The sequence below is a fragment of the Lithobates pipiens genome, unplaced genomic scaffold, assembly GCF_037356315.1.
Source record: "Lithobates pipiens isolate NorthernLeopardFrog02 unplaced genomic scaffold, aLitPip1_a1.2 Scaffold_18, whole genome shotgun sequence".
Taxonomy (NCBI): domain Eukaryota; kingdom Metazoa; phylum Chordata; class Amphibia; order Anura; family Ranidae; genus Lithobates; species Lithobates pipiens.
The window spans coordinates 482051208-482195386 of record NW_027507758.1 but is presented as its reverse complement, the minus strand read 5'-3'; the positions used below and the strand labels follow the sequence as shown (position 1 = coordinate 482195386).

At 44.0% G+C, this 144179-nt stretch overlaps 1 protein-coding gene and 1 long non-coding RNA gene across 3 annotated transcripts in view; both read left to right on the top strand.

Annotated features, from left to right (window-relative positions):
- The window catches only part of LOC143988680 (uncharacterized), a 79389-nt gene extending 41277 nt beyond the window's left edge, over positions 1-38112 (top strand). The window contains exons 3-5 of the long non-coding RNA XR_013276893.1: positions 16612-16735; positions 37759-37839; positions 37930-38112. This is a non-coding gene — a long non-coding RNA (uncharacterized LOC143988680). The remainder of the gene's footprint in view (positions 1-16611; positions 16736-37758; positions 37840-37929) is intronic.
- An 11419-nt stretch (positions 38113-49531) lies between these two features.
- On the top strand, positions 49532-124681 carry HDLBP (high density lipoprotein binding protein). Of its 2 annotated transcripts, none has more exons than XM_077488420.1 (28): positions 49532-49676; positions 74471-74537; positions 77203-77303; positions 77396-77550; positions 83974-84189; positions 86139-86345; positions 86439-86654; positions 88775-88981; positions 89067-89174; positions 89303-89407; positions 89531-89609; positions 90571-90710; positions 90784-90888; positions 91023-91136; positions 96801-96887; positions 97357-97488; positions 100664-100882; positions 104426-104647; positions 113263-113481; positions 113568-113712; positions 113802-113950; positions 114075-114179; positions 115441-115575; positions 120584-120727; positions 121149-121328; positions 121836-121952; positions 122433-122567; positions 123510-124681. In XM_077488420.1, exons 3-28 carry the CDS (start codon positions 77228-77230, stop codon positions 123642-123644), a joined length of 3852 nt encoding a protein of 1283 aa, XP_077344546.1. In that variant the 5' UTR covers positions 49532-49676; positions 74471-74537; positions 77203-77227; the 3' UTR covers positions 123645-124681. The 2 variants fall into 2 exon arrangements, with proteins under 2 accessions (XP_077344546.1, XP_077344545.1); XM_077488419.1 differs by having other exon boundaries at positions 77381-77550.
- Positions 124682-144179: the final 19498 nt, after the last annotated feature.

Below are 144179 nucleotides of genomic sequence, written 5' to 3'. Positions count from 1 at the left end.
AATAGATTCATGCAATGCATGAATCTATTCATTAGTCATAGAGGAGGGTGGCTGGAGAGAGGGAGCAGCCCGTGCGCCCCTAATGGACACACCGCCACTGATTATATGACTGCTGAATAAAACCTTGAAACCATTCTAGAGATCCTTGGTGTGCTGGTGAAATACTTCTCACTTTGAATTTCTTCAGTTTATGCCCGTTGGTGGCACTGTGGCACCCTCTTAAATTTACGGCCATTTTCAGGATTCATCTCCTGCACCCTCTTCTTTGCCTACCCTGACCTTCCCTCTCCTCCATTGCCTTCATGCGCTCCACATTCCTGAATTGTCAGAATTTCACATATAAAAAAAGAATGCTTGTAGTTGTCGATCCCAGATTCACCTCGTACATGTTTTATGTCATTGGCCATGTGGTGTGTCTATGTGTGCACAGCTAGTAATTATTTTGTGGCTGCAAATATGACCTGTAGGTTTGTAAAGTTCACCATCCCTGTGATGTGCTGACTTCCTCCTGGGGCTGCTTATTATGAGGGGCTCCCACCATCCCTGTGCTATGCTGACTTCCTCCTGGGGCTGCTTACGGTGCAGGTGTCAGTGCTGTATATCACGGTGCTGGTCTCAGTGCTGTATATCACGGTGCTGGTCTCAGTGCTGTATATCACGGTGCTGGTCTCAGTGCTTTATGTCACGCTGCTGATGTCAGTGCACTCTATCATGGTGCAGGTGTCATTGCTGTATGTCACGCTGCTAATGTCAGTGCTCTCTAGAGGTCGACCAAAAAAAAAAGGGCTAACTTGCGTTTGAAAGACCGCTGCGCAAATACCGCATCACATAAAATATTGCAACAACTGCTATTTTATTCCCTAGGGTCTCTGCTAAAAAAATATATCACTTTTTTGGGGCTTCTGAGTGATTTTCTAGCAGAAAATACTGGATTTTTACTTGTAAGCAACAAGTGTCAGAAAAGATTTAGTCTTTAAATGGTTAAACTGAGAACTTCTACATATGGAGTTCAGCCCATTGAAGAAGAAACATTGTATCACTTTGATCTTTTCTTGGCAGCCTGCCCAGAGAGGAGGAAAGTCCTTCACTGATGTCTTCAGGCAACTTGCATTGACTTCTATTACAGAAGTCTTTTGCAAGTCATAATAAGCATAATGACTGAGTCGTCGTACGAAATCCGGAATTCGTAAACAAAAGTTCGTATTCCGTACAGAATTCGGACGCACGGCAATTCGTATTTCGGATCTTCCCAAACGTACGAATTTTTGGAAATTCGTACGAATTTGCGATTCGTACGAAACGAATCGCACATGTGTACAAATCTGTGGATCCTATATTCTGCTGAAAAAAGGAGGCCAGAAGAGACTATATCGGGTCTGGGTGCCGCAAAAGGGACAACCAGAATGGATTTAGTTTCCAGGTGCACCCCTTCCTAACTGCCCCCAGACCAATGTCCACAGAGAACGGTGAGTGGTCAGAGATTCGTCTGGCATGATATTCCGAGGAGACAATCAGAGGTAACATACATTCATTCCCCAATCCCAGATCAATGCGAGCTAAACCCCCCACAGAGGCTGATTGAAAGGAGAACACCCTAGCATCGGGGTTATGCATCCTCCACACGTCCGTGAGGCCCAGCTCCTGGAGAAGGCGTGCAAACGGCGTAGTCCGTTGCCTAGTCTGAGACCCAACCCCCCACGACACCCAATTTGTCCCGCTCTATGTCAAAGTAATTAATTTGGTGTTTTTGCTACTGGTCACTGGAAGTTCAACATGGCACCTCATGGCAAAGAACTCTCTGAGGATCTGAAAAAAGAATTGCTGCTCTACATAAAGATGGCCTAAGCTGTAAGAAGATTGCCAAAACCATGAAACTGAGCTGCAGCATGGTGGCCAGGACCATACAGCGGTTTAACAGAACAGGTTCCATTAAGAACAGGCCTTGCCATGGTTGACCAAAGAAGTTGAGTGCACATGCTCAGCGTCATATCCAGAGGTTATCTTTGAGAAATAGACTTATGAGTGCTGCCAGCATTGCTGCAGAGGTTGAAGGGTTGGGGGGTCAGCCTGTCAGCGCACAGACCATGAGGAGTACAAAGACAAGTATCCACCAGCTCTGTGATGTTGTCATGGAGGAGTGGAAGAGGACTTCAGTGGCAACATGTGAAGCTCAGGTGAACTCCATGCCCAAGAGGGTTAAGGCAGAGATGGAAAATAATGGTGGCCACACAAAATGTTGACACTTTGGGCCCAATCTGTACACTCACTACTGTACATTGTAGCAAAGTGTCATTTCTTCAGTGTTCTCACATGAAAAGATATAATAAAATACTTACAAAAGTGAGGGGTATACTCATTTTTGTGAGATACTGTACGTGACCCGGATGGTTTGTGTATACTTGTTAGCTATGGCCCTTACCGGCAGCTGGGTTTTTCTATTTGTGCTCACCGACAGTCCAAGGAAAGTCCTGTGGCCTCTGCTGCAACAGTTTTGTAATGGCTCAGCAGTCAATTGTTCAGGCATATGCTATCAGGGGTCGGGCACCTCCCTTACCCATTATGGCATATTCCACAAGGGTGATTGGTGCCTACTGGGCGTTCCAGCATCAGGTGTCTGTGTCTCAGGTTTGCAAGGTCGTCTTTGTAAACCTTTAACAAATATTGCATAGTTAGTGTCTTTGTATCTTTGGATGCTTGTTTTGGCATCAAGGTTTTGCAGCTCACTGTTTGCGGTTCTTGTTGCCCTTTTAGGGGTTAATTTGGGTGGTTGGCATGTTTACCTGGTGGTTCCATTTTTGTGTGTTTTCCCACCCCTCATTATGGGCACTGTTTTGAGATGTCCTTATGGTCAAGAAATTAAGAGCTGTGTTCATCAATAAAAGTAAGAGAAAACAGGATTTTTGTTACTCACCATTAAATTCCTTTCTCTGAGTTCACTGACAGACACCCACCCCTCTCAACAGGAAGAAATCCCAGAAAAATAAAGCTAAGAAACCACAGGTCTCAGCAGGAAACTAGGTTCTTACTCCTTAAAAACCAGTCAGAAACAACGGGCTTGCCTTTATCAAAGAGGGGATTTTATGCAGTACCAGCTAGGACTATCCATAGGCTGTGCTGTGTTTTTTTTTTCTGCCTAGTGTCCTGCTCCTGTTGGTGGTGCTACAACCCTATGGTCAAGCATAGAAGAGCTGTGTCCCTCAATGAACTCGGAGTAAGGGAACCCTCGCTTCTCTTCCTTGCCTCTCAACGGCACCGGCATTGCAAGTGTAGGCACTCGGCTGTGACAACTTGCAGCTTCACAACCAGGTGTGCACATGTGTGTGCGTGAACGAGTCAAGCAGTGATGCCCCTTTGGTCAGGCAAACTTCTGGGACCTATGACATGTCCCAGAAGATTGCAAGGAGGGAGGGGAAAGGAGAACTGTTAAAACGGTCAGATACCTGCCCCCACCCACAAAAAAAAAATGACATGCCAAATGTGGCATATTTGGGGGAAGGAGTGATTAGAGCGGAACTTCCCCTTTTGGATGGAGCTCCGCTTTAATAAGTATCTAAACACAAGAATGGAACTTAAACCTGAATGTCTAAAGAGCTAACTACATTTGTAAAACATCCTCTGTTGTGGTGGGGCTTTGATTCTATGGGTTCTGATTATGTCAGAGTACCTTAGACACGCAGGAGTGAAGATGTTGCAAAGAATGGTGTAGCAGTGCAATCCTGCAGGTGGAGTATCTGCTTTCACAGTCCCTTAGGCATAAAGGAGCAGTCAGTCCCTATAGTGTGGGCGTAGCCCCACTGTACTAGATTGATAATTATTGGCTTCATGAGCAAAACGCCTTATATATGTACCATTACCCCTGTTAGTCAATTATATAAACACATTATTCTAATAGGTCTTTCTAGGTACATTCAAGTTATAACTACTATGAAAGAAGTCATCTAAAATTTCACAGCTTTTTTTTTTACATCATATGCAGTAAATATAATCATAAAGTTAAACCCACACATTAAGGGTACCTCTATCCAATCACGCTTAATTGTTCACAGCAATCAAGGTTGTGGGTCTAATTTTCCCAGGTCTAAGTTGGTATTACATCTAATCTAAATTTCACACTGTTTTTTGTAATGAGCAAAATATTATGTCAACCCGGGATTTCTCTCTCTGCATTTAATTTCACTTTTTCAGGAGAATATTTTATGGTGGGTATAAGGCTGGGTTTACACTTGTGCGATGTTAGACATTGCATGTGATTCGCACCGCACTGCTATGCAGATCACATGCGTTGTCTGTGCGATGCAATTTCAGCCATATAGATTATATGGCTAAATTCGCATCCCATTCGCACCAAGATGGTGCAGATCCCTTTTTTTTGTCCGCTCTTGAATTGGATCGTATGGGTATGATCTGTGAACCAATCTGGGGGTGGCATTAACTTTCTTTTCTTTTGACACCCACAGTGGTTTGCCAATGTCAGTGTGAACTGCAGCAGGAGACATATGATGCGAGAATATGAATATATATATATATATATATATATATATATATATATATATATATATATATATAATGTGTGTGTGAACCGGCCACTTAATCATCAAAAATTGATCAACCAAGGTTTATATACATCGGAAAGTAACCAGCCAATGTAAAATTACCGTGCCATACTCTTGTGAGCGAACCTCACTCGCTCCAACAGTGGGGAAGGGAAAGGAGGGGGAGCCCACAGAGGATACCACTTTAACCTGATGTAATGAAATTTAGATGTAGATCACCATATCAACTTTATAGCTTTACACTATGATCCCTAGTTGTTAGCTTAAATATGGATCAGTAACAAATCAAGCTTGCCTGTTGTTTTTCAAGGGATAATTGGATCCACTAGGGTCCCCCAAGCCAACCCACTGTCTGTATTAAAATAATTGACTCAACAAAAGTCTCCCCGATCACTATATAAAAAAGTACTCAAAGTAAAATATACCCCTCTACATTAAAAGAGAAGTATGGACTGAGAAAAAAAAAACATTTACACTCGCCTACATGGATCTAGCATCTAGCTGATGCTGCATCTGTCCCTCACCAGCTCCGCAGTGAGAACTGAGCGATCAAACGCCGCTGATCGCTCAGTTCTCCCCCTCCGCTCTGAACAGCGAGCTGTGACGGTTATGCCGCGTACACACGAGCGGAATGTCCGACAGAAAAAGTCCAACAGGAGCTTTTCATCGTATATTACGATTGTGTGTATGCCCTCATCTTGCGTCGAAAATTCTGACTGAAGTAGAAATGGAACATGTGCCAAATATTTCCGACGGAACCAATCTCCCCTAGACAGTCCCCCCCCCCCCCCCTTCAGTTAGAACACAGAGAGGGAACACAATTAACCCCTTGATCGCCCCCTAGTGGTTAACCCCTTCCCTGCCAGTGAAATTTTTACAGTAATCAGTGCATTTTTATAGCACTGATCGCTGTATAAATGCCAATGGTCCCAAAAATGTGTCCAATGTGTCCACCATAATGCAGTCCCAACAAAAATCGCAGATCACTGCCATTACTAGTAAAAAATAATAATAAAAATGCCATAAAGCTATCCCCTATTTTGTAGACACTATAACTTTCGCGCTAACCAATCAATATACACTTACTGCGATTTTTTTTTTTTTACCAAAAATATGTAGAATAATACATATCGGCCTAAAATTAGGAAAAAAAATGTATATATATTTTAGGGGGATATTTATTATAGCAAAAAGTAATAATGCGTTTTTTTCAAAATTGTCACTATTTTTGTTTATAGCACAAAAAATAAAAACCGCAGAGGTGATCAAATACCATCAAAAGAAAGCTCTATTTGTGGTAAAAAAAAAAAAAGGACTAAGGGGACCCCCAGGCATGATATTTAAAGAAATATTTCATTTTCATTGTTTCACTGTAAGCATTATTAAAATCAATGCACCTGAAAAAACAGTTGTTTAAAAACTTAAGCTTAGGTGCATGCTTTGGCCAATTATCAGACATCAGTGCCCTGCAATCTTGCAGTGCATTATGGGGCGTCAAATTTCCTGAAAACCCCCATAATGTTCGGTATTCGGCGAACGGGCGAACACCTGATATTCGAGTTGAACTTATGTTCGACTCGAACATTGGGCCCATCCCTAGTCTCACCCTGCTCTGCACATGCTTAGCTGCTCTCCATTTTTGGGCACTGCTGAGTTCGTAGAGGCTGATCTGCTGACTGTCTTAAAGCGGAATTAACCACTTCAGCCCCAGAAGATTTTACTCCCTTCCTGACCAGAGCACTTTTTGTGATTCGCACTGCGTCGCCTTAACTGACAATTGCATGCTCCTGCGACGTGGCTCCCAAACAAAATTGATGTCCATTTTTTCCCCGCAAATAGAGATTTCTTTTATTGGTATTTGATCACCCCTGCGGTTTTTATTTTTTGCACTATAAACAAAAAAAGAGTGACAATTTTGAAAAAAAAACCACATTATTTTTAAAAATTTTCTATAACAAATATCCCTCAAAAATATATATAAAAAAATGTTTTCCTCAGTTTAGGCCGATACATATTCTACATATTTTTGGTAAAAAAATAAAAAATAAATCGCAATAAGTGTGTATTGATTGGTTTGTGCAAAAGTTATAGCGTTTAAAAAATAGGGGATAGTTTTATGGCATTTTAATTAATATTTTTTTGTTCTACTAGTAATGTAGGCGATCAGCGATTTTTATCATGACTGCGACATTATGGCAGACACGTGGGACATTTTGGACACATTTTTGGGACCATTGTCATTTATACAGCAATCAGTGCTATACAAATGCAATGATTCCTGTGTAAAAGACATTCAAGCAGCGGCGGCCAGTCCATTACTTCCTGGTTTTCTGTGTTCTCAGTGGAGAGGGGAGGGGCCTCCCCTCTCCACTGAACACATGGGATTAGTCCTCACGGCGGCCATCTTTTTGTAGCCCGCTGGAAGTGACTTTGTTCTCACACTGAGAACAAAGCACTCGGTCGGGCAGATGCTGGTCGGCGCGATCGATTGCGCCACAAAGCATCTCCAAACCCCGCCAATGAAGCGCCACGTCTGCAGTCTCGTGATTGCATAGACGTGGCGCTTACCATAGTGCACTGTGTCCGGCGCCCAGACACAGTGCACTTAGTTAAAGGGCATTGTTTTTTTTTTTTTTTTCTTAAAGGGGCCATTTAAAAAAAAGTTATTCATTTTTTTTGTTACTACAGCAGGGGGGCGGCGCCCAGGCGCCCCTATGGACGGGCCGCCACTGGGGGTATATGTGAACAGGGGTACAGAGGGATAAGTACCCAATATCTTCAAACATATATTGAATACCTTCCCACCAAGGCCTCAACACACAGACCAAAATACAGCATATAATCTTTACATTCAGAAACACAGTATGAAGTCTAGCATATACTCAATGGCTCCCCCTGGGTTGTAATTCAGAGTTCAGCTTATGAGTGTAACAGCAATGCTTAGGAAAAGAGTAAGACGGCAAAAGTTATTTCAACTCCAGATATCTTCAGATAGCCTGATGTTTAAACTGCAGTATTTGTAATCCACAAAGACGGAGGAAAAGAAATGCTGAAGATGGCTTAATTGAAGAAATATCACCACTTGTAGATTTCTCTTTATATGTGAGTGCAAAAACAGTACTGACTTACAGCGCAGGGGAACAGACAAGCCCCCCAAAGTCTAGCTGTATGATGCCTGTGGAAAAGTAGATTCACTTCCTAACTATAGTAGCAAACCCTTGGCTACATGTATAAATGTGGAGGAATAATAAAGTGCAATAAACAAGTATTGAAATCAATCAATATGGCAATTGAGTCATTAGGCTGGTATAATGCATATAAAATTCAAAATGTAAAGTACATCAACAAAAAATGAAACAGAATGGAGTTATGAAAAACCGTGCTATAATTAATAACAGTGAATCAATAACCTTGAAGTGAACCCAGGTGAGAGCACAGTAGAAGAAAACATTTCTCCCTTAACCACTTAAAGACCGACTCACGCCGATATATGTCGGCAGAATGGCACGGCTGGGCAAAGTAACGTACCTGTAGGTTACTTTGCATTTCCCGCTGTGCGCGCCTGTCACGAGCTCCGTGGCTGCGCCCGCAAGACCCACGGACTCAATGTCTGCTGGGTGCCCCCATCGTGTCACAGAGCTGAAGAATGAGGAGATGCCAGTATAGACACAGCATCTCCCCTTTCTGCCTAGTGACAGGACACTGGTCGTCTGCTCCCTCTCATCGGGAGCAGCAATCAGTGTCGTGTCACTGCTAGCCCATCCCCCAGACAGTTAGAATAATCACTCCCTAGGATACACTTAACCCCTTCCCCGCCCCCCTAGTGGTTAACCTCTTCACTGCCAGTAACATTTTTACAGTAATCAATGCAATTTTATAGCATTGATCTCTGTATTAATGCCAATGGTCCCAAAAATGTGTTAAAATTGTCCGATGTGTCTGCCATAATGTCACAGTCACAATAAAAATCGCTGATCGCTGCCATTACTTATAAAAAAAATATATATAACTTTTGCATAAACCAATCAATAAACACTTATTGCAATTTTTTTTTACCAAAAATATGTAGAAGAATGTGTATCGGCCTAAACTGAGGAAAAAAAATATATTTTTAATATATTTTTGGGGATATTTATTATAGCAAAAATTCAAAAATATTGCTTTTTTTTTTCAAAATTGTCCCTCTATTTTTGTTTATAGCGCAAAAAATAAAAAAACACAGACGTGATCAAATACCACCAAAAGAAAGCTCTATTTGCGTGAAGTAGTACCGAATCGCAAAAAGTCACCTGGTCATTTGGCAGCCAAATGGTCAGAGGCTGAAGCGGTTAATGTGCGGCCCACCACCATAGAGTAAATTGGGCACGCTTACCAAAAGATGTGGACTCATACTGGTGTGTATTGAGTCAAACAAGCATGTGTGAGGTGATACCTCAACCATATGAAAAAATAAAAAAAGAGGGACAAGAGAGTCCCAAGAAAGCAAAAAAAAAGGGGAAGGATTAACTACGGCTTATGATAAAAAAAAACACAAAATAGGCTTTATTGAAACGTGTGGGGGGATTACATATACCAAGATTCAATAATATGCAATAAAAAAGTGTATCCTAACTAACACAATATATCTCACTAAATTAAACCAATATATAAATTATATAATTATATATATTTTTTCTTGCATATATTTGAATCTTGGTATATGTAATCCCACCCCCCACGTTTCAATAAAGCCTATTTTGTATTTTTGTATCATAAGCCCTGGTTGATTCTTCCCCTTTTTCCTTTTTTTGCTTTCTTGGGACTCTCTTATCCCTCCTTTTTTTATTTTTTCATGTAGTGATTTTTCTTATAGGGCAGGTATCCCATCTATTACTGACAAATCGGCTGATACTTTATTAATTTATACTCATATAGGTGAAAGTGGATTCTAGGACATTTTTTTTTTTTTTCTGATACCTCAACCATGTCCAGCTGTATCGGATAGAATAGATGGTATGGGATCACCCCATTGCCGATTGAATGGAGAGGTTCCACTTATAACGAATAGGCTCTCAATGCACAGCAGACACCAATAGGAAAGGACGCTCCTGGACATATATGTAGGGAATAAATGGTTACACATAGTGTAAAACTGTATAAAATGCGTTTTATTGTAAAAACAGATGTACACTTACAAAAATCCACTTGAATAGTGCTAAATGGTCCAACGATAAATCGGAAAGGATTGAAATGACTCCACGAGCATCACCCTTTGTATTATACCAGCCTAATTGCTCAATTGCTATATTGGTTGATTTTAATACTCGTTTATTTCACTTTATTTTTCCTTCACAATTATACACAAAATACCAGCATATATATCAACTTTATCGGCACACCCTGATTACTATGTTCCTGTGCCGATCCCCCCCCCCTACTGCCAGGCTTCCCCCTGCCTTTTCGGCCCCCCGCCCTGTATTCCTATTGGCTACTCTCTTCTCCTTTCCCCCACCCTCCTCTGCTGCAGGGGATGTTTCAGGATAGAGAGCAGGGAAAGGGGCCAGTAAATATGTAATTTACTAGCCCCTTCCTTTTTTTAAATGAACACACTCACTCACTGTGTTCATTCATAACTGAAGTATAGTAAACTGTGTTTCCTACAATTCCGTTTGTGAATGAACAGGAAACCACTCGGCACAGAGGACTTCTCATTCATTCACTGCCTCATGCAGCTGAGGCTGCAGAGAAAGGCATATGTGTGTTTGAGTTTTGAGGGTGCACACCCTAATGCAATAGGCTGCCCACACCTATGTTTATCGGTGACATGTACACATCCCTATGGGCTCTCCCTCTCAAATCAAAATTGGAGGAGATGACATGTGCCCAAGGGATCCCTAACCCCCCACTCCCATTCCAGGTAGATATTTGCACATAGGCACATCACTTGTCTGAATACATTTTTACTCGCACCTTAATTGCAAATTCATAAATGATTATAATCAACAATTTACATCAATATATAACCATTGATAATGTTACACTTCAATCATCATTCAGCATTGACAGTAATCTAGTGCATCAGGGATCAATGTGTGAGCCCACCTCTTATAGAAATGATTTGAAGCTAATGGATAAATTGAACCTGATATATTGTTGCTCAGAGTTTATGTATCCATTTATCCTCCCTCTGTAGAAATGATTTGTCCCAGTAGTCCTCCTCCCAAGAGGTCTGCATGTACTCTTTCCAATGCTAGAATATTCATTCCTACTTCTCTATAACCATGATTTAGTATAGTATATTCAATATATACCTCAAAATCACCATTTGAACTGTGTGAGAGAAATGTTAATTTTTCAGAGGGTTCAGCGCTAATTGTAATTTATTTTATTAATCTGTTGATGTGGTGGTTGCATTAGTTTTATTTTTTTATAAGTTTTTTTTTTAACCAAATTTTTCACTTAGTAACCCTGCCACTTTTGTATTTCCTGTACTGAGGTGGAAAAGTTCAGTCACTGTAGTGTAATTATGGGGGAATAACATGCTTATCACCGTAACATAGAGGGAGGTGTTCTGTAGTTTACAGAAGTGAACTGGGTAGGGCTGATTGGACTCTTTGGGATTTCAGTGCAGCACAGACAAGAGTACACAGGATGTTTTCAACATCGCTGGATTTCAGGCAGGATCAGCAGGTATTTTTTGCACTTATCTTATAGATATAACAAAACTATTTTAATTATACGTTTAACAGCCCAAAAAGTAGCAAATAAAAGAGTTTGATTGTTAGCTTTTGCATACACTTTAAAGTAAACCTGTGCCCTGCCCATGCTCTAGTCTCCAAACTTTCTAAACAAAGGGCCAGTTTACTGTCCTTCAGACTTTAGGGGGGGCCGGACTGTGGCCATTGGGAGTAAAAATTGTCCTGGCATCAGTGGCAGCAAACAATTCATCGTTGGTGTTAGTGGTAAGAATAGTGCCCTATCCTTGGTGTCAGTTGGAGGAATAGTGCTCCATTGTTGGTGTCAGTGGTATAGTGTCAATCATTGTTATTAGTGGGAGGAATACTGCCCAATCATTGGTATCAGTGGTAAAAATAGTGCCCCATCATTCGTGTCAGTGGAAGGAATACTGTCTCATCATTGGTGTCAGTGGCAGGCATAGTGCCCTATCATTGGTGTCAATTAGAGAAATAGTACCCCAAAGTTGATGTTAATGGGAGGAATAGGGTTTTGTATCAGTTTTGTATCAGTGGAAGCAAAAGTGCCCCAAGGGCTGGAAAATGGCAAGAAAAAGCCGCATCTGTCCCCCGACCTGCAGTTTGGAGACCACTGCTCTAGGCAAACAGGGTGGTAGAATACTGAGGAAAAGGAAAGTATGGGGGCAGGCATTAGTGTGAATCTGCAGGGCAAAGCACAGTTTCACTTAACCATATCAAATGATTAAACACAATAAACTTGCACATTTTATGAAGCTGGGAGCATTTATTTCTCTATTATCAGGTATCATTCAATGCATAATTTGTGAATGTACAATTTTCTGAGTATAGCTAGTAAAGGAATTATCAACAGGTTACACAGGTGTGAATGGATGCAGCAGTATTTGTGCACAAACAGATACATATAGAAAATGATTTGTACTTGCTATGTCCTGTCTGTAACAAAAAATGAATACATTTGCATCAAGTGCAACATATTTTAGAAGAATAATATTGTAGAAGAATTTGTAATTTTGTTTGTGCTTAGATAGAATGGGGTACGCTTGTGCCTCTTATATAACATGTTGCAGTTGATTCACATGTATCAATGTTTTTGTTCAATAAATTTTGTTATATATGTAAGATTTAATTAGGCTGGGTTCACATTGCAGCACGCAGCCGCTCACAGCAGAAGTCCGGTGCCCGTTCACCATTTCAGGTCTGATTTCAGGCTGAATTCGGACCTGAAATGGACCAAAAGACACACAGGGCTCCTCTGCAATTCCCACTGGAGCCGCTGTGGAGATGTGTGAACCGGTTCCATAGAAAGACGGTCACAATCTCCTGCTATGCGAATTAAATGTGGGTTTCGCAATAGTGTGAACCCAGCCTGACAGTTGAGCACTACTGAACCAAGCAAGTACCACAATTATTGTTGTTCTGTTAAAGCATTATTAATTTGCTCTTTGTCATGCTAAATGTTTTGTTACGCACCATAATTTTTCTATTTGATGTACAACTGCTACTGAGTTAATACACTTTTGTCTATACAGTGCATTGAAAAAGTATTGATACCCCTTGAAATTTTCCACATTTTGTCATGGTACAACCAAAAATGTAAATGTATTTTAATGGGATTTTATGTGATAGACCAACACAAAGTGGCACATAATTGTGAAGTGGAAGGAAAATGTTAAATGGTTTTCAAAAATGTTATACAAATAAATATTTAAAAAGTGTGGCGTGCATTTGTATTCAACCCACCTGAGTCAATACATTGTAGAACCACCTTTCCCTATAATTAAAGCTGCAAATCTTATGGGAATGTCTCTACCAGCTTTGCACATCTAGAGTGACATTTTTGCCCATTCTTCTTTGCAAAATAGGTCAAGTTCTGTCAGATTGGAAATGATTGTGATTTTAAAGTCTTGCCATAGTTTCTGAATTGGATTTAGGTCTGGACTTTTAACACATGATGAATATGCTTTGATCTAAACCATTCCATTAAAGCTCTGGCTGTATGTTTACGGTCATTGTCCTGCTAGAAGGTGAGCCTCTACCCCAGTCTCAAGTCTTTTTACAGACTCTAAAAAGTTTTATTTTAAGATTGCCCTGTATTTGGCTCCATCCATCTTCCCATCAACTCTGACCAGCTTCCCTGTCCCTGCTGAAAAAAAAATGATCCCCACAACATGATGCTGCCACCACCATGTTTCACGGTGGGGATTGTGTGTTCAGGGTAATGTTTAGTTCTCCGCCACACATAGCGTTTTTGCTTTAAGGCCAAAAAGTTCAATTTTGGTCTCATCTGATCTGACCAGAGCACCTTCTTCCACATTTGCTGTGTCTCCCACATGGCTTCTTATGGCTTTCTTCTTGCTGCTCTTCCATAAAGGCCAGATTTGTGGAGTGCACGACTAATAGTTGTCCTGTTAACAGATTCTCCCACCTGAGCTGTGGATCTTTGTAACTCCTCCAAAGTTACAGTTGGCCTCTTCTGTGATTAATTCTCTCCTTGCCTGGCCTGTCAGTTTAGGGGGACGGGCGTGTCTTGGTTGGTTTGCAGTTGTGCCATATTCTTTCCATTTTCGGATGATTGATTGAACAGTGCTCCATGGGATGTTCAAAGCTTGGGATATTTTTTTTTAAAACCTAACCCTGCTTTAAACCTCTCCACAACTTTATGCCTGGTCTGTCTGGTGTGTTCCTTGGCCTTCATGATGCTGTTTGTTTACTAAGGTTCTATAACAAGCCTCTGAGGGCTTCGTAGAACAACTGTATTTATACTGAAATTGAATTACACACAGGTGGACTCTGTTTACTAATTAGGTCTTCTGAAGGCAATTGGTTCCCCTAGATTTTAGTTAGGGGTATCAGAATAAAGGGGCTGCATACAAATGCACACCACTCTTTTCATATATTTATTTGTTAAATAAATTTGAAAACCATTTATCATTTTCCTTCCACCTCACAATTATGTGCCTTACATTTACCTTTTTGGTTGTAACATAACAAAATGTGGAACATTTCAAGGGGTATGAATACTTTTTCAAGGCTTTTTCAAGACTTTTTAAATGTTATCATAGTGTCAGTCTGTTTTGCTGTAAGTTTCTCAGAAAATATAATCTGAGAGACTCTGTACTTGACATCCACAAAGGTTATTGCAGGGGACTTCCAGGCCCTGGCTAATACCATTTTGACTTTACCAGGTGATTGGATTTCTCTTTCTTTTTTTGTAGCACCAAAATTTTAAAATGGCCCAAAATGCATCCCTGGGAATTACAGACCAGTTAGCCTAACATCAATAGTATGCAAGCTCTTGGAAGGGATGATAAGGGACTATATACAAGATTTTAGTAACAAAAACGGTATCATTAGCAATAATCAGCATGGATTCATGAAGATTCTTTCTTGCCAAACCAATCTACTAACCTTCTATGAAGAAGTGAGTTGCCATCTAGATAAAGGAAGGCCCGTAGACGTGGTGTATCTGGATTTTGCAAAAACATTTGACACAGTTCCCCATAAATGTTTACTGTACAAAATAAGGTCCGTTGGCATGTACCATAGGGTGAGTACATGGATTGAAAACTGGCTACAAGGGCGAGTTCAGAGGGTGGTGATAAATGGGGAGTACTCAGAATGGTCAGGGTGGGTAGTGAGGTTCCCCAGGGTTCTGTGCTGGGACCAGTTCTATTTATTTTGTTCATAAACAACCTGGAGGATAGGGTAAATAGTTCAATCTCTGTATTTGCCGACGATACTAAGCTAAGCAGGGCAATAACTTCTCCGCAGGATGTGAAAACCTTACAAAAAAGATTTGAACAACTTAATGGGGTGGGCAACTAAATGCACATGAGATTTAATGTTGAAAATGTAAAATAATGCATTTGGGTGGCAAAAATATGAATGCCAACTATACACTGGGGGGAGAACCTCTGGGGCAATCTAGGATGGAAAAGGACCTGGATGTCCTAGTAGATGATAGGCTCAGCAGCGGTATGCAATGCCAAGCTGCTGCTAAAAAAGAAAACAGAATATTGGCATGCATTGAAAAGGGGATCAATTCCAGAGATAAAACGATAATTCTCCCGCTCTACGAGACTCTGGTCCGGCCGCACCTAGTGTATGCTGTCCAGTTCTGGGCACCGGTCCTCAGCAAGGATATACTGGAAATGGAGAAAGTACAAAGAAGGGCAACCAAGCTAATAAAGGGTCTGGAGGATATTAGTTCTGAGGAAAGGTTACGAGCACTGAACGTATTCTCTCTGAGACACTTTAGAGAGGATATGATTTCAATTTATAAATACCGTATTGGTGCCCCCACAATAGGGATAAAACTTTTTCACAGAAGGGAGTTTAACAAGACACGTGGCCACTCATTAAATTTAGAAGAAAAAAGGTTTAACCTTAAACTACGTAGAGGGTTCTTTACTGTAAGAGCAGCAAAGATGTGGAATTCCCTTCCACGGGCGGTGGTCTCAGCGGGGAGCATCCATAGTTTCAAAAAACGATTAGATAAGCACCTGAATGACTGCGACATGCAGGGATATACAATGCAATACTGACATATAATCTCACACATAGGTTGGACTTGATGGACATGTGTCTTTTTTCAACCTCACCTACTATGTAACTTTCCTTGGGATATGGGTAATTGGATTAAATTGGGTATTGGTGCAAGCTTCAGCCCTCCTGAATATTCACATTAACCTGATATCGATCCAGCAATGAGCACGTGAGCCGAGGCCACAGAGCAGGTAAGTACGACATGTTTGTTATTTTAAGAAAAAAAAAAATAGGCTTTACAATCACTTCCATCCGCAAATAGGCTGCGGCACAAGAGATCCTCCAAAAGGAGCAAGTACAGACGGAGAAGGATTCGGTACTTCGCCTATACAGCCAGCACATGAGCCAAGCTGTTGGCTGCAGTGGCCCAAATCTGGTTCCAAGTTTCCAGTGGGATAATTGCCCCTAGGTAGGTTTACACTATGACACATAGGGAGAGCGATTGGTCTGAGTTGGTACTAAAATTAAAGTGTATACTTTTGAAAGCAAACTGTTCAAAAACTGTAAGCAAAGGCAAGTCTGACAAGCTACGTGTTATGAATTGGAGAAGGTGCGGACAACTAAACCCAAGAACAAAAATGTAATATATTGCAGCTGACCAGTCTATTGATGTGGTGGCTTCATTAGTTTTAATTTTTTGGGCTAAAGAACATTTTTAGCAGATACAGAAAATACCTGTTGATCTTGCCAGAAATTGATACTGTATGATCTTTCTTTTGTAAACTATTACAAATCTTATCACTCCACATGTAATGGAGATGAACGAAAAAGACATGTTGGAAATTCAGCCTGGACAAAATCCATGTCTCCCTTCACAGATGCAACGGAGGAATGTAGCCACACATGGACGGGAAGGAAGTGTTTTTTTCCCCACAAAATTACCAGTGAAAATAAAAGGAGAAAATCTTGTAATACGAAAGCAGCCACTTCATCTAAAGACTGGTAAGCTGAACAATGCTACATTTTTGTTTTGATGTTTAGGTATACTTTAAAGGGGTTGTAAAGTCAGAAGTTTTTTTTATCTTAACCACTTGCCGACCGCCGCACGCCGATGTACGTCATCAGAATGGCACGGGCAGGCATAAGCACATACATGTACGTCCTTTGCCTCCCGCGGGTCGGGGGCCCGATCGGGCCCCCGCCCGGTGCCTGCGGCGGTCGGTTTTCGTTCGGGAGCGATCCCGGACGAGGGGACGGCCATTCATTCATGGCCACCCCCTCGCGATCGCTCCCGACGAATGGAAATCCCCGGTGACATCACTTCCTCTCCTGTAATGTAAACACAGGAGAGGAAGTGATGTATTCTCTCCTCCGTGTCGGTATTTTTCGTTCCGACACGGAGGAGAGCGGATCAGTGAGTTGCACCAACACATCCCACACACAGTAGAACATGCCAGGCACACTCACACCCCCCCTTTACCCCCCGATCACCCCCCCAATTACCCCTGCCCCCCAGTCACAGTGACACCAATGTCATTTTTTTTTTTTTTTTTTTTTTTTTTGCATTGGTGTCATTTGTGACTGTAATAACTGTTAGGGCAGTTAGGGTTAGCCCCCTTTAGTTCTAATGTACCCCCCTAACCCCCCCAATAAAGGTTTAACCCCGTGATCACCCCCCGTCGCCAGTGTCACTAAGGCTGGGTTCACATTGCAGCGGTTTATGAGAACGAATGTGATTCGCACCGCACTGCAGTGCAAATCACATCCGATCTCTGTGCGATTCGAGTTCAGCCATTCGCCGCACCCGCCACACCCGCCGCACCCGCCGCAAATTCGCACGGGACCCTTTTTTTGGCCCGCAGCAGAATCGGATCGCATGGGTGTTCACACCATGCGATCCGAGTTTGCAGATCGCACTGCGATATGCGAACTGATCTGGGGGTGTCAGTAACATTTCACTGACACTCCCAGCAGTTCGCATAGGGCAGTGTGAACTGCCGCCGGGAGGCATGCGATGCGGGAACCCGCCGCGGATTCGCGGCGTTTCCGCATCGCTCCAGTGTGAACCCAGCCTAATAAGCGATCATTTTTCTGATCGCCGTATTAGTGTCACAGGTGACGCTAGTTAGGCAGGTAGGTATTTAGGTTCGCCGCAGCTTTTTATAGCGCTAGGGACCCCCATATACTACCGCATAAAGCCCCCTGATTGCCCCCTAGTTAACCCTTTCACCAGTGATCACCATATAACTGTTACAGGTGACGCTGGTTGGTTAGTTATTTTTTTATAGTTTCAGGGCACCCGCCATTTATTACCTAATAAAGGTTTAACCCCCTGATCACCCGGCAGGTGTCATTTGTGACTAATAACTGTTAGGGCAGTTAGGGTTAGCCCCCTTTAGTTCTAAGGTACCCCCCTAACCCCCCCAATAAAGGTTTAACCCCGTGATCACCCCCCGTCGCCAGTGTCACTAAGGCTGGGTTCACATTGCAGCGGTTTATGAGAACGGATGTGATTCGCACCGCACTGCAGTGCAAATCACATCCGATCTCTGTGCGATTCGAGTTCAGCTATACAGATAGTATGGCTGAATTCGTGTCGCACCCGCCGCAAACTCGCACGGGACCCTTTTTTTGGTCCGCAGCAGAATCGGATCGCATGGGTGTTCACACCATGCGATCCAAGTTTGCAGATCGCACTGCGATATGCGAACTGATCTGGGGGTGTCATTAACATTTCACTGACACTCCCAGCAGTTCGCATAGGGCAGTGTGAACTGCCGCCGGGAGGCATGCGATGCGGGAACCCGCCGCGCATTCGTGGCGTTCCCGCATCGCTCCAGTGTGAACCCAGCCTAATAAGCGATCGTTTTTCTGATCGCTGTATTAGTGTCACAGGTGACGCTAGTTAGGCAGGTAGGTATTTAGGTTCGCCGCAGCTTTTTATAGCGCCAGGGACCCCCATATACTACCGCATAAAGCCCCCTGATTGCCCCCTAGTTAACCCTTTCACCAGTGATCACCATATAACTGTTACAGGTGACGCTGGTTGGTTAGTTATTTTTTTATAGTTTCAGGGCACCCGCCATTTATTACCTAGTCTCACTAGTGTACCCCTAAATTTAGGGGTGTCTACTTTCTAAAATGGGGTCATTTGGGGGGGGGGGGGTTTGTGCCATCTTGGCATTTTATGGCCTTCAAAACTGTAACGCCCTTAGAAAGCCTGAAGGCGGTGCTTGGTTTTTGGGGCCCCGTACGCGGCTAGGCTCCCAAAAAGTCCCACATATGTGGTATCCCCGTACTCAGGAGAAGCAGCAGAATTTATTTTGGGGTGTCATTTCACATATGCCCATGGCATGCGTGAGCAATATATCATTTAGTGACAACTTTGTGAAAAAAAAAAAAGTTTGTAATTTTCCCGCAACTTGTGGCAAAATATAAAATATTCCATGGACTCAACATGCCTCTCAGCAAATAGCTTGGGGTGTCTACTTTCTAAAATGGGGTCATTTGTGGGGGTTTTGTGCCATCTTGGCATTTTATGGCCTTCAAAACTGTAATAGGTAGTGAGAAGTGAACTCAAAAAATTACGCCCTTAGAAAGCCTGAAGGCGGTGCTTGGTTTTCGGGGCCCCGTACGCGGCTAGGCTCCCAAAAAGTCCCACATATGTGGTATCCCCGTACTCAGGAGAAGCAGCAGAATTTATTTTGGGGTGTCATTTCACATATGCCCATGGCATGCATGAGCAATATATCATTTAGTGACAACTTTGTGAAAAAAAAAAAAAAAAAAAAAAAGTTTGTAATTTTCCCGCAACTTGTGGCAAAATATAAAATATTCCATGGACTCAACATGCCTCTCAGCAAATAGCTTGGGGTGTCTACTTTCTAAAATGGGGTCATTTGTGGGGGTTTTGTGCCATCTTGGCATTTTATGGCCTTCAAAACTGTAATAGGTAGTGAGGCGTGAAATCAAAAATTGACGCCCTTAGAAAGCCTGAAGGCGGTGCTTGGTTTTCGGGGCCCTGTACGCGGCTAGGCTCCCAAAAAGTCCCACATATGTGGTATCCCCGTACTCAGGAGAAGCAGCAGAATTTATTTTGGGGTGTCATTTCACATACGCCCATAGCATGTGTGAGCAATATATCATTTAGTGACAACTTTGTGTAAAAAAAAAAAAAAAATTTTTTTTTTGTCATTATTCAATCGCTTGAGGCAAAAAAATAAAATATTCAATGGGCTCAACATGCCTCTTATCAATTTCCTTAGGGGGTCTACTTTCCAAAATGGGGTCATTTGGGGGGGTTTTGTACTGCCCTGTCATTTTAGCACCTCAAGAAATGAGATAGGCAGTCGTAAACTAAAAGCTGCGTAAATTCCAGAAAACGTACCTTAGTTTGTAGATGTGACAACTTTTGCGCAAACCAATAAATATACAATTATTGACTTTTTTTTTACCAAAGACATGTGGCTGAATACATTTTGGCCTAAATGTATGACTAAAATTGAGTTTATTGGATTTTTCTAATAACAAAAAGTAGAAAATATCATTTTTTTTCAAAATTTGCGGTCTTTTTACGTTTATATCGCAAAAAATAAAAATCGCAGAGGCAATCAAATACCATCAAAAGAAAGCTCTATTTGTGGGAAGAAAAGGACGCAAATTTTGTTTGGGTACAACATTGCATGACCGCGCAATTACCAGTTAAAGCAGCGCAGTGCCAAAGTGTAAAAAGACCTCTGGTCATTTACCAGCAAAATGGTCCGGTCTGAAAGTGGTTAATGCATTTTATGCATTAAGATAAAGAAACTTCTGTGTGCAGCAGCCTCCCTCATACTTGCCTGAGCCCCATCTCTGTCCAGCGAACTCCACGAGTGTCTCCATTGTCCGGGACTCTCCCTTCTGATTGGCTGAGACACAGAAGCAGCGCCATTGGTTCTCGCTGCTGTCAATCAAAGTCAGTTAGCCAATTGGGAGAGAAAGGGATTCGGTACCAGTCCACAGCTCCATGTCTGAATGGACACACAGAGCTGCAGTTTGGCAAATCCACTGCACAGAGCAGGTAAGGATAACATGTTTGTTATTTTTATAGCAAAAAAAAAAAAGAGACTTTACAATCGCTTTCATTTAAAGGGATTGGAATATATCCTCTGATCTGGGTTTATGAGTATCACAGATTCCATGAGGAAGTGCTGTATTAGACATAGATGGGTACTAAACTAGGTTTTAAGAACTGATGAAATAGTGTAGCCTGGGAATAACAGAGGATTACCCAAAATGGACATCAGAGGAAGGTGTGGTGGGATTATGTTATGAATGGACTTCAGTCAATTCCATAACCTCAGTGTGTGTTTGACATGTATCAGTTTTCAGTTTTAATAATATTTATTATTTTTTTAAAAAAGTGTACAAAACACTGCAGGATAGACACGTAAGTACAAAGTTCCCGCTAACATGTAAAAAAAAAAAAAAAAAAAACGAAACCAATGCCTCATATAGAGAGAATTAGGTTATAAGACACATTTCTTAATTTTAATTGTGTGCGGTAACAGATAAGTCAGCTTAGATAACATCAAATATTTGGACAGAGGCATCCAACATCCATATAGAAACATAGAATCCGCAATCAGTATGTTTAAAGGATTAGGCCCCTTTCACACGGGACGGATCAGTAATGATCCGCCCCGTGATGATCCGCTCGCTCAGCGGGGATCGCTCCGTTGTCCCCGCTGAGCTGGCTGCGGACAGGGCGGTCTCCGCACACTGTGCGGGGACCGCCCTGTCAGCTCTCCGCTCTCCTCTATGGGGATCGGATGAGCACGGACCGTCTGTCCGTGTTCATCCGATCCGCTCTGCAGACGGATAGAAAATAGTATTTTCCTCCGTCTGCAGAATCGGACAGTAGCGGAGGCGGACGAAATCGGGTGTCTGCGGACACCCGTTATCCCATAGGGATGAATGTATGCCCGTATTTCATCCGCAAATGGATGGATGAAATACGGACATATCGTCCGCATGTGTGAAAGGGGCCTTATTCTCAGTTCAATATGACACTGTTAAGTAACTCAAACTTGCCCATATTAGGCAATCTGAAAAGACATCCTGTGAGGGGGTGTTCCACCCACTGCCACGTCCCACTTCAAGAGCTAGGTGCTATCTGCCATGGGACACCACACCAGGCAGCATCAGTGCCCATTAGTGCAATCTATCAGTGCTGCCTAGCAGTGCTTCCTCAGCAGGACTCTGAGCTTTTGATCATTCAACTGCTGCACTTAACAATTCCCGCAGTGCACACACAGGAGGAGAGGGGCAGGAGAAGAAGATCTGATCTTTCCTCTCCCATCCGAGGGAAGGAGGGAGGGAAAACTATCAGTGCAGGCTCTGAGCTGTATGAGAGAGACGCTCTCAGCTCAGAGTCCTGCTGAGGAGGCACTGCTAGCCGGTACTGATAGTAGGCATTGATGAGGACTGATAGGTGGCACTGATAGGCAGCACAAATTCCTGTGCAAAAATTTCAACTCTGTCATGCAAGATAGGTCATTCTTACGTTGTAGAGAAGTTTTAAAGTGAGAGATTTGTGAGTAGCGATAAAGTTCTGTCGGGTAGCTGGTATTTCTCTTGCAATAATTGTACAGGCAATAGACTATTTGGCAGAAACCATGAATCGGACCGTGACAAAAGTACAGTTAATCACACTAGTTTAATTATAATAAAAAGGTAAACAGAGTAAGCATAGTCAATACATAACCAGAGTTCAGTAACCAGATCAGGTAGTCAGTCAATGCCAATGTCAGAGAGCCAGAGATCAACGTAGTACAGCAAGCAGGATCAGGAGCCAGAAGGGACGTCAGCCGAGCAAGTCTTCAACAGGAACGTAGGAGAAAGTCTTTGAGATGTGAGCAAAGGTGAAGGCAGAAACAAAGTGAGCTGGACGGCTTTAAGTAGGCAGGACTAACGAGCAGATCAACAACATCTGAGTCACTGTGGAGAGATAGGAGCTGGCAATTGGCTGACGGCTGAGCTGCCAGCTCAGAGAAGGAAGGACTGAGCCCAGCCCTGACACTATTACCCTTATATACATATCTGCAATTCCCCCCAAAAAATGAATTTTGCCACCAGTTAAATACAGAGAGTGTGAGACCAGGGGTGAACTGTAGGTTGAGATATAATGGAGCTAGGGTGGTATGGGCAGATTTAAGTTTTATGTGAAGCATGCACAGTCTGTCCCATAAGCCCATTGAGAAAGATAAGACATATATCATTTTTTTTTTTTTACACACTATTGCACACTTACCATAAATTAAATGGGGCTCAAATGTTTTTATACAATGTTGCTACAAACAGTGTATCTCCATTATGTTCTAGCACAGGGGTAGGGAACCTTTTGAGCACAGTGTACCGAAAATGTTTTCAAAGAATTTGAGTGTGCCGATTTTTCTAACAAAAAAATTTCAACTTCACACTCTCAACCACGAAAAGGATTTTTTAATAAAGTAAATGCTGTAAACTACTTTAGTAGTAAGAAATAACATCCTGCACTCTCCGCCTCAGATCAGCCCCAATCCCTGCAATTCCACATCTCAGATTAGCCCCAATTCATGCACCTTAGCACCACAGATCACTGTACCCCCCTGCTCATCTTCCCCATCGCTGTACCCCCCCTGCTCATCTGCTCCACCACTGTACCACCCTGCTCATCTGCCCGACCATTGTACCCCCTGCTTATCTGCCCCACCATTGTACCCCCTGCTTATCTGCCCCACCATTGTACCCCCTGCTTATCTGCCCCACCACTGTAACCCCCTGCATATCCGCCCCACCACTGTACATCTGCCCCACCACTGTACCCCCCTGCTCATCTTCTCCACCACTGTAACCCCCCTGCTCATCTGCCCCACCACTGTAACCTCCTGTACATCTGCCTCACCACTGTACCACCCTGCTCATCTGCCCCGCCAATGTACCCCCTTTCTCATCTGCCCCACCAATGTAACGCCGTTCTCATCTGCCCCACCACTGTAACCCCCTGCCCATTTGCCCTACCACTGTAACCCCCTGCACATCTGCTCCACCACTGTACCCCCTCATCTGTCCCACCACTGTACACCCCTGCCCATCTGCCCCACCAATGTACCCCCTTTCTCATCTGCCCCACCAATGTACTCCCTTTCTCATCTGCCCCACTGCTGTAACTCCCTGCAAATCTGCCCCACCACTGTACTACCCTGCACATCTGCCCCACCTCTGTACCCCCCGGCTCATCTGTCCCACCACTGTACATCTGCTCCACCACGGTACCACCCTGCTCTACTGTCCCACCAATCGAACCCCCTTCTCATCTGTCCCACCACTGTAACCCCCTGCTTTTCTGTCCCACCACTGAACCCCCTTCTCATCCCTCCCACCACTGTACCTCCTGCACATCTGCCCCACCACTGTACCCCCTTGCTCTTCTTCACCAATGCTCCCCCTTTCTCATCTGCCCCACCACTGTACCTCCCTGCACATCTGCTCCACCACTGAACCATCTTCTCATCTGCCCTAACAGTGAACTTATCTGCTCATCTGCCCCACCACTGTAACCTCCTTTCTCATCTGCCCCCTGACTGTACCTCCTGCACATATGTCCCACCTCTGTACCTCCTGCTCTTCTGCCCCACCACTGTAACCCCCTGCTCATGTGTTCCACTGATGTCCCTCTTTTCTCCTCTGCACATCTGCCCCACCGCTGTAACCTCCTGCTCACCAATGTACCTTCTTTCTCCTCTGCCCCAAAACGGAACCCCCCTGCTCATCTTTCCCACCACTGTAACCCCCTTCTCATCTGGCCCAACCCTGAAACCCCTTTCTCATCTGCCCCACCAATGTACCCCCCTTTCTCATCTGGCCCACCACTGTAACCTCCTGCACATCTGCCCCACCACTGTACTACGCTGAAAATATGCCCCACCTCTGTACCCCAGGCTCATCTGTCCCAACACTTTAACCCCCTGTACATCTGCCCACCACTGTACCACCCTGCTCTTCTGTCCCACCACTGTACCACCCTGCTCTTCTGTCCCACCACTGTAACCCCCTGCTCTTCTGCCCCACCACTGTAAACCCCTGCTCATGTGTTCCACCAATGCACCTCCTTTCTCCTCTGCACATCTGCCCCACCTATGTACACCCTGCTCCTCTGCCCCACTGCTGTAACCTCCTGCTCATCTGTCCCACCAATGTACCTGCTTTCTCCTCTACCCCAACACTGAACCCCCTGCTGTATCCCGATGCTCTTCTGTCTCAGTACTGAATCACCTTCTCATTTGTCCTAACACTGAACCCATCTGCTCATCTGCCGAACCACTGTAATCTGCTTTCTCATCTGCTCCACCAATGTGCCCCCTGCACACCTGTCTCACCTCTGTACCCCCTGCTCTTCTGCTCCAACTCTGTTCCCCCTGCTCTCCTGTCCCACCACTGTTCCCCCTGTTCTCCTGCCTCACCACTGTTCCCCCTGCTCTTCTGCCCCACCAATACACCTCCTTTCACGTCTGCCCCACTGCTTTACCCCCTGCTTTTCTGACACAACACTGAACCACCTTGCTCATCTGGCCCATCACTGTACCCCCCTGCTCTTCTATCCCACTGCTGAACCCCCTTCTCATCACTTTCACCACTGTACCTTCCTGCACATCTGCCCCAAAGCTGTACCCTCCTGCTCTTCTGTTCCACCTCTAAACTCTCCTTATCTATGATATGCGTGATATGCAGAGTGGTGAAAGGAAGCAGAGATGAGACACATCTACCTGTCCTGGCACACTCATCCTGCTGAGCCGTCTCTCGCATCCAACCCACGTGCTTGTATGTGATGCATATTATGTATGTGATGTCACATACAAGCATCTGGAATGGATACACAATGATGAGCTGAGGTCAGGGGCATTTTCTGTTGACTCTCATAATTTGATCCCCTGCAGCTGAGAAAAAGTGGTTGGGTGTGATTTGCGCTGAATGCCGGCTGTGGCTTAAAAGGGACACAGAATGTTGGGGTTCAGTATTAAGTGATACAAAGGTTCAAGAATAATTTCAACAAAGTTCCCAGAAGCTCAACATTAATTGCACAAACTGTCACCTAATTGTGGTTTTCTCAATCACAGTGAAATCCCTTCTTTCTGGGATTGGTAGTGGCAACCAAGAGAGTCATCTTCCTCCAGATGGTGGGCGGGGCTAGCAGGACTGTGATTGGCTTTAGCTGTGGCCAAGACAGTCCTCCTCCTCCTGAAAACAGGGACCTCTCCCCTAGCAGAACTGAACCCAATCTCTTCCCCACCACAAAAGCTGACCATCGCAGCTACAGCAAAGTTAGAGAACCAAACAATGTTTCCCATATTTTACAATGTGTGGGGGCGCAGTGCCTCCCCCTGGTGTGGGGAATTCTGAAATTGGAATGCATTAGTGGCTCACTGACACTTCCCTGCGTTGCTCTGCTCATGGGGAGGGAGTCGAGTGCCGACAAAAGAGGCTTTGCGTGCCGCTTGGGGCACCAGTGCCAGAGGTTGCCTACCCCTGTTCTAGCATAGCTATTCTCTGTGTTTAGAATTGATATTGCTAACAAATCTATTTTGATTCATGCAATTGTAGCATTGTCCTGTTTTTAAAACTCCATTTACACATATGCATGTTGCTTTTGAGCCTTTCTGCAGTGCTTTTTGCTGTGCTTCCGGCTTTTTCGGACACGTATTTTTGATGTGTTTTGGGCTTTTGATTATTTTTTGTCCTTTTATTTGGCCAATATGTTGCAAAACGCATAACACACTAGCTAAAAAGGCACTACATGCTTTTCTGCAGCATCTCCATTGAAGTCTATTAAACCAACGTGTTTAAAAAAGTCCCTGACCCTTTCCAAAAATGCAGAGGCACAAAAATGCATTGATGTGAACATGTTCCATAGGAACCCAAGTTAAAAAAAATGTTCTGCATTTCTGCAAAAAGCATGAAAAGACGCATTGGTGTGAATGGAGCCCAAGGCAAATTTTCTTCCCCAAAAAAGCAAGAAAATCGCAGTAAATCTAGTGTGAGGGGTTAGCTCGGCAGCAGGTGTGTGTGACCCCCTGAATGGGTTCACAACACAAAGTCAGGCACAGCAGACAGCGGTGTAGGTTCAAAAAACAAAAGATCCGGTTTATTTAGGCTACATGCAGTGATACATATAACAGCCAAACAAAATAAAACAAGAAAATAAATCCTGGTCAGCTTGACCTCTAACTACACACGTAGACTCCCTGTCTAACAACTGGGTGCAGCCTTGTGCTGCCCCAGTCCCTGTCTCTATTGTAGGGGTTTGCCACACAGGCGTTAACTCACCGCACAGAACAGATCTCAGACTCCCCAGTCTATACACACAAAACTGGTTCCAGGATGGAGCATCTCCCTAAGCATGCTGGGGTTTTTTGTAGAGGTCTTAATGAGCCCACTTACTTCAGCTGGGCTCATTAACTCTTCCCCTCTAATTGTAAAAGTCTGCATAAAGCCTGAATCTAGGACACACATATTTACCATCCTGGATACAACCAGGTGACTTTACCTGCCTGCTGCCACATACCCCCCCCCCTCGTTTCAACCTTGGGGTTGTAACACCAGCAGTCAGACATGCATGTATCCGAGACAAAGCATCCACATTCCCCATTTTAACACCAGGGCGATGCTTAACTGTAAAGTTAAATTCCTGTAGGGCCAGGAACCACCTATTTACCCTTCTATTGGTCTCCTTGTTCTGAGCCATCCACTTTAAAGGAGCGTGATCAGTCACCAGGTCAAAGTGCCTACCTAGCAGATAGTACCGAAGGGAATCTAGAGCCCACTTCACTGCTAAACATTCCTTCTCAATTGTGGAGTAATTTACCTCATGGGACTTTAACTTCCTGCTGAGGTAAACGACTGGGTGCTCTTCCCCGTTCCAGACCTGGGATAACACTGCTCCTAACCCAACGTCTGATGCATCAGTTTGTACAACAAAGTCCTTAGAGAAGTCTGAGTACAATACTGGCTGGCTACATAAGGCTGTTTTTAAGGACTGAAATGCTTCCTCAGCCTCTGGGGACCATTTAACCATAACCGACTCTTTCCCTTTTGTCAGGTTGGTGAGGGGCACAGCCTGAGAAGCAAAATGGGGAATGAATCGTCGATAATAGCCAGCGATTCCCAGAAAGGCTCGTACCTGTTTCTTGCTGTTGGGACGTGGCCAACTCTGTATGGCCTCGACTTTATTGACTTGGGGTTTTATCACCCCCCTCCCAATAGTGTACCCAAGATATTTGGCCTCCTCCTGTCCAATGGTACACTTCTTTGGATTGGCCGTAAACCCAGCTTCCCGGATAGAGTCTAGGACTGCTTGTACTTTTGGCAAATGTGAGACCCAGTCTGTGCTATGGATAATCACATCATCCAGGTAAGCTGCAGCATATTTCTGATGGGGCCTCAGAATCTTATCCATTTTCCGCTGGAATGTTGCCGGTGCATTCTGTAACCCAAACGGCATTCTCTTATATTGGAATGCCCCATCTGGGGTTACAAACGCAGTTTTCTCCTTGGCCGACTCGGCCAGGGGAATTTGCCAATACCCTTTGGTGAGATCAAGAGTTGTCATATATCGGGCTGTTCCCAGCCGGTCAATCAACTCATCTATACGCGGCATGGGGTAGGTGTCAAATTTTGTAACTTTATTTAATTGTCGAAAATCGTTACAAAACCGCCAGCTCCCATCAGGTTTGGGCACTAGTACGATAGGACTGGACCAGTCACTCTGGGACTCCTCTATCACACCCAATTCCAACATACTTTGAACCTCCCCACGTATTGCCTCCCGTCGGGCCTCTGGTATTCTATAAGGTTTTAGTTTTACCCTTTCTCCTGGCGGGGTGATAATGTCATGCTCTACGCCAGATGTTTGTCCCGGAAGCTCAGAGAAAATCTCTTTGTTACGGAGTACAAACTCTTTAACCTCCTGTTGTTGGGGTTTCGATAAGGTGTCTGCTATTCCAACCTCAGGAACTAAGCAATCAGGCTGTACTTGTGACAAAGTCTCTGCGACTAGGGATTCCCTATCCCTCCAGGCTTTCAGCAGATTGACGTGATAGATCTGCTCCGGCTTTCGCCTTCCTGGCTGTCTAACCCTGTAGTTCACCTCACTAATTTTTTCAATTACTTCATATGGACCTTTCCATTTGGCCAGAAATTTGCTTTCAACCGTAGGGACTAGCACCAAGACCCTATCCCCCGGGGAAAAAGTACGTGTCTTGGCCCCACGGTTGTACACTCTCTGCGCTTGGGTTAAATGTTCCTTTACAATTGGCATTACCTGTGCAATTCTATCTTGCATCAGGGCAACATGCTCAATCACACTCCTGTGAGGAGAACTCTCATTTTCCCAAGTTTCCTTGGCGATATCCAGCAGCCCTCTTGGGTGTCTCCCATAGAGCAACTCGAAGGGTGAGAAACCCGTAGAGGATTGGGGTACCTCCCTAATGGCAAACATCAGATAGGGTATTAGACAATCCCAATTCTTTCCATCTCTATCCACCACCTTCTTTAACATTTGTTTTAGGGTTTTGTTGAATCTTTCAACCAACCCATCTGTTTGGGGGTGATACACAGATGTACGCAATTGCTTCACTTTGTACAACTTGCATAATTCTTTCATAACCCGGGACATAAAGGGTGTACCTTGGTCCGTAAGCAGTTCCTTACAAATACCCACGCGGCTAAAAACAAGAGATAGCTCTTTGGCTATGGTTTTGGCCGAGGTATTTCGAAGAGGAATTGCTTCCGGATAACGGGTGGCATAGTCCAATATAACCAAAATGTACTGATGCCCCCTAGCGGACTTCATTATCGGACCTACCAAATCCATTGCGATCCTTTCAAAGGGGACCTCAATGATAGGAAGAGGTACCAGCGGGTTACGGAAATGTGGCATAGGTGCCGACTTCTGACACACAGGGCAGGAGGAACAATAATTTTCTGTTTCCTTCATGACCCCAGGCCAATAGAATCTCTGCAGTACCCTCTCTCTGGTTTTTTCGGTCCCCAGATGACCTCCCAGAATGTGCCCATGGGCCAATTCTAACACCAACTTCCTGTAAGGTTTGGGCACCACAAGTTGCTCAATGGTTTCTTCTGCCCTTTGAGCCACTCGATACAGCAGGTCCCTTTCCACAGTGAAGTACGGGTAAGTGCAAGTCTTATCTGGGTTCACTAACTCGCCATCTATTTTCACCACATTTTCCCGTGCCTTTATTAGGGTGGGGTCTTTTAACTGTTCTGTGGCAAAATTTTCCCTGTGAACCTCAAGGTCCGAAAACTCCACAGACGGCATGTTTTCAACCGAGGATGTTGGCTCCTCCCCAGTTTCTCGAGTTTCCCCCGCCAATACCGACAAGGGAAATTCAGGAGAGTCCTCACCACTCCCAGAGGAATTCTGGTCATCTTCCTGGTCTATAGGGGCACCAGTGGGGGGCTCAGGACAATCCCAGAGTTCCCAGAATTTTGGAAAATCCCTTCCCACAATAGCATCATGTGGTAAGTGAGACACTAACCCCACCTGATGAGAGAGGTTACCTTTGGGGGTCTCAAAAAACACTGAAGTTACAGGATACTCTCGGGTGTCCCCATGTACACAAATAACAGCCACCCTGTTCTTCCCAGAGACCTCTGTAGTAACTAATTCAGCTTTTATCAATGTTACCAGGCTACCTGAATCTAGCAACACATCAACATGCCTACCATTAATACACATTTTACATAAATGTCTCTCAGGTCCCCGAATGGCAGTGCATGCAACTGTCGCAAACAGCGACTGACGTCTCTCCCTTATAAAGTCACATTGCATAGGCTCATCCACAACTGGGCAATTGGCTGCAATATGTCCCTCTTGCCGGCAGCGGTAGCAAATAATCTTTTTCGCTGCTTCTTGCAGCATGGGCTTCCTGGGCTGCTCCCGCCAGACCTTAGGTAGAACTCCCACCCTCTCACTCTCTCCACCCTCACCCCTTGGAGTCATCTTACCCGTCACTGGGGATGATCTGGTCTTAGGGGGGAAAGTCCGTGAGTCCCTGGAAGAGGTGGTCAGGTTCTCTGTAGCCAAGTACCTCTCAACCAGATCCACAAGTTTATCTGCATTTTCTGGGTCTCCATGGCTTACCCATTTTTGGATGGCAGTAGGAAGAGCTCTCAGGAAACGATCCATAACCACACGTTCCACAATGTTTGGTGCAGTCAAAGTCTCTGGCTGCAGCCACTTCCTGCTCAGGTGAATGAGATCATACATTTGAGACCTGGGAGGTTTTCCAACCTGAAAAGTCCAGTTATGCACACGCTGAGCCCGGACGGCCAGGGTGACACCCAGCCGTGCCAATATTTCTGCTTTTAGCACCACATAGTCTTTTGCTTGGTCAGGCTCTAGGTCATAATAAGCTTTCTGCGATTCCCCAGTTAACAGAGGGGCCACCAGTCCAGCCCATTGCTCCTTAGGCCACTTTTCCCTTTCAGCAGTCCTTTCAAATGTGGTCAAAAACACCTCCGGATCATCCTCTCCAGTCATTTTTGTCAGTAAACGGCTCACACCAAAGGATGCGGTATTATTGTAACCACTTGCTTCATTGGTCTGCGGACGTTGCTGTATTAACGTCTCTATTTTCTGTTGGAAATTCTGCTCTTGCTTCTGCAACAGGTCTATGAAGCGGGCTTCAGATCGCTGCTGGGCTTGTTGCTGAGCTTCCAAACTCTGCTGGTGAGCCTAATGCTGATTTTCCAAACTCTGCTGCAAAGTTGCATTTATCTGCTGCTGGGCTGCAAGGCTCTTTTGTATACCTGCATTTGTTTGCTGCTGATTTGCAATTGCTTGTTGCTGGTTTGCATTTGCTAGAGCCAGCTGTCTCAGTATCTCCTCCATGCTGGCCTTAACAAAAAAAAAAGTGCCAAAATTCTCCACCAACTGTGAGGGGTTAGCTCGGCAGCGGGTGTGTGTGACCCCCTGGATGGGTTCACAACACAAAGTCAGGCACAGCAGACAGCGGTGTAGGTTCAAAAAACAAAAGATCCGGTTTATTTAGGCTACATGCAGTGATACATATAACAGCCAAACAAAATAAAACAAGAAAATAAATCCTGGTCAGCTTGACCTCTAACTACACACGTAGACTCCCTGTCTAACAACTGGGTGCAGCCTTGTGCTGCCCCAGTCCCTGTCTCTATTGTAGGGGTTTGCCACACAGGCGTTAACTCACCGCACAGAACAGATCTCAGACTCCCCAGTCTATACACACAAAACTGGTTCCAGGATGGAGCATCTCCCTAAGCATGCTGGGGTTTTTTGTAGAGGTCTTAATGAGCCCACTTACTTCAGCTGGGCTCATTAACTCTTCCCCTCTAATTGTAAAAGTCTGCATAAAGCCTGAATCTAGGACACACATATTCACCATCCTGGATACAACCAGGTGACTTTACCTGCCTGCTGCCACACTAGGTTAACATCTATGTGGGCTGCACTTGATGCATTTTTCAGGCACACTTTGCATTTTTAATGCTCTTTAAACACACTGTAAACACAGTTAAGCTGGTTGCTAAAGAGCAGGCCGGGTCATTATGATGAGTTATTAGCTGTTAGGCAGGCTAACAAAAAGGGAGATCGTGTTTTTTATTTTTAGCGGGTCAGTGGTGGCGGACTAAGAAGACATCAGCGGAGAGGCTTCCAAATTCCAATAAGCCCCCTGCCCACAGACTCCTACAACCACCGCCCAGGGTTGTCTGGAAGAGGCCATTGTCCCCAGGTTGAGGTCATGTGGCCTTGTATTGTTCAGGAGGGGGGGGGGGCGCTTACTCATCCCCTTCCTTTCCTGACTTGCTGAGCTGCATGTTTGAATAAGAGTCTGGTATGGATTTTATGGGGGAACACATGCCTTTTTTTTTTTTGCCATGGGGGTGTCCTCTCCAAATCCATACCAGACCTGAAAGGCCTGGTAAGGACCTTGGGGAGGACCCCACGCCGTTTAAAAAAAAAAATAAAAATGTATTTTTTTTGCTGTTAATTCTTTTGTTTACAAGGCCGCATGCACTTTTTGTTGGCAATTATTTTGCATACCAGGCCGCATGCCCTCAACATGGGGGGGGGGGGGGAATGGTGCAGAGCCCCCCGCCCCAAAGCACCTTCCCCCATGTTGATGGGGACAAGGCTCTTTTCCCCAGAACCCTGGCCACTGGTTGTCTGCACTGACAGCTGAATGAAATAAACAAAACATTGCCAGCAAAACCCCCCCCCCCCCCCATTATGAGGGCATGAGGCCTGGTATGGTTCAGAAGGGGGGGCGGCACACGCTCATCCCCTCCCTTTCCTGACCTGCCGGGCTGAATGCTTGGATAAGGGTCAGGTATGGATTTTTTTTGGGGGGGGGGGGGGGGGGCCACGTAGTTTTTTTTTTTTTTTTTTTTTTTTTTTTACATTTAACTGTCAGAGGATAACCCTGCTGACTCATCAGTTGTTAAGGATGTGGTGGCCAGCCCGCTCCTTAGCAACCAGCAATGTACAGGGTGTTTACAGTGTGTTTGAAGAGAAAAGGAAACGCAAAATGCATGACCTGTAGGTACAATGAATAAATAAATAAAACATATATAGTTTAGGAGATATTCCCCCTCCATGCAGCCGCTTCTTGCTGGAACCGAGGGCGTCATCGGGGCTCTGGACACTCACAGCACCAGAGCCCATGAACCCAGAAGAAACACAAAGGGAACACATCAGCCCTCTCAGAGGTGACCAGGTGCCGCTGCGGGGGCTTCGTTCTAAAGTATTTGATAAAGTGCAATGCATACTAGCAAATTATGCCATTGTCTTGCAGTTTTGTTTTTTTCCCCAGCAGTTTAATACTAATTTAAAGGAGAAGTCGTTTGGCTGGACTTCTATGGATCACAGGAGTGCAGCTCGTTTTGCATTCCTGTGACCCATTTGCAGCAGAGGGCAGCCTGAAGTCCACTCTGCTGACGTCACGGATTGACGTCAGCAGACTGACTGACACCCGGCTCAGCCTCTCAGCGAGCTGCTGAGAGCCTGAGCTCGCCGCCCCTGCTCCCTCCACAGCCCAGTGCTCCAATGAGCGTTGAGGGAGCAGAGCAGAGAGCTCTGAAAACCGAGTGATCAGCATTGGACTGATGCTGCATCCACCTAGCTAAGTATGAATCTGAAAAAGAAAAACTTCTCTTTTAAAGCGCAACATTTTTATTTATTTTTTAAAACCTGTAAGGCAAAAGGCATAATGAGCTAGTATGCAACGCATACTAGCTGATTATGAAATACTTAACTTAGACTGAGGCGTCAGCAGCTGATCCCAGTCACCGCCAAGGGAGCTGACATTTATCCTTGGTGTGGCTTCCGAGTTCGCAACTTCGGCACTGTAAGTGGCCGGATCCGCGATTTCTTCACTCCCACGCATGCACGCGGGAGACTTCTTTCCAGCAAGGTCCGGTAGCGTCTGCCAGACCTTCACAGTGCATGTGCCGCTGATGTCAGCAGCTGCATGCAAAGTGAATATCTCCTAGGAGATATTCATTTTACCTACTGGTAAGCCTTATTCTAGGCTTACATGTAGGTAAAAATACAAAAAAAGGGTATACAATAACTTTACGTATATGCAAGTTATTGGCCATGAAAAAAAAGGGTATGGGGGCCCCGGTACTGCTCTGGGACACATGTATCAATGCAAATTTTTTTCTTTAAAAAAATATTGTTTTTACAGGAGCAGTAATTTTAATGATGCTTAAGATAAAACAATAAAATTTAAAAATGTATTTAAATTACATTGTACCCCTACCCATTCACCAAAAAAGTGTCAAAAATAAATAAAAGCAGTTTTTGACGATTCCGTTTGGTTCATGCTGGGTCGGTGACACCACATGGGGGTGGTGCGACCAGGTAATGTCGCCCAGTGGCCCTGCTCCTTACCTATTTAAGAACTGTCAAACAGCGGAGCAGGCAGTTGGCAGTTAGCCTTCGTCGCAGGCGCAGCTTTTTTTTGGGGTCCAGCGGTAGTTTTGCCCAATCAGGGCTTGGACTGCACTATGATGCGTGTAGTGTATTGTGGGGCGCTCGGTGGAGCGAACATCTTGCCAAGCACCCCGCAAATTCAGCCGTTTGCCAAACGGTTGATGTTCGGGCAAATCCGCTCGCCCAACAATCACTACCTTAATGCATATATTTGTAAGTACTGTTCTGATGTGTCTACAGCCACTGCATATTTTCAGCCTGATTTTTAAAACTGCTGCCAGCAGGGTGTATGCACCACCTGTGACTCATAGACACCGAAATATGCTCTTTTTTTTTTTTTATGCTTTTAGGCCTTGTTCACATGAACCTAATTAAATTTACCTTCGTGTAAGACTGCATTCACACTTGTGCGACTTGTCCTGCAACTTTGGACACCTAAAGCAGCATGATAAGTCACATCATATGTATTTCAATGTAAGTTGTTCAAATCTATGCAACCTTAAAAATGTTCCTGCATTACTTTCATACGACTTGAGTGCCACAGACAATGCAAACTCTGAAGAGTTGAAACTCCCATCTTAATGTTATCAGTACGACAGTTGTGCAAAAGTCAAAACCAAAGTCACATCCAAGTCGCACCCATCCAAAGTAGCATCAAAGTTGCACTGTAAAGTCGTGATGAAAATCAAACGCACAAGTGTGAATGGAGCCTTAGGCTCCATGCACACTGAAGCTCAAAAAAGCTTTTTCTGGATGCCAGATTGCTGGCAGAAACTGCTGGTTGAAAAACGTGCTTTTAACAGCGTTTTGTACTAGCGTTTATGGGTGTTTTCAATAAAAATACACAGAGGACACTCCAAAAATCCCACAGTGCATTCCAAACTCCCACAATGCATTGAAAAAATAGAATAATTAATGTGTGTTTATGAGCGTTTATGAGCGTTTATCGGTGTTTGACGTTTTTTGGCGGTGAAAAACGTCACTTTGAACGCGAATTTCTGGCGTTCAGAAAAAAGCCCATAAACTCCACTGCTCATTAAAGAGGAAGTAAACCCTGATGAGTTTACTTCCTCTTTCATTCCCTGCAAAGGCAAAGCATAATGGACTACTATGCATCGCATAGTAGTCCATTATTGTCACTTACCTGACACAGGAGCCAGTGATGTCACCGCTGTCCCCTGTAGTCCGGCGCATCCATCTTCTCGGTGGGGTCTCGCTGCTCCGCCGCTGTCATTCGGCGAAGCCACGATGACGTCACTCCCGCGCATGCGCACGGGAGCTGACACGCGCGGCATCTTCGTCGTTGACGAGGCCGCGCTCAGTGCGCCTGCATGCCGCTGTCTACGGCGCATGCGCCATAGACAGCAGTGCCTGTCTTTCGGCAAATATCTCCTAAACCGTGTAGATTTAGGAGATATTTCTTGGACCTACAGGTAAGCCTTAATCTAGGCTTACCTGTACGTCAAAGTGTGTTGTAAGGGTTTACAACCACTTTAAAGCTAAAAAACTTACATGTGTGCATGGACACATAGGCTAACACAGAGTGGAGTTTATGGGCTTTTAAAAAAAACACCCAAACTCCAATAAACTGCAGTTTATGAGCTCCAGTGTGCATGGAGCCTAAGACCCCTTTCACACCACACCGCCCATTGCATCCGTGATAAAATGCCACTATTTTTAGCGGCGTTTTACTGCCGGATTTGCGGCGCATTTCGGCCGCTAGCGGTGCGCTTTTACCTCCCGCTAGCGGCCGCGAAAGGGTTAAAACCGCTGGCAATACGCTGCAATAGCGGTGTTTTGCCAGCGGTATTACAGCGCTGCCCCATTGATTTCAATGGGGAGCAGTGGTGGAGGAGCGGTAAACACACCGCTCCTTCACCGCTCCAAAGAAGCTGCTGGCAGGACTTTTTTCTGGCGTCCTGCCAGCGCACCGCTGTAGTGTGAAAGCCCTCGGGGCTTTCACACTACACACAATGGTGCAGCTTCTTTAGGGCGGATTGCAGGCGCTATTTCTAACACTATAGCGCCTGCAAAACGCCCTGGTGTGAAAGGGGTGTAAGGGTTGCGTTTTTTGCCAGCACAAAATGCACAGGTGCGTCCCCTTGCAGACAGCTTTATTCATGTTAATTGGAATGCAGCAGCTGTGAACTGTGTCCAGGCAACCACTGTGTCCCAATTTACATGAATAGGACACCTGCATGTGGATGCACAGGAACAATGTTCACCCCTTGCAGGCAAATAGACATGTGCGATTAGTTTCCGTAAATTCGTACATTCGGGAGGATACGAATTGCTATGCTTCTGAATTTTGTACGAAATTTCGTTTACGAATTTCGGATTCAAATTCCGTTACAACGGAAATGTGACTGGTGTTTTGTTGACCAATCAGAGGTTTTCTTCTGCTGCTGAGTGAGGGTTGGGAAAAATACCTTTTTTAATATGGGAGTGGGAGACTGGTACTGGTAGTCAATGGGAGATTCAGAATCGTTAATTACGATTATTTGTTATGATGAAGTTAAAAACCCAGGAAGTCAGCAGAGAACAGGGATGGTGCGAGCCCCTCATAATGAGCACAGCACAGGGGATGGTGGGAGCCCCTCATAATGATAAAATCAACATAACAGACCGTAATTGTTACGAAAAGTTAACGAACCTTAGGAAAATTTGTATTTCGTACAAATCCAAATTGAATTTCGGACACGAATTACAAAATACGAATTAACGGCTAATAAGAAACGTAATGAAACAAAACAAATTTATTGACGGCGCACATGTCTACAGGCTAAACACAACCATCACTTGAAAGTATTATACCCAATCTTTGGCCTATTGCAGACTTTATTCCATGTGACGGTCCAGAAAGACTGGCTCTCTTGCATTGCCCTATTGCCCTTGCTTTTACCCCCGCCGCCCCCCCCCCCCATTCGACCTCAAAGCGGCACTGGTTTGGTTTCTTTACCACACCACCCCCTGTAGTAAATGTTTATTTTAACCTTTATCATCACTTTTTAACTAGAGACTGTCATTCGCAATCCTCCTTGTCTGCCGTGGGGGGAATGTTGTCGGGCCCTGTCGCTAATTGGTTTCGTCCAAACGGGTGAGTGTGTCTCTGCTATCTTAACACCTGATTGTAATATGTTGTCAAAATGTAATTATGCTTTGTCTAAATGTATTACTTGTTTCATAGACCACTCCTCCTGAAGAAGCGTTTTTTTTACCGCAAAACCGGTAGAGAAAATAATTTATACTCCACTCCAATAGAAGCTCTACGGGGAACCAACCAGTAGTCAGTTTCTTGTGATGTTTTTTTTAATAGTTCTGTATGTCTGTTCTTTTTTGATTTGTATTAAAGTTTGAATTTTTATCATAACCATTTGGTCATTGTATCAGTATCGAGATAGTCCATTAACCACTATAGGTGGTCATGTGTATTGGCCAGCGTCCGCAACTGCCGCCACATTTCCACCAACCCAATTTCTCATATTTCAATTTGGATGATGGTACTTTTTTATTATATATTATTTATTAATATATGAGGACATACTCAAATTTGTCATTGCTCTATACCAGGCCTCTTTGCACCCCAGCAGAAATTGGCCTCATAACTTTTTATTTCTGCCAAGCGGACCATCGCCCAGGCCTGGAAGACCCCAGCTGTTACCTTCCAGAGGGTGAAAATCAGAATTACCGTGTTGATGGTTAATGAGCAGATGTCTAGTATATTGAGGGACTTGCATGCAAGATTTCTGAAAATCTGGGAATTGTGGATAAGTTATTCTTTCCCATCACTACCCCCGACTAGCAATGGTTGACTTTAACCACTTGCCTACCAGGCACTTACACCCTCTTCCTGCCCAGGCCATTTTTCAGCTTTCAGCTCTGTCGTACTTTGAATGACAATTGAGTGGACATGCTACACTGTACCCAAACAATTTTTTTAATAATTTTCTTCACACAAATAGCATTTTCTTTTGGTGGTATTTAATCACTGCTGGGTTTTTTATTTTTTACAAAAAAAAAAAAGACCAAAAATTGTGAAAAAAATAAAAACTTTTTTTTCTGTCAGTAAATTCTGTAACTAAGTAATTTTTCACCTTCACTGATGTGCGCTGATGAGGTGGCACCTATGGGCACTGATAGGCTCAACTGGTGGGCATTGAGGAGGTGGCACTTAAGGGCACTGATGAGGTGGTACTAATATGCTGCACTTATGGGCACTGATAGGCCACACTGGTGGGCATTTATAGGCGGTACATATGGGCACTGATGGGCGACACTGATGGGCATTGATGGACAGCAGTGATGGGCAGCACTGATAGGTGGCACTGACTGCCAGCACTGACTGGCATGTCTAATGGGCACTGATTGGTGGCACTTGTAGGCAGTGGTGGGTATTGTATGCTGCCATTGGTGGGCACTGTATTGTTACACTATATTTTTTATTGTAATCAGGACACTCTCAGAACAAGAGCTGCCCCGCTGTTATTTGACAGTGGGCGGGCAGCAAGCAGTTAAAGCTTCTATGGGTCCTGCATCCGTGGTGCTCGCCCTCTCCTGCGGCCGCTCTCTTTTTCTTATTTCTTTCTCCCTCTTTTCTCCTCTCTGTTTCCTCCTTTTCTCTCTTCATTCTTGATATGAAGGCTATCATTACAGATTGCTGTTCTCTAATGCCGCGTACACACGACCGGACTTTTCGACGGACTAGGTCCGACCGTCTTCCCAACGGACTTTCGGCGGAGGTCCGACGGACTTTCTGAACGAAACGGACTTGGCCACACGAACGGACTAATTCTGTTCGTTTTGAACGTGATGACGTAAACAGGACTAAACAAGGAAGTTCAATAGCCAGTAGCCAATATCTGCCCTTGCGTCGTATTTGGTCCATTGGACTAGCACACAGATGAATGGTTTTCCTGATTTTTAGTCTGTCGGATAGATTTGAAACATGTTTTATTTCTAGGTCTCCCTGACTTTTGGGAAAAAAGCCAGCTGGAGCCCACACGCGATCTAATTGTCCGACAGATTCTGGTCCGCCGGTTGTGTGTACGCGGCATTAGGAGTGGAGAATTATAGCCTATGATATCTACCTAATACTTAACTTGGTCCTCTATGGTCCTGGTAATTGTTTTTTGCTATGCATTACATGCCCATATGCCGTTTCTTCACATGCATGTCCGATGCTGCCCCTGCGTGGGCAAACCGTGGCTTGCTATGATTCTTGAAACCTCAATAAAAATTTTGAAACGGAAAGTATTATACCGAAAAGCAAACATGATTGATTTATTATATTGCATCTTACCAGTTCTTAGATGTGGTGGCTGCATTCGTTTTCCTTTTTTATGCTTTCTTTTTTTTATTTTCACTTGGTAATCGTGCTAGTAAATCAAAAGCAAGCTGTCCTGCAGATGTAGCAGTTAGACGGTTGAGAAAAAAACATTGATTACTAACAGGGGTTCTGATAATGATAAGTTTTATTTATGTAAAACCTTTATCACAAAAGGAAAAAAGCCTAAAAAAAGGAAACTAATGCAGCCATCACATCTAATAATTGCAATTTCTCATATCGTCTTCCAGGACAGCCTTTGAGATATAGGGCTCCTCCCTCCGGGACAGGAAACACGTCAAGCCAATTAAATAAAAGGTGTGGTCCTCCAGGCCCTCCTCAGTTTTTGTGTTTCCTGCCGGACGGGAAGGAGCACGTTTGGAACTGGTAAGGGGAGCTCCTTCTCAGGGGTTTTGCCTGGGGAGAGCACCTTGATGGACCTGACCCTTAGCACCCCTCGGTCCGTACCTCCGTAGGGAGGAGAGGGTAGCTTTCAGTCCCCGCTGCCATTTAAAACGTTCGGAGAGAACGGGACCCCGATGCGCGGCAATCTCCCCCTCGGAGCGCTAACCGCTAGTACCTGTCGGTCGGATGGCGGCCGGAGACGTTCGTTCCACCAACCGGCGTCCGGGTACTGTGAGCGGTGCGTTCGTAAGGAACGCACGGCGTCGGGGCGGAGACTTTGCGTTCTGGCGTACGGAAGTGGGAGAGACGCACTTCCGCCGGATTCGCGTCATCAGGGGGCGCCGCAGGACCTGTTCCAGTCCTTTGGGCGCGGCGGTGTGACTACAGGGTTGCCTGGAGCGGTGTGAAGGCTCAGAGAGACTGAGTGAGACACAGGAACCATGGAGAGTGCAGTTGTGCAGGTGGACTCCGGTTCAACAGGCTCCAGTACCTCTCAGGTAAGCTTGGTGAGGGCAGACCAGGACTTACACTGGGGGGTGGGGGGTCACTCTGACCCGTAGTACCTTCCCGGGGTGGAGAACCTGCTGGTGAAGGGGGGCACTTCCTAGACAGACCCTAGAAGCACAGTGGTGTGGTCAGGGGTGTTATTTTGATGGGACCCCGTTTTTCTTTGTTTTTAGGTTAAACAGGACAGAGCCCAGATACCTTTGCCCAGAAGGAAATGTGCCGTGTGTGGGGCTAAGTTAGGCACCGGTTGGGAGAAGCCGCTTTGCCCGGATTGTGTCAGTAGCCTGGTGAAAGAGGACTCGGTGGCAGCTTGTCACAATGTTTTAACATCTGTAAAAATGAGATTGCATCCACCTTCCAATCTTTCAAAAACATGATGGATAGGATGCAGGGTCCCTCTGTCCCTTTACCCAGGGCCGTGAGTATGCCTTCCTTATCCGAACCAAGTCAGGAGGAGGAGGTGGATAGGGAGAGGTTACCCAGGTCATTAGCCTCCTCTAGGACAGAGTCTACTTCTGAATCTGAGGGGGAGGAAGAGGCCATTAGATCAGCCAGATACAAGCTGTCTTTGGATGATGTGGGTGACCTCCTCAAGGCTATATATGACACTTTGGAGATCAGGGAAGAACAGGTCCAGCTTTCAAAACACGACATGATGTATCAAGGGTCTAGTGTAATGAAAGACAGGGTATTCCCCGTCCATAAGTCGCTAGTAGAGGCGATTCTGCTGGAGTGGGAACAACCGGAAAAAAGGCCATTTTTTTCAGGTAGCCTTAGAAGGAGGTTCCCTTTTGAGTCCCTGGAACAAGGTTCCCAAATTAGATGCTCCCTTGGCTAAAGTCTCTAAGAAGACAGATTTGGCCTTTGATGATATGGGTTCACTCAGGGACCCTATGGATAAGAGGGGAGATGTGCTGCTTAAGAGAGCCTGGGATGCCTCTTCCATCGGGCTTAAACCGGCCCTAGCAGCTACCTGTGTGGCCAGAAACTTGGAGTGTTGGCTTACACAGTTACAATCGCATATTTCTGCGGGTACTTCTAGGCAACAGCTGTTGAAGTCCTTTCCGCTACTGTTCAAAGCTGTGGGCTTTTTAGCTGATGCCTCTGCAGAATCAGTCAAACTGGCTGCTAGATCTGCAGCACTAGTGAACGCTGCCAGAAGGGCCGTTTGGCTTAAAACCTGGTCAGGAGACACAGCTTCAAAATTGAAGTTATGTGGATTACCCTTTTCAGGGGATCATTTGTTCGGGCCCGGCCTGCAAGAGGCGTTAGAGCGCACGCAGGATAGGAAGAAAGCTTTCCCAGAAAGGAAAAAGAGACCTGAAGGGAAGCGCCTTTTTCGAAGCCCCAGGCAGCAGAACCTGCAGGAAAGGGAGGTTCGCCCCAAAAAGCATTGGACAGGTCACAAGGGAAGAGGCAGAGGAGGAATCTTATTCAATCCTCCTCAACCCTCCCCTAAAACCCAGTGACTCCTGCGTCCCGGTGGGAGGAAGACTGGGGAAGTTCCTCCCACAGTGGGAAGCTTCAACCGAAAGTCCGTTCATTCGAGATGTAATAAGGAACGGCTACAGGTTGGAGTTTGGTTCAGTTCCCCTCCCAAATTTTCAAGTAACAAGGTTACCAAGGGACCAAGAGAAAGCAGAGGCTTTGGCTCTTCTTCTGGGGGATCTGGTGGACCAAGAAGTAATGGTGCAGGTGCCTCAGGAGGAGCGAGGCTTGGGGGTTTACTCCCACGTATTCGTGGTAAAGAAACCTTCGGGGAAGTTCAGGTTAATACTGAATCTCCGCCCCCTGAACAGATTTATAAAATACAAGCGGTTCCGGATGGAGTCAATCTTCTCGGTAACCAAGTTCCTGTTTCAGGGCTGTCACATGTCTCAGGGATGCATATTTGCATATCCCGATTCATCTGGAATCTCAGAGGTTTCTCAGGTTGGCGGTGAGGTTGAACACTGGTGTGTTACACCTCCAGTTTCGAGCTCTCCCCTTCGGGCTCTCAGCCTCACCAAGAATCTTTACAAAGGTTCTGGCAGAGGCACTGGCCCCATTAAGGCTCAAGGCTATAACAGTGATCCCATATCTGGACGATCTACTGTTCATAGCCCAGTCGGCCCAACAACTGCAGAGGGACATACAGGAGGCCTTGGTTTTCCTGCGCTCACTGGGGTGGCTGATAAACCAGGAAAAATCCCAGCTGACCCCCTCACAGGAGGTCCTGTATTTAGGATACAGGATTTCTTCGGTGGAAATGAGGGTATTTCTTCCAGAGGAGAAGTTCTGCAAGCTAGAGCAGGCGGTAGCCCAGCTTCAATCTGGTCGGGAAGCCCAGGTCAGGGAGGTTATGAGAGTCCTGGGGTTGATGACATCATGCTTTCCAGCGGTGGCCTGGGCAAGGCATCATCAGCGTCCTTTACAGAGACTCATGCTCCGTTATTGGGATGGCAGGCAGGAGAGCCTGGATCAGGTTATGCCCCTATCCTCGGCAGTCAGGAGGTCTCTTTGTTGGTGGCGGGCCCAGGTCAACCTAGACAGGGGTCTTCCCTGGTCCCCACAAGCTACGGTGGTGGTCACGACCGATGCCAGTGCGCTAGGTTGGGGTGCCCACCTAGAGGGAACCTTAGCCCAGGGTTCCTGGTCGGACCTAGAGACAGGTCGTTCCTCAAACCAGAAGGAACTTCTGGCAGTTTGGAAGGCTATAGAAACCTTCCAGTCCCAGTTACATGGCAGGGATCTGCAGGTTCGCTCAGACAATGTGGCAGCAGTAGCCTACCTGAACAAGCAAGGGGGAACCGGAAGCCCTGCACTCCAGGTAATTGCAGACAGAATCTTCTGCTGGGCAGAGAAGAACTTGTCCTCAATATCAGCCATTCACCTAAAGGGAACGCAGAATTTACTGGCCGACTTTCTCAGTCGCCAGAAGATAGGTCAGGACGAGTGGTCCCTCAACAAGGAAGTGTTCGAGGAGATTGTGTCATGCTGGGGAAGGCCAGAAATAGACCTATTTGCAACAGAAGGCAACAGGAAGGTGACGCAATTTTTTTCGGTTCACCCACAGGATCGGGCCAGGGGGATAGACGCCCTTGCCAATCCATGGCTGTTCGGCCTGTGTTATGCCTTTCCTCCCGTAAGGATGGTGGCGGAGGTCCTGCAGAAGTTCCGCTCGGAGACTACGGACCTCATTTTAGTAGCTCCTTTTTGGCCAAGGAGACCCTGGTTTCCCAGCATAAAGAAATTGGCCGTCCATCCTCCGCTGTTTCTGCCAGTCAGCGAGGACTTACTTTCCCAGGGGCCGATCCTGTGCCCTCAGATAGAGAGGCTCAAGCTTGCGGCCTGGTATCTGAGGAACAAATCTTAAGGTCACAGGGTTTCTCAGAAAGAGTGATTAAAAGGGAAGTAAACCCTTCCAAACAACTTGGACCTATAGGTAAGCCTAGATTAAGGCTTACCTGTAGGTCCAAGCAATATCTCCTAAACCTATATGGTTTAGGAGATATTTGCCCGAAAATGGGCACCGCTGTCTACGGCGCATGCGCCGTAGACAGCGGCGCGCATGCGCACTAAATGCGGCAAGTCCAAGAATGGATTTGCCAAATTTGTCGACTCCCGTGCGCATGCGCGGGAGTGACGTCATCGCGGCCTCGCCGTATGACAGCGGCGGAGCTGCGAGGCGCGACTCCCGTGCGCATGCGCGGGAGTGACGTCATCGCGGCTTCGCCGCTGTCATTGGTCGGAGCTGCGAGACGCCACCAGCAAGATGGACGCGGCGGACTACAGGGATCAGCGGCGACTTCGCTGGCTCCTGTGTCAGGTAAGTGACACATAATGAGCTACTATGCGATGCATAGTAGTCCATTATGCTTTACCTTTGCAGGGAAAAAAAGAGGAAGTAAACCCATTAGGGTTTACTTCCTCTTTAAGACCTTGTTAGAATGCCGTAAACCAGTTACTAGGGCAATTTACGCCAAGGTAGGAAAGAGGTTTAATTCCTGGTTGCGAGAACAGGGAATTGCAAGCCCCGGGGTCCCGGCAGTCCTGGACTTTCTACAAGCAGGGGTAGAGCTGGGCCTATCTATCAGCACTCTAAAGGTACAGGTGGCGGCCTTAAGCGTTTTCCTTCAGTCCTCCCTTCAGCAGAATCCATTTGTCAGGAACTTCTTCAAGGCTCTATCTAGATCCAGGCCTGTGAGAATGAAGTCCTGTCCTACTTGGGATTTGGCCTTGGTTCTTAGGGCTTTGACCCAAGATCCATTTGAACCATTAGAGGGAGCATCACTTAAGTGGATGGTACTAAAGACTGTGTTTTTGATAGCGATCACGTCAGCTAGAAGGGTCAGTGATCTGCAGGCGCTCTCGGTCAGAGAGACATTTCTGTTAATCTTAGAAGACAGGGTAGTACTTAAGACTGACCCTAGTTTTCTTCCTAAAGTGGTGTCCACTTTTCATAGGACACAGGATATTATTTTGCCAACTTTTTTCTCAACCTCAGACGAGGACGAGGCGAGATCTTTAAGTTTGTTAGACGTCAGGAGAAGTCTATTAATTTTTTTAGAAGCCACTAGGGTCTTCAGGAAGTCAGACTCACTTTTTGTTAATTTTTCGGGCGCCCGCAAGGACTGCAAGGCGTCCAAAGCGTCTATCGCCAGGTGGATACGAATGGCGATAGTTAAAGCCTATGAGTTAGAGGGGAAGCAGGCACCCTTAGTTAAGGCACACTCTACAAGGGCGGTTTCTGCATCTTGGGCAGAGAGGGCTGGAGCCTCTCCGGAGGAGATCTGCAAAGCAGCAACGTGGTCCAGCTACTCAACGTTCGCAAGACATTACCGTCTGGATTTATGGTCTGATAAAGAGCAGACTTTTGGACGTAAGGTCCTCCAGGCAGTGATCCCGCCCTGACAAGGTGAGCTCCTTGCTTATCATCTCAAAGGCTGTCCTGGAAGACGATATGAGAAAACCGGAGTTAGACTTACCGGTAACTCTTTTTCTAGGAGTCTTCCAGGACAGCCTGGCTTCCCACCCAAAGTTGTTTAAATTGGACTAAGTGGTGAGGATGTGTATTAACGTGATTGTTAGTGTGTTATGTCTTTCGGAGCCTCCCGGCGGTTCTTGGAGTAAAACTGAGGAGGGCCTGGAGGACCACACCTTTTATTTAATTGGCTTGACGTGTTTCCTGTCCCGGAGGGAGGAGCCCTATATCTCAAAGGCTGTCCTGGAAGACTCCTAGAAAAAGAGTTACCGGTAAGTCTAACTCCGTTTTTTTTTATTTTGGATAGAATAAGTGAGGGTTATAACCCATGTCGTTTTTGTTTGTTTTTTCTCCTCCTCTAGAGGAGATTTTCCTTCTGTAGTCCTGAGCCATAGCTAAATCAGGAAGTTAGAGGAAATCTCTCAAAAGTGTGGGAATCACAAGGTGTCATCAGAACTAGTGTCCCCAATGGGATTTCCCCTCTGTTTCCATTCTGGTGACAACTCAGAATTTGGAATTTTCCTCCACTGCTGATCTCAGTGATAAATCACCAGGATGAATAGAGAACGTGACTCTCTCTAAGACCCCTTTCACACTGTGGGTATTTTTCAGGTGCTACAGCACTAAAAATAGCTCATGAAAAAAGCGGCTCCATTCACTCCAGTGTGAAAGCCTTTCACACTGAGGCGCTGCCCTGGCAGGGCATCAGAAGAAGTCCTGCCAGCAACTTCTTTGGAGCGGTGAACTCACCGCTCCTCCACCGCCACTCCCCATTGAAATAAATACGGGACAGTGCTGCGATACCGCTGCGGGTGGATTTAACCCCTTTTCGGCTGCTAGTGGGGGGGTTAAAACCAGCCAGCTAGTAGGCTGAATAGCGGCGCTAAAAATAGCGCCGCTTTACCGCTGATGTCCGGGGTGGCTTGGTGTGAAAGAGGTCTAATATGGCACAGAAAGCACTCTATCCAAAACTAAAATACATGCCCAGGAGCCAAAGTGCTGTGCACATAATGCCTTATGGTCTTTTTGTGTTCTGGAATGAAAAAGTGATGAAGTCCCAGCACGTTTTGATATATTTCTTTGGAGAAATAAAAACTTGTCTCTTTTTACCCCTCTACTAACTGCTTGCCCTTCACACTATATAGCAGTTTTACTGCTGGGGGGGGGTCAGCTGTGCGACAGATAATGTTGTTCTACGTGATCCTGTACTTCTGGGTAGTGGGTGTGCGTGCGTCCCACCGGAGGCTTGCTTTCGCTGTGATTACACACAGTGGAAGCCCATCGCCGGGTTCCAGGTACTCAATGTCCTCTGGTACCCGCTGATCGTTAGGCAGACACACAGAACTGCGATCTGTCTATGTAAACAAGGCAGATTGCTGTTGTGACAGAGGGAAGGGATGGAGTTTGTGTTTCTGCAAAGCAGAGAATTTAGGAGATATTTACTGTATACCCTGCCGATAACGTCATTGGCGCATTTGTTCTGAAGTAACGGCCGCCCGTGCCATTTCTTCAGAGCCCTGTGCCGTGACCGGCAGCTCTTGCACGCATGCGTGTGAGTGACGTCATGTGGCTCAGTCACAGAGCCGGAAGGAAGCCAGGGGAAGATGGATGCGGCCTTCAGCGGTAACAACAAGGGCTTAGTTTGCAGGTAAGTTTAGTATGCGATGCATATTAGCACATTATGCCTTTACTTTGCAGTTCAGAAAAAAAAAGGCAGCGTTTATTTCCTTTTTAACACCTTCCCAGTCAGCATTATTAGTACAGTGACAGTGCATATTTTTAGTACTGATCGCTGTATTAGTGTCACTGGTTCCCAAAGTGTCAAAAGCTTTGGTTATTGTCAGAATGTGCACCGCAATATATCAGTCCTGCTATAAGTCTCTGATTGCTGACATTACTGGTGATAAATTAACATAAAAATAAATAAATATATCCCATAGTTTGTAGACACTATAACTTTTGTGCAAACCAATCAATATATGCTTACTGGGATTATTTTTTTACCAAAAATATGTAGAATACATATTTTCCCAAATTTTATGAAGAAATTTGATTTTCCAATTTTGTCAATCGGATGTTTTTTTTTTTTTTTTTTTGCAGAAAGTAAAAAATATATTTTTGTAGCGCTCTACTCCAAATGGGCAGACGCTATTATTTTTCAAATTTAGTTGTCTGAAGCTGTAGTTTGGCTCAGGCTAATTTTTTCCTAAAAGTTCTGGTTTCTGTGCCAGTCCAGCTGGGTTGCACTGGTTCCCACTTGACCGTAGGTATCGCTGTCACCGCCGGTAAGTGTGGAAATGCAGTAGGCTGAATGTATTGAATACCACCTCTTGCTCGGATATAGCCCAGTGGGAGTGGTTTCCCTGCTGTGCATTGTGGGAGAGGGTATTTAAGGTACCGACACCATTTTTGGTGGTTCCTTTTCCGGGGTCCGCTATCCCGACCTCATGGCTCTCCTGGCCTGGGGTCTGTGTCGCATTGTCCTACGCCTTTGGGGCTGGCTGGCCCGAGGCTCTGCAACTGAGAGGGTAGGCCCAGAAAAGTCTTGGGGCCTACTGATCCAGGGGTGATCCTGTGCTGTCTCGCCTGCGGGGAGAAGCCAAGAAAACTGGAGGATCCAGGGGAGGAATTTTCTAGTAGAGGATCGAGCGAAAGGTTGGTGTCTCTGGAGGAGCCTGGAAACTCAGTTGGAGGACACAACCTGGATCAACACCCATACAGTATCGCCGGGTCGGCTGAAAGAAACTGGTGCTGTATGGTAGTTATTTAAAACGCTTAAGATCTCTAAGTTCAATTGACAAGTCTGTGGCAGAGACTTTGTTGAGCATCTCATCGGCTGCTAGGTCAAGTGAGAGGGACCTATCCGATGGTTGCTGGATCCAGTCTGTGGAGCTGTTTGTCCTCTGGATCTGACCAATACCTCTAACCGCAATTACCAGGTGCCTGAACTCCCCCTTTATCCTTTCACCCTCAATTGAAGGAATTTGTGCTTATCCTGAATAAATGTTGAAAAAAGGACTAAGTGTCGGATTCATCATCATTTGGGCTACTTTCCAACGGGACCCTTGTGACAGAGAAGCAAGCAGGTGAGGTAACGGTAAGCCCAAATAAAACCAGCAGCTCCTTCGGGAGTTAGTGCTACATATATTTTCTTGTTATAAACTTTTTTGAAATGTATATATATTTTTTTTTAACGCAAACACATAAAAACACAGTGGTGATCAAATACCACCAAAAAAGGGCTATTGGTGGGGGAAAAAAGGACATCATTTTTATTTGGGTACAGCGTCACATGATCGCAAAATTGTCAGTTAAAGTAGCGCAGTGCCGTATCACAAAAAAATGGCCTGGTCATGAGGGGGGGGTGTAAACCTTCCAGGGGTCAAGTAATTAAAAAAAAATGTTGTTTGTCATATCCAAACTTCTTGCTATGACCTCTAACCCTTCTGAATCACATCTGTACCTTTCTCCCTGCCCATACAGTACAACGTGTCACCATTGCACACGTTATTAAAGTTTCAGCGGTAAAAAAAAAAAAAAAAAAAAAAAAGAATATTTCCTGTCAAGGCACATCCGTTTCCGCTTCCTTCTCTCTCTGCATTCCCCAGCCCCATCCTCAGGCTGACGTGTCGCGGCAGATGACGTTCCCTTAGCTGATAGGCCGGACCGTATTCTATATAAAAGGTGGACGAGACGGCCGCAGCTTTCCCCGGCAGTCAGCGGATCGGGACGCGGAGTGAGTGTAAAGGGACTCGGGAGTCGGGGAGGAGGGTGTCAGGAGAAGGTGGGGGGCTGGGAGTGTTGCAGTGGCGGCCGGTGGATGGTGTTAGTAGTGGGGGCAGCCAGCGGAAGTGTGTAGTGGGGATGGAGGGGGTGGGGGGTGCTGCTGCCTACGTGGAGTAAACACAAGGCAGGACTGCGTGTACACTGGAGCACTTGTCATTGGGGTATGGAGGGCAGTACACGATCCCTTATCTTCTGTATGGCCGCTGTGTGATCGTGTCCTTCTCCTTGGTGATCCCTGTCCTCTGCACTACGATCACCTGATCTCCATCATAGCTTCTCCCATCTATATCACAACTAGCAGCCAGCCCTCCTATGTTGTAGGATGATCAGTCTGTAATGTACTCAGCCTATCCCTACATGGGTTCTATTTAACTCCACTGATCTGCACAACCATAGCAGACATGACACTTCTACAGCTATTTATATGTATAGGTCAGTCCACCCAGAACTCACCCTTCAGGTTTGGATGGATGCAGGTGATTGACACCTGCTGTCCTTCCTTTATTTCTGATTATGATATGGTGGACCATTACTTGTCCCCTCCCCATCTACTTATGTCTAATGGAAGCTGCAGTATGATTATTGCAGGTTGGGCAAAGGCCAGGAAGGTGTTGGTTAATCCTGCTTTGCTACAAAAACCTGACATCTCGGCTTGGGACGTCCTGCTCCTTTAGGCCCGGTTCACACTAGTGTGATTTCAGATGGGACTGCAGAACCGCAGGGCAATGGAAATTACATTTTCAATGGTGCCTGTTTACATCAATGCAGTGCATTTTTGTGTGCTGCTTTGGTGCAATTGCAGCATGATTTTGTCCCCTAAAGCACCATACACACTATCAGATTTTCTGCTGTTTTTTTTCCTTCAGATTTACCAAAACGATATAATATGAGGTCAAACCTTAGGAGTATTCAATTTGTATGCAATCAGGCAGGCCCTTGCACTACATGGTTCACCAGAAAATCTGATGGTGTCTATGGGGCTTAAGACTTCAATACAAAAGCACCTAAAATGCACGTGTGTGTGCATTTGTGACCGTTCAATCTCCTGCATCTATAACAAAATGACTGGAGTATGAATAAAATAGTAAAAAAAACACACTACAAAATCGCACCGAAATAAGATCAAGTCGAAGCTGCACTACCATAATGTCTTCTGTGAAAGTAGTTTTGCTGCCATTTTTATTCTTTGTAGAAGTCAGTGATCTGTCAGAAAAACCAGCCTGACCCATATGGTTATAATCCTGGCCTTTAAAGTGGCTGGTAAATGAAATACACACACAATTTCATAAAGCTGAAGTGTGCAACGTGTCTATATCAAAACCAATCCACAGTCAATGGGTTACAAAACCATATGGTTTGTAGCCGATTGATTGTGAATTATGTTTTAGACTTCAGTGTTCTGCAGCTTATGTTCAGTTTATTTTAAGGGAAAGTGCAGCACCATTTATCACCTTTCTATATTTTTACATTTCTTTTTAAATGTGCGGCATTTTCTCTGCTTGATTCACACACCTCCAATTCAGATCTTGTGTTGCACGAAGCACAGCGTGTGTGTGTGTGTGTGTGTGTGTGTGTGTGTATATATATATATATATATATATATATATATATATATATATATATATATATATATATATATATATATATATATATATATATATATATATATATATACTTTTTTTTTTTTCCCCACACACTACTACTTAACTAGAATCCAAAATCCATTAAAGAGCGGTGACAGTATTGCACATTACTTTGTGCTTAGATTCATAGGCGTATGTTTGTTGGGTAGCCTAGTAAAGCTATGGCGTACAGTTTTATGACTGTGCCTTGGTCCTCCAGTATGTAGTCATTAGGTGAGATGAAAGCCTCCTCTGCTCATTGTTTTTTTTTTTTTTTTTTTTTTTTTTTTTTTTAACCTTGTATAAAGGGTTGCATACAGCATATGGGCTTTGTGGTAGCCGTGAAGCTGTTGGTATCTACTCAGCTGAATGAAAACCCTGTGACCATATTGATGTGATATTCAGTCAATATAATGTTCAGTGTTTTTGTATGGCCTATATTCTCTGGCTTATTGTTGGAGGCAATATATTACTGACAACTGTGAATGGCGAAGTTCAGAATTGTATGCAACTTTGTAAAGTTTTATTTTTTTATTTTTTTATTTTTTTATCCCCCCAGTGGGTTTTTGCTGTGTGCTACCTTAGTGTTCCACTCCATACCTAACTGGAAGCAGAGATTCAACCTGAGCCTGAAGTGGTGACGTTGGCATAGAAATAGGCCTGGGGTGGGAGGGGTATGCAGAGCTAGAGGAGGGGGAGGTGAAATCCTCCTAATCCAGCTCCCAGGGACAAGTCTGTGTTGCAATATCTGCTAGTGAACCTAGTACCGGACTTCTTAAATATGTGAACTCTGGGACTTTTCCCCTGTGACTTGTAAGCACGTTGCGTTGCTGAAAATGTATCCGATTTCTCATGGTTGTTTCTTGAGTTTCCTTCTATGTGTCGGTTTTTAATCGAGTTTGACTTTAGAGAGGTATCTCCTAATAAAAAAAAAAAAAAAAAAAAAAAAAAGTTTAAGTACATGTTCAATTCGCCCCAATTTAACCCTTGTAGTACGATTTATTAAACGTATGCAGGGTTAAAAGTTTAAGATTGTCAGAATATAGAATTTAAAAACCAGAAACAGTTCATCCTAACTGGTATGCCACAGGTTCACTTGTTAGCCCAGCACCTTCACTGCTCATACTTATATTACCCATGCTGCACTACTGTTATGTTCAACCACTGGATTCCTAAAAAAAAGCCCTGTGTAAGTTCCCAAGTTGTGCTTGATTAAAGCTTACACAGGACTAAGCCCCTCCCCCCACGTGACAGTTATTGGGTCTAATGATTTGCTGTTTACCGTAAGTGTTGAGCCCTGCATAAAGGATGGATAAGGAGAGTTGCATGCTATCTCAGACCTATTACTTAGACTTTATGGCAAAAAGGAAATGGTCAATAACATTGACCAGATTCAAAGGAAACCTGTCGTGACACATAGGCTGCCAAAGTTTACTTAGCTGAAAATACTTGGAGGCCTGGCTGTCATGCCAATCTTCTTGCCTTTGTACTTTATATCACGGAACTGGGAAAATCTACAGATAAGCGCTTCTGACTTCCTGATCTGTGTACTAGGAGTTTTAGATCGGGAGCAACCGCACAGCCAGGCAATCTACAATTTCAGAAGGGTGTCAGCAGTCACCTGACCCATTTGCTTTAATTTATAGGTGCATTGGACTCCTGTCTAGTTGAACTCTAAAAATGCCATGCTGAATGGACTAATTTTGTGTTGCCTAGGGTTTTTTATTTTTTTATTTATTTTTTAAATGCTCTAATTTTCCAAGTTATTTTATGTTTATTGATACACATCACATACTCCTTATTTTGGACTTCCTGCTAAACAGAAACCACTGAAGTCTTCTTCAGATACTGACTGTTCACAATTGTCAGATTCCTGGTCTCCCAACCAGCCCATACTACCCCCATCCAGAGTCCCTTTCAGTGGCTCAATTCTCCGGCCCATACACTGCACTACTGTGTCCTGTACTGAAGTTGATTGTCCATATTCTATCGTACATGTTCCTGGAATTGGCTCTGAAGTTTTGGGTGATGCAGCAAACACTAGCTGGAGACTGTAACGTGCATAGTACAGTGTAAATATTTGCTAGCACACCTTGGATCTTTAGAATAAAGCCCCCTTTCACATGGGTGGGCTGAGCAGGTCCACCTGTCCGTTTTTTAGACGGACCCGATCGGATCATCCATTGCCCTCTATGGAGCAGAGGAATGTAAATGAAAATGTACGTTTACCCCCGCCTTCATATGGGGAGCAGACCTGTCCCCGCTCAGCTTATCAGGCAGATCTGCTGTCCACACGTGTGAAAGGGGCTTAAAAGTCTGACCTTTTTTTTTTTTTTTTAATGTAAGATCACATCACAGAGTGCAAAGTTTCGGGGCTGTTCAGGGCCCCTTTCTCGAGCATGTGATAATCAGTTGGCTGGTGAAAGGAAGGGTCCTGTGTGGCTTGAAAAGTTGCACTCTTCTGCTATCTGACCTTTCATCACTAAACATTCAAACCTATTCTGAAGATCTGTGGTGTGCTGTCAGATATTTACCCTGCACTGTAGTTGGTCTCAGTAGGGGACTAGGAATCGAGCATTCCCAGAAGTGTTGCTTGCTGAAGATTCTTCAGTGGATGATAACCCCTTACTACTGCAGCAATCAGTGGACTGGACAGAGGTGAGTATTTAACTTATTTGTGGGAAGTCCACCTTTTTGTTTCTTGATATACTTGCTGTTCGCGTCTTATTCATGAACCATATTGGAATAGTGTTCAGTTACCTGTCGTCCTATAGAATGACACATATATGTATAGGAAGAACTTGTTTGTTGCCGTTGATTTTTGGGTAAGATTATCGCCATGATGGCCTCCTTTTATTAAACAAAATTTTAAATTGTAAAATGTGTTAACATTTTATCGCTAGAATTTATCATCTATGAAAATCTATGGTGTTCCTTCAGAATATCTTGTTGCCTTTCTAATAGCAGCCCAGATTGAGCTGACAGAGAAGACTTGTCTCTACACCCTATTGCCCCTGCGCTGGTCCTAAACCTATGTGTAGCTTTGGGTAGCCACCACCATGTCCGGCTTGATAAAGACGTTTTCATGCAGCAGTACTCCTCTTTCGACTTGCATTCCATAATTCCAAGCATTCTAGCAACTCATGGAATCTTTGTTAGAGAAGCAAGCTTCTTTGCTTTTCTTTTTTTTTTTTTTTTTTCTTTTTAAGACTTAAGTTTACTTTTGCTTATATTAAATAGCAAAATTGAATGACATCTATTTACATATTGGGCAATGAAAGCAACAATAATTGGTTAATTTATTGTGGACTGTAAAACAGCACATGTACTCTGCGTTTAGTTTGTAATATCTTGTGACATTACATTTTTATACCAGCTGGATTCTATGTATCTGAAGGTTAACCTTATAAGACTACAGCAATTGGTTGGAAAAAGTTTTTTTTTATTAAAGAGAGAGGCTTGAAAATTTTTTGACAGTCTTACTGTGATCTTTACTTTTTTCTAGTAGTTTTGGTCGTATATGAATTTGTTTAACATAAGATGGTAACCTGTTTCAAGTTTCGTAATACCAGACTTGTAAAAGATGAATGCAGATAGGTTTTAATTGGCTGTGTTTGAGATTTAATTAGGGATACTTGATCTAAATGGCTTTTAAAGTGGATTTTCAAGCAGCCACAGGGTTAATCTGGGCTGGAAAGCACCGTGTAGTGTATGCTGAGCTGGCAGGGAGCTCTGTCTCTTTAAATCATCCCCTCCCCCATACCGGTAATACAGGCTGTGCTGAGGTGGCAGTACAGAGGGGCCTGTCCCTGCTGATCACTAACCTCCAGCCTTCCAGTGCTCCATGCTCGGAGTGTGAACCTCCTTCTCAGCACATACACACCTGCCAACTCAGTGGCCTGTGACACTGATCCTCGCTGATCCCTCGTGTGCGATGTACAGCGTCTCTGCGTCTAGCACTTCCTCATTGCTTCTCTCTAAGCAAGTCTGCCTACAAATCAAAGTTCTCACTGCTTTACTTGTAATTGGTGGATTACCGCACGCCAAGGTGGACTCTCCACCATTCCCATATACGATTTCCCGATCGTCGTTAAAGATCAAGCGGAACATGACCCAGTGTGTCTTAAACTTTTTCTCCTATTTTCCAGACTGGAAAGAAAAGTCCACTTTAACCACACAATATCTACTAATGTTTTCTGAACTGTCAGCCCACTAGTCTGAAAAGTTTTTTTTTTTTTTTTTTTTTCCCCCCCTCTTTAACTGCTTGAAATTGTATTGTTCCTGTTAAATACACAATGCGTTTGTGAAGAGAGGCTGTGAACTGTTGTGTAATGTTTTATTACAGCTCTGCCTCAGTGCTTGTGCTAAATTGTTCTTAATTGTAAATCTTTATTTGCAAAGTAATTATGGAACATCTGCTGATTTAGCCTAACATATGCAGATGTAACAGCCTTTAATTTAGGTTACTCAAGCAAGGAAACATTGTTTCTTCAAAGCTTGTTACAAAAATTTGTTAAAATGTTATGCTGGTTTGGCAGTGGTGGGTGAGGGCTCATTCCAGTTCTTTGATCTGTACACCCCAGGGCACACAATAAACAATTGTTTTCTATGTGCCGCGTTGCATCAATCCTGATATTTGTATTGGGGGCTATACTAAGCATTTGCACGAATACTTGTGCAAATGCTCCGATCCTAAAGCCTAGTTTATTTTATTTTTATTTTTTACATTCAACCAAGTGGGTTGAACAAAAAATGGAAGAGTCTGGAGGAAAGCCTGTACTAACAATCTGCTGATAGTACAGCAATCTCCCCGCTGAGCTATTGTGTTCTGATGGGCGGACAGCCCCCCCCCCCAACCAGAACACTTCAGCCAGTGTGCTCAGCCATTGGCTGAAAGTACTGTTTAGATGCTGATCAGCAGATCTTTTTCAGTCATGGCCCTGTGGCAGAAGCCAGATGTTCAGCCAGATTCTGAGAGACTAGCTGCCGTACACAAGGGCCGAATGTCGGCCGATTTCTATTAAATCGGCCGATAAGACCCAATATTCATCCTCTGTGTGTATGGGGTTTAAAACTGACCCCTTCGGTTCACATATGTGAAGTTGGATGCATTTTGAACTGCGTTTTCGAATGACATATAAACCAAAAGGCTTTTCTGTGGAGCCCATTCACATGTGCGAGCTGGCCGCAGTGCGATTTGTGAAAGTCGCCAAATCATAGCTCTGCTGCAGTGCATAGAAAAACATTAAATGGCATTTTGTGTCATTTCAATAAAGTTGAATAGCATGAGGCACTGTTACCTAACGGCTGTACATAATATATATGAGCTTGCATGCTAGGTGTCTAAAAATGTGATTTCCTTTTTCATACTCTTTCAGATGGGGATTGGCAGGGGGAGTCATATGAACAAGTGTGCCTCTTGGGTGCAAACTACAAAGACTTCAGACAAAAAGAAAAATGAAGTACCTTGCTAATTAAAGATGTTGTGAACCCAGAAAAACCTGTAAGACAAAGGCATGAAATACCTGAGAGCAAAGCCCTCCAGCGGTGCCCACACACAGCTGAGACAGCTGATCTCTTCCTCCGGTGTGTTTTTCAGGTTTGCGGGTTCCGGCTATGTGAGTGGCCAGAGCCGATATGACGTCACTTCTGCGCATGCGCGAAGGTGCTGCCCCCGTTTGCGGCAAGGTGACATCGACCTCATGCCCTCTGAATAGCTCCTAAACTGTAAGTTTAGGAGATATGCACAGTACCTACAGACAAGCTTTGATATAGGCTTACCTGTAGGTACAATTAAAACATAAGGCTTTACTTCCTCTTTAATTTGTTTTGGGAAGTAAGGCTTCTTTCACTCGGCCAGGTAGCTGCGGCCACTGGATTGCAGCATATTCTTGCAGCAGCAATGACTGGGACTTTCAATCAGCAGCGGCCTCATGGCCTATTTAAAGTGATTGGGGGGGAATTCAGGGGCTTCCTGTTAAAGGGCAACAGTACTCTGCCCGTCTTTTAGTTCTGCTCTCCCACATGGTCCCTGTGTCAGTGCCCATTCGCGCCAGGTACATTGGGATTGTGCTGGTCTCAATGCAAAAATCCTTTTCCCTATGCCATTTCACACCATTGCAGCGCTTTGAAAAAAAGTATGGCATGCAGTACTTATCACTCCACACGAAAACCAAAAGAAATTCATGAATTGTCCCTTTGTAACATTTACATAAGTAAACCTTGCACTGAATTGGAATCAGTGCACACCAGTGGCCGTGGCTGCTGATGTTAACAATTCCTCACATGATTTTCTGATTGAGACTAAAAAGTGGATAATTCAACACCCATTGTATAGGTGTGGTCTGCTGTTGTCACCTTTAGGAAACCTGCAGCCATCCGAGTACATGTAGACAAGGAGTGGCTTCAAAGAAGCTGCAAAAGATGCAACTGCGGCATTGAAATGCAGCAAAGGATAAAAAGGTGAAAAGCACTACCAATCGGGCACCTCAGCACACAACACAGTAGTGGGGTGCACACTTGCACTGAACCAAATAACAATTGGCTACAGCCAGTTTATGTATGGCCAGAAATATTTTTGAAATGCCGTCAAACTGCCTGTATCCAGGAATGGTCAGCAGTTGCATGTGAACAGCAGTAGTGCCATGCGTTGATTAGGTCAGAGTACAAATCTGACAGCCGCTGCAGTTGTTCACACACAATGTGTGCATACAGAGTTTAGCTCTGCCAGCAAGGATCCAATGATTTGCATAGGTGGCAGCCTTTGTGAATGTATCCTAAACCTGGCCATACACGGATCAAACCTCTGCCGCTCCAGCAAGGAGCGTGTCAATTTCTGTTTCAATAGTTTGTAAAAAAAAAATAAAAAAAAAAAAAAGTTAAGTACAAGATTTTCCTATAGCAAAAGTGTACAGGTGATCAACAAAACAATAAAGTGTATAGAACAAAATGGTATTTAAAGGGTTTGTTACCCTATAAAGATGAAAATAAATTGAAAATTTAAAGCATGAAGCACAGTGCTTGTGCTGTCATTTTGCCCTTTGTAACACCTGCAATACCTGGCCTGGCTGATCCTGCCTGGCTATGCCCCCCCGTAAACTGACCACGGTTTTATGACTGCTGAGCCGTGATACTGTGCTCGTTTACATGCGTCCGTCACCCGCAGCTCTCCAGTCTGTCCTCTTAGTGCCCTCCCCTCCTGCTGCTGAAGTTACTTGTAAAGTTTCACACTATCCTCTTGTTAATGTATGCCCCAGTGTCTGTGCATTATAAAAACAAGTTCTATACCTGATTTCAGAGCTCTGCTCAGCACTCGCATAACCCACCGCCTCTCTCCTCCTCCCCACCCGACTGACGCAAGTGTGTTTTGCTGCCCTGCCTGCTGCAGCTGTCAGGTCGAATGAGGGGCGGCCAATCGTGTAAGCTTTGCTCTGAAATCGGTTATATAATGGCTTATTTTTATAAGCCATTATATATGCCCAACCACAAGTCCACCACTGTTCAGGTTGTAGTTGTAGTTGTAGGTAAGACAGCCAAGGATTCCAAATGTTGTCAAACGTTATAGTTACATGGGTTGCATAAAGACACCAGTCCATCCAGTTCGACCTGAGTGAGTGTCTACAATTGTCCTTATCCCTGTACATTGCACACTTACATCGGTCCATACCCTCAAGGAGCCCACAATCCAAGGTCCCCATTCATATACTAGGGCCAATTTTGGACAGAAGCCAATTAACCTACCTGCATGTCTTTAGAGTGTGGGAGGAAACCGGAGTACCCAGAGGAAACCCACGCAGGCCCAATGAGAACGTGCAAACTCCAGGCAGGTAGTGTCATGGTTGGAATTCGAACCATCGACCCTTTTTACTGCTAGGCGAGAGTGCTACCCACTACACCACTGTGCCACACATTTATTGCTTATCTCGAAGTGTACTAACAATTTTTTAAATTTAAACTGGAGTTCTGCCAAAAAAAAAAAAAATTATTTTAAGTCAGCAGCTACAAATACTGCAGCTGCTGACTTTTAATATATGGACATTTGCCTGCCCGGGGCGCCCGTGATGTTGGCACCTGAAGCCAATCTGTCCCTTGGCTCCCGGGTGGAGGCACTGCCATCTTCGGTAAGGGAATCAGGAAGTGAAGCCTTAGGGCTTCATAGCCTGGTTTCTTACTGCGTATGCGTGAGTTGCGCTGCACGATCTCACAGGTCCCTGCAGCCTTCTGAGACCTGTTTGTCTCCCAGAAGACAGCGGAGGGGGCGATGGAGGAGGTGGACAGACAAGGCGTAGATAGCTGCGGATACTGCAGTGATCTATGCCTGGAAGTGGGAGCAAATATCTGGATTATACAGGTATCTGCTCCCCCCCGAAAGGTGCCAAATGTTACACTGGATGGGGAGAGGCATCCGAAAAGCGGAAGTTCAATTTTGTGTGGAACTCGGCTTTAAGCATAATCTAAGTACGTTTGCATTTCTACAAGGGTAAGTCTACCACAGGCCTTTTCCAAGTCATGGCAATCGCTATGTTGGCCACTAGTAATATAACACAAATTAACATTTGAGTGTGTTTGGGAATGTTTTTTGATTGGCTCAATAAGAAGAGCGACCCGAGCAGTCTTGACAATATATACAATAGTTAGAGTAGATCAGGAGTGTACATGTATCCAGAAACCTCTAACTTTGGGGGATGTCCACCATAAGTTTAGAACGGTTCCCACCTAACCACACTTCCAGAAGCATAGAAGTAGATACCAGGATAAATTTAACAGTTTAACGTCTGTAGAAGGGACTTGTTGGAAAATTTTCAATTTATCAGTAGCCAATCGGCTGCAGACTCTAATTAGTGTATTCTGACAATGCTGGTTGCTGCTGTCAGAACACAATGTTCCAGCAAGGAAGGGTGACTCCTCTATCCACCTAGTTTGTGTGAAATTAATTTTATTTTTTTTCCCCTTTTCCCTGCTCAGCCTCCTAGCTGAAGGAAATATAAATTAATAATCTATGGCCAGGTGCTGGCAGAAAATCTTGGGGTGTATGTGTAAATCACAGAATGACACTTGGCAAGCAATGTTTCTAAACTGCCTTGTTGGTGGGTGTGCACAAATGACTACTGTCTGACCTCTGCATTCCCTCAGACACACCAAGTGATGTCAGAGGGGCAGCGCTTTGTTATACACGAGAGTGGAAAAAGGCAGAATAGGGCCACTGTGAGCCATAATAAGCTCAGTGTACAGGGGCAGGCTGACAAAGGGAAAAGATGCCCAGACAAAGGCTGCTTAGCCAGTCACAGGGCTTGGCATGGAGAGCAATGAGTTAAGAGCTGTATGGGATTTTTTTTTTCTCCCAAAAATCATACTTGGCTAGGTGGATGCAGCATTTGTCCTTTGCTGGCCACTCCTCAGTAAAAGGCACAGGACAGTTGCCTGGAGTTTGCCAAAAGACACCTGAACGACTGTCAGACCATGACAAACAAAATACTCTGGTCTGATGAAACAAAGATTGAACTCTTTGACCTGAATGGCAAGCGTCATGTCTGGAGAAAACCAGGCACTGCTCATCACCTGACCAATACCATCCCTACAGTGAAGCATAGTGGTCGCAGCATCCTGCTGTGGGGATGATTTTCAGTGGCAGGAACTGGGAGACTAGTCAGGATTGAGAGAAGGATGAATGCAGTAATGTACAGAGACCTCCTTGATGAAAACCTGCTCCAGAGTGCTCTGGTTCTCGCACTGGGGTGAAGATTCATGTTCCAAAAGGACAACAACCCTAAGCAGATGGCCAGTATAACAGGAGTGGCTTTGGGACTACTCTGAACTATCCTTGAGTGGCACAGCTTGAGCCTAGGTTCACACTGCTGTGGGAGCTAAATCATGCGAGTTCAGCTGAACTTGCACAATTTCATACCCGCATGTCTCTCCGACATTGGCGGCAATTTCAGAGCCATCTGTGCGGGTTCCTGCACAGATGTCTACTGAAATCGCACACGGTGACCAAAAGTAGTACAGAAACTACTTCTGGGAATTGGTGCCGTGCTACAAGGTCGGCTTCTCACCGATTCAGACAGTGCTATTGCTGGCATTACACGTTAATCGCCTTAATGTGAACCTGGGCTTAAACCTGATTGAATATCTCTGGAGAGATCTGAAAATTGCTGTGCACCAACGCTCTCCATCCAACCCGATGGCACTTCAGAGGTTCTGCAAAGAGGAAATATAGCAGAAACTGCAAACGGCAAAAACCGCTGTGCCAAGCTTATAGAATCGTTCTCAAAAAGAATTTGGGTTGTAATTGGTGCCAAAGGTGCTTCAACAAAGTATTGAGCAATGGCTGTGAATACTTGTACGTGTTTTGTTTTTTTTGCAAAGATTTCAAACAAACTTCTTTCACGTTGTCGTCATGGGGTATTGTTTGTAGAATTTTGGAATAATGCTGTAAGGTAACCAAATGTGGAAAAAGTGCTGTAAATACTTTCTGGTTGCACTCTACATGATTCAACTTCCAGTCAGGTCGCTGCAACTATCTAAATGTAAGTTCATACCCCAAACACCCCCCCCCCCCCAGCTTCTTGGGACATGTCAGGTGGACAGCCGGCTGTCAAGCCACAAGGAGTCAGTTGGCTGCCCACAGTTAGGATTCTGACGCCTGCACCCGAAGCCCAGCAAAGAGCCGGGTCAGGTGAGGACTTGTTGTATCCTCAGACAGGTGTATGTGTGGTTTATTTGTTTTTTTAAGTCAGCCGCTACAATTGTAGCGGCTGACTTTTAACTTCTTGTTTACATGGTGAAAAACCCCTTTAACCACGTCAGCCCTGGAAAGTTTACCCCCTTAATGACCAGAGCATTTTTTGCGATTTGGCACTGCCAATTGCACACTTGTGTGGCGCTGTACTTTAACAAGATTGACTTTTTTTTTTTTTTTTTTTTTTTTACTTTTTGATATAATATCCCACATTTTTTTATTTTTTTTTTTAAACAAATTTCTTCATAAGTTTAGGCCGCTATGTAGTATTCTACATATTTTTGCTCAATCAATATACGCTTATTGCGATTTTTTTTATTTGCACAAAAATTATTGCATCTACAAAATTGGTAATAGATTTATGGCATTTTAATAAAAAAAAATTACTAGTAATGGCAGTGATCTGTGATATTTTTTATTTTTTTTAATCAGGACTGTGATGTGGTGGACAGATCGGACACTTTTGAATTTTTTTTGGGGACCATTGATATTTATTCATCGATCAGAGCTAAAAATAGCCGCTGATTACTGTATAAATGTCACTGACAGGGAAGGGGTTAACACTATGTTGCAATCAAGGGGTTAACTAACTGGGGTGTTTCAAACTGGAGGGGTGGGCTTACTGGGACATGACGGATCGCTGTTCCGGACAACTGGGAACAGTAGATCCCTTTCGTGTCAGAACGAGGAAATGTCTTGTTTACATAGGAATTTCTCCATCCAGTCAGTCGTGGGCCACTGGAGGACAGAGTCCTCCCGACCCGTGGGCATGCTCCAGCAGTGCGCACCCACAACTAAGCCTATGTGAGTCGCCCTACAGCTACTGTGATTTGTGCAGGAGAGACATTGTGCCGATGTCAAACGATGGCAGCCGGTCTTAAATAGTTATGGTCAGGTCGGGGGGTCATTTTTTTTCACTCTGCATGTTTGAGTTGTTAAGCATGCAAACTAGTGGCAGACAATTGCAACTTAAGGTGCCAAAAATGCATACTGTACCAACATGGTGAGGCATTGTCTGGAGTATAACAAATCTCACAGAAATAAAGTAAAGGAACATTATAATAGAGTGATGCAAAACAATATCCTTATTCTACATTTTGCATGAAATGGTCTCTAACTGTGGTTTTTCTGCACTCGTAATGTCCCACATGAGTCCTCAAACCTCCATTTCCCCCTCACTTCTGTTTGGAACAAGCAGTGCACATTAGTTGTGGTTATATGCACTGCCTATATACACTACAAATCCTCCATAGTCTCTTGGTTGCAAGCAAGAGTGGTTGACTAGTAGAACCATGGAGAAAGAACATAGCCACCCTCTAACAACATGGCAGCTCACCGCATAAAAAAATTGGAGGATGCTAATAGACGGTAATCTTTTTTTGCTTTAAGAATACATTTTATATATACTTTTTATACAGTGGGTATAGAAAAGGAATCGCCAAAAAGAATCACTGAGTTGGAAAAGATCACCCCGCTCTTCCTCCTCCTAAACATGACTTGTAAACTCAATCAGTGCAGTATAGCTTGTCACTTTCTCAATGGCAGTCTTTTGAGTCAACAAAAGCTTTCCTGGAGAATTTCAGTCCCTGATAATATAAGCAGACTATCAACTATGGGTGGCAAGGCACGGTCTCCGGGATAAAGTTGTGGACAAAGCACAAGTCAGGAGATTGATGCAAAAACAAATTCAAGGGCTTTTATCAATTCCTAGAAGCACAGTGAAGTCTATTAAGAGGTGTAAGTCATTTGATACAACACGGACCCTTCCTGGATCAGGACATCACTCCAAACTGGATAAAAGAGCCAGGAGTAAACTGGTCGGGGAGGCAGTAGCAGGAATTTGACAGAATGGTCATTGTGTGCATGTGACAAGAATATTGCACGTTTTCCACAAATGTGGTTTGTATGGGACAGTTGCAGAAAAAGCCACTCAAGGCCATATGCAGTCACAACTGAGCTTTGCCAAAACACACCAAGATTCCGAGGCCATGTGGAAAAAGTTATGGTCAGATGTGATGAAAATTGAATTATTTGGCTTCAACACCAAACTGGTGGAAATCCAATACAGCTCACCATCCAAATGGCACCATTCATACAGTAAAGCATGGGTGATAATATCCTTTTATGGGGGTGTTTGTCTGCAGCAGGGACTGGAACACTTGTCAGGATAGAAGGAAAAATGGATGGGGCAAAGTACCATCAAAGTCTAAGGAAAATCTGCTGCCCTCTGCAATTAAGTTGTCAATGGGAAGAAGTTTTACCTTCCAACAGGACAATGACCCAAAGCACACAGCAAAAATTACCACACAGTGGTTGAAGGAGAAAAATGTGAATTGTTGACTGGCCTAGTCAGAGCCTAGACTTAAACCCCATTGAAAATCTGTGAAATGACTTCAAGATTGCAGTCCACAAACTGTCCTCGAGAAAAGTGAACTGAACTTGAGCAGTTCTGCAAAGAGTGGGCAAATATTTCAAAGTCTACAAGTCTACAAAGTCTAAGTTTGTAGAGATGCATCCCAACAGACTAAAGTCTGTAAGTTAAAGCAAAAGGTGGTCCACAGACCCTTGGCAGCCTTTCCAGGGAGTGGGTTCTTCTGGTCCCTTTCCCTATGTATGTGTGTTAAGGCTAGGCTGCATGGAGCGATATGGGATTTCTCCTGTCCTTTTTCTGAAAATGGATACACAGTCCTAGAGTTACATGCTTTCGTTTTTACACTAGGATGTGCACATACTTTGGTTGCTTCATTAGATTTTGCACTCTTTAAAGGGTCTGTTAAAAGTGGTACCTGCAGTAAAATATTTGCCTCTCTGGTATCCTGGATGTTTGCTCTCTCCAAGAGCTATAGCATCTGAAAAATTTTCTGCATCTGACAGTTCTAGTTGTGTTAGATACCAAGTCCCCTGGTGCATGTGCTGCTAGCCCTTTTAGTAAGGTAGGGGGTTGATAGATGGAACCATAGGGTGCGACAGATGTCTTAGGTAGGCAACACATCACTTCATCGCATTTTATGGACAGGCAGATTTGAATCATAGGTGGTGGACCGGTAATGGCCCATACACGCGATCTGAAAATCGGACGACAGATCGTGTTTTTTTTTTTTTTTTTTTTTTTTTTGCATGCTAGGTTACTAAAGTTATGAAAATTCTTATACACCAGAATAAAAAATCAGAAGTGATGTCATGTGTTGTGTATTTCTATTGCATTTTCAGACAACTGTACTGATAAAATGAAAATTGTACGATCTTGTATCCTACAAGAGACTTTTTCTTTGTCCGGTCGGATAATATCGGATGAACTGTTGATCAGCTCGCAAAAGCTCTGATCTAATGATCTGATTATTGTATGATCACTTTGAAAGCTATATTCTTCGTCCAATTTTCGTATTGTGTGTATGGACCATAATCGTGGTTTTCTCTAGGGCCAACAGTGATATTGGGTTTAGATCTTTAAACTGTTTGCATATTTAAAAGGGGCTGCTTTTTGAGGGGAAAAAAAGCTAAGTTTAAAGTGTAGGCACCTAGAGGTACCTGGACATATTTGCAGGAATGTTTTTTGCTATACTCAAATGGCAGATCATTCTGATTGGGCAAAGTACCTGAATATCTGGTAATAGCTAACCCTGCTTGCCCTTTCCTTCCTCATCCTGTTGGCTTTCTCTTAGATAAGAAGGTAGCCTGCTATAGTGATGGTTCACTAGGAATGTGTGGGAGGGAGCAGGAAAACTTTGACTCTTCAGGAAGTGTCAGAGCGTTGCATAGTGCGACAACAGCAGTTTGCTAAAGGGTTTTTTCCTGACTGAAGAGGGAATAGTGCAGTGTTTTGATCACTTGCCGTTCTCTAAGTGATTACTGAAGTTCTAAACTCCATACATTTCACTTTTTTTTTTTGAGGCCCTAAGGCCTCATTTACACTGGCCCACTATAGCTCAAGTGTTCACATCCCCTCTCATTCATTTCAGTTGGGATGCAGAGGTTGTCCCAAACGCTCACTCGCACAGCAGTCAGATTGGGAGAAGTGGCTGTGTTCATGCAACCTCTTCCTCCTGTTTGAAGTGGAATGGGACTGCCTGCACGGAAATGCAGATGACACCTGTGTATCCATTGTACAGGCAAACACAGCCCTCACACGTGTGTATGCTATAGTATACTTCTTTTAAACAAGGCCTCAGAGATGATCATTGTTCAGGTATGACCCTGGCTCAGGTGAACCTATACTCCATTTTAAAGAAGCAGTCAGGATATGAATAATCGGTCTTCATTTAATAGTGTCAACCTGCCTCCAGGAAGGCATTTTACATGTCATTCTTAGGTATTTTTACTCACATGTTCACTTTAATCTCCCTGTCCCCTGCAACATATATTACATTTCCTTCCATCCTATACTACGTTGTATGCCCTTCCCCTTTTTATGTTGTAGTTAACTCAGGGTTATGAACTTTCCTAAAACAGTGCTTGGTGAATGTTCTTCCATAATTCACATTATCGGTAACAAGAAGTACCTGGCGTTTTTGTACTCTCCTGAAAGCACCTATGGTTAAAGACATTAGCTTATGTTGCAGTTGTTGGCATCACTGGCCATCCTGTATGATTCCTGACTGCAAGCTTGTGTCAGTCAGTCAAGCTTTGCTGGATTTAGGTGTGTGGAATCTTCTCTAATCAAGGTAAAACTTTCCGCATGCAGCCCCCCCCCAAAATACTTGAGCCTTATCTTGATCCAGCAATGTGTACAAGTGCAACAGCGCTCTCCCTCCTCATTGACCCAGAGATATCAGTGGGAGCAGTGTGCTTCCACTGCGTCAATCGCAGCCTGTGAAGAGGGGATGGGGCCAAGCAAGCCGCTTTCTATGAGGCCACTTGGTTGGTGGGAGTAGCTGGGGGTGCTGGTTGGGCCCGAGAAGATACGGGCCAATGATTTTGCACAGAGCAGGTAAATAGAACATGTTTGTTATGTTTAAGGTATCTTCTACCTGGCTTCTGGGTGGTGGACTGTGGCCGCTCTTTGGCCAGCATGGAATGACGTCACTCCTGCTCACGCACAGGTATGCAGTCACACGTCACACAGGTGTTGTGCCAGAAGGTAAAGTGAGCTGTGCAACAGTTTAGTGTACATTCCAGAGAAGACTCAGCAGACAGATGGGTTTCTTTTATTGCCAAAGAGACCTTGAAGGTTTCTTCTGCAATAAAGATCTTGCCTGCTCAATTAAAAGTGGGGCTGTAGTTTTGCTTTAACACGAGTAAAGAGGCTTACAGTGGTAAACTTCTAATTCAGTAAAAAGAAAAACTGTTGCTGTAGCTACTTAAAAGGTGTTAGCTGGAACTCTGCTCTAATGTGTTAAAGCGGAGGTCCACCCTAAAATGGACCTTCCGCTCATCGGAATCCTCCCCCCCTCCAGCGCCACAATTGGCACCTTTCAGGGGGGAGGGGGGTGCAGTTACCTGGATAATCCAGGTAACTGCACCCACTTCCGGGCTAGCTCTCTGCGGAAAGGGGCCTAAATTACGCCCCTTTCCGCAAGTGCCCGCCCCCTTCCGCAAGTGCCCCGCTGCCTGCTGGGAAACACACAGATCCCAGAGGCAGCGGGGACCGTCCTCATTGAGCAGCGCGGCTCGCGCATGCGCAGTAGGGAACCGGGAAATGAAGCCGAAAGGCTCCATTTCCTGATTCCCATACCCAAGATGGCGGCGGCAGCACTCGAGTGACGATCTAGAGATCGGCTTCAGGTGCCGACATCGCGGGCGCGCTGGACAGGTAAGTGTCACTATTTTAAAAGTCAGCAGCTGCAGTATTTGTAGCTGCTGACTTTAAAAAAAAAAAAAAAAAAAAAACGCGGAGTCCCGGCGGACTCCCGCTTTAATCTTGTCCATTCATATCTGCTAGTGCATTGAAAACCACCCTCTCCCCAGACTGACAATGCTGCTGTCCAAGGGTCTCTGTTGCTCTTCCACCCATAGTGGAAACATAGTAGTCCCCATGTACACTGCTGCTGCTGCTAAACGGACTTTCAGAGGCAGTTGGACACCCCAACTGCCCCTAAACTCATTCAATGTTATCTTATGTGTACATGTATGTTCACAGGTTCATTTTCTTCAGTTTTTGGAAGTTGCATTTTTATAGGCCTTTTTTTGAAAGCAAAAAAAAAAACTAGTTCAGATTCCAAAAGCAGTAACCCGCGTTTAATTTATAGGAGTTTTTAATTTTTTGGCCATTTATAAAAAATATCGATTTTTTTTATTTTTTTAGAAAATCTTCTAAATCCAAATGCGGGAAAACAAACGTTTTTAAGCATGTGTTACTATAAAGTTAAATCGTTCAGGAGAGGTTGTAAAAATCCCAGGCTCATGAAGCCTAACAGGAAAGTCTGAAAAGAACTAATGCAGCCACCACATTTATGGATTTAAAGACTGTCATATATTAGATTTGGGGGGGGGGTTTATTACTTCTTTAACGGCACCGGTATTCTCTAAATGCCAAAAGGTATCTTTCTCTGCTTTTTTAACGTTTTGAAGTTCCTGCAGACCACCTGAATGTGGCCATTCCTGCAAGGTAATTGCTTCTCATGCTATCTCAATGTCAGATACTCTAATGACTTCCCATATTTCCCTATATTAGCAAAGCTGTACTGTCATCGGCTTCTATATGACACTCTAAAAAATCCTAAATTGGTTAGCGCTTGTATAGCACAAGTCCTGTCTAAATGGCAGAAGTGACCGGTTTTTAAGCGCACTGGTATGTGGGGCTACAATCTGGTTATTTTATTTGGTGACCACCAACACAAATATTCTTTGTATACCAGTTTCTCTAATGTTACGGAAGCAGAGTGGCTTGAAGGTACTATGAGAACCTTGTCATAAATAATCATTTTTGTGTGGTTTGTGGTATCTGGAGATGCAGTCCTTATTTAAAGTGTTACTAAACCCAGTACCCTGCATTCACTATATCCGGTCTCCCACAGTACACAAAATGCAAATGCAATTGTTTTGGTAAATATAAACTGCTAAATTTCTTTTCTTATCAGCAGTATATAGCAGTCTTGTGACATCTATCAGTGTCTGGCCGAACACTGGTTAAAGCTTGTAGGAGGAGTTTTAATTCACCTCTGACTGTCCTGTGAGGCTGTGTGTCCCCTGATCCTCTGTTTGGACAGTGCTGATTGGCCCTGTGCTGATCACATGCACCCTCCCAAAAAACTCTAGCAAGACACACCAAACTGAGCATGTGCAAGGTGCCCCCATGGTTTTGTTTTATCAGGAGACGGAATGAGAACAGTGGAAGAAGGGGCTAATCAGAGAAGACAGGATCAAACAGTCTTTTTTACACAACGAGGATTAACCCCTTAGGTTCCACAGAATATAACGATCATGTTTTACTGCATTTACAGACTTATTTTACTGCTGTGGTGGTTTAGTAACACTTTAATGCTTTGGTGACCACCAACGCTCTATCCTTTGGATATTAGGGTTTTCTGTAGTCTTATGCTATAAAAACAGTTGTGTAAAAGGGATGTACATTTGAGGCAAAAGCTTGAGGGACTTGTGTATGAAGATCTTTGTACTGGTCTCTGTGGGATCCCACCCTATAAGGTCTCATGAGAGACTGGAGCACATCTGCACTATTACCATAGATCTCCTGCTGCGAATAAGATGTTTGGTTTGTTTATGTAGAGCTCTTTACCTAACCACTACAGTTCTGTAGATCAGCATGCCTCACCTTGATGGACTTTTTGGCAAGATTACACATGGCTATAATGGCCACTGCTGCAGTTTAGCTGGTAATGCACTGCAGACCTCTGTACTAATCAGATTTAATTCAGGGGAACACTGCTTCCACAAATGGTAGATTTAACATCAGCTGATCTGTTAAATGGCCAAAAGGATGTCAGAGTGGAGTGTACCTTTTCAATCCAAATGTTGTCCTTGTCAGAACAGTTTGTTTTCCCTTATGTTTTTGTAGCTGGATGGAGCCAGAAATGTAAAGTATGAAGCTCTGTAAAGCTTCATGTACAAAGGACTTTGTTCAACCTCTTCTGAAGGACAGCTAGAAACAGGCATCAAAAAGGTCTGTTTGGCTGCGTTTACATGCCTCGTTTGCGTCTAGAAGTGTTTGAGAAAAATATATTTTTTTTTCAAAATGGGCAAAAATGAAAAATGCCTGTAAAAACGAGGCTAAACGCAAGCTGCCGCGTTGCATATCTTAAACGCACGGTTTGAGAAATTCAATATTGCTCCAGTGGGGCTTTGTTCCCCTGCATCGCTGGACCCTGGGACAGGTAAGTGTCGGATTTGTTAAGTCAGCAGCTGCAGTATTTGTAGCTGTGTGTATGTATGTGTGTGTGTGTGTGTGTGTATATATTTATATATTTATATATTTATATATTTATATTTTATTTATTTATTTTTCAGGGAAACTCATCTTTAAGTGTGCACACCCTTAAATGCTTTGAAGCACCGTTTGATTTTATTACAGCACTCAGTCTTTTTGGGTATGAGTCTATCAGCATGGCACATCTTGGCTTGCCAATATTTTCCCCCTCTTTGCAAAAACACTCCAAATCTGTCAGATTGCGAGGGCATCTCCTGTGCACAGCCCTCTTCAGATCACCCCACAGTTTTTTCAGTTGGGTTCAGGTTTGGCCTCTGGCTGGGCCATTACAAAACTTTAATCTTCTAGTGAAGCCATTCCTTTGATTTGGATTTATGCTTTAGGTCGTTGTCATGCTGAAAGATGAAGTTCCTCTTAATGTTCATGTTCAGCTTTCTAGCAGAAGCCTCAAGGTTTTGTGCCATTATTGACTGGCACTTGGAACTGTTCATAATTTCCTATACCTTGACTAAGGCCCCTGTTCCAGCTGAAGAAAAACGGCCCCAAAGCAGGATGCTGCTACCACCATGCTTCACTGTGGGTATGGTGTTCTTTTGGTGATGTGCAGTGTTTTTGCGCCAAACATCTCTTGGAATTATGGCCAAAAAGTTCAACCTTGGTTTTCTCAGACCAGAACACATTTTCCCACATGCTTTGGGAGACTTTGAATGTGTTTTTGCAAAGTTTAGCCTGGCTTGAATGTTTTTCTTAAGAAAAGGCTTCCGTCTTGCCACTCTACCCCATAGCTTAGACATATGAAGAATATGGGAGAATGTTTTCACATGTACCACACAGCCAGTACTTCCCAGATATTCCTGCAGCTCCTTTAATGTTGCTGTAGGCCTCTTGGCAGCTTCCCTGACCAGTTTTCGTCTCGTCCTGAATTTGCAGGCAGAAGCTCGCCCTTTAACCACTTGAGACCCGCGCTATAGCCGAATGACAGCTACAGCGTGGATCTCCTTTGCCGGGACTACGTCTATTGATGTAGTCCCGTGCACGAGCGGCCTGCGCGCCCCCTGCTCTGTGATCGGCGAGTCTGAGACTCGCCTGATCACCAATCCGAGCAAGCGGTCGATCCCGACCTCTTATGTGATCAGCTGTCAGCCAATGACAGCTGATCATGTGATATAATGGAGCCGGTAATCGGCTATTATTCCTCCTCGCGCTGACAGTGCGAGGAGAAAAAAGAGCCGATCACCGGCGGCCGTGATCGGGACATCAGTCCCGATCACGGCCAGCCCTGCCAGTGCCCACCTGCCCCCTGCCAGTGCCCACCTGCCCCCTCATCACTAAGAATAAAAAAAGTGCCGCCCAGCAGTGTCCACAGTGCCGCCCAGCAGTGTCCACAGTGCCGCCCAGCAGTGTCCACAGTGCCGCCCAGCAGTGTCCACAGTGCCGCCCAGCAGTGTCCACAGTGCCGCCCAGCAGTGTCCACAGTGCCGCCCAGCAGTGTCCACAGTGCCGCCTATCAGTGCCCACCAGTGCAGCCTATTGGTCCCGCCTCATCAGCGCATTTCAATGAAGGAGAAAAATGACCTGTTTGCAAAATTTATACACATTTTTATACACATTTCTTTGCATCTTTTTTTGTAGCAAAAAATAAAACTCCCAGCTGTAATTAAATACCACCAAAAGAAAGTTCTATCTGTGGGAAAAAAAATGATAAAAATTTCATTTGGGTACAGTGTTGTATGCCTGCGCAATTGTCATTCAAAGTGCATCAGCGCTGAAAATTGGTCTGGGCAGGAGGGGGGTTTAAGTGCCCAGTAAGCAAGTGGTTAAATATCTGCCCCTATTCCTCCCCTTAGCGTCTGCATTTCTCTTTGCACTATCCCACACTCAGAGAGAGATTTTTTCAACATTCTGTGTGCATGAGGCCTTATGCACATCCTTATGCATATACACAGGCTCCATTGCCAGCTCCACAGATCACCAGTGAATCTCATAAATAAATTTCCATTGTTTAAAATGATTTGTGACGTTGTACCAAATGTATATTGCTGGGTGTTACCTCAAAACTACAAATTGAATGATCCAATCATTTGCCGTGTTTAAGTGTTGGTTCACACAAGGGTGACCTGTCAGGCGACTTGGCCACCTGACAAGTTGCGCTACATGCATTACAATGAAACCTTTCTAATGGGAGTTACTCAAGTCACTCTGACTTAGAAATAGGTTCCTGTACTACTTTGGAGCGACTTGCATTGACTTCTATACAGAAGTTGTTTTGTAAGTCGCGCTGTAAGGGGTAGCTTCAGAGTCAGATGACTTTTAAGCCGCCCCTGTGTGAAGCGCTACTAAAGGAGAACTATACTGTAGGTTGCTGGTTCGTTACTTTGACAATGCTAATTGCCGGACTGTAATATTGCAATGTTTTGTTCAGGATCAGGTGTTATTTATTCCTTTGCGTGTTTTGTTCTGTATCAATAATTCAAAGTATTATGCTCAAAAATAAGCATAGGCATGTCACAGAGCTTTCTCAGTACATGTTTCCTTAAAGGGGTTGTTTTTTTTTTTTTTTTTTCACTGACCTATGCATTAAGGTGAAAACTTCTGACGCTGACCGCCCATCCCTCCCGTTTTACTTACCTGAACCCTTCATTCCCTTGGTGGAGATGCGCTCTTTCTCTCTGCCCGAGGTTCTCGGTTCTTTACTGGATCGATTGATAGCAGTGCAGCCATTGGCTCCTGCTGCTGACAATGAAATCCAATGACACGGATGGAGGCGGGGGGCTGGGGGCCGAGTCCGGCATTCTGTCTATGCATGCAAATGCCGTACTCGGCAGCACACCCTCACCACCAGGGAGAGTGCTCCTCCCAGGGGGTTTACCAATGCGAAGAGGAGCCACAAGCGCTGCCGGGGGACCCCAGAAGACTATGGTCGGGGCCACACTGTTCAAAACTAACTGCACAATGGAGGCAAGTATATGTATGTTTTAAAAAACGCTAAGGTTTACAAACACTTTAAAGTAGAAGTCCACCTGAGCACTAAAATCCCTGCATCTACAGACATCCATGCTCAAACGCTAACCTATCTAGCCCTGTAAGAAGAAATCGGTATACATACTTCTTGTTGAAGCCAGTCCGACCTGGTCCCATGCTGAGCTGTCAGCTGCGGCTTCGGTGTGGAGGCAGGTGCAATGGACACAGCCGACAATGGACGCCTTATAGTAAGTCTCTGGGTGAAGTCACTCTCCATTCATTTTACAGCCATTGTCCGCTGTGTCCTCTGCAGAGCTTCGGATGCTGAAGATTGGATCGGCATCAAAAAAAGGTATGCATGCTGATTTCTTCTTTACAGGGCTAGATAGGTTAGTGTTAGATCTTGGATGTCTGTAGATATTTTAGTGTTAGGGTGGACTTTACACTTTTAAGTGATTGTAAAGTCTCGTTTGTTATTTTTAACAAAAAAAAAAGTTGTACTTGCCTGGCTGTGTAATGGTTTTGCACAGAGCAGCCCCGATCCTCCTCGGGTCTCTGCTCCACTCCCTTTCTCTCCTCATTTTCTCACTGACTTTAACAGTGGGGCATCATTGGCTCCCGCTGCTGTCAGTCAGCCAATGAGGGGAGTCCTGGGCAGCTGAGACACTCCTGCAACATCTGGATCTAGGGTTACCTCAGGTAGGAGGGGGGCTGCTGCACACAGAAGGCTTTTTATCTTAATGCATAGCATGCATTAAGATAAAAAAAAAAATACCTCCGTGCCTTTACAATCTCTTTAGAACTGTTGCATGTGGTATTCTTTATTTGTGACCTAACCAATATCGCAATATGTACTTTGAGCAATGGTTATATTGCCCAGTGTTTTTTGATCTTTTTTTATATAAATGTCACAGATTATAGTTATCAAATCATCTGTGTGTCTTGCCAAATTCTCCCCACGGGAATCCTTGTATCCTTTAAGCCTCAATTCAACGTAGGTGCTGTTTGGGGTTGACATCTTAGTTTTTGTAGGTGTTGTCATGCTGACATGTGTGACTGAAATTGTTCATGGGTTTTTTTTTTTTTTTTTTTTCCCCCCTCAGAAGCTGGCAGGCTGAAAGAAGCGTTCAGCTCACCGGACGGACTTTCTGGCTTTTGACCCTTTAGCTGGTAAGTTGATTACTGCTTCTTTGTATCTCAAAAAGGATATTTTTCTCAAAATAAAAAAGATGTTGTACTTGTGTGCAATGATATCGCACAAAGTGGTCCCTCACCACCTCTTTTGGCAGTACCTGGCTGGTTCTGTCCTCTACTCCGATGCTCCAAGTGCCTCAGTATCAAGCCTGTTGCTAAGAGGGCACCTGTGTGTGTACAATTCCGAGCTGGGCTGTGTAAGTCTGGTAAGCCTCACCCCTGCTCCCTCACAGGAGTTTGACTGACTGAAGCAGGAGCCTAAGGCTCCTGTTGCTCAGTGTCTCCTGTGGGACCCGGAAAAGGAGCAGTGCTGCAGCCAGAACCGTCAGGAGTCTGGTAAGCAGGAAATGCATTAATGTAAAAGTTAGAGGGATTCCACCTACAAAAAAAATATTAAAAGCCAGCAGCTATAAATACTACAGCTGCTGACTTTTAATAAATGGACACTCACCTGTCCCGGGTTCCAGCGATGCCGAGGCCGATCGATCGCTCGGCTCTCGGCTGCTGCCGCCACCATTATAGGTGAGGGAATCAGGAAGTGAAGCGAATCGGCTTCACTTCCCGGTTCCCTATTGCGCATGCGCGTGTCGCGCAGCGCAATAGGAATTGTCCGCGCTGTCTCTGGGACCTGTGTGTGTCCCAGCAGACAGCGTGGCAGGACAGGAAGAGGCATAGACTCCCACGGTTGTCTATGCCCGGAAGTGGGTGTAAATACCTGTCTTTGACAGGTATCTCCACCCCCCTCCCCCCTGAAAGGTGCCAATTGTGACACCGGAGGGGGGGAGGGTTCCGATCAGCGGAAGTTCCACTTTAGGGGTAACTACTTAAATTCTTCCAGGCATCCGTTACAAGTCTTTGTTATGAAGAACCATCTTGGAGGGCTCAGTAGGCAAATCCTTACCTTCTGCAGTTTATTCTAATTGTTGAGGCCTACTGTAAATATCACAAGCACAGGCTTAAATATGTGAACTGGCCACAAAGCAAAGATTCATAAGGGTGTCATGTTGCTCCGTGTCTCTATTATGATGAAATCCATCTGTACTGTGGTATGTAACAGATATGTCTGCTGGATGTGTTTTATAAGAGGTATTCAGAATGCTGAAGCATTAAAAGCGCAGTCAATGTGACACCCTTGGGGGCTTGCAACTGAAATCAGGTCTAGTCTAGAATAGTTTGTAGTAAGGTTTACGCCTCACATTTCTAGCTGTTTGCAGAAAACTCATTGTTATATTGATGTTTAAACCAAACTGTAGTGTGTAAAAAGTAAATGACGAGTGAAAACTGCACTTGAGTGAACATGGATCAGTGTTCAGGCATAGTCTTGTTAGGCTGGATACATGTATAAAGGGCATAGTGGGGACTGAAAGTTTTCCTAAAGAAAAATGCTTCTCTGGGCAGCCTTCACTGCTTCACACATTTTGGAGACTTGAGCAATTTGGTCACACTTTGAAAGGATGGATCAGCCTTTTTTTAGTCTATATCGGCAAAACTATATTATAAACTGTTTCGGTTCACTTTAACGTACCTGTAGGTGCAAAGGGGCACCTGTGCCCAGACTATGGACAGAAATCTGTTTAGATATTCTTAGTGCGGATGTTCAAACACCCCCAATGGTGTTTTTTCTTTTATTGTTTTTAATCTTTTTTCCCCTGCTTACTAGGTTGTAGTCTCCTGCACAATTCATGTTCTTGCATCAACAGGCTTGGCTCTTTCGGATTTAGTCGGCGGGCCTCATGATGTGCTGCTAGCCCTGCCCACCATACTCCCTTGTGAATGGAAGACTATGCCTTCTGGGATATGTGATGTGCATATCCAAGGAGGCACAAGGAGAAATCTTTATGGCAAGGAGGGACTTTTCTTTTGAGGGTGAAGATCTGCTTTAAGCAGTAAAAATATTTAACTGACCTCAGTTCGCTTTAAGACATTTGCCCATTATTCAGGCTTCAGCAGGTTCAGAAAGTTGGGTCTGTATAGGAATGGAGTAGATAAACTTGGCTTAGCTTCAGGGAAGGCACATTGTCAACCAAAATATACTCCTATTACACATGGCATTTACATTTCATGTGGATGCCCAGAAATGAATATATTTTTGGTCATGATTATTGCTGGCATTATTCCCTCCTTAACTATTTGTCCAATAGACTAATATGTTCTAGTTTACATTTGCCACATAACTGGTATTGGCCAAAAATTACGAGATTGTACATGCCTAATAAACCTGTCTGACCTGCCGTAATTGTTGAGCTATCCTATTGGGGTATTTGGGGGAGGGGGGGGGGGTTACAAATGGGCAAATTTTATTTGTTTTACGTGCACTCCCTATCTTTGCTGCCAGACAAAATCATTGTGTTCTGGTAGCAGAATGTGCCTAATATGAGTATTAAAACATTTAACTTTCAGAGGTCTCTTAGCTTGTTGATGACTAAATGGCTGTTTAGTAACGTTCGACACTATAACAGAGGCTGAAATCTTGATTCTTTTAGATCAAACTTTTTTTTATGTAAGAACAATTTGTTGCATGTGTCTGCTGCTTGATATGCAAAGAGGACCCTTCTTCTAGAGATCATAGTAACAACCATTTTTTAGGCTTTCTATTAAGTTTAATATAACGTCTTTGTGAAAAACCTGTTTAATTTTGCAGTGGTTACACGGATTTGCGTGGGACAATGAGCTCGGTGGCGGTTCTTACCCAGGAAAGCTTTGATGAGCATCGCAGTGGGCTGACCCAACCAGCGGTCAGAGGTCAGTGAATTTTTAATTTTTTTCTTTTATATAGTAGCTTTTGTCTACTTTCAATTAACTAGAACTTACTCGACTAGGTATGTGTCTTACAGTGGCAGCCATTGGCTCAGAGGAGGAAACTGATCCCCCCACTTACAAGGATGCATTCCCACCCCTCCCAGAAAAGGCAGTTGGCAATGAGACACCTTCTGAACCTGCAGGTGCATGGAGCAAGATCCGGCCTATCAAGTCTTCCGTTATCACTCAGGTTGGGTCAGCAGTATTTTATGTTCATAATGTGGCGGTTGCATGGATGGGCTCAAAAGTATGATTGCCAAGTTAGAGTATTTCTGTATGTGTTTTTTTTTATTTTTTGTAGGAAAATGTTTAAAACCCACTTTTTGCTTTGGGGCGTCCCATTGTAAATTTTTTATACTCCTTTCTGTTGTTAGGTCATGAAGTGAAGGCATATCTTCTCAGTGAGGGAAAATCCCTTCTTAAATGGTTGTCACCAGGACAGATTTCCCTAAACTGACTTTAGGTTTATCAAAGGGAGCTGCTCACAGACTTACTGTATTGGTATGTAGATGAATGCCGCTTCAGTTATGTCTTATTGACGTGTTTCGCCCTGCTCACCGGGCTGGCAATAGAGGTTGCCCACCTTAGTTACCAGCCCCAATGAGTGGGGCAAAACATGTCGTAGTGTGGCTGGATCAGCGCTGGCTGAGGCAACATTAGTCTACACTGAGCAAATGATAAACACAACACTTTTGTGTTTTCACCTATTTATCATGAGCTGAACTAAAAAATCTGTACATATATTACATAATCACAAATCTGTCTAAATCTGTGTTGGGGAGCTCTTCTCCTTTGCCAAGATAATCCATCCACCTCACAGGTGTGGCATTTCAAGATGCTGATTAGACAGCATGATTATTGCACAGGTGTACCTTAGGCTGGCCACAATAAAAGACCACTCTAAAATGTGCAGTTTTACTGTATTGGGGGGGGGGGCGGGGTGTCTGAAAACCAGTCAGTAATCTGGTGTGACCACCATTTGCCTCACGCAGTGTAGCGCATCTCCTTTGCATAGAGTTGATCAGGTTGTTGATTGTGGCCTGTGGAATATTGGTCCATTCCTTTTCAATGGCTGTGTGAAGTTGCTGGATATTGTCATGAACTGGAATACGCTGTCGTATACGCAGATCCAGAGCATAGCAAACATGCTCAATAGGTGACCAGTGAGTATGCTGGCCATGCAAAAACTGGGATGTTTTCAGCTTCCAGGAATTGTGTACAGATCCTTGCAACATGGGGTTGTGCATTATCATGCTGCAACGTGAGATGATTGCCGTGGCTGGATGGCACGACAATGGGCCTCAGAATCTCATCACGGTATCTCTGTACATTCAAAATGCCATCAATGAAATGCTCGAGTTTGCTGTCAATAGCTTACCACCACGGGCCACTGGATCCACTAGGTTGACATCGGCAAACTGCTCACCCACCCAACGCCATACGCCCTGTCTGTCCTGTACAGTCAAAACCGGGATTCATCCATGAAGAGAACACCTCTCCAAAGAGCCAGATGCCATCGTATGTGAGCATTTGCCCACTCAAGTTGTCTCGGGGAAGCTCTTCTGCATGCTCATAACCAGCTTCTGACAGTTTGCGGCAAAATTCTTTGGTTATGCAAACTGTTGCAGCAGCTATCCGGGTGTCTGGTCTAAGCCCTTGTACACACGGTCTGAGATTCCGACGGAATGTGTCCTATCGGACCGTTTTGTCGGATAATCCGACTGTGTGTGGTCTCCATCCGACTGTTTCCGTTAGAGCAGGGGTTGACAAATTTGTTTGGAATCTGGGAGCCAGCTAAAAAAGTTAGGAGCCAGGTCCGTGACGGCGATCTGGACCTGTCCCTGGCCTGACATGGAGACAAGTGAGGGGAAGATAGCCTCCAGCCCCCCACATATGAGATCACCTCTCATTGGACACACCGCTTGAGTGCTAAATGGCCGCTGTGATTGGCCATTTAGCATGATCTGTGATTTGCTGTATCCAAGGGACACGGCCAACACAGAACTTCCCCGATGTGCGCCCATGGCGGCGTTCAGAGGGGAAGTAAACAGGAGGATGTCCAGGGACGCCCTCCCGGCAATTGGTGTCCGTGCTGTAGACATCTTTTGTCTATAGTGCGGGCACGAAGTGGTTAACAAAAGAATGTGACTTTTATTTCCGCCATGTTCCCGCTTCTTAACGTCATATCCCCGCTAAGGGTTAGATCAGGTCCGCCTGAAAAACTGACAGGTGAACCTGATCAGACAGCCCTTGTGAAAGGGGTCAAGCAGGGAGGATTACAAATATTTTTTTTTTCCCCTTAATTAAAATAATTTTTTTTACTTTTTACAAAAAAATAATAATAATAATTAAATTATATATATATATATATATATATATATATATATATATATATATATATATATATATATATATATATAATTATTTTTTTTTTTTTGTAAAAAGTCAAAAAAATTATCTTAATTAGGGGAAGGAAATGGGCAGGCAGTGAAAAACAGTCAGGGAGCTTCACTCCATTAGGAATTATCATTATTGGAATAGGGTGTAATTTCTACATCCACCACAAGATGGCGCCAGACTACCGAAAGATTTTAGTAGGCCGCAAAGCCGCGGCCTCAATTACTGGCCGGCGCGGCCCGATGGAATTGCGCGGCGGAGTTCGGGGTCCAAATGGAGACAGGATACCCCAGCAGCGTTGCCCCAGTCGCCAGGACACGAAATCTAGGCGCAAATGCGACCTGGCGACCGGGGTTTGTCGAGCCCTGCGTTAGAGTATCCGACGGACCAAGTTTTCCAACTTGTCCGTAAAATTTTCCGACAAAATACTCCAATCGGACATACTTCGATCATGTGTAGCCTACTCCGACGGACAAAGTGCCACGCATGCTCAGATCAAATTCCTAGACCAAAGCTATTGGCTACTAGCCTAAACGTAGTCCCGTTGTAACGAAATAACGTCATCACGTTATGTACAATCGGATTTTCCGTCAACTTTGTCCGACCGTGTGTATGCAACAGTGTCGGACAAAATCCAACGGGTTTGGTTGTCAGAATGTCCGACCGTGTGTACAAGGGCTGAGACCATCGTGGAGGTCCTGGGCTGGTGTGGTTACACGTGGTCTGTGGTTGTGAGGCCAGTTGTATGTACTGCCAAATTCTCTAAAACTCCCTTGGAGACTGTTTATGGCGGAGAAATTAACATTCAATTTAAAGGCAATAGCTCTGGACATTCCTGTAGTCAGTATGCCAATTGCATGCTCCCTCAAAACTTGCGACATCTGTGGCATTGTGCTGTGTGATAAAACTGCACATTTTACAGTGGCCTTTTATTGTAGCCAGCCTAAGGCACACTTGTGCAATAATCATGCTGTCTAATCAGCATCTGGCTATGCCCCACACCTGTGAGGTGGATGGATTATCTCGACAAAGGACAAGTGCTTACTAACAGTTTTGGACAGATTTATAAACAATATTTGAGCGAAATAGGCTTTTTGTGTACATAGAAAAAGATCTTTGCGTTCAGCTCATTATAAATAGGGGCAAACAGAAAAGGGTTGAGTTTATAATTTTGCTCAGTTTACATACCAATGCACTGGGTTGGTGAGCGGCACCTTTTTCTACTTTGATAGTGCTCTTACACCTCCTGAATGGTGCACTGACGCCAGATACCTTCACTGCAACTGGTGGGGAGATCTGTCTCCACTTAGAGTGGAACTGCAAGTTTCATTTGGATCAAATGGACTTTAGTTGTGCCTTTGCAAGGTCAAACATATCATCAGTAAATTAGCAGTCTGCTTCACAACTCATTAAGCATTTGATTGAGAATAGTTGCCAAATGACTACAGTCTATTATCTTTTACGGGTTTACCTGCCAAAGGATTTGTAATGGTGTACAGCCAGGAAGGTGGCACGCTTATTTCCATGTTTAGCTATGCAGCTTCCTGTGTCACCAGTGCACCATCAGCGTATTCACTTGCCCATGACTGAGCCAATTTGATCACATCTATTCAGTAAGCAAAGGGGTCCAGGAGCTATTTGTGCTCTTTCTGGCTCTCCAGTAAGTTTAACCAGTGGCTGAATAAAAAATCTGGTTAAAACGGGCTTTAGCAATTTTTCTTTTTGCCAGAAGTTTCACTTTAATGCAGATTTGCAGGGTCTGTTTACCCCAAGCTATTTAATTTGGAGATGCTGTCAATTTGAATAATCCACTGGTTTTCTTTGATGTCTTAGGAATTACAGTAGCAAACTTGGCCTTTTTCCTTTTCCCACAATTTTTAAGTTTTTTGGTTTTCTTAAAACAAAAAAAACGTAGAGAAGGCATTTGAGTACATTGGGGGTACCCGAGAGCCGTACTATCCAAGTTTTGTTTTTTCTGATAAAATCCTGTTGGCCATTATGGCTCTATAGTCTTGTCCTTCGACAGGAGTATACGTGGTAGAGATGCCATCATACCCATTTAACATTACCAACGGCACGCATCAGGGATGCCCCCTATCCCCTCTCATATTTGACCTAGTCATGGAACCTTTAGCAAAACATATATTCTTTCTTCAAAGTTGATATTGGCCTTCTGCTCTGGTGCCACTGAGCGTAAGATTGGCCTATTTGCGGATTAAATCATTTTGATGCTCACAAATCCTCATTCCTCTCTAGCTGCAACCTAGTCCATTACTACACAAGTTCAGTGAAATATCCTACTATAAGGTGAATGCCTCCAAATCTCATATATTTTTTTTTTTTTCTTGTTGAAATAAAATCTTCTATACTTGACCTAGGTCTTGAATAGTGCCACTAAAAACCACCTAGCTATGCAATATTCGTTTCAGTGGTCTGAATCAGGTATAGCGTATCTGGAGATTACCCTAACCAAATATCTGAACAGTCTATACAAAAAAAAAACGACCTCCCCATCAAATAAACATTCCAACAGTCTCTCTCACGAATTTCCAAACATGAATTCTCATGGGCCGGCAGACATTCAAGATGAACACCCTCTCCTAACTCTTGTATCTTTTTCGAGCTCTTCTCTAAGCCCTACAATCTATACTAGCAAAGTTTATTTGGTGAGGTAAGATACCATGGGTTGCAAGGACCAGGCTCATCAAACATAGATCAGTGGGTGGGTCAGGATTAGCAGACCTTGCAGACTACTACCAAGCCACTGCCCTAGCTCAGCTTAAAAATTGGTTTCTACCCAATCCGCAGTCATTGTGGAGCATAGATTAACGTCAACTTCCCCCACACAAAAATCTTAAGCTCTGGCCATGTAGCCTTCCCCTGAAATCAGTGAATACATTCCTTCAATCCTATGTGTTATATAACAGGTCCAGGACCACTTTTCATATGAAACGATCCTATCGGCTGATGGATGCAGTGCTATCAGTTGATCCAGGCAGGGAAACCTTGGTCGTTTATAGTATGACTCTCAGGTTAGACTCTAAATAAGATGGTGTTACTTCTCTAAGCCCTTGTACACACGGTTGGGAATTCCGACGGAAAATGTCCGATCGGAATATCTTGTCGGATAATCCGACCGTGTGTGGGCTCCATCAGACTTTTTTCGTCGGAATGTCCGGCCAACAAAGTTTGAGAGCTGGATATAAAATTTTCCGACAACATGATCCGATCGGACTTTAACCAATCGTTTGTAGAGAATTCCGATCGGACAAAGTGCCATGCATGCTTAGATCAAATTACGAGACCAAAGCTATTGGCTACTAGCCTAAACGTAGTCCCGTCATAACGACCGAACGTCATCACGTTCCATACGATCGGATTTTCCGGCAACTTGGTCCGACCGTGTGTATGCAACACCAGTTTCGGACAAAATCCGTCGGAAAAAATCTACCAGATTTTGTTGTTGGAATGTCCGACCATGTGTACAAGGGCTTAGGCATACGGTGCACAACCCTGTCTTCCCCCCTCCCTCAAGTTACTACTCTATACACCCTTTAATTACCCCCCCCCTCGGCTCCGCATTCTCATTTTAGATCATTACTCAACTTCCAAGGGAAATTACCCCCAGTGGGCTTGTTTTGCTTATGTTTATATTTTGATTTCTGCTCACTTAGAGGTAGATACGAAACATGTCGTAGGTACTTGTTACATTGCCACACCTCATGGCGTCTTATTCAGTACTTACAGTTGTTAAACTCAAGTTAAAGACACTATTTTCAGGTTACGATGTGATCCCCCTCATGTGAGGGGGTGCTATGTTTCTTTTTGCCATACCACCCATGTACAATATTGTGAGCCTTCCCTTTTTATTGTATCTGTCTTCTAAATACCAATAACAATTTATTGAAATTTTAAAACAAAACAACTTTATAGTAATCCCAGAGCAGTGCTGACATTTTCAAGAGCTGCATTTTTGCCAGTTAAATTTTTTGTAGAAGAGGTCCACACACCTGATTATGCACTGCTGTTTGCTTGACAATGGTAACCTGTATTGAAATATTCAACTTCTGCATTGTGTAAAAACTTGTTCTAAAATGATTCATGTGTTCAATTCAGCATAAATTTGACAAATAGTTTTTTGTATTAACAAATTTACAAACTAGTTTTCGTGTCTTTCTCCTGTTCTGCCATTTAAGACGTCTGTTTATTATCGTAGGTGTTCCATGTCCCTCTAGAAGAACGCAGGTACAAGGACATGGCTCAGTTTGGGGAGGGTGAGCAAGCAAAGATTTGTTTGGACATCATGCAGAAGACTGGGGCTCAATTAGAGCTTTCTCTGGCTAAAGACCAAGGCTTATCCATCATGGTTTCTGGAAAACTCGATTCTGTTATGAAGGCAAGAAAAGAGATTGTGACCCGGCTGCAGACACAGGTAAGATGTCTGTTGTTCTGTGCACTTTAGAGCAGATGTTGAGCCGTAGCCTTGACACCTTACATCCCATGGCACTGATCAGCTGGAGGAGAGAGATGTGCATTCTCTAAGGGGAGACTGCAAAGGGATGCTATTCATGGACATGATGCAATAAAAATCCCCTTAAGGTTAAATTACATGCATACTGGGGAATGTGTTTAATATAGTTTTCATCAACAGATTATTCTGGCAGCATCTAGTGTCAGTGGGGGATTGTTTCCAATGCTCCATGTATCAAAGGATGGGAGTTGCTTTCTTATTTGCTGCTTCAAGCCCTTTATTACACAAATACCTCTCTTATCCCAGTGCTGTGGTTCTTTGTGATTATAAATTGCTGGGACGTTTTCTGTCTTACGTTGACGTGTTTCCAATGCTAAAATTTCTTTCTGTGAGAATGGCTGCTTTTTACAAATGCCGCTTGTACCACAGCCTAATGAGTTGTATGAGGCAAGATGGGATATGCCCTTGCGAAACATATCGCATACCCGGGCAGATCAAACTGGCCCTGTATACCCGGGCAGATCAAACTGGCCCTGTATACCCGGGCAGATCAAATTGTCCATATGATAGAGAAGCATGTAAGTATATTGGTTGGTGATAAAATCAAAACCATACTTTTTTAAAAGATCTAGGAAGCTAGGACCTGCTACAAGGAGGCGGTTACAGCAGTTGTTTATCTGAAGTATCTGAAATTGATATGACTTTTTGGCTTACAGGCCTGGTTTAAGATGTTACATCAAGTTTACTTAAACATTTTATTTTTAATGGGTTTGCAGATAGAATCACACACACACCACCCCCCGCCTCCCCACTCCAGTTCTACAGCTTCTAATTCTGAGTGGGAAAATTGCAGGCAACATTGGGGAACCAATTTGTACGAGTAGTAAAAAAATTTTTTTTTTTTAGGTAGCCTACTTTTCCATAATGCAGCTCAGCTGGCAAAACACCAGCTAAAAGAAACCAACTTAGTGTAGACCTTCAGCATCCCGAGTCCTGCAGCATTGCTACTTACTTTACATCCTGCATAATGCTGCCCTGTCTATACACCATTGCCTCCTGTCTCTAGACATTATCCTCTTCCATCTGCTGCTAAGTGTGTGTGTCCGATGTGTTGTAAAGGCACAAAGCCTTTTTTTTTTTTCTTTTTTTTTTTTTGGCACAGATCTATGGAGTATTATCGTGTGAACTGTCAGAATTGTGGTTTTTAGTGACTTTCATTGGTTTGCATGTGTAATATAGTCTATTTGTGTCTAAATTTAGCCTTTTTAAGCCCATCAGTATTTTTTTTTTTTTTTCATTAGAATGGATACAATTCAGAACATCTGTCAGATGTGCTTCTCCTTTTTTTTTTTTTTTTTTTTTTTTATCAAAAGGGTACAGGTGTCACCAGAAAGATGCAGAATAAAGATTTGATCTTAGATTAGTTTTGTGCTGTTGGCTTTAGAGATCACCTTATTTTCTGCCCTGCTGACACTAATAATCCACCAGAAATAAGAACCTGACAGATGTTCTCACACTTCCCTAGTATATCTAAAAAGAATGGGTTGTAAAAAACATACTTGACCAGATTAAGTTGGGTTTTAAGTGTCCTAATTCTGAACATAAAGCCGTATATACAATAATATTCAGGTTTTAAGTGTGGCCAGATTTACTTTTTCACTGGGCTTGTTTACCTGCAGTGAGCTGAACAAAATCTATATTAAAGTATGAGCCTTGGATCCTACTTCAAAAAAATTGAAATTTGCTTTAATGATTATTAGTGTGTAGCACATAAAGATGCGCACACACAACGATCCCTTTCATACAACATACATTTAACTGCTTCCTTTGTAATATGAGCAAGTCTGCTGTCTGACTAGTCACTGGTGGTAATTCATGCCCATCTGAACTGTTTTGTAATGTCTCTCTAGGCTTCAGCTTCAGTTGCTATCCCCAAGGAACACCACCGCTTTGTGATCGGTAAGAATGGAGAAAAGTTGCAGGACCTGGAATTGAAAACCGCTACCAAGATTCAAATCCCCCGGCCCGAGGATGCCAGTAACCAGATTAAGATCACTGGCACCAAAGAGGGCATTGAAAAAGCCCGGCATGAGATTCTGCTCATCTCGGCCGAGCAGGTAAGAAACTTAAAAAAAAAAAAAAAGTATTTTTATCTTATTGCCCTTTTAGTTTTATATGTAATCAATTGGATGGATTTTCTTACCCATCAGGATAAACGAGCAGTGGAACGTTTGGAAATCGAAAAGGCCTACCACCCTTTCATTGCTGGACCTTACAACAAGACGGTTAATGAGCTCATGCATGAAACTGGAACAAGAATTAACATCCCACCACCAAGCGTCAACAAGACTGAGATCGTGTGCACTGGAGAGAAGGATCAGTTGGCCCAGGCAGTAGCAAGAATCCGGCAAATTTATGAAGAGAAGGTGAGAAAATGTCAGATGCCCCTTTGGCTTCAGTTATAGATGGTGGTTTAGGCCACTGATTTAAAGTGTTTTTAAAAGTTAGTTTTATTTTTAATTAAAAAAAGGGTTATTTTCTACCTCTGTGCAAGGGTTTTGCATAGAACAGCCCCCGATCCTCTTCTGGGGTGCCCCGCCGGCGCTTTACCTTTTTTAATCTCTTGTTTTCTAGATCTGCTAACTAGCTTTCTAAAAGGGCAACTAGAAACCCCATAAGTTTGTGTTTTATTTTATTTTTTAGAGGGGTGTGTGATCATCAAGAATTGGTGAAACTGGAAATCTACATGATTGCTTAGATGTTGCTTGCTGAAGTTGGTTAGCACACTAGTTGGATTAGTTTAAATTTACAGTTAGGCCTCTTACACACAATTTTTTTACAGCTGTTTCTAGGGCTGTCTGCTTTAAAAAAAAAAAAAAAAAATGTATATATATATATTTTCTGCTTCTTAACGCCCCTCCATGTTAGCCTATGTGTCCATGCACATATAGGCTTTTAGAGGCAGGGAAAAACCCAGTGCGTCTAGGAGTAGCAGAGTTTGAGCAGAAAACACGCTTGATGCTACTATAAGCTGCTAAACGTGCCTAAAAGCTAGTGCTTGAGCATTAATTTCAATGACCAGAATAAATTATTTTTTCTGGCCAATGAAATTAATTGATGATTGTAAAAGCTTTAGACTTTTTTTTTTTAAAAATGTCAGGCATTTTTTTCTGCTAAAACGCTGCTGGCTTCTAGGAGAGTTAAAATAAAGGCTTTCATCTCTGATGGGTCTTATAATTTACCTCCTAAAGCATGTTCTTCATTTAACACAATATTGTTTTTGATGTATAAAAGAGAATATTCCTGCGCCTAATCAAAGAGTAATCTAATTGTTGCACTGCTGCACACACTGAAATGGGGTACTTGAACCCCAATTGGAGAAGACAAAAGGTAAAAAGGTAGTGGTGCGCGGTACTATGGTGAAGAATCTAGTTAGAACAGGTTTAATATATTCAATAGGTACTCAAAAGATTAGAAGATAAATGTAATATCGTCTCCACTACAGGTAATAAATGGAACGTAGAAAAAGAAAAGACAATATATGTATATAAAAAATATTAAAAATATATATATATGTATATATATAGTGAGGGACCCTCACTCCTATGCGTAGTAGTATTTTGAGTGGTGGACAAATGGATAAGAAAAACAATTTAATGATAAATAAGACTAGTGGTCCCAATGCGATTTTTTAGGTAGCAGAGTTGCATAAAGTGGCAGTGCTGAATCTAAAGAAGGTCCGTGAAAATAACTACTACTGTATTTGTTTCAGTGACTAAAGTACTATACATAAAATAGTGGACGAAATAAAAAATATATAAAGTGAATCACCATGCGATTTGTTAAAAATGACGAAAAACGCATACAAAGTGCTAATGCTGAACAATAAATAGATCTGAAAAGAAAATCTGCTAAGTCAAAGTATATGTGTAACAGTGTACAAAAGTAATCATTAGCTAGATAAGGCAAAAGATGTAAGTAATGCTTGCCTTGTGACTAAAGAAATCGCATATGGTGTTAAAGCCGAGGGAGGGTTAAGCAAAGTGACTCTGTGCGGGTGTCTTTATACCATAGACTTAAATATCGGTGCAGTGCACTAAATTGAATCATACAATCAAAGAAAATAAATCAAATTGTTGAATCAAAACAAAAACGCATAAACGATCCAAGTGTTGGTGAGAGGGAAACAACCCTCTGGGAATAATCCAAAACAGAAGGAAAAAGGTGCACAGTGTTTGAAGCTATAAAAAAATATAAAAAACAACAATGGAACAGTAATCCTAGTTAAAATTGTCCATTCAGCTGGTGCAACAACAGGTGGCGATTAGCCCAAAATCGCATGTAACAAGACAGTCGCCTGCAATGCTGGTGCTTAAAATATATGTGCACTATAAGGTAGAGATTTAAACAGTGATAATGGTGATGGTGGATATCTCCCACGTGGTCCTGTGTAATGTTGTTTTTGATGCAGTTATGTTGTGACTTATTTTGTTCAGTAAGTCTAAGTAGACTTGAGTTCAATGTAGGACTTTTTTTCTTCCTGTAGAAGAAGAAAACCACCAGCATTGCTGTGGAAGTGAGGAAGTCTCAACACAAATATGTCATTGGTCCGAAGGGCAACAGCCTACAGGAGATCCTTGAGCGCACAGGAGTGTCTGTGGAAATTCCACCTAGTGATAGCAGTTCAGAGACTGTCATCTTGCGAGGAGAACCTGAGAAACTGGGTCAGGCATTAACAGAAGTGTATGCAAAGGTAAAGACCAGTTTGTGCATAGTTTCCTTTATTTACAGAAGAGATGATCTAAGACCTCAGACATGTTTGTGGTCTGTCTTTCCAGGCTAACAGCTTTACAGTGGCCACTGTCTCTGCTCCATCCTGGTTGCATCGGTTCATTATTGGCAAAAAAGGACAGAACCTGGCAAAGATCACACAGCAGATACCAAAGGTGAGGTTTTCTGTATGTTGGGGTCTCTGGTATTCCAGGGTACTTGAATACTTTCTCCTCTGCAGTGAATTAAGATTGACTTTATTGCACTTCTACAATGACAAATGTTTTCATTGTGGTCTTTGTAGGTGCACATTGAGTTTACAGAAGGGGAAGACAAGATCTCACTGGAGGGTCCCACAGAAGATGTTACTGTTGCCCAACAGCAGATGGAAGTGCTCGTCAGTGACCTGGTCAGTTGCATGTTTTGCTACAAAATTTTATGCAATTAATAGAATGTACTGGTGTTGCATAGCATTAGGGCTTTTTTCCATAAATGATTTATTTCTGTGGACTTCATCTTTTTAATCTTTTAGATTTCTCGAATGGATTTTGCAGAGATAACCATTGATCATCGATTTCACAGGCATCTTATTGGGAAGAGCGGGACAAACAGTATGTTTATTCAGTTTTGTAATTTTAACATGCACGTTTAGGTGGTGGAAACAGTTATCCACTTTTCTCTAGCATTGGTGCAACTTTTTCATTTCCTAAAGAGTATGCTGCTAGATTAAGCCCTGCATGCTGCATTTGGGTGCATTGAACTGCTTTCTGCATGCAAAGTTATTCAAATGAAATATGTTTTTAAGAAACTTTTAAAAGTCTTGTCCGTGCATTACATGTTAGAATATGCTTTTTGTGGTAGCGGCAAATCCCTCACAACTTCTCTGCTATGTGAAAACACAAAAATACAACATTCGTTTTTAGAATTGGTGGGCTTAGTCCACTTGAAACTGTTAGCTTATACTGGCCAGTTGTACAGTTAGCTTTGGCAATCAGGTTGACATTACTGGAAACTTGTACTAGGCTGCTGTTGACCACTTAAGCACCTCTTGGTCTAGGACAGCCCAGTGCAGGTCTCCACTAACCCTTTGTAGATCTAACTCTCCAGAGCACAGAGTAGTCTTCTGCCATATGGATTCTTGCTGGCCAATCTAGTATAATTGTAAATCTTGGTGACAAGGAACTATCCTTAGAATCAATAAGTAAGGCAGTTTACTGTTGAACCTTACGTTAGCCATACACTATTAGAATTTCGTTCCAACTATTTTGTTTCATTTTCTAACGGTTAGTCGGTGTCGTACTTATAACTTCTGACTGTAGCTTTTTTTTTGAATGGACTTCTAATATATGTAGTTTTTGATGGGAAAATTACTTTTATTCCAAAATCAAATGTTTCTAGGCAAGAACGTTTTTTGAGGTACTTTTTGAACGCCATTTTTCAAGTCTTGAAATGTACTGAGACTCTTTATACGAACAGTGTATGGCCAGTTTTAGACGTTCTTTGACAGCTTGGCATGTTGACAAAAACACTTTCAGAAAGCAGTTTATGTGAGTAATAGGGTTTCCTTTTTAGTTAACAGGATCAAGGAACAATACAAAGTGTCAGTGCGTATTCCCCAGGACAGTGAAAAGAGTAATGCAATCCGGATTGAAGGTGATCCCCAGGGTGTACAGCAAGCCAAGAAAGAGTTGCTGGAACTGGCATTACGAATGGTAAGTTGAGCAGAATTTGATATTTATCTTCAGAAGCAAGACCAGTCACTAACCACTCAGCATTTTTCTTTAGGAAAACGAGCGCACAAAGGACTTGATAATCGATCAGAAGTTCCATCGGACAATAATTGGTCAAAAAGGTGAACGAATTCGTGAGATCCGAGAGAAATTCCCCGATGTAAGTAGCTGCTTCAGATATAGATGGAGATAGAGATATATATATATATATATATATCTCTATATCTATTTTATTAATGTTGCCTTCCTTTTTGTCTCCTGTAGTTTTCATTAGCATGTTTCATTTTCTTCTAGGTGATCATTAATTTCCCTGATCCAGCTCACAAGAGTGACATTGTACAGCTGCGTGGGCCTAAAAACGAGGTTGAGAAGTGCACAAAGTATCTCCAGAAAATGGTGACAGAGATGGTATGGGCAGATTTATGACATCCACTTTAGATTATCTTTTACATTAAAAGAGAAGCATGGCCAAAGCTTTTTTTTTTTTTTTTTTGGCCATGCTTCTGTCACAAGGGTGCACTTTTGCTCTCCTAAGACTCAGAGCCAGTGATGAGCAGGCTAAAGGCCAGCTGTCAGATGACCTTACAGATCAGCTTCAGGCTCTGGAAGGAGCATGACCATATTTTTGGGATCCACATGACGCCCTCTCCAGCTCAGCGCTCCAGTGAGCACTGAAGGGGCAAAGAGGAAAGCAGTGATTGGCAGACACTTCTCTCTGCTCTGTGAAGTCTGAGAATTGAGCGATCATGTGAATTAGTTCTTGGGATTAGAGCTGTTGGTAGAGTGCTGCAGCATAAGGGCGTATTTATGTTTTTGAAAACCCCAAACTTATCCTCCTTTTTAATCCCGATTCTAGCAATTAAACCTGTAAAAATATAAATATGGGCGTGGTCTAGTCTGGCTTGACATTAAGGCTCTGGTGCTATCCATCCTTCGATGATTGTAAGTTACCTGTGATTTTGTTTTCCTAAATATACAATTTAATGTTTTCATATTGAAACAAAAAAAGTACCTTTTTTTTTTTTTTTTTTTTTTTTTTTTTTTTTCCTATGACAACTATACACTTCCTTGGGCATATAGGATTTGTCTTAATGGGCTAATGAGCATCTTTGGCAGGCAAGAACATGTTCCCTGCACTTGATTTACTCCCTTCATGACCATGCCATTTTTTTGCCATGCGTTACTGACAATTGCATGGCCGTGTGACACTTTTTCCCCCCCCCCATAAATAGAGCTTTTCTCTTGGTGGTGTTTGATCAGAGCATCATTTTATTTTTTGCGCTATAAACAAAAGACCAACAATTATAAAAAAAAAAAAAATAAAAAAAAAAAAAAAAAAAATAGCTTTCTGATATAAAACACATCCAATAAATGTGAAAAAAAAAATTGCATTTCTTATTTAATGTCTTGCTAATATGTATTGTAGAACATGTTTTTAAGTAAAAAAAAAAAACAAAAAAATCCCATTAAGCATATGTATTGGTTTACGTGAACATTATAGCGTCTACAAACTATGGGACATATTTATGGAATTTTTTTTACATAGTAATATCAGTGATTTTTATAGCGGGACTGCAATATTACAGCGGATAATTGGACATGAACTGACACTTTTGACACTGGAAACCGGTGACACCGATACAGTTATCAGTGCTAAATATTCAGTCACTGTACTAATGACACTGGTTGGGAAGGGGTTAAACATCTAGGGGCGATCAAAGGTTTAACCGTGTGCCTAGCCAGTATTTTTGTGTGTACAGTGTGGTTCTTTCACTGAGGGGCAAGTAATGGATTCTATTCCCTGCTTTGCAGAAACACAGAATCCATTCCTTCCCCACTGTCAGAACTGAAATATGCCTTGTTTACATAGGCATACCTCAGTACTCTGTATATTGCCGACAATCGGCGGGTGTTGGAGGACATAGTGTGCCTGGCACCTGCAGATCAGCTTCTAGTGTGAATATTCACAGCAGAAGCGGTCTGCAGGCAGAAGTGCATATTTATACATGATCCCGCACAGGAGAACAGCCCTGTAGTATTAAAACTGCTATGGAGTGGATGGAAAGTGTTTAAACTGTAGTGCTGGCACTTGTGAAGCCTAGGGGAAGAGTAGCTGTCTGTAGCAGCCATTCGGGTTTCATCTGTTCCCACTGAAATTACAGCTTCATGTTTCAGTACTCGTAAATCGATACCAGTGACTCTAGAAATGTAAAGGATAAGTTCACCTTGTAGAACATGTTAAAAAGCATTTAGGGTGTAAGCATGTTCTTTTTCTGCTCCTCACACCCTCACTGACGCCCCCTCTGTGTGACAGCGGGCGGCGTTTTTTTTACTCTCTCCCGTTACCTGCTGTCAGATTTTGAAAACCACGTGGCTGTTTGGGGCTCTGCCCACACAGCTTCATCATTCTTTCACAGGAATCTGTAAATTAAACTACAAGCCTATCCCCAACTGCAGCAGATGGGCTTGTAGTTTGAATTGACTGCGGGTGCTCTAATCAGAACACTCGTAGTTTGTTCACACTGCCTACAACTCTGAAAATGGCAGCCCATTTAGAGCCGCAGGCAGTGTGTCCAGGAGATGTAAACAAATTGCACTCAAATTGAAAAACATTTGCAGAAACCACAGCATACAGTATATCTAGATACCAGATATACGCACAAGCATGTCTACAATTTTGTGGTGAGAGCTGCCTATGTTTGACACTTTTTTTTTTTTTTTTTTTTTCCCCAGGCCTCCTTGCTCCAAAAAATCCAAGCCCAAAACATTCCCCTAGTGATTAAGCAAATTAATGCATATTGTGACCTGAAAAAGTGCAATAGAAGATATAAAAAATTTAATGCAAACCACATATATAAATTAACTGTATATCCCAAGTGTGCATACAATAATTATACACATCTAAAGTGCAAGTAACAAAAACTATATGTAACCTTTTGTGTGTGTCTTTCTCATTATAGGGTGTGTGCATATATAAAGTGCAAACCACAGTCAATACAAAGACTAGCGTGTTTACTGACACAATCTTGCAATCCCCCTTGCTGTTGCCAGTGAGGGGAAATCCAACTTGGATAGTGTGCTGCACACCCCATGTGTGCATAGGGCTTACCAGAAGGTTATGACCTTCACATAGAGTGCTCAAAGGCTTTAGAAAGTAAACTTTTCCACAGATAAACCACAACTTTAGAACTTCTCTGGCCTCTAGACTCCACACAATCCAAGCCCAAAACCTTCCCCTAGCTCAGCTCAGAGGGATCGATATTCCATATAGAGATGTAAAACGAGAGACACTTCCCATAGTGTAGAACCACAAAATAAAAGCTTTTATTAGTTAAAACTACACTCAAAGTATAAAGCATTCACAGCTGTGTGTAATCACAATTTTCGAAAATGCCAGAATCCAAGATGTCCACATACATGTTAACCTGTATCCATCTTTGTATAGACTTTTGTTTCACTTGGTGTATTTTGTGTATGTTTAGTGACACTTGTTACGCATGTTTTTATATATGGATTTTTTACTTGAACATGTATATGACTATTGCATGATTGGGGTATATGGTTCTTATGTGTGTTTGCATTAAAAATGTTTCTATATTTTCTATTGCAGTTTATTTTGGATTTACAATACATTACCTAACTTTGTTTAGCCTAATTTGTTATAGTGCCACGCTTTTAGTTTGTGTGTTCAGGAGCCTGACCTTGCACCTGCAAGCTGATCGCAGGTGCAATACTTTGCAGGCTCCTGTTTTAAAAATCAATAAATTCTATTTTTGTTTTTTTGGCCTCTGAATGGCTGTGCATTAATTTTTAATGAAAGATGAACCTGGCCTTTAATGCAACTTGTCTTTATGCACAAGCAGTTCCATAATTTTGTGGTGAGATCTGCCTATGTTTGAGTTTATTCTCTGCTAATATTGGTTACTTATTCCTGAACCAAATTAAATTAGGAGTCCAGGCAAATCCTAAGTATACCTGAACCTGCTCCCACTGCCATTCTAAGCCTATTCTAACTAATCTGTAAAGGAAAGGTGTCTATACCTAACTTATTCTGAAGATGCTCTGGTCCCATGATCAGCTCCCAGCATCAGCTTCAGTGTAGAGGGGATACAGCCAACAACTGAAGCCCCATAGTAAGCTTATGGATGGCATCATCGCATAGGCTCTGCAGCTTCTCTTCATTGTAGCCGGCTGCTGGAGAGCTCTGTGTGAATGTACTGGAATGCCCTAAATGCATAAGTATAGACCTTTACAGGGTAGTTACAGTAGGCTTGGCATGGGGGGGGCATATTTCCATATAGTTGAGCTGATGAGATTTGACCGTTTTTGACTGGCCACAAAAAAACTGAATAAAACAAAAGCTTTGCACCCATGATCCATGGATCCAGGCTCCTGCACAGTCTTCCACCAGGTTTGCTGCCCATACCTCAGTACAGGTTGTCAGTTGAAGAGCTGGAGCAAGTGTCAATGGACTATGAGCATAGGTTCACATATGTGCGATGCGGGAGCCAGCAGGATTACAGCGCCGGTTCCCGCATTGCATCTCTCAAGCAGACCGTTCACATCACCCTCTGCAAACTGCTGCGGCTGTCAATACAACATTAACCTCCTGGGTGGTATGATTGTCAGATTTTTGCATCTTGAGGCGGTACATTGTTTCGCATGGAAATCTGACATTTTATATTGGCCTGTAATTCTTAGGAATAACTCGCTTAAATCTGTCCAAACAAGAGTCTAGTAGACATCTTTTGGGTATTGCAAAGTTTGAAACCCAAAATCCGAAATGATGAACTATAAATATTAACAAATTATAATAAATTTGTTCAATAATGTTATCAAACGCTGAAATTTGCTCAGTTGCTCATAATTGTCGCTGTCGTTACTTTCAGTGTTTGACGAATTTCCCCACGAATCACTGTGGCTTAATTCTGCAAGTGATTCTAATTCACTTTCTCTGTTTTCTAGCCGGCCTAAAACTGCTTTTGACTTAAAGGGATGCTATTTGGTTGCCATGGATATTCTCACGTTTTCAGGCAGAAAGAACAGTATTTATATAATATAAAACTACACGCAGGGCATTAGGGACAAAAGGGATGTGAAATGATTTGATACAGTAATGTAATCTGTAAGGTTCCAGTGTACTGTATGTGTGTTTGTTTTTTGCACTTTTTGGATTTGGTGCCAGGCTCCGTCATTGTGTGTCTCGACGCTTGCAGTGAACGAGGGCCTGGCACACTGTACACTGGGCTGAGGACACAACCCGCGGATGCAGCGAGAGGACATCGCAGGATCCTGCGGACAAGGTAAGTAACTTTCCCATGCTACTGCGTTGCAATCCTGAGTGTGGCTTGGGGTTACCGCTTTTGGTAATGTTCACCCCCAGCCATACTCGGGAATACCGCCAGGAAGGTTACTGACACCCCTAGATCGGTTCATAGATTTCAGTGTGAACTGTGACCTCTCGTATGAATCGGATCGCGTGGGCGAGAACGCCCATGCAATCTGTATCTAGTGTGGAGAAATAAAGTGCCTGCACTATTTTGGTGAAAATCAAAGCGAATTCAGACACGCCACTCTGTGGCTGAACGCCTTCTGCAGACATCGCATGTGATCAGCACCTGGGGTGCAGGTGCAAATCGTATGCGATGTCTGAGATCGCACATATGTGAACCTAGGCTGAGACTACAAGTGCAGTGATTTATAGTCCATTGAGTGCTACAGATCTGTGTGCCACAGTAGCAGGTGGGACTTGTATTTGTTCATAGTTCTCAGTGAAAGCATAACATTGCCTTCGGGGCATTGCGTATTCAATCTCAGTCTGTGTACAGTGCCTCCAGGCTTCTCCATTGTAAACGGATTTTTATTGCAACGTATTACAAGTAAATAAAAAAAAAAATCTGCTACAGTGCTGTACTGTCCATTCATTGTTGTGGATATATAAACGATTCTAAAGAGAGTAATTTATAACAGTTCAAATATTTGCAAATATAAAAAAAGCTTAGTTTTTGTTTTTAAGGTGGTATCATATAGAGTATTATGTATATAGATTGGATAACCTACTTCTCCTTGCAGGTAGAGAACAGTTACACCATCTCTGTGCCGATTTTTAAGCAGTTTCACAAGAACATTATTGGAAAGGGTGGTGCCAACATCAAAAAGGTATGTGGGTTTTTATTTTATTTTTTATTTTTTTGTTTTTAAAGCCCAAGTTGTCTGGAAAAAAAAAGAAAAAAAATACAAATCAGCACATGAGACATGACTTGGTATTAATGCTTGTGATCCTGTTGATTCATAGAAGCTGTAGTACTTACTATGAATGAAGGAGCTGGGTGTAAAGGCTGGCCAATTCGGGCACTCTTGATGAGTGCAAATGACAGCTCTCTGTTCTATTAGCCCCTGCTACCCCGAAATATTACAATATTTCATCAATGGCTGAAAATTTTAAGGAAACCAGAAGTCGATAGCACAAGGGACCCAACACGTTAATAGGAAGTCACAAACGTTCGTGCTGATTGTTTGTTTTCCATTTCGACTACACTTGGGTTTTAAAAAAAGCTGTTTCACCTTGTGGCTTAAATTATGGTTATCTCATTCTTGTGGCGATTGCCTTTCCATCCACCTTGTTCAGATTCGTGAAGAATGTAACACTAAGATTGACCTCCCGGCTGAAAACAGTAACTCAGAAATGATTGTCATCACCGGGAAGAAAACCAACTGCGAGGCTGCACGTGATAGAATCCTGGCTATCCAGAAGGAACTGGTAATTCATTTTAAATTTCCATGTTGTAGTAAAATGGGAGGACTAGGGGAAAGAGTAAGAAGTAAAATGGAGGACTGGAGGGCAAGGAGTAAGAAGTAAAATGGGCAAAAGGAGGCTAAATGCATTATGCTGCAAAAGTACAGAAAAGAGGAAATTGTTAAATCTATTAAAGACAAAACATTCATTTTCTCAGAAATAAATTGCACTAACAATAACAAATTGGGGGATCATATTGGTTCTTGTAATGATGGCTCATTTTCAGAAATTACGGAGGCAGAGTTAGCAGAGGAACTGGCTTGGTTGAAGCTTAATAAAGCAATGGGTCCTGATATTCATCCCAGAGTTCTAACAGAAGTTCCCCATGTCAGTTGGACAGCTAATAATGTTCCTACCCACAAGAAGGGTAGCAAGGTAGAAAATGGCAATTAAAGTTTTAACATCTATTTTAGTTAAGTTAATGGCATCCCTCCTAAAAATGATCATTGATCACTCAAATGCACATTTTGCTTTACCCAAAGCAGCATGGCTTTACAGAAGACATACAGTATGTCAGACTAATCTGAATTTTTTCACTAGATGGCTTTTATACCAGGGTGGTGCTGTGGACATATCTTGAGTTCAGCAAAGCGTTTTTATACAGTTTTGCATAATCTGATATAAAAGTTGTACAAGCTAGGACTTGACACTTAAGTTCAGTTGATATGCATTTGGCTAAAGAACAGATACCAGAGTGTGGCTGTAAATGGGGTTCATTCAGAACAAAGACCAGACACTAGATGTGTACCACAAGGCTCTCTACGGCTTCCTGTTCTATTTAAGCTTTATGTAAGTGATCTAGTTAAAGATTTGTTGGGCAAGGTATGGCTTTTTGCCGATGACACAAAGGTGTAATAGGGTTGATATCCCTAAGGTGTCTGCAATATGGAACATGATTTGGCATTGCTGGAAGATTAATCAAATCAGTGAAAACTGTAGTTTAATGTTTTGAAATGTAAAAACATGCACATATGGAACAAATACCTTGACGTTATAATATTGTATACACCGTACAGTGTTTGCCAGCACTACAGAAGAAAGATTTGGGGGTATGTATTTCAGATGATTGCAAAATGAGCAAACAGTGTGGCCAGGCAGTAGAAAAAGCAAATGGAATTCTAGGATGCATCACTAGAGCGATCACCAGCAGGATGAAGGAGGTTCTGATTTCCCCAATATGTATATTTGGCGAGACTTCATTTAGAATACTGTCCTGTTCTGGAGACTTCACTTGCCAAAAAATAATTGCTAAGATAGGTTTTATACTGTCCCTGGATTTGTTTATCTGGAGCGACTTCAGGAACCTAAAATGTACATGCTGGAGAAAAGTGAAATGGGAGACGCAATTGAAACCTTTAACTGGTTCCTGCCTGGCTCACATGTATATTTATTGCGGTACAATGGCACCCCGGCTTGAAACCCTGTAAATATATGGGGTTCCTTTTTTTAAGCTGGTGCTGGAGGGGGGCGTGCCCACGTGGCCGGCCACACGCGATCGAGTGCACAAGCGCCAGCACTATGATTTGTGTGTGTTAAGCTCTGTGCTGTCATAGGAGAGGAGACATGTTGGTTGTTCCTAGTAAGTAGGAACAACGAAATGTCTCCTCTCCTACTCAGTCCTATCACCATACAGTTGGAACACCCTGAGGGAACACACATGTAAACCCTTCCCTACCAGTGTAATTTACACAGTAATCTGTGCATTTTTATAGCACCGATTGCTGTATAAATGTCAATAGTCCCAAAAAATGTGTCAAGTGTTTGCTCTGTTCGCCACAATACCGCTACAAAATTGCAGATCACTGCCATTACTAGTAAAAAAGCCATAAATCGTTCCCATAGTTTGTAGATGCTATAACTTTTGCACAAACCAATCAATATACACTTATTGCGATTTTTTATTTTTATTTTTTTCCAAAGATATGTAGAAGAATATGTTGGCCTAAACTGATGAATAAAAAAACTAAATATTTCTAAACATTTTGGGGGACATTTATTATAGCAAAAAGTGTGTGTGTGTGTATGTATGTATGTATGTGTGTGTGTGTGTATATATATATATATATATATATATATATATATATATATATATATTGAAACAATCGATTACTAATTTCATAATTGGCCAGTAACATAATGGGGTTAAAGAAAACAAAAATGAGCCCTTTATAGTACAAAAAGAGCAAATAATCGCTACTGTAAATATTACTTTCACTGTTCTACAGTAAAAAAAAAATGAACCCCTTATAGTAGTGATTATCTGCTTTTTCTACTATAAAGGGCTAAGTTTCGTTTTTTTTAACCCCATTATGTACTAAACGTGTTAGACCTGGTTCACATCTGTGTGTGTGTGTGTTGGTGCTTTTTTCAAAAATGCACTACAGTTCATTTACGATTTCCTATGGGACACGTTCACATCTAAAAGGGTCAGGGACTTTTAACGCAAAATGGTGCTTTATTGGTTCAATACACTTCAATGGAGAAGCTGCAGAAAAGAATGTAATGTGTTTTTGCAGCAATTTCAGTTTTTTTAATCTGCCCAAAAAAATGCAAATTGCAGTAAAATCACGTGCGCAAAAGGCACTGCAGAAACAGATCAAAAGAAAACTGCATAGGTGTGTACTGAGCTTTATGCTGGCCACACGGATCAAGAGGACACAAATTTTGTTTGGGGGCAGTATTTTCAATATAAAGCAAAGATCAAGGTCATGGGGACATGACTTCTAGGCTTCCATGAGAGGTAGTGAGTCAGTCAACAGTAAGTGAATTCAAATGTGCTTGGGACAAAAACAGATCTTAACTCTGACAAATAACTTAAAAAAAAAAAAAAAAAAGAAAAAAGGGGGACAAACTTGAACTCTTGGTCTTTTTCTGCTGTGTCTGATTCTAAGGTGGTGGAGGTGATGGGAGTAAGTAGAAGTGTAAACGGTACTTAGATGGGATCCAGTTCTACCAACTATAACTAGCTTCTGTTTTCACAGCTGCCATGTCCCTAGCATGCCTCAAATAGTTGATAGATTTTGAAGTTGGCCACAGGATTTTTATTTAAAGGAAAGGTATAAAACTCTTTAGCCAACAGCCACACTTCTGAAGTAGAGTGAAGATTTATTTTAATTTTGCTTTTTGTCCATAACGCTAGGCAAACATCACAGAAATGGAGGTCAGCATTCCATCAAAATTGCACAACTCGCTAATTGGAGCCAAGGGACGCTTCATAAGATCCATCATGGAAGAGTGCGGAGGTGTACATATTCACTTCCCAAGCGAGGGCTCTGGCAGTGATACAGTCACCATCCGCGGACCAGCTCAGGATGTAGAGAGAGCTAAGAAACAGCTGCTGCAGCTGGCAGAGGAGAAGGTAAGATGTGGTGTGTCAGGAAATTAACACCAGTTATGGGTATTTATTTCTCCTAGCTTTTGTGGATAGTTATGGTATGCTTGTTTTAGCATTTGTAATTAGTGGTCCACTGTGATTAAAAATGTAAACGTCAAGATAGGACTTATAAGCTACACACATGTAGGCTGCTGCGTTCATTATCTGTACAGTACATCTGTTACAGGTGACCGTTAATCACTTGTGTTCGCATAATTCACAATTGGTATTATAGCCAGCTGTGTCATATGCATTTCTCAGCTCATCTAAAAAACTGTTCCGTCTACAGAGATTTTCTTCATCTATTGCCTACTTCATATACTAATAGCTTGAGAGATTCGTTCATTGACTGTGCTCCATTATTGAGAACCAGAGGGTTATGTTGCATTCCCCCCACCAGGAGTAGGACACTATGCAGAAAAAGACTTGGCTAGGCCTATGGGCGGTCCTAGGTGATATGCACCCTCCTCTCTGCTATAGGCCTTCATTTTTTTTTTTGTTTTTTTTCTGCATAGTCAGGAGTAAGGACCTAGTTCTATGCTGGCATCTCTGGTCCTGGCAATTTTTTATTTATTTTTTCTCTTGAATCTTTTCCTGTGAGATCTACAATCAATTGCCGGACTGGGCGACGGGCTGGACACTAAGATCCAGTGGTCTCCCCAGTCTAGCTAGTTAGCGCGTGCAGACCGCAGCTATGCGCTAGGTCGGCCGCAACATAGCCCCACTGGACGGGGCTAGTCCTCCAAGTTAAACGACCTGCAAGGTCGCATATGACCGGGTCTCTGCCTGAGGCGCAGCGTTCCTCATCCCAACAGCCACCCCACTTTGGAGGATCAGTCTGTGTTACCCACTCCTTCCCTGGAGTGCTGTGGGGGTGTGGGCACTCCCTGGAGTGGTCAGTCCCTCTGGTGTTCTCCTCCAAATCCCCCCCCCCCCGGTGAGGCCCGGGGGCATCTGGCTTAGGTGCTTCGGACAATGTCCCACCCTCCCTTCACCCTCCAGGGTTGTCACTGTGGTGGGAAGGGGGGGGGGGTACACCTTGGCACCTGGATGGTTGATTGGGTGACCAGGCATCCGCAGATCTGCACCTCCTGCAGCGGCCCTCCACTAATTTAGGCTGGGCGCCCTCTTCCAGGCGGACAGTGCTGTGGGAGCTCTGAAGATTTGAGGGTTGAGTGGGCCCTCCGTAGGCTCCTCCCATGAGGTGCCTTAGTGGCTGACCCCTGTGCAGGGTTTCTGTAGGTGCACCTGTGTATGGTCTCAGCCTGTGCCCCCTGTGCAGGGTCTCTGCCAGTGCCCCTGTTAGAGGTCCAATGGTGACCCCTGGGCAGGGTATCAGCAGGTGCCCCAGTCTGCCCGTGTGGGGAGGTGTCCTGCGGCTGGGTTCTGCTCAGGGTTGTTGGAAGCTGGCGGAATCCGGACTGCCGATCGATATTCAGGGACTTGGAGTGATCAGACTATGTATGGATCATGGACGTAGACTTTGGGGGCTCCTGGTACGGATCCAGTTGGATGATGCCATGGCGGTAGGCTATCAATCACTAGGGCAGAGCCAAGAGTGTTGGCAGCCCTGACAGTAGCCAGCATCCTCCGGTGGGCAGAACGTCTTGTTCCAGCCCCCTCCGCCGTATGCATTATAGGAGTGGAACAATGGCAAAAATGGCAGGTAGTTGCCTCAGTCAGCTTGTGTTGGTCCACGCAGTGGTCCCTTCACCAGGACATGTTTCATCGGATGTTTCTCTGATGGGGTACCCTTGAGGTAGACCTGTTGGCGTCCTGGCTTAACGGAATGGTACTGAGGTTTCTGGCAAGGTCACCAACTCCTCTGGTGGACACTGCAGACACTCTAGCCCCACTCTACACCTCAAAGATTTTGCTGCGGCTTTTGTGCAGGGTCGTGGCTGAAGGGATTACGGTCATTCTAGTGGGCCCGTTAGTCTTGTTGGTCTTGGTATGCCGACCTGGTGCTCATGGTTGCTGAGGTCCCTTTGCTCTTAAGGAAGATATACTGTCCCAAGGGCTGAGCTTCCAGCCTCCTTCAGTCGATGGTTTGGATGGCCTGACTGTTATGAGCCAGGTGCGGAAGTTGACGACGTTGCTGGAGGCTAGGAAGCCTTCCTCTGGTAAGGTTTACCACTGGACATGGATAGCATACATATCCTGGTGTGAGGCACTTGCCATTTTCCCTTGTTTTTTTTTTCTCTGTGGCTCAGATTTCGACCTTCCTTCATGGGGGAGCAGAACTTGGCCATGAGTACCATCCATGGCCAGCAGTGGGCCTTGGCGGCTTCTCTCTTGTATCCCCTGTTTTCGCCACTCCCTGCTGCATACTTTTTAATCAAGGGGTTTGACATCTGCCTTCTCTGGTGCAGTCGCTTCTACTGCCTTGGGATCTACTCTTGGTGCGTTTTGGTTCTACAGAAGCATCCCCTTGTAAATATATTCGGGAGGTTCCTCTGCTTGCTCAGTCCCAGAAGGTGACTTTTTGGTTGCTATCACCTCTGCTCGCAGTGTCAAACTGTAGGCATTATGTCATATTAACCTGGTTATCCACAAAGATGAAGTGGTTCTTCGCCCTTGTCCGTGGTTCCCTCCTCTGATTCCTTTTGACTAAGGACATTGTATTGCCTTCCCTGTGTCCCAGGTCAAAATGTCCTAAGGGATTTACCTTACATGCCCTGGATGTGTTTGGGCAATTCGGGTGTATTTGACAGTCACGGGGGCCTTTTTTAGAGATCAGACACGCTGTGATGACGGACGGGTCAAAAAGGGCTATCTGATCCATCTAGAAAGGTTGCAGAAGAAGCAGATGACTCTGGTCTCTAATATCGGTGGTTGGGTTCCTCCTTTCCCCATTATGGTGCATTCTACTTGGCTGTTTCTTCTTGGGCCTTCCATCAGGCGTCAGCTGTGCTGGTTTGCAAGGTGGCCACTTGGTCGTCTGTGTACTCTTTCACACTATTCTACAACGTGGATGTGCTGACATCTGAGGATGCATCTTTTGGCCGCAAGGTGTTGCAGGCTGCTGCTGCTCTCGTGTTTGCCTTGATTTTTCATTGTCCCACCCCTCATGTTGGCACTGCTTTGGGACATCCCTATGTTTTCTAATAATGGAGCCCTGTGTCTGACTGAACAAGTGAGAAAATTGGATTTTTGACTTGCTGTAAAATCCATTGACAGATACAGCACCCACCCCTCCTAAGGAGTTTTGATGCTTCTGATACTGCTTGTTACTAAACTGAAGGTCTATAGCGGAGAGGGGGGTGTATGTTATCTAGGACTGCCCATAGGCATAGCCAAGCCTTTTTTCTGCCTAGTGTCCTACTCCTGTAGGGGGTGATATAACCCCATGGTTCCGAATAATGGAGCGTTGTGTCAATAACTTAAAGAAATGGATTTTATGGTAAGTCAAAAAATCAAAATGGTTACTTTCTTATCGGATACTGTATGCTTCTAAAATTTGGGGGGTCATGCAAAAACAAAGTATTTTGCATAAGCTGTAATAAAGAAGTTTATTTTGTTTTCCAGCAAACAAAGAGCTTTACCACAGAATTGCGAGCCAAGCCAGAATACCACAAATTTCTGATTGGGAAAGGTGGTGGAAACATCCGTAAAGTACGGGACCAGACGGGAGCCCGTATCATATTTCCCACTGCTGAGGATAAAGACCAGCAGCTTATCACCATTGTGGGCACAGAGGAGGCAGTGAAGGAGGCCCAGAAGGAACTGGAGTTTCTCATCAAAAGCTTGGTAAGACTTGCATTTCAAACAAATATTGTATGGCCGTACCAGGAGAAGGGCATTATCTTTTCACCTGTCAGTCACATGACTGGCTCTCGATCAATCAGAGCACATACCGGTCAGAGGGAAGGTCGAACTGAAAGGCTTCCTATTCCAAACCAACCAAGTTTTGATTTTGCACCAGGTTTGCCATCCTATATTTTGCTAGTTGTGATCAAATTGTTGCTGCAGCAAAAAAAGATTTCTGTAAATACAAATTTCGGTTTCCCTGCCTATATTTACATTGCAGTCTAGCAAGTGGTGACCTGGTCTGTTTACTGAAAATATGGAACAGCATGCAGGCGGAAATAATTGGCCACATCAAAAATGAATTGTACATTGCAAATATTGATATTTTTTCCCCCCGACAATGCTGTGGTTTCAATTTAAATCACTGCTAAGCTAAAATGATTCTGTCCACCACTCAAACGGTAAATGAGTGTTTATTTTAATTTTACTTTTATTTATTTTTTTCATGTCTACTTATCTCAGTCTGGTCTCCCAACCTTCCGTGTCTATCTACTTTATTGTAATGTCTTTTGTAGTTTTATTTTTTCCATAAAGCATCAGCTCAAGACCTCTTCCAGCTGCCCCCCCACCTCTCTTATGTCTTGTACCATCTGTTGCGAACTAGGAGCGCATAGAGAGCACACAGAGGCAGATCACAGTAAACCCAATGCACAGGCGTTTATTGGGGGGCTTTCGGTGTGCAGAAAATAGGAAAATCAGTCCACAGAACAGACAGAAGGCACAGCAAGGGGAAAGGTCTTCAGGATGACAATCTGGGCCAGCAAAGAGTTTGCAACAATGGCAAAAGGAATATTGGGACTTTATATGAAGCATAGCTAAGAACAAAAAGATTTGAAATCACGTGATCATGGGCTCCAAAAAATAAACATTAAATCAGAAAAATAACATGATAATATAATTCAATAAGATCTCAGCAATTTGTTACATGATAATGGCATAATTGATGAACAAAGAAAAAAATAATAAAATAATAAAAAGTAAAATAATTATCTTAATACAAAGTAATAAATGGCACACCTGCAAAACGGAGTTTGGTCCAACAGGGGTTAAGACCTTGGCACTGGCAGAGCAACACAGGCAAAAGTTGGCTCGGCGGGGTTTAACGGTCCTTGGCACAGAAGAGGGCACCACAGGGAGTGCAGACTCACCAGACACAGCAGGGCGGGCATATATCCCAGGGGACGGACAGCTTCTGGGGGGGGCGGGGTCCAGCCACAGCTCAGGACCACCCAGGATGCAGCACCAGGTCAGGACAATGGTAGCCCCATGCCCCGTTCCAGGCACATTTATTCCCTGAGTGGGGCTCATTCTCGGTGTCCAGGTAACTCAAGACTTGGCGGCAGGTGAGGAATCCACCTTCCGAGGGGAAGTCGGCAGCCTGACGCTCGGCTGAGGCGACCGACATGGCCTCCTTGGGGGGTGAGAGGAGCAAGAGGGGGTAGAAGTGGGGGGGGGGGGGGGAGAGCCACTGATGCCCTCTTTTGTTTTTCTGATAATCTTTTAACCTACATGGAGACTTATCTTCCATACTGAATTATCAGAATGTTGATTGGATAGTTGAGCTGCATGATTAATCGTTAAAAGATTACGATCTCGATTCATGTAAATTTTGCGAAAACGCATCGTCTCCCAAAAGCATGTGGTAAAATGTGTTCTGGTCTGATGAAACCAAGGTTGAACTTTTTGCCCATAATTCCAAAAGATATGTTTGATGCAAAAACACTGCACATCACCAAAAACTCCATACCCACAGTGAAGCATGGTGGTGGCAGCACCTTGCTTTGGGCCGGTTTTTCTTCAGCTGGAACAGGGGCCTTAAAGTGGATGTAAACCCACTCTCATTAGTTCTAAACTACTGCCATAGTGGTGATCTATAAGGATATACATGCCTCCTGCATGTATCCTCACCTTTCAAATGTCCCCCCTTTAGCTGTTGGAAGCCTCAAAAAAGTCAAGATTCAGTGGGCGGGTCTGTTGTGTGGCACTCGGTGGGCGGAGTCATGTCAGCAGACTCTTCGCCCACCTCTACACTCCCCTTGGCCAGAGTAACACCGACACCGACACCCCCCCCCCCCCCCCCCCCCTTTTCCCAAAAGCACTGTGAAAAAAGATATTTAAAAAATAAAACCCCACCCTCCCATCGTTGTTAGAATAGTACAAAAAAAAAATTGTAAAAAAAAATGTAATTGTAAAAATTTTATAAAAATAAAAAAAAATCCACTGGTACCAAAAACAAAATTTTTTTATCGTAAAGTAAAAAAATAATCTGACACTGTCCACTATCCTGACACCATCCTGCATTTACTACCCACCACTGTACACTCCGCATCCCTGTGATTTGCACCACATTGCTGTTCAGATCATATGTGATATCTGTGCAATGCGATTTCAGCTATACAAACTGGCTGAAATCGCATTACATTCGGACCAAACTCGCACAGGACCCTTTTTTTGGTCCGCACCAGAATTGCATGGGCGTTCACACCTATGCGATCCAATTCAAGTCCTGTCAGTAACGACGCCCCCATTTCAGCTCGCATATCGCACTGCGAACTGACAGGACATGAATCGGATCGCATAGGTGTGAATACCCATGCGATTCTGGTGCGGACCAAAAAAAGGGTCCTGTGCAAGTTTGGTCAAAATGCGGTGCAATATCATCCATACTATCTGTGTGGCTGAAATCGCACTGCGCGGACATCGCATGTGATTTGCACTGCAGTGCGGTGGGAATCGCATGCCATCTCGCACAGCACACTGGTGTGAACTGGCCCTAAGCTCATTCAGCCTTACTGGGTGTAATTATAAAAAGTGAGAAATCCACCCCTCCCCCACATAATGAGAAACATCCAGTCAAACACACAGTAAAGCCAGCCAATCCTGGTAGAGCTGGAGGGGAGGGGAATGTGAATTGTGAACTTTTTACACAGGATGTGCCTCTCAGGCTAGTGCATGAGATATGTAGATAACCTGTCACTCACAGCAAGAGGGAGGTTTTGACAAAGTTTTAGAGACTTTGTCAAGATTTCTCTAACAGAACAATAAGACGATTGCTCAGGACTGGAGTAACTCTGTGTGGCAAGACTGGGCTCAAATGATAGGAAATCTTATTCTCTACATTATGACATAAAAAAAAAATTCGTGTTTACATCCAATTTAACCACTTTCAGACTGGACCATTTTGCTGGTCAATGACCAGAGGTCTTTTTACAATTTGGCACTGCGCTGCTTTAACTGGTAATTGCGCGGTCATGCAATGTTGTACCCAAACAAAATTTGCGTCCTTTTCTTCCCACAAATAGAGCTTTCTTTTAAAGGTATTTGACTGACTGCGATTTTTATTTTTTGCGATATAAACGTAAAAAGACCGCAAATTTTGAAAAAAATATTTTCTACTTTTTGTTATTAGAAAAATCCAATAAACTCAATTTTAGTCATACGTTTAGGCCAAAATGTATTCAGCCACATGTCTTTGGTAAAAAAAAAGTAAATAACTGTATATTTATTGGTTTGCGCAAAAGTTGTCCCATCTACAAACTAAGGTACATTTTCTGGAATTTACGCAGCTTTTAGTTTATGACTGCCTATCTCATTTATTGAGGTGCTAAAATGGCAGGGCAGTACACACCCCCCCCCCCCAAATGACCCCATTTTGGAAAGTAGACCCCCTAAGGAAATTGATAAGTGGCATGTTGAGCCCATTGAATATTTTTTATTTTTTTGCCTCAAGCGATTGAATAATGACAAAAAAAAAATTTTTTTTTTTTTTTTACACAAAGTTGTCACTAAATGATATATTGCTCACACATGCCATGGTTATATGTGGAATTGTACCCCAAAATACATTCTGCTGCTTCTCCTGAGTACGGGGATACCACATGTGGTCGACTTTTTGGAAGCCTAGCCGCGTAGGGGGCCCCGAAAACCAAGCACCGCCTTCAGGATTTCTAAGGGCATACATTTGTAATTTCACTCCTCACTACCTATTACAGTTTTGAAGGCCATAAAATGCCAAGATGGCACAAAACACCCACAAATGACCCCATTTTATAAAGTAGACACCCCAAGCTATTTGCTGAGAGGCATGTTGAGTCCATGGAATATTTTATATTTTGCCACAAGTTGCGGGAATATTACAAACTTTTTTTTTTTTTTTTTTTTTTTTTTTTTTTCACAAAGTTGTCACTAAATGATATATTGCTCACACATGCCATGGGCATATGTGAAATGACACCCCAAAATAAATTCTGCTACTTCTCCTGAGTACGGGGATACCACATGTGTGGGATTTTTTGGGAGCCTAGCCGCGTACGGGGCCCCGAAAACCAAGCACTGCCTTCAGGATTTCTAAGGGTGTAAATTTTTGATTTTACTCCTCACTACCTATCGCAGTTTTGAAGGCCATAAAATGCCAAGATGGCACAAACCCCCCCCCCAAATGACCCCATTTTGGAAAGTAGACACCCCTAAATTTAGGGGCACACTAGTGAGACTCAGGTAAAAAAGCACTTAGGCTGTCAGCGTCTGTATCAAAACGCTACAAAAAAAACTGTTAGCGATCGCAGGGATCAGGCCTGACTCTGCGAACGCTGCAGTTATGTGTGTTGTGTTTTGTAAGTGACAGTGATCGATCGATACTGCACTTGGGTGGGCTGGGCTTGGTGGAGGGGCTAAACGCAGGTGCTAGCAGGTATCTGGGCTTATCCCGCTAACAATGCGTTTTGGGAAACCTAAGCTGCTGGCGCCGCTAATATAGATCTGATCAGATACTATATTACTAAGGGAGGTGTATGCTTTGTGCGTGGGTGTTAGCGATACTGGCACTAACCTGACGCTGCCTGGGGCGACACAGACCTTATCTGACCCTCAAACTTATATCACCCGCCGGGTGATCAGGGGGTTTAACCTTTATTGGGTAATAAATGGCGGGTGCCCTGAAACTATAAAAAAAATAACTAACCAACCAGCGTCACCTGTAACAGTTATATGGTGATCACTGGTGAAAGGGTTAACTAGGGGGCAATCAGGGGGCTTTATGCGGTAGTATATGGGGGTCCCTGGCGCTATAAAAAGTTGCGGCGAACCTAAATACCTACCTGCCTAACTAGCGTCACCTGTGACACTAATACAGCGATCAGAAAAATGATCGCTTATTAGGCTGGGTTCACACTGGAGCGATGCGGGAACGCCACGAATCCGCGGCGGGTTCCCGCATCGCATGCCTCCCGGCGGCAGTTCACACTGCCCTATGCGAACTGCTGGGAGTGTCAGTGAAATGTTAATGACACCCCCAGATCAGTTCGCATATCGCAGTGCGATCTGCAAACTCGGATCGCATGGTGTGAACACCCATGCGATCCGATTCTGCTGCGGACCAAAAAAAGGGTCCCGTGCGAATTTGCGGCGGGTGCGGCGCGAATTCAGCCATACTATCTGTATGGCTGAACTCGAATCGCACAGAGATCGGATGTGATTTGCACTGCAGTGCGGTGCGAATCACATTCGTTCTCATAAACCGCTGCAATGTGAACCCAGCCTTAGTGACACTGGCGACGGGGGGTGATCACGGGGTTAAACCTTTATTGGGGGGGTTAGGGGGGCACATTAGAACTAGGGGTACACTAGTGAGAATAGGTAATAAATGGCGGGTGCCCTGAAACTATAAAAAAACTAACCAACCAGCGTCACCTGTAACAGTTATATGGTGATCACTGGTGAAAGGGTTAACTAGGGGGCAATCAGGGGGCTTTATGCGGTAGTATATGGGGGTCCCTGGCGCTATAAAAAGCTGCGGCGAACCTAAATACCTACCTGCCTAACTAGCGTCACCTGTGACACTAATACAGCGATCAGAAAAACGATCGCTTATTAGGCTGGGTTCACACTGGAGCGATGCGGGAACGCCACGAATCCGTGGCGGGTTCCCGCATCACACTGCCCTATGCGAACTGCTGGGAGTGTCAGTGAAATGTTAATGACACCCCCAGATCAGTTCGCATATCGCAGTGCAATCTGGAAACTCGGACAGGAATCGGATCGCATGGTGTGAACACCCATGCGATCCGATTCTGCTGCGGACCAAAAAAAGGGTCCCGTGCGAGTTTGCGGGGGGTGCGATGCGAATTCAGCCATACTATCTGTATGGCTGAACTCGAATCGCACAGAGATCGGATGTGATTTGCACTGCAGTGCGGTGCGAATCACATCCGTTCTCATAAACCGCTGCAATGTGAACCCAGCCTTAGTGACACTGGCGACGGGGGGTGATCACGGGGTTAAACCTTTATTGGGGGGGTTAGGGGGGTACCCTAGAACTAAAGGGGGCTAACCCTAACTGCCCTAACAGTTATTAGTCACAAATGACACCAATGCAAAAAAAAAAATGCAACTGGTGTCACTGTGACTGGGGGTGCAGGGGTGATCGGGGGGGTGAAGGGGAGGTGAGAGTGTGCCTGGCATGTTCTACTGTATTGTGTAGTGTTGGTGCAACTCACCGATCCTCTCTCCTCGGTGCCGGAACGAAAAATACCGACACAGAGGAGAGATTACATCACTTCCTCTGCCTGTGTTTACATTACAGGAGAGGATTCCGAACGCCGCTGGCACCGGGGGGGGGGGGCCTGATCGGGCCCCCCCCCCGCGGGAAGGCAGGGACGTACAGGTACGCCCATATGCCTGCCCGTGCCATTCTGTCGACGTACATCGTCGTGCGGCGGTCGGCAACTGGTTAATCAAGGTAGAGGGAATTATGAACAGTTCTAAATACCAGTCAATACTGGCACAACCTTCAGGCTTCTGCTAGAAAGCTGAATATGAAGAGGAACTTCATCTTTCACCATGACAATGACCCAATGCATACATCCAAATCAACATCAGGCAGAAGGATAGTGGTGGGATAGATGGGATCAGTGACACTGGCACTCACCTGCTCTGTGTCAGTCAGTTCCCCCTCCTCCAAGCTCAGTGTGTCTCTGCCTCCTTCCTCTCTTCTGGTGCCTCCAGTGAAGCCTCTCCTGAAGTGGGGTCTCCTTGAGCTCCCCCCCCCCCTCCACTTTACTGGTTGTCAGCTCATCGGCTGACTTTCTGCTTCAGTGTCATCTCACTGCATACTGCGGTTGGAAGGGGAGGGGGCTTTATCCACCAGGCAGGCTCTGCCTCTGTTTCCCCGAGAGGCAGAGCACTGCATGTAGCGAGGGATGATGTCAGATCGATTTGACCCATCTGAATTGCGATGCGTTGATTTTGTGATTATATTCAGCACCCCTAATATATAAATAAAAAAGTGTGTGTGTATATATATATATGTATGTGTGTGTGTGTGTGTATATATAATGTGTATATATGGGTGTGTGTATGTATGTGTGTGTATGTGTATATATAAATAAATAATATCTCGCTCTCGAGTACACCCCCCCACATTTTATTCTTTTCATGTGACAACACTGAAGAAATGCCACTTTGCTACAATGTAAAGTAGTGAGTGTAAAGCTTGTATAACAGTGTAAATTTGCCACCCCCCTGAAAATAACTCAACACACAGCCATTAATGTCTAAACCGCTGGCAACAAAAGTGAGTATGCCCCTAAGTAAATGACAAAATTGGGCCCAATTAGCCATTTTCCCTCCCTGATGTCATGTGACTCGTTAGTGTTACAAGGTCTCGGGTGTGAATGTCAGTGCTCAGACCATACGCTGCATCAAATTGGTCTGCATGGCTCTCATCCCAGAAGGAAGCCTCTTCTAAAGATGATTCACAAGATGGCCTGCAAACGGTTTGCTGAAGATAAGCAGACTAAGGACCTGGATTACTGGAACCTTGCCCTGTGGTCTGATGAGACCAAGATGAACGTATTTGGTTCAGATGGGGTCACGCTTGTGTGGCGTCATCTAGATGAGGAGTACAAAGACAAGTGTCTTGCCTACAGTCAAGCATGGTGGTGGTAGTGTCATGGTCTGGAGCTGCATACGTGCTGCTGGCACTAGGGAGCTATGGTTCATTGAGGGAACCATCAATGCCAACATGTACTGTGACATACTGAAGCAGAGCATTATCCCCTCCCTTCGGAGACTGGGCCGCAGAGCAGTATTCCAACATAACAATCCCAAACACACCTCCAAGATGACCACTGCCTTACTAAAGAAGCTAAGGGGAATGGAAGGTGATGGCCTGGCCAAGCATGTTTCCAGACCTAAACCCTATTGACCATCTGTGGGGCATCCTCAAACGTAATTTGGAGGAGCTCAAGGTCTCTAACATCTACCAGCTTTGTGAGGTCATCATGGAGGAGTGGAAGAGGACTCCACTGGCAACCTGTGAAGCTCTGAACTCCATACCCAAGAGGGTTAAGGCAGTGCTAGAAAATGGTGGCCACACAAAATATTGACACTTTGGGCCCAGTTTGGACATTTACAGTTAGGGGTGTGCACTCACTTTGGTTGCCAGCGGTTTAGAATTAATGGTTGTGTGGGTTATTTTGAGAGCACAGCAAATTTACACTGTTTATACAAGCTGTACACTCATATTAAATTATTTTTTTCTGTTTGTGTATATATAGGATAACATTGTAGAAGATTCCATGTCTGTGGATCCTAAACACCATCGTTACTTTGTGATCCGGAGAGGACAAGTGCTGCGTGATATTGCAGAGGAGTATGGTGGCGTAGCTGTCAGCTTTCCTCGCTCTGGTGTGCAGAGTGATCGTGTTACCCTGAAAGGTGCAAAAGAATGTGTTGAAGCTGCAAAGAAGAGGATCCTAGACATTATTGAGGATTTGGTAAGATTCAGCTGACCAGCTTGTTGCTATCTGTAGCATTTCTGGATAACTGTGGCAATAATGTGGTGGTTATTACTATTATCCAGGAGGCTCAAGTGACCATTGAGTGCATGATTCCTCAAAAATTCCATCGCTCTATAATGGGACCTAAAGGCTCTAGAATCCAGCAGATTACTAGAGAGCATGGCGTGCAGATTAAATTTCCTGATCGTGAGGAGAACCCTCAGGGAGGTAACGAAAGCTCACCTCTAGTGCTGTAGTATGAAAACCAATGTAATTAAACATGGGCTTTCTCCAACTCCTGCATTTCTTTTCACTAGCACCCAATGCCGAGTCACCAGCACAAGAGAATGGGGAGGAAGGGCTAGAGGCTAAAGTTGCTCCTGAGCCTGGCTCACCTAAGAAGTGTGACATCATATTGATATCTGGCCGGAAGGAGAGATGTGATGGAGCCAATGAAGCACTGAAGGTAAGTGAACACCTGTTTTTCATCAGTAATTTTTTGAATATTTACCCCCTAATGCCACATGAAGTAACACCTTGTGTTTTTAACTGCTTGTTACTTTTCTAACTTTAGCCTATGCTTTCTGTAGGCTCTTGTACCTGTCAGTATTGAAGTAGAGGTCCCATACGATCTTCATCGTTACATCATTGGACAGAAGGGGTCTGGCATTCGTAAGATGATGGATGAGTTTGAGGTGGGTATATTTGTAAAGCAGTCTTCTAAAGTCTATGAAATATCTGCTTTTTATAATACTTCATTGTGAAGTAAGAACCAGTCTGCAGTTATCTGTATCTTGTGATTTATTTATTTTTTATTTTTTTAAATTGGTATGGTTTACCTAGAACAATTAGTTTGAGACTAGAAACATTACTGCCCAAATACAAGGCTTGTTTGGGCTTCTAATATAATTGTATTGCGGTCACTCTTTGGGTTCTGTAGCTGCTTGAATGCAGTAGAAGTTCCCTAATCCACGCTGCTGTTATAAATGGAGATATCTATGTGGGTATGGCTAGCCTGGGAGTTGACACCATCTGTCCTGACAGCTGACTTTATTTGATATTACATGCTGCCTGCTTAATTCAGAGGTGTCCTTTCTGGTCACCTGCTCTTATATCCCCCCCCCCCCCCCTAATAGAGCTGAATTGTGCCTGCATGAAAATGTGTAGTCCATTTTGGGGGTGAGCAGAAAAGTGTGCCTACGTTCACAAGGTGTGCATGGAGAACAGGATGTCTGAGAACAGAATGAAAAGCTTGCTTTTGAAAAATTGGACAAAGACAAAAGATAGCACATTCTACTTTGTATTTAAACCTACTGCATTTATTTTATTAAAGTGAGTTTACTGTCCTTTTTAAAGTGGTTGTAAACCCTTACAAACCACTTTGACCTACAGGTAAGCCTAGATTAAGGCTTACCTGTAGGTCCAAGCAATATCTCCTAAACCTATATGGTTTAGGAGATATTTGCCCGAAAACGGGCACCGCTGTCTACGGCGCATGCCCCGTAGACAGCGGCGCGCAGACGCACTGAGCGCGGCATTTCCAAGAATGGAGCTGCCGCGCGTGTAGACTCCCGTGCGCATGCGCGGGAGTGACGTCATCACGGCTTTGCCGAATGACAGCTGCGCAGCTGCGAGACCCCACCAAGAAGATGGATGCGGCGGACTACAGGGGACAGCGGTGACTTCGCTGCCTCCTGTGTCAGGTAAGTGACACATAATGGGCTACTATGCTATGCATAGTAGTCCATTATGCTTTGCCTTTGCAGGGAATGAAAGAGGAAGTAAACTCATCAGGGTTTACTTCCTCTTTAATGTACATTTAAATGTTTGACCCTAATCATTACTTTTTTTTATTCTATCATTATATTGATAATATATATATATATATATATATATATATATATATATATATATAATGAAAAGTGCTTCACCCTTATGCAAATTCTCTTGTTACAGGTGAACATCCAAGTGCCTGCTCCTGAACTCCAGTCTGATGTTATCATCATAACTGGCCTTTCCAGTAACTTAGACCGAGCTAAAGCTGGACTTCTAGACAGAGTGAAGGAACTTCAGGCTGAGCAGGAGGATCGGGTGAGTTCTATAAAAATGTGACCTGTTCAGTGCTGTCCTGTGTGGGCATTTCCCAGTCTTGTTACCATCAACATCTTGAAAGCAAACCATGTCTGTGAGAATCCTCCTAGAATCCAATATTTTGTAATAAAATTAATTGGAAATATTTCTAATGACTGATGCTTTGCTTCTAATGTTAAGTACTGACACACTTTCCTGTTGATCATCATTCTAGATTATTGGAAAGCATTAGGGGTATCTGCGCTACCAAATTAGCTACTACCTAATACAAAATATAAAGCAGCCAGCACAAACTGACTTGCAAATAAAAAAAAAAAAAAAAAAAAAAATATATATATATATATATATATATATATATATATATATATATATATATATATATATATATATATATATATATAAAATCTATCAGGGGTTGACAATTTTGCTTGGAATCTAGGAGCCAGCTAAAAAAGTTAGGAGCCGGGTCCGTGATGGCGATCTGGACCTGTCCCTGGCCTGACATGGAGACGAGTGAGGGGAAAAGCCCCAAGCCCCTCACCTGTCTCCAAGTCATTGCCCATAGCTCTTAGAGGGACATTTTATTTATTTTTTTCAAATGACAAATTTTTTTTAAATTGCATTTTAGTGTTAATATGAGATATGAGGTCTCTCTGACCCCAGATCTCATATACAAGAGGACCTGTCATGCTTTTTTCTATTACAAGGGATTTTTACATTCCTTGTAATAGGAATAAAAGTGACACACATTTTTTTTTTTTTTTTTTTTTTAAAGAACAGTGAAAAAAATAAAAATAAAAGTTAAAATAAAAAAATATATATTTTAAACGCGCCCTGTCCTGCCAAGCTTGCGTGCAGAAGCGAACGCATATATGAAAGCAGTGTTCAAATCACACATGTGAGGTATCTCTGCGATCGGTAGAGTGAGAGCAATAATTCTAGCCCCAGACCTTCTCTGTAACTTAAAAAGTGCAACCTGTAGAATTTTTTAAACGGCGCCTATGGAGATTTTAAAGGGTAAAAGTTTGTCGCCATTCCATGAGCGGGCGCAATTTTGAAGCATGACATGTTTGGTATCGATTTACTCGACGCAACGTTATCTTTCACAATATTAAAAAAAATTGGGCTAACTTTACTGTTGTCTTATTTTTTTTTTTTTTATTAAATACATTTTCCCCAAAAAAGTGCGCTTGTAAGTCCGCTGTGCAAATACGGTGTGACAGACAGTATTGCAACGACCACCATTTTATTCTTTAGGGTGTTAGAATAATATATATATATATATATATATAATTTTTAGGGGTTCTGAGTAAAGGGAAGGAAGATAGGCTGGCAGGCAGGGAAAATTAGCATTGCATCCATTAGCATTGCTGGTTGTAATTCCAACGGCCACCACAAGAGGGCGCCAGATTCCAGAAGGAACCATAGGATCGTAGAAGGCCTCAAAGCGGGGGTCCGCGGAGACAGCATACCCCCAGCTGTGCTGCCCCAGGCGCCAGTTCGCTAATTCTAGTCGCAAATGCGACCTGGCGCCCGGGTTTTGTCAAGCCCTGATAGATATAGATATATATATATATATATATATATATATATATATATATATATATATATATATATATATGCGCCACTAAATAAGTGAAAGCCCTTTAAATAGAAAGGGAAGGATGAAGTACCAGCTGCAGTGTGTAATAGCACGACTCCACACCAGTGACAATCAAATCTCCTTACCAGAAGGGGAATGATGACAGGCATATAACCAAGATCTGATCAGCTCCCACTCCAATCACTTTATGAAAAGCTCAGCACTGTAACGGCTTTTTGGAAAGGCTTGCATCAATCACCTCTCTGTATAGGAAAGGGACTTTAGGTAATTTGTGTAATCCACACTAGTTTAATCGCTCTCAATCATGAGGATGATGTCGCAATCACTTTTCAGTTGACTGAAAATCCGATTTGTTCATGAACTGGACATCACGATTTGTGGCCAGAGCAGGGCAGGATAGAGGATCCAACATACCTGAGTGTGAAGAAGGCTTTACTATGTGCTGCATCATTGTTTTATTGGTGACATCCTCATGCTTGAGAGCGGTTACACGAGTGAACCTGGTTACCTGAAGTCCTAGCCGACTTTTCCTATCCAGAGAGGTGATTGATGCTAACCTTTCTACCAAGCTGCTACAGCACTGAACTTTTCATAAAGTGATTGGAGTGGGAGCTGTTGATCAGATCTTGGTTTTATGCCCTTTATCGTTCCCCTTCTGGTAAGGAGATTTGTCACTGTGGTGTGGAGTGTTGCTATTACACATTGAAGCTGATGCTGGAATTTCCTCTTTCACTTTCTATTTAACCACTTGCTTACTGGGCACTTAAACCCCCCTCAGTCCCAGACCAATTTTCAGCTTTCAGCGCTGATGCACTTTGAGTGACAATTACGCGGTCATACAACACTGTACCCAAATGAATTTTTTATCATTTTTTTCCCACAAATAGAGCTTTCTTTTGGTGGTATTTAGTTACAGCTCGGAGTTTTATTTTTTGCTAAACAAACAAAAAAAGATGCAAAAAAAAAAAAAAAAAATCATGTTTTAATAGTTTGTTATAAAATTTTGCAAACGGGTCATTTTTCTCCTTCATTGAAGTGCGCTGATTAGGCGGCACTGATGGGCTGCATTGGTGGGCACTGATGGGCTGCATTGGTGGGCACTGATGGGCTGCATTGGTGGGCACTGATGGGCTGCATTGGTGGGCACTGATGGGCTGCATTGGTGGGCACTGATGGGCTGCATTGGTGGGCACTGATAGGCTGCACTGGTGGGCACTGATAGGCATAGTTAAGGCGGCACTAATAGGCACAGATAAGGCGGCACCGATGGGCACAGATAAGGCGGCACTGATGGGCAAAGATGGGCACAGATAAGATGGCACGGATGGGTGGCACGGATAAGTGGCACGGATGGGTGGCACGGATGGGCACTGATAGGTACCACAGATAGATGGGACTGATGGGCACTGATAGGTGGCACTGATAGGTGGCTCTGATGGGCGGCACTGCTGGGCACTGATGGGCGGCACTGCTGGGCACTGATGGGCGGCACTGCTGGGCACTGATGGGCGGCACTGGGGTGCAGCACCTGAGGCAGATTTTGGGTGGCACTGTGGGTGGCACTGTGGGCACTGCTGGGTGGCACTGTGGGCACTATGGGCACTGCTGGGTGGCACTGACAGGGGGGCACTTACTTTATTTCAGGATGGCACTGCGGGTGGCAGGTGGGCACTGGCAGGGGGCAGGTGTCCGTTTAAATTGCTGGCCGTGATCGGGACTGATGTCCCGAACACGGCCGCCGGCGATCGGCTTTTTTTTTTCTCCTCGCGCTGTCAGCGCGAGGAGGAATACTAGCCGATTACCGGCTCCGTTTTATCACATGATCAGCTGTCATTGGCTGACAGCTGATCACGTGATAAGGGGTCGGGATCGACCCCTTACACGGATCGGTGATCAGGCGAGTCTCACGGACTCACCGATCACAGAGCGCGCCGCGCGCGCCCCTCAGGGGGCGCGCAGGCCGCTCGTAACCGGGACTACGTCAATAGACGTAGTCCCGAAAATGTGGGTCCGCGCTATTGCCGTCATTTTGCAATAGCGCGGATCCCAAGTGGTTAAAGGACTGTTTCATTATTTAGCGACACGTGGACTTTTTACATTCTAGATTATTGCTCAAGCCTTTTGACTATACAATGGCATTAAATAATGGCAGAAAATACTGGGAACTTGTTTATAACCTACCAGCACATAAAGTGCAGACAGCACTCTTGTTACTATTTAATGGCCTCGGATTTGGTGCTAAAAGGTGCTTCAGTTGAATTACGAAAGGAAACTGTTCAACGCTTACCAAAATTTTTACAAAAATCTTTACTGTACACACTGATTCCATACAATCTTAAACCTGTATGTGCAGGGAATGGGCAGTGTGGAAGCAAAGTACGTGTTTAGTAAGAAACTATGGATGGAAATCCAGCATGTCGGTGTGCGTCAAGGCATAGTGATATATTGAGCACTGGTCTTAACAAAAACTCAATTCCACTCTTGAGAAGAAAAAAACATTCACTGTGGGTCGTCTATGTACATTGCAGGGATTTTAACAAACTTTGTTGCAGAGTCATAACTTTCTGCTGTGAAGAAGCAGTTTGTTGTTATATCCCTTGAATGTGGCAGATATTCCACTCTGCTACACATCATACAGATACAGGCACTCTGCCTATCTCTGTACACCAACTTAAAATGTGTTTCCAGGCTTGCTGGCCCAAACAAACTATTTTCTACCCGCCCTCTGGGTGCGCTATATAAACTGTTATAAACTTCGGCAACATACAGTATATAGCCCTGTGTTCTGCAGTGAATGAACTTTCTCACATCTGGAACAAAGTTGAGTCAAGCTGAGCAATGTTAAACCATTCATAGGCAGCTTTGTATTCTCTGAATAAATACACAGCTTCCCCTGAGGCAAAGACTGACAGATGTCAATATCAGACTTGGCTAATTGGAGAACTGTAGCCAAAGCTACATACAGTTTATACAGGGCATGCTATTTGTATAAAATAGTTTGATTAGGTCAGCTTGTCCCAAAAGAACTAGTTAAAGGGACATTAAACGTATAGACCAGTTTCAAAGTCGTTTTTTTACTCTCCCAGTTTAGTTGTGAACAAAATGAAGGTAACCATTTTTATTTGAATTAAAAGCTCAGTTTTTGTAGAATGGCTCTTTTGGGAACTACCTAAATCTGTTGCACATGTTGGCAAATCTACTGAAATGGGCAGCAGGGCTATTGAATCGGGCGCAGGCAATTTTAAAGGACCATAGTATCAAACTTCTTGAATTTCCCCAATTTTACTTCTCTTCAAACTATCCACTCCCTAACATGAGGATGCCTAATATATTTCAACTTGGCATCAGCAAGGGAGTAACCATATATTCTGGGCCTCTGTTTATTTTTAACATTTTGTTTTGCAGGCTTTGAGAAGCTTTAAACTGGTTATCACTGTCGACTCCAAATTTCATCCCAAGATTATTGGTCGTAAGGGGGCAGTTATCAGCCAGATTCGCACTGAGCACGATGTCAACATCCAGTTTCCAGACAAGAATGATGAAAGCCAGGTAAAACCTTTGCTGCATTGAGGTCGGTTTCTGCAAAACTCCAAAGCCAAAAGATTTAGTATAACATGATTATAATTGTAAAAATGTATAAAATATATTGGAAGGCTACAATACATTTGTATTCAGCACTGTCTGATCCCAGATCTGCACGAATATAGAAAAATTGGCAGATTTGCTTTATTTTGTAAATGGAGCCGTGCCACATCCTGTATTAATAGGCTTATAATTTAGAGTTAAGGTTAGAGTTTTTAGAATTGGTGTATTATGTTTCCTGAAGCAAGGTAAAGTACAACCTCCTTTTTGAGTGAGAATATAAGTTGTTTGAGCAGAAGATTTAACCAATTTTTCCCTATATACATGTTTCTTGCTGTTCCTATCATACAATTTCTGTATTAAATGTCCGTAATTGTAATCTTTACAGGAACAGATAACAATCACTGGTTATGAGAAAAACACAGAGGCTGCTAAAGAAGCAATCCTGCAAATTGTTGGTGATTTAGAACAAATGGTGTCTGAAGACATTACTTTGGACCACCGTGTTCATGCCCGCATTATCGGGGCCAGAGGGAAAGCCATACGCAAAATTATGGACGAATTTAAGGCAAGTACCTTAAGAGGGTCTTTTCTGGATAAGGGGATTGCAAACTAAGCATCTTGATGCTTTTGTACTTCGTGAAACCTAAACCTGAAGTATTCATTCCCTTTCTATTGTTTATGGAAAATGTTTCCAGAAATTGGCACCATAATTTATCTATTCGGCTTGTAATCACTCACTGATGCCTGAAAAGTAAACAAAGTCTGTCCAGAGACCCATTGGGTAGTACCATCATGCCTGCTGTAGCATAGAGCTTGTGGAGCAATTCTGTCGATCAAGGCTTGCATGTCACACATCTGCCTTTCCTGTGAAGGCTATGTGTCGGCAGCCAGGGGAGTTATTAATTGGTTATGGAAAATGAGAGCTTATCTGATTCCAAAAAAGTAGAACTGTGCCAAACATCACTTTTCAAATGCATTTCTTCACCCAAATATGCAGGTTATAAGGTTTCACAATGTGTGCATGCTAGCAAAATGCAAAGCTTCACTTTTAAACAACCTCTTCTTTCCCCAGGTGGATATTCGTTTCCCTCAGACTGGTGCCCCTGACCCCAACTGTGTGACTGTAATGGGAAAACCTGAGGATGTAGATGAAGCCATTGATCACTTGCTGAATTTAGAGGAGGAATATGTAAGTATATCCAGATCAGGGCTGTTCTACTTGGATTATGTCTGCTGGTACTCATAATGTCAGATGCCATGATCTGCATACTTCCAGTTTAAACATTGTTTTGAAACATGCACATGCTTTTAAAGTTCTAAACTATTGAAGTGTTCTATATACATCGTTTGAACATCTGGTTTCTCCTTACACTCACCCTTGGAGGAGGAAACTATAGACTCCGAAACGCGTTGGGTGTGAGAAACCGTATAATTGCACTGTACACTTGCATGCTCTACTAGTTCTAATAGATGTTCAAACACTTCATGTTTTTAAATTTATACACTCTATTTTTTGTTACTAATTTTCTAAATAAAAAATTTATAATTATCCATATACATCATTTAAATCTTTCTGATAAAACTCATGCCTTAAAAGCCCACCACACAGGGGAATTAGTCTTTCTATTGTTTTGAAACAAATAAGCTTTATCTGACACTTCCTTTTCAGATGTCTGATGTGGTGGAGAATGAAGTGATGCAGTCATACCTGAAGCCCCACTCTCAGGAAGAGTCCAAGCCCCAGCCATCCAAGGGCTTTGTGGTGCGTGATGCCCCCTGGGCATCTACAGGCAACAATGAGAAGGTGAGATTGTACAAGGGCCCCTATAGAAAGTGCATTCTATAATGGTCATATTTTGCTGTAAAGGTTCATTTTAAGTATGAGAAATGGGTGCTTTTAATATATTTTTAGATAATTTACACTGACATTCCTTCTTTTAAAGTGTGTGGTTTTATTTAACAAGGCAGGGTCACACCAGTTTAAAATGTATTAATCTGGATCATGTTGTTAGTGCAAGGTTGCAAATCAACAGTTTCACATCTAATAGGGATGATGTGGAAATTTTGTTTCCCGCTGTAACACACCCAGCTCAAACTGTTGCTGCCTTTACATCATGACCAATGCATTCCGTGTCTAAAATTAGGTAGTTATGAAGAATTTGTACATCTAGATGTTGACTCCATCTTCCTTTTTCAATGACATCTCTTGCAGCAGTTGAAAATGTTCCCTGAACAGCCATTTTGTGAGAGGTTTCTTTTCAAAGTGGTTCTGAAGCCAAAATATTTTTTACCTTAATGCATTCCCGGCATTGAGGTATAAAAGGTTTAGGTAGCAGTATGCCCCCTTATACATACTAATAAGCTGTGCCCATCTGTAGCAGTTCTCCCTGTTCGCACAGGTGTTCAGACAGCGGGAGCCATTGGCTTTCGTTGCGGTTAGTCAAATCTTGTGACGGGGGCATGGGCTGAGCTGCAATGTCTGTGGATGCAGGCAACGTAGTTTGGGAGTGAGCCCTGAGGTGTGCCCTCATAGCAGGTAGCTTGCTGTGGGGGGCACACCAAGAAGCCAGAAGCACTGGGGGGGGGGGGGGGGAGCGGACAGGTGAGATGGCTCGGGGTGCTCTGTAGAATTCCATTGCACAGAGCAGGTAAATACCTGTTTTATTATGCAAATGTTTTTGTCAATCGCTTTAAAGACAGTTTACATTCTTTTTTTTTTTTTTTTTTTTTTTTTTTTCCCCTCTAGGCTCCTGACATGACCAGCTCAGAGGATTTCCCCAGTTTTGGGGCTCCAGTCCCCCCTAAAACATCTCCATGGGGCCCCAAGAGACACAGCGGGGGAAAGGGCCTGATGCCTGCTGACATGTCTGCTTCCTGTTAATTCTCCTGTTGCTGTGTCTGATTCACTCATCCCGTCATCTCCTCATCTCCTTCTTCACCCCTTTCCTTTGCCTCCCAGAATCTTGTATAACCGGTCAATGCTGCAGGGGTTTACTTGGCACTTCTGGGTTTCTGGCTCCTCACAAAAAATAATAAATGGGCAACGTAGTGACAGGATAGGCCATAGTGAGCAAATTATTTGTCCCTACAGCTTTAGCTATTTAAAGCTGTTTGCTTGAAAGTGCAAACTTGCCACCACACAGCATCTTGCTACTCTCCAGAGAGGCAAATGGTGTTGACTTGATTACCAAGACTTCTTCCCTATTTTAATGGTTAAAGTCTATGCATAGTATGAAATGCACCAAACCATTGGAAGAAATAACCATTGGCCCACAGTTGTGATATACTTGGTAGTTATGTGCTTAAAAAAAAGTGAAAAAAAAAGTTTTTACTGAGAGGTTGGGATGACTTGGAGAGCTGCATAGGTCTCCTGAGTGCCATCCTGATGTCCTCAATACACTTGGGTCTTAATACAACTGCTGTCCTGCTGCAGTGCAGAATGTATTGTAAAGTGCCCTGTAACCCTGTCACTGCCAGAGCCATTGTGGGGGTAGGATATGCACAAATTGGGGGTTTAGAGGGTGTGAACACCTTTCTCCCGCTTCCTCTCATTTGGTTTTAAGTCATTACAGGCAATTGTTTTCCAAGCTGTGGAGAAGCCTAGAATTTTACAGTGGTGGCATCAAAACTGAATTTTACCCCTTTGCTGCTGATGGAAGACATGCCATGAGCGGACTTGGTTAGAGAGCTCACCGCATCTGAATAGTCCTGTCACAGCCCTTCCTCTTGTCCCCTTACCTCTGATGCCGGGGGAAAGGGATCATGTTTTGTCCTGTTTGGGTGGGGGATAACATTAGCTCCAGGTTTATCCAGACCTCTCCTCAGCCCCCTTAACCCTTGGACATTTCTTCTTACTGTGCCTCAGTATCAACTTCCTGTACACAAAGTTCAGGAAATAAACATCCTATAAAAGCCAAAGTCTTGTTTTTTACTGGAATAATGTGAAACATGGTGTTTTTTGTTTATTTTGGGTAATCTTGTTTATTTTGTGAACGTATGGGTAATTCTGATGTAATTGCTGAATGGCGCTAGAATGCGTCTACAATTATGGCTTGATCTGTATGTGCGTCAGCAGGGTTCAATAGGAGTTCATAATTGCACATCTAACACCCTGAACATACCTGAAACATTACATGGCAAACTGCCTGTGCAGACCCAAATGCCAGTTAACCACGATAGCCAGTCATGAGGATGTGCTCACAAACTGTGCTGAGGCGTAAGATGCAGAACTACTGACCTCACTAGATGTAGTGAATTCCTGGGAAAAGGATTCCAGGAAACAAGTATCAGGCAGCAATTGGGTGCAAAAGGACCTCTATTACTAGCTGGCAAACGCTGTCCTTACACTGTTTTCCAGTGAATTAACAACCTTACTTTAAGCATTTCTTTATTTTGTGTTACAGGCTGTAATTTCCAATCTATTTTGGGATTTCCTGCATAGTTAGGGCTTCAGCACAATACAGTGCCTTGAAAAAGTATTCATACCCTGTGATATTTTCCACATTTTATCATGTTGCATCTAAAAACATAAATGTATTATTGGGATTGTGTGATTAGACCAACACAAAGTGGCACATGTGAAGTAGAAGGAAAATGATAAATGGTTATTAAAATATTTTACAAATCTGAAGAGTGGTGTGCATTTGTATTCAGCCCCCCTGAGGCAATACTTTGTAGAACCACCTTTCCCTGCAATTACAGCTGCAAGTCTTTTTGGGTAAATCTCTACCAGCTTTGCACATCTAGAGTGACGGTTTTAACCATTCTTTGCAATGTAGCTCAAGCTCTGTCGGATTGAATGCCGTGCATCTGTAAACAGCAATTTTCAAGTCTTGCCATAGGTTCTCCTTTGGCTTTAGGTCTGGACTTTGACTGGGCCATTCTAACACCTAAATATCCTTTGATCTAAACTATATTCCACCCCATTCTCAAGTCTTTTCTTCTAAGATTGCCCTGTATTTGGCTCCATCCATCTTCCCAGCAACTGACTAGCTTCCCTGTCCTTGCTGAAGAAAAGTGTCCCCACAACATGATGCTGCCACCATGTTTCTCATTGGGGATGGTGTGTTCGGAGTGATGTGCAGTGTTGGTTTTCTGCCACACATAGGGGTTTATTTACTAAAGGCAAATCCACTTTGCACTACAATTGCACTTGGAAGTGCAGTCGCTGTAGATCTGAGGGTGAAGATCTGAAATGAGGGGAAGCTCTGCTGATCCTGTCATCCAATCATGTGCAAGCTAAAGCTATTTTTTACTTTCCTTGCATGTCCCCTTCAGATCTTCCTGGGACTGCACTTGTAATGCACAGTGGAATTGCCTTTAGTAAATAACCCCCATAGTGTTTTTTTTTTTTTTTTTTTTTTTTTAATGCTATTAGGCAAAAAGGTTACATTTTGGTGTCATCTGACCAGAGCACCTTCTTCTACATGTTTGTGCTGTCCCCCACATGGCTTTTCCCAAACTGCAAACTGGATTTATGACTTCCTTTCAACAGTGGCTTTTTTCTTGCCACTCTTCCATAAAGGACAGATTCTCCTATCTGAGCTGTTGTTCTCTGCAGCTCCTGCAGAGTTACCATGGGCCTCTTGCCTGCTTCTTTGATTTTAATGCTCTCCTTGCCTGGCCTGTCAGTTTTTTGGTGGATGGCCAAGTCTTGGTAGGTTTGCAGTTATCATACTCTTTCCATTTTTATGTGTGTGTGTGTGTGTGTATATATGTATGTATATGTATATGTATATGTATATGTATGTGTGTATATATATATATATGTGTATATATATATATATATATATATATATATATATATATATATATATATATATATATATATATATATATATATATATATATATATATAATTAATATATTTTCTCACTTCAGTTATGTGCCACTTTTAGGTTGCTCTATCATAAAATCCCAATAAAATTTTGTTCTTGGTTGTAACATGACAAAGCATGGAAAATTTCAAAGGCTACGAATGCTTTTTCAAGGCACCATAGCCATCTTTTAACATATTTTTCTCCAGACACAGGTTTTCCAACATTGGCAATGTTTGTAAACCAGCCCTTGTTAAACTTTTCCTCTACCCAGCAATCCTTAATAGTTTTTTTTTTTTTTTTTGTTACTTTTCTACTAGTACCCTAGGAGGTATGATACAAATGTGAATTTTAACACAAACCACCAAATGTGATAAAATGCATGTAAATATTAGACTGTGTAGCAATAACCCAAATCAGTAGGACCTGTATATAACACATGAATTGAATAAATATGTAATAAACCCAAAATATACCAAAATTAATCATAAACGCATAGATCAATGGTAAATTTCATAAAGAAAAAAGGGGAAGGCCATAATCCATAAAAACGGTGAAATGAACTGAAAAATAGGTGAAATTTGAGCAATTCAGCGATCCATTATTGTCATTAGGAGAGGGTCCCACCACCATTCACTCTCACCTGGAAACGTGGACCTATTTTATGTTACTGAGTCAATAAGCATTTTTCCTTTTCACTGGAGGGTAAAAAAAAGTCTCCTTTACTTCATGCCTGGCCTATAGACAAATGACGGCTGGACTGTGGCTTTCTTGGCCTGACTAGACGAGTATGACACATTGCCTGGAGGTGGCAATCGTGGGGCTACGCAGCTGTACAATTGGTCACCGGACACAGCCGATGACTTGTCGGAGTACCGACTCGCTGCCGGTACAATGTGACCACCATGGGGAATCACAGCAGGTCACTTGACAGTTGTACAGAATGGATGGCTCATAACAAAATAGACTGATTCAGTTTCGTTCAGTAAAATGCTTGCGTTTTTAGCAATGTAATACACTGCTATAAGCAAACATAACGTGTAATGAAAAAAACATGGTAGCATTATTTTTCTCTGGTCAGTGTGTTAACTGCTTCAACCCTGGAAGATTTTACCCCCTTCCTGACCAGAGCACTTTTTGCGATTCGGCACTGCATCACTTTAACTGACAATTGCATGGTCGTGCGACGTGGCTCCCAAAACTTCCTTTATTTCCCACAAATAGACATTTCTTTTGGTGGTATTTGATTACCCCTGCGGTTTTTATTTTTTGTGCTACAAACAAAAAGTAACAATTTTGAATATAACACATTTTTTAAATTTTGCTTTAATATCCCCCTGAGACATTATGGTGGACACATTGGAAGTTTTTGACACATTTTTAGGATCATTGTCATTTATACAGCAATCGGTGCTATACAAATGCACTGATTCCTGTGCAAATGGCAGTGAAGAGGTTAACCACGGGTGGAGGAGTCTTGGGGGGGGGGGGGGGGGTGGCAGGGTAAGGGTTAAGTGTGTCCTGGTTTCTTCGTTCTAACTGTGGGGGGGGGGGGGCTGTGGCTGCATGTGACAAGTCACTGATCTCTGCTCCCAATCACAAGGAGCAGAGATCAGTGACGCTGTCACTAGGCAGAATGGGAGAGATGCCTGTTTACATTAGCATCTCCCCATTCTTCCTCCCCATGAGGCGATTTTGCGTATGCCCGTGGCGATGAAATCCGTGGGACCTGGGATCTGACTCACGGAGGTCCCGGCCGGCGGCGCGCATGCAATGGCATGGCGGCAATTTTAAAGGGACTTACCTGTACGCCCATTTGCCTGTCTGTGCCATTCTGACGACGTACATCAGTGTGTGCCGGTCAGGAACCGGTTAAAAAAAAAAAATAGTTTTCAGTTCTCTTAATTTTTCAAAAGTATGATAAACAACTTAAAAAGGCTACGAAATACCTTGGACTGTCTAATTTCCAAAAAAGTCATTTGGGGGGGTATTTGTACTGTCCTGACATTTTTGGGCCTCAAAATTAGATGATCAGGATTGATCAGTTTTCAGCTATACAGTGGATATAAAAAGTCTACACACCCCTGTTAACCACTTGCCCACTGAGCACTTATACCCCCTTCCTAACCAGGCTGGCTTTCAGCACTCACATTTTGAATGACAATTAGTTATGCAACACTGTGCCCATATAAAAAATATAAGCGCTTTCTTTTGGATGGTATTTAATCACACTAGATTTTCTTTATTTTTTTGCGCTATAAATTAAAAAGACTGAAAATTTGGTTAAACTTAATTTTTCTTTTGGTTATAAAATTTTTGTAAGTTCGTAATTTTTGCTTTATAAATTTTGGCCAAATGTACTGCTACATATCTTTGGTAAAAATAACCCAAATAAGGTTTTATTTGGTCTTGTGAAATTTTGGGTCTTCAAACTATGGTAGCAATCATTGAAAATTGATCACACCTGATGTACTGATGGTCTGTGACCCCATTTTAGAAAGTAAACATTTAGTAAGAGGCACGTTGAGTTTTTTTTTTTTTTTTTGTTTTTTAAGTTGTAATTTTTTTTTTCCCACAGTTCTTTGCTAAATTATGTCTTTTTTTTTATTTTTATTTTTTTTTATTTTTTTCTCTTCACACAAGTGTGAAAAATTAAGACTAGTGTTTGAATATTAAGTTATTACTCACACACAGCATATGCATACATGAAACGACACCCCAAAATACATTCTGGTGCTACTACTGAATATGGTGATACCAAATGTGTGAGACTGTCCAACATGCAGGTAGCATTTGTCCATTTATAAGATATTTCTAACACAGCATGTACATACCACAAATTACACCCCAAAATACATTCTGCTATGTCTCCCGAGTATGGTGATACCACACATGTGAGACTTTTACACAGCCTGAACAAAAATATTACAGTGCACACATGCAAAACTAACATTTACCTCCAGCAAGGCTTTTTAAAAACGCCTAGACATTTTCAAAAAAATGGGATTTGGTCACACCCTATTGCTATATGGTGCTTAAGCCCACTTACTGCGACAAAGTACCCCATGATTAGTGGGTCATACACTATCCATAGATTGGGAGATCCTGCTTCTCTGAACCATGGGAGCTATACTCCTCTATATGGGAGAACATGAGGTCTCCACCATGACACAGGGGGTCACTAATGAGAGGTACTTACTGAGGGAGTGGGGTGCTCCACCCAAAAGGATTTGGTCAGAATCCATATAATAGACAAACCGCACCATCTTTATGCATATTTTTTTTTTTAGGGTGTGCGCCCCAAATATCTTGTTTCTTTTACACAGCCTGGCCACAGAGACCCAGCATGCAGGGATCCCTGGCAGATATTCTAGTGACATAAAATAAATATTGAGTTTCCTGACCACCCATTACACTTTAGTGAGGCACTGATGAAGCATGCATTACCAAGGATGAGCACTAATGTGGCATGAATGAGGCACGAGTGAGCACTGCTTGCATGCTGTACTGTTTGATGTGTGTATAGTGTGCGAGGAGAGAGCTGAACGGGACATGTGCCGGTTTGTTGACAAGTGACCCAACTGTCACAGCCATTCCCAGGGGCTCGTGGGAAACACTATTCTGGGAAGATGTCATTATACATCCCAGAATAAGCCAACTGTGCTGTAGCTGTTACACGGCTATGGTCCGGTTGGCAAGTGGTTAAAATGCAGGTTTCTGTAATGTAAAAAAAAAGAGATAAATAATTTCAGAACTTTTTCCACCTTTTTAATGTGACCTATAAACTGCAACTCAGTTGAACAACAAACTGAAGATGGAGGGAAGAAAAACTAAAATAATATAGTTGCATAAGTGTGCATACCCTTAAACTAATACTTTGTTGAAGCACCTTTGATTTTATTACAGCACTCAGTCATTTTGGGTATGAGTCTATCAGCATGGCACATCTTGACATATTTGCCCACTCTTCTTCAAAAACACTCCAAATCTGTCAGATTGCGAGGGCATCTCCTTTCAATCTGTTTCAGGTCTGGACGCTGGCTGGTTCGTTCAAAAACTTTAATCATCTTCTGGTGAAGCCATTACTTCATTGATTTGGATTTATGCTTCCGCTCGTCATGCTGAAAGATGAAGTTCCTCATGTTCAGCTTTCTCGCAGAAGCCTGAAGGTTTTGTGCCAGGATTGACTGGCATTTAGAACCGTTCATAATTCCCTCTACCATGACTAAGGCCCCTGTTCCAGCTGAAGAAATACAGCCCTGAAGCATGATGCTGGCACCACCATACTTCACTGTGGGTATGTTATTTTGGTGATGTGCCAAACATCTCTTTTTGGAATTTGGTTTTATCAGACCAGAACACATTTTCGCACATGCTTTTTGGAGACTTAAGATGTGTTTTTGTAAAATTTTGCCAGGCTTGGATGTTTTTCTTCATAAGAAAAGGCTCCCGTCTTGCCACTCTACCGCATAGCCCAGACATATGAAGAAAACGGGAGATTGTTGTCACATGTACCACACAACCTGTACTTGCCAGACATTCCTGCAGCTCATTTAATGTTACTGTAGGCCTCTTGGCAGCCTCCCTGACCAGTTTTCTTCATCAATTTTGGAGGGATGCTCAGTTCTTGGGTATTGCCACTGTTCTCCACTTGATTCGCTGTGTTCCATGTTATATCTCTAATGCCTTGGAAATTTTAATGAACCCTTCGCCTGACTGATCTTTTAACCATGAGATCCCTCTGATGCTTTGGAAGCTCTCTGCAGACCGTGGCTTTTTCCTGTAGGATGTGACTAAGAAAATGTCAGGAAAGAACTTCCAGAACAGCTGAACTGTATTTTGGGTTAATCAGAGGCACTTTAAATGATGGTAGGTGTTTACTGACTCCTATTTAACGTGAGTTTGATTGTGATTGTCTAATTCTGAACATGGCTACATACCCAGTTATATGAAGGTGTCCACCCCCCCAAAAATCGAGTAGAGCGGCACTCTGACAGGTCTGGTGTGCAGGGACGGACCTGTCATCTGCCTGCTCAGTGGGGATTGACAGAGCAAACCCCTGCTGAGCAAAACAGAGCCCTACATGGACACGTCCGTGTGAAAGGGCCCTTATGCAACCACATTATTTTTTTTACCCCCCAAAGATTTCAGTTTGTTCTTCAACTGAGTTGTACAGTTTCTAGGTCACATTAAAGTAAACCCGCAAATTATTATTTATTTTTTTAAACCTGCAAAGCAAAAGGCATAATGAGCTAGTATGCACCGCATACTAGCTCATTATGAAATACCTTAGAACGAGGCCCCGACATCTGGCCCGATCCACGCCGAGGGAGCTGACATGCTCCCTCTGCGTTTCTTCCGGGTATTGCGGCTCTGGTGCTGTGAGTGGCCGGAGCCGCGATATCGTCACTCCCGCGCATGCTCGCGGGAGATTTCATTCCGGCCAGTCGGACACTGCCGGATTTTCAGGCTGAGAACTCCCTTGTGCGCATGCGCCGCTGCAGTCAGCGGCGCATACCGAGGGAAATATCTCCTAAACCGTACAGGTTTAGGAGATATTTTTTTTACCTACAGGTAAGCCTTATTTAAGGCTTTCCTGTAGGTAAAAGTTAAAAAATTGAGCATACAACCACTTTAAAGAGTAAAAAAAGTTCTGAGATTTCTTTTTTCTTTTTTTTTATCCATCACAGAAACCTGATATTTTAACAGGTTTTTTTTTTTTTTTAGACTTTTTATATCCATGGTATATACCATAGTTTGTGAACTCTGGCTTTCCTACAGACTAAATACACTGATTTAGGCTATTTTCACCAAGGAAATGAAGAGAAATGCATTTTATAAGTGTAAGCCATTTACCGTATATACTCGAGTATAGGCCGACCCGAATATAAGCCGAGGCCCCCAATTTACCCCCAAAAAAACTGGCAAACTTATTGACTCGTGTATAAGCCGAGGGTGAGACATGCCTGTCCATCCCTGTGTGTGTGTCCGTCCATCCCTGTGTGTCCGTCCATCCCTGTGTGTCCATCCATCCATCCCTGTGTGTGTGTGTGTCCATCCATCCATCCATCCCTGTGTGTGTGTGTCTCCATCCATCCATCCATCCCTGTGTGTGTGTGTCTCCATCCATCCATCCATCCATCCCTGTGTGTGTGTGTCTCCATCCATCCATCCATCCATCCCTGTATGTGTCTCCATCCATCCGTGTGTGTGTGTGTGTGTGTGTGTGTCCAGCCTACCTTTGTCCCGAGCCTCCGTCCCGTGCCTTGCCTCCTTGCCTCCGTCCCGTGCCGTGCCTTGCCTTGCATCCGTCCCGTGTCGTGCCTTGCCTTGCCCCCGTCCCGTCCCGTCCCGTGCCGTGCCTTGCCTTGCCTCCGTCCCGTGCCCTCTTCGTCGGCGGCCATTGTAAAATTCAAAAGCTGCGCCGCCGCCTTCGCCTGTGATAGGCGGAACACTGAATTTCCCAGCAGCCTGTGTTCCGCCTATCACAGACGTCGTATCATCCTCGTCCGTAGTACGAGGATGATACGATGTCCGTGATAGGCGGAACACAGGCTGCTGGGAAATTCAGTGTTCCGCCTATCACAGGCGAAGGCGGAGCCGGAGGCGCGGCTTTTGAATAGAATGGCCGCTGTCTGTCTGCTCGACACGCTGATCGAGCGGGCAGACAGCAATGACTCGAGTATAAGCCGAGGGGGGCACTTTCAGCCTCAAAAAAGAGGCTGAAAATCTCGGCTTATACTCGAGTATATACGGTACTTAGCCCCAAGCCTGTCTATAATTCTATAAGATTGCATTATCCTGTCAGGACATTTTATATCGTTCACCCTCTCCATAACCAAAGCAAGCGCTTAGATGCTGAGCTCAGAGCTACTGCATCAGGAGGGAGAATGCATGTGAAGGTTTTGAATCAGAACTTGCTTCTGTGATGATGGTCAGTAGTAACCATTGGGAGTCTCTTAGCAATGTCCTAGAAACCAGGCAGGATGGGATGATGGGTCAAAGCTTTACAGTTTTTTTTTTTTTTTTTTTTTTTTTTTTTTTTTAAATCTACTGACATGCCTTACCTGCATAGGTGGGTTTTGGTAAAGGTCAACTATGCCTTTTAAATGAGAATTCCACCAACAAGCAAAAATGTGCATTTAATTTTTGCATTTGAGCCTGTGGTGGAGAGGGGTTGTGCACACCAGTGTTTCTCAACTCCAGTCCTCAAGGAGCCTCAACAGGCTTGCCATTATTTTGCACAGGTGATTTGAGCAGTTTCACTGCATTAGTAATTACCACAGCAGTTTCATCTGAGGGAATTCCTGAAAACAGGACCTGTTGGGGTGCCTGGACGACTGGAGTTGAGACACACTGGTGTACACTGATACTGTTATGTTGGTGTCCATCCCTTTTACTTTCCTGGACTGCATTGGAAGAAGAGCCTTGTTTGGGCTACACTTAAAATACAGTAAGGATAGCTGATGAGCAGAAAGTCAGGCAAGTGACAATCCTGGATATAGCTAATGTACCTGATTAATAAAACTAATTTTTTTCTATAGTACATCATGAGACACAGCCTTAAAGTGGTTGTAAACCCTCCCCCACAACTTTGTCCCATGTAAATCATCATAAAAAACCCTAATGAACACTGTAGATATCTCCTTACTTGCTTAGTATTGTTGTAATCCTTGTTGCTCTGTAGAATGAAATCACTGAGCATGCCCAGATCTCCCCTGATTTATGGCACACTCTGTCTTATCTATCTGTTATCAGGACTTCCTACGGCACACCACTGAACTCTGCCAATCACTCAGAGCGTCCTCCTATACACCATGTGACCTCACATACAGTCTAAACTTGGCCATTACTGCAGTCTTATCAGCTGAAGCTGATAAGTCTGACAAAGGCAAACATTAAACATTGGCACAAGTAAATACTATGAAATAAACAAGCTATGAACAGGGAAGTAGGGTTGCCATAGAAACGTTGGATTGAGAATGAGGCTTGGTTAACAGTACAGGAAGTGCTCAATGTAAGGGCGGAAATGCACTCCACTGTGGAGTCAGAAAACAATACTTAAGATGGTGCTGCCTGACCCCTGGAAACAAGTTTTTTAAAGTTTCTTTAAACAGTAAGTAATATGCGATTTGGGCTGGATTACAGTGGCTATAGTCTGATAATTACTTATTATAATGGACTAAATGAAAAGACAGAGTGGGATAGTTTACTTCCTCTTTAAGTAATTAATGGGTTATGGGCCACCTTCTGGTATACCCAATCAAGGAAGTTCACTCCCTATATAGCCCCTCCTCCTTCCAGGAGCACATCAGTTTTTTCACCAGTGTCTAAGGTGTTGGTCAGGAGTGAAGATGTGCTCTGAAGAGCTCCAGGAGAACTCCATGCTGGATTTAAAAAAAAACCTCCACAACCAGATCCATCCATGCCACTGCGGCCACAGGATGGTACCTGGGCCTTGCATAGAAGAATTAAGTTTTGCCTGTAACGCTTCGCTTTGAGGGCTGGACCCTAGGAACCAGGACTCCTTTTGGTCTTGCTACATTACCTAAAGTTGTCCTGAGGGGTGCTATACAGGTCCAAAGGAGTGAACCCCTATTAAAAGGGACCCGGTCTTTGAAGGTTTAACTACACTGCCTGCCGTGATGGGTGAAGTTTGGATCTGTCTGTTTTCATCAGTATCCTGCAGTGAGGAAAAGGTACGAGAAAAGCTTATGAACTGCAAAGTCCACCTATGACTTTTCTTTCACATTCTATTGTAATGCCTTAGTCTCCTCTAGAGAGAGGGTAAGAATGCACATACCCTTTCAGCAGTTCCATGTCTGGCCACAGCAGCATGGTGTGTCCTAGCAGCATATTTTCCTGCCGCCCCCCCCCCCCCCCAAATTGAGGAAACTGAGGGGCTGGGGGTACAGGTTCAGTGTGGTTCATTGCATCCTGATCAGTTTTTTGATCATGTTTTCAGTGTGACAGCACCAATGGCAAAATCACTTCTTGTAAGACCCAAAACCCCTCCTCAAGGGGTGTGGGGCAGCTTTCTTAAACATTTCAAAGTTTTTACTTGCCGTTTATGAAGCCAGAATTTTAGGGAGAGACTGCAACCTCCTCTCCCCCTTTGGGTCTGGGTCTGTGTCCCAGACCCAAGCGCTGTGCTCAGCAAATAGTTTATTTTCGTCTGTGCGCGCAGGCTGTGATGCCTTTTGATAGAGGAGGGGGGCGGGTCGATGAAGGGGCGTACCTAAAGTGGTTGGCTTAACACATGAGAGTTTTTTTTTGTTTTGTTTTTTAAAGCTGATGCGCTCCTCACTGAATGTGCTACCAGAGCAGCTGAATGAGGAGTCTGCCACAGGTCACAGGAGAGCTGGCGCATGTGAGGGGTGTACGCAAGCATTTCCAGTACAGGAAAATACTTTGTTATTTAGCATTAGTTTAATCTTTATGCTGCCATTGTTGTTTCTTACTATATGCTCTGCAAATAGTTTTTTGTTTTGTTTTTTTGCTTAGCACTATGGCTTTCAAGGTTACTATTAAGGCACCAAAGGTTCAAACTCCAGGCGCTGGGAACTCCAGTCATGCCTCCATACTGTCATCCTCTCCGGAGATACCAGATATGGCAAGCCAGGGTGAGTCTTTGGAACCAACTCGTGGTGCAACTGCTTTTACACTTCAGCCCCTGTATACGTGACTGAAGATGCACTTTCCTCTGCCCTGCAGGGCTTAGAAGGATAATTAACGGCTTTAATCGCATCCTCTATCCAAGAGGATAGGAAGCATGCTAGATCCCCCCTCCCCCACCTCAAATCCTCTTTCCAAGGGAACAGTGGGCACAGGATGAGTTTCTCAGTTCTCTATAATGGAGGAAAAATTCACAAATCATGGAAAGTACCAGCATTAGATGCTGCAATTTCCAGCATCAATAAAGATTTAACTTGTCCAGTAGACAATGCACAAATGCTTAAGGATCCAACAGATAAGTTGGAATTTTTGTTTAAAATCCTCTTTTTCCTGGCAGGTACCGTTTCTCAGCCTGCAGTCGCTGCAAAAGGCATCTGGCAGTCCCTAAAGGACCAGTTCAAAGAGGCCCTTAGGGAGGTTCCTGCATAACGGGCCGAACTACCAAAGGCGCTATGTTTTGCCATAGATGCCATAAAAGGCTCTATCCACCAAGCATCCCGCCTTGCTCTTGTGCTAAAACACATGCGTAGGACCCTGTGGTTAAAAAGTTGGTTAGCCGAAGCACCTTGCAAAAAGGCTTCTGACTAGTTTCCCTTTTCATTGGTGAAGATTTGGTCAAATATATCCAAATGGTTTCTAGCAGGAAAGGTACTCTTCTTTTTTTTTTTTTTCTTTGTCCTTTTTTATTTAAACGTAATCCTTCCCCTGCGCCAGGGGCAGCTGCCTCTAGGCAGTGGTGACGTCCTCCACCGTCAGACTCTAGAAGAGAACATTCAGCCCCTGCATACATGATTGAAAATGAGTTTTCTCTATCGTTCGTTGACGGGCACAGCAGCTCTTCTTGACCTTAGGGTTATATCTCCCCTTTAGGAGAGGACTAGGCAGAAAGTGTTAAAACCGGAAACACAGGGGGCGGTTCTACTTGCTATAACCCCTCACACTGCATCACTCAGCTCTGTTTTTTTTCTGCCTAGTGTAGAAGGACCTGGCTTCTGGTGGGACCATTGGTCCTGGTAATTTTTTTTCTTTTTTCTGCATTTTTGATTCCTGTGATCTACAATCAACAGCCGGGCTGGCTGACAGGCTAGATAATATAGATCCTTGTATTCTCCCCAGCTCTGCTCTGGGTCAGCCTCGACATGCCCTGTCTAATCCACCGGGGCGGCCGGTGCGCTATATGCTCTGGGGCACAAATATGACCGGTCTACTGCTGTCTGTGTCAGTGTGCCGTGGCCGGCAGCCACCCCGTATTACTCGGGTGATGGGTCTGTCTGTTGAATGCGTCCAGCAGTCCCTGCAGGAGGGGTAAGTATGGTTCCACCTGTCTCTGCAGGATGGAAGCAGCTGGGCATTCCCTGGGAGGTTTGACTAGGGGGTCTCTCACTCTCCTTCTTCACTCCCTGTCCCTTCCCTCTTGCCCATGCTATGGGCCGCAGTTTGACTGGGTACATGGGGGTGCGGTGCATGTACCTGGCCCAGCGGTCCTCTGGGGGGGGCTCTGGGTCCTGGCAGGAGGATGCTCTGGGTGTTGGGGGTCCGCTCGTTCTCTTCCCGGTTTCTGGCAGGGTGGGGTGTTTGTGTTGTGTGAGACATGTGAGGAGGCCGCCGCGTGCTCCGCTGCAATTTTCCTGGGGCCACTGCCATTTTTTTTTTTTTTTGTAGCCCCAACTGGCTTTTGCCTTTCAGCCATTGTCTAGTAGTTTGGTGGCCATTATCTTGGCGCCCTCAGATGTTTTTTCTGAGGCGGCCGGCTGCCATTTTCTAGTAGCCTCAGGTAGTTTTGCCTCTAGTGCTGGGTGCTTATTTCCTTCTAGAACAGCACGCTTTCCACACACACCTCGTGGATGACACAGGGGAGCGGACAGCAGCAGTACAGCGCAGTACCTGGGTCAGGGTGGTGAGTCCTGCAGGGGGCCCCTCAGTCTGTGGCAGCTAGAAGGGTGGACTTTTTGTGTGACTTGCCTTAGGTCCCTAAGTGGTGACAGGCGAGTGTGGGTCAGCATGGTGTCAGAAGCTGGTGCTTCTTCCCCAGACATCCCTGTTATTGCAACTGGTTCCCCTGCACCTGCGGTGCCTATGAATGCTCTGTCGACGGTCTTGGAGGCCTTTGTTGCCAGGGTGGAAGTAGAGTGCGGGGGGGTAAAAAATGCCCCTCCCCCAGTGTCTTCTGGGGAAAGCTCTCATTCAGACGCAGGTGCCCCGCTGTGACAGGCGGCCCCTGCTATGATGTATTAGAGGATGCAGACTAGGACCATTCGAACAGTGAGGATGATTCCGTGTCAGCGTAGGAAAAGGCGCTTGTAGGAGCACTTATTACAGCGGCGTAGGATACCCTAAAAATGGAGAATACGGCGGGGGCATCTACAGAGGTGTTGGTCCCTTTCGGGTCCCACATGCCGGCCCGCATGGCTAAGGGGTTTCCTTACCCAACTTATTTTGATAAGTTTATTTACAAGAAGTGGTGAAAACTGCAGTGGGCCTTTTCATTCCCAAAACGCATGGTGGTGCGTTACTCCTTTGAGGAGAGTCTCCTGAAAAGATAGACATCCCCCTCCGATTGTTGACCCCCGAATCCAGGTTAATAAGGTAACCACAATTCTGTAGGAGAGGACTCCTGCTTTCAAGGACCCTGCCTACAGAAGGGCTGAGGAGCTTGCCCGGTCCATGTTTACCGTGGTGGGGTCAGCAGTGTGGCCAGTGTTAGCCACAGCTCTGCTGTCGCAGACGCTTACTGAATGCGCTAAATTGTTGCACTGTGAATTGGAGAAGCAACAGGCTTCCCCAGTCTGCGTGAAGCGGGCGGACCAGTTGGTGCAGGGCCTTAAGTATGTCTGTCTTTATACGGCCCCCTTGCTCTCTAGAGCAGCCTTTCTCAACCTTATTAGCCCAGGGGAACCCTTAAAATTATTTTCAGGTCTCGAGGAACCCCCTGGTAAAACCCATTCATTAGGGGTCAGTGGGAACAATGCCCCTTACTTTGGTGGTCAGTGTAAGAATAGCCCCCTTACTGTGAGCAAATCTGTTACTGCATGAAGGTTTTCCCCGCCCGACTCTTGGGTGGGGGGTCCTCTTCAGAAGTTTGCAGCCCAGTGGACCTCCCTACCTTCCGACCAGTGGGTCTGCGAACTGGTTTGCTCAGGGAACAAGATAGTTTCTTTCTTGTCTGTCAAACAGATTTATTTTTATTTTTTCCCCCCTCCGGTTCCTCGGGAGGACCTGCTGCTGCGTGGGGTGATAGTACCTATACCGACGCCGGAAAGGTTTAAGGGATTCTACTCCAATCTGTTTGTATTCCCAAAGAAGGAAGGGGGCCGTCCAGTCCTGGACCTCAAGGCCCTCAACAGTTTTGTGAAAGTACAAAGGTTCAGGATAGAATCAGTTCGCTTAGTGGTCACTGCACTCCATCGGGGGGTATTTTCTGGCATCCCTGGACATCAAGGGTGCATACTTGTGCATCAAGCATCAGAAGGTTCTGCGATTTGCGGTCAGGGGCGAGCACTACCAATTTGTAGCTCCCTTTTGGCCTGGCATCGGCACCGAGTGTCTTCACCAAGGTGCTAGCCACAATTTTGGCTTTGCTAAGGCAGCGAGGTATCGCAATAGTGGGTTACCTAGACGAACTCCTTCTGAGGGCAGCTTCCGCCTCAATTAAGGGAGGATGTGGCAATCGCCATGCAAACTCTTCGGGAGTTTAGTTGGGTACTGAACCTCCAGAAGTTAGTGTTTGTGCCGACTCAAAGCCTTGGATAAGCTGCAGACTCTTCAAGCTGCAGTGAAGTTGTTGGTGTCCCGCAGGTGGTCGTTGCTGCGTTTTTGCATGCGAGTTCTGGGTCTCATGGTAGCCACTTTCGAGGCAGTACCATATGCTCAATTCCACATTCGAGTCTAGAAAAAGCTGATCCTGTCGAGATGGGACAAATCTCTGTTGTACCTGGATTGTCAAATTCGAGTGACCCAGCTAGTCAGGGACTCCCTGCTCTGGTGGCTGAGGTTGGCAGCTCTTTGGTCCGGGAAGTCACTCCTTCCTCTTCATTGGACGGTGATCATGACAAACTCCAGCCTGACCGGTTAGGGGGGAGTTTGGGGCATACAGTCAGCCCGGGGTCGGTGGACCCAGGAAGAATCCTGCCTGCCGATAACTTCGGGCCATCGGGCGGTGTCTCTCCACATAGTGACAGAGGCTGCAGAGGCATCCGGTCAGGATCCAGTCGGACAATGCCACAGCGGTGGCATATGTCAACCATCAAGGAGAAACGAGGAGCCTGACTGCAGCACTGGAGGTCGCTCACATCCTGCGGTGGGCACAGCGTGCCGGCTCTGTCGGCCGTGTACATTCCAGGCATTGAAAACTGGCAAGCGGACTACCGAAGTGGTCAGATGCTGGACCAAGGGGAATGGCTTCTCAGCTCAATCGGAAGGTACAGAGGTTTGTGGCCAGGTCAAAGGATCCCTGGGTGGACGCGGCAGACACGGTGGCTCCCTGGGGGCGTTATCGTCTGATTTATGTTTTTCCCACCTCCAACTTCTAACGCGTCTGCTTCTCATAGTGGTGGCCGAGGGGATTCCGGTAATTCTAATTGCCCCAGATTGGCCTCGACGTCCTTGGTACGCCAACTTAGTATGAATGGTGGCAGATGTTCCTTGGTGACTGCCGATGCGAGAGGACCTTCTGTCGCAAGGAAGGCCTACATCTCCATGTGTGAGGAGATGGGGTGGCGTCCACCCCATCTTCAGTTTCCAGGATCCTGCTGTTTTTGCAGCGAGGTGTGGATCAGAAACTTGCATTAAGCACCATTAAGGGGCAGATATCAGCTTTGGCTGTCCTTTTTCAGCGTCCCTTGGCGACTCATTCATTGGTGAGTATGTTTGTTTGTTCAGGGGGTTCGACATATGGTCCCTCCGGTTCGACCACCGCTACCTCTGGGATTTGAATCTGGTGCTCTGAGTGCTTCAGAAACCGCAGTTTGAAAACATTAGGGAGATTCCCTTATTGACACTCTCTCAGAAAGTAGTCTTTATAGTGGCCATTACATCTGCCAGGAGGGTTTCTGAGTTTGCTGCCTTGTCTTGCAAGTCTCCCTACTTGATCCTCCACAAGGATAAGGCGGTGCTGCTTCCGCAGCCTTCGTTTCTTCCAAAGGTTGTTTCGGCCTTTCATCTAAATGAGGACATTGTGCTTCTGTCCTTATGTCCTCAGCTGTCACACCCCAAAGAGGTCGCTTTGCATTCCTTGGACGTGGTCCGGGCTCTGCAGGTGTATGTCTGCTACGGCTCCTTTTCGGAGGTCGGACTCGCTGTTTTTATCGGTGGCTGGTCCGAAGTAGGGACTAGCGGTCTCATCGGCCACCATCTCTCGGATCAGACAGATTGTAGCTCAGGCTCATGCCATAAGGGGACGGGTGCCTCCCTTTCCTGTCACGGTGCATTCTACCAGGGCAATTGGTGCCTCTTGGGCTTTCTGACATCAAGCATCCGTTTCCCAGGTGTGCAAGGGGGCGACCTGGCCTTTTGGCTAAGATCAAGTGTAGTATCTGTTCTTCTCAGTTACCAGGAGGTGGCGCTTGCTTCTGTCCCTGTTCTACGGCGAGGTGGAGCAGGGGTGGCGGTTGCTATGCAAAACCTGCTGGTGTAAAGGTGACCCGGAGCGGTTCGTAGCCGAAAGGGAAGCCTTCTGATGGGGATGGAGAACCACTGGTCAGCGCCAGGGGAGGGGACCCTGGCCTTCTGGCTTGGATTGTGGCAGCTTTAGCTCCGGTCAGTTTTTCGGGAGGGAATGTTTTTTTCCCCTGTTTCCAATAGGGGGGCGGCCTGTACTTCCCAAATGTAATTAGGAGTGATGGGAGTGAGGCCTGATGGCAAAAGGTCTCACTAAGCTCCTGGATCTCCATGCCTTTCTGGCTGGGGTGGGGGCTGCTGTGGTCTGGGTTGGGGGGGTCGGGGATGCTTCTTTGGAAAAGCCTATGGTGATGTGCCCCTGAAGTGGCAGTTCAGGGGTGCCTTACATTCACTTTGAAGTTTGGCACCACGGACACTTCAATGTATACACACTTTTTCACACCTGCCTCTAGGGCCAGGCCTTTTGGCTAGGACCAGAGGAATTTTTGATTCCTGGCCGGAGCGCCTGGTCATTGTGTTTACACAATGGCCACCTTTTTCACTCTCCTTCTCCACTATCCCTTCCCCACTTTTTATTTATTTTATTTTGTGTGTTGTGTGTCACGTTTTATGTTTGTCACTCCATGTGTGGCGAGTAGGGTGTCGGTCCTCGGACCTATCCTGAAAGTCTTGTGGGAGGGTGGACATAGGCCTTCTGGCTTGGTTCACCCTCTCTTTGGGGGGTCTCCCTTCGGGGGAGCCCCTACCCTAGTACCTGGGTGGGTCTGTTTCGGCAGACCTTCCGGAGAAAGGCGGCTGTCTGGCTTCGGCTGGATGGGCCATGAATTTGGTACCTCAGTCCCCGTCTGGAGCCTAACACCCCGGGGGGTCAGGGTAAGGTCCTTCCTAGTGGAGGACAGCAGACACCCATGGCACGGTTTTGTGTTTCACTCTGTGTGTGCACTTTTTTTTGGCACCGGGTGGACGTTTTTTGGGGTGTGTTTTGCACGCCATAGGCTTTTTTTCAATAGAAAAAAAAACCTGTCCTGTTAACCCGCTGTATGGTCTTGACCACTGTGCTGCAGCTCAGTTTCAGGGTCTTGCCAATCTTCTTATAGCCTAGGCCAGTGATGGCGAACCTTGGCACCCCAGATGTTTTGGAACTACATTTCCCATGATGCTCAGCTACACTGCAGAGTGCATGAGCATCATGGGAAATGTAGTTCTAAAACATCTGGGGTGCCAAGGTTCGCCATCACTGGCCTAGGCCATCTTCATGAAGAGCAACAATTCTTTTTTTTCAGATCCTCAGAGTTCTTTGCTATGAGGTGCCATGTTGAACTTCCAGTGACCAGTATGAGAGAGTGAGAACTATAATGGCATAACACACCTGCTCCCCATTCACACCTGAGACCTTGTAACACTAACGAGTCATATGACACCGGGGAGGGAAAATGGCTAATTGGGCCCAATTTGGACATTTTTACTTAGGGGTTTACTCACTTTTGTTGCCAGCGGTTCAGACAGTATTGGCTAGGGTGTTGAGTTATTTTCATGGAACAGAAAATTTACTCTGTTATACAAGCTCTACACTCACTACTTTACATTGTAGCAAAGTGTCATTTCTTCAGTGTTGTCACATGAATAAATATAATAAAACGTTTACAAAAATGTTAGGGGTGTACTCACTTTTGGGAGATACTGTGTGTGTGTGTATGTATGTATGTATGTGTGTGTATGTATATATATATATATATATATATATTATACACTAACAAATATAACATGTTTTTGTTTTGTTTTTTTCTTTTTTGTTTACAAACATGCCAGCTTCAGATTTATTATTATAAACTCCGATTTCCAGCATTATGATTATTATGGATTGGAAAAGGATAGTTTCAGTGTTCAACCACAAGGTGGCAACAACACACCAATAATGGTAGAAACCAGCAACATTTCCCAGTGCAAATGCTTAACCTCTGCTTTACCTACTGTATGTGACTTAAACAAAGTGGTCACAAGATTAGCATGTAAGCCACCATTGCCGAGGTCACCTTGTAGAAATGCTAGTTACCTGGTTTTTATGCTGTCCTTTAAAATTTTGAATCACTGACACAAAGTAAATACTGCAAACTTTTATCTGGCTTTCCTGATCTGCACACCTCTTCTCAGTCAGTGTTTTTATAAAGTTCTGGAGCCAGAGGGTCAACAACAGCCAAGTAACTAGCATTTTATGGAGGAAGTCTGCAGTGGCTGCCCCAATATTTCTCTGACAGGTTAACTTTAAGATGTAGGTAATGACTTGTACGTAATGACTGTAATCATATCCT

What these genes read in the sequence shown, in the direction of transcription:
- HDLBP (XM_077488419.1), top strand. Translation starts at nt 77,228, where the DNA reads ATGAGCTCGGTGGCGGTTCTTACCCAGGAAAGCTTTGATGAGCATCGC. An exon ending in TCACACAGCAGATACCAAAG is followed by an intron (nt 89,175 to 89,302) that starts GTGAGGTTTTCT and finishes TGGTCTTTGTAG; the next exon opens with GTGCACATTGAGTTTACAGA. An exon ending in TGGGAAGAGCGGGACAAACA is followed by an intron (nt 89,610 to 90,570) that starts GTATGTTTATTC and finishes TTTCCTTTTTAG; the next exon opens with TTAACAGGATCAAGGAACAA.